This window comes from Phaenicophaeus curvirostris, chromosome 24 (genome assembly GCF_032191515.1).
Source record: "Phaenicophaeus curvirostris isolate KB17595 chromosome 24, BPBGC_Pcur_1.0, whole genome shotgun sequence".
Lineage (NCBI taxonomy): Eukaryota > Metazoa > Chordata > Aves > Cuculiformes > Cuculidae > Phaenicophaeus > Phaenicophaeus curvirostris.
In genome coordinates, this window is record NC_091415.1 from 2,236,440 (window position 1) to 2,361,853 (window position 125,414).

Below are 125,414 nucleotides of genomic sequence, written 5' to 3' on the forward strand. Positions count from 1 at the left end.
TCCTGTCCCGGCACAGGACAACCACAAAATTCAAAGCTTGCCCAGCTTTGTGCTGCCTTGCACAAATCCTGGTATCCTGGAGAAGCTGCCTGTTGCTGAGCTTCTCCCAAACTCCTCCACACGCCTTCCCACATTTTTGGGGGAAAGATTCCTCTTTTTTTTTTTTTTTTTCAAATTGGTAAACCTCCCTTCGCTGGAATTCAATTGTTTGCGCGAAAAAGCCTCATTTCAGTTGACTTTCCTAATTTGCGGAGCGGGCAGAATGCCTTGAAGGGGGAAGCAGAGCCCGGAGGCAGCTCCAAGCCCAGATTCCAGGCGAGCGGGCTCCTCCGCACGGCAGCCCGCGGGCTGGGGGTGATCCCGCTGCTCGAGCTGCTGCAACGCCATGAATTTTTGGCTGCAGGTATGGGCTGGGGCTGCTCCCCACCCAGCCCCCAGGAGCAGCTGCTGAGCACTCTGGGTGTCTCTGGGCTTCGGGCAGACCTCGCTGAGCGCTCGCGTGCTCTCCTGGAGAAGGGAGATATCTTGAACCTCTTTCACAAATAAGATAACAGCCCTTGTTCAAGGTCACCAGAGGCAGAGCTGGGACGAGGGCTGTCAGGAGAGCGCCGCCCAACCTCAGCACTTTGCCAAGAACAAAGAGCCCGGGGTCTGCCAGGCACAGCCCAAGCTCTGTGATGCTCTCCGGGGGCTCCTCTGGGCTGGGCAGGCTCTTTTCAGGGGGTGAATCTTGCTCCGGAGACCCTTGCTGCGCTCCAGAGGGAAAGCAGAGGTGATGGGGTTGACTCTAACCCCAGAATGTGTTCTGCTCCCTAGGCCAGGATGTCTTCTACGGCAAAGCCTTCAATTTGGGGGTGTACTTGCATGGTACGCTCATGCCAGCCCTGCTGTTGTGTCCCAGGGCTCTCCTGTGAGGAGATCTCTCTGAAGACAAGGGTGTAGTTGATCGACATATGCAGGGGACACTGTCTCTTCAGGAGGCTACCCCTTCCCCTGCCTCTGGAGATGTTCCTGTAGGGCTAAGGCTGGTTGTAAAGGCCATGAGCAGAGGAGATAAGGCAATTCCCTCTGGAGAGATAACCTGAAAGCAGCAGTGCCTCTGCCCAGCTCCAAGTTCACATAAATAGCATGGAACATCCACATGGTGCTGAGCCATAGCTCAGCTTTGAGCTTCCTGATGTTTTTCTGCATTCCACCCTTTGTTTTGGTGCTGCAAACAATCCCACTGTCCCCCTCTAGGACACTGTGTTCCCCATTCCTCCCTGGATAAAGCCTTTGACCAGCAGGCGAGACCAACCGCGCGTCCCTGCAGCCAAGGGGGAAGCCTGGGAAGCCTTAAACGTTGGCCGTTCCCTTTCAAGTGAGATTTGTGTCTCCATCACCTGGCACCGTGGAGCCAGTGGCTTGGGCACGTCTGCCAGCAAAAGCGTGGCACCCAGCCCGGGGCCCCAGAGCTGAATTCCTGGGTGAGAAGGGAATGATGATAACCAGCCCTGGGAACCTCACTGCCCCAGCCAGGCCCTGCGTGGTGACATCGCTGCCCAGTGGGACCCAACCCACGGCCACCACAGCCCTGCAGACCAGAGCATCCAGCAGCACTGGGGACACCCAACACCCTCCTCCAGGAGCAGAAAACCTCGTTCCTGTAGGAACGTGGCAGCCCAAAGCTCTGCTTTCCTATCTGGCTGAGGTGCACGACTCCTTTCAAAACCTCCTGAAAAGACAGACAGACAAACAGGGGAGGAGGACATAGAATCATGGAACGATTTGGGTTGGATCAGGGGCTCCAAGCCCCGTCCAACCTGGCCTTGAACCCCTCCAGGGATGGGGCAGCCACCACTGCTCTGGGCAACCTGTTCTAGAGTCTCCACACCCTCACAGCAAAACATTTCATGCTAAGATCTCATCTCAATCTTTCCAACCTACCTTCAGATGTCCACTGTGCACGTGTCACAGCCTGAGGGACACACCAGCCCTCACCAGGGCTCCCAGGAACCAGCCCCCTCCATCCCCCAGACACGCTGCCTTTCCCCACCACCTCCAACCTCAGAGCTCCAAGGAAGCTTTCTCATAATTTCCAGCAATAAACTACCACTGAATTATTACCCTCATTAAGTGCAATAAATCTACTAATATTAATCACTCGCAAATAAATCCACACATTCCAGCACTCGGTATGCTGTTATCGGACCAGAAGATAAACAGCTCAGCAGTCCGTGCACCTGGGGCTCCACGTTTGGCTCAGGAAAGTCCTCGTGGTGTCTTTCCACCTCCCAGTGCCTCCCAGATTTCTGAGCAGCCCCGGTGCTCCCCAGACATTTATCTGTGCCCCGCACATCGTTGGGGAACCAAGCAGAGCAGCTTGGGTTAGACACAGAGAATACGGCCAAAGCAGAAAGAGGCAGAATCAGATTTATGTTCTCAGTTACTGAAACTGGAATTTGACCAGGAGTGCACCTCCTGTTGCATGAAACGCCAAAGGAACATCAGACCATTGGTGGTTGTACAGGGCCAGTTTCTCCACAGGGCAAGACCTTGCAGAGCCCTGATCACACCCACCAGGACTTTGGAATAGCAGCTCTTGCAACGGGGAGCTGCCAGCCCTCCCTGGGAGCTCACCTGGCCCTGAACCCCAAGTCTGTCTGCGTGGGAGGGACATCAGGATTTGAAGGGGACAGGGCAAGCCTGAAGGTCTCATCCTAATTTAGTTCTTGTGGGCATGTTACCTTTGAAAGGACTGAGAACATCCTAGGGGTTTGGCAAGAATATCAACCCATCAGACTGCCCATGGCCCAGCCCCAAGGAACTGCACCACTGGGTCCCTTTGGCTGGTTTGGTTTTACATCCCAGTGTGACTTCGTTCTACTGTCCATCTGGCAGGGAGACATCCCCTTGGACCTGGTGCCCCCACCACTGACCTTCCTGCGTCCTACACAATGTGCTGTCCAGGGCTTGATGCAAAGAGCAAATGCTTGGAGGACAAGGAGCACCAGCAGCCTCCTCACCTGGAGCTGTTCCTGTTTCACTCACACAGTGCCAGCTTGGGGATTTTTCTTTTCGCACCAGATGGAGTGAAATAAAGTTGATGTTGCTCCTAAAATCTCAGAGCTGGGCTGGTCCCCAAGGCGAGACCTGTCCCCTCTCAGGGCACACACATGCTGGAGCTCTGGATGCGCAGACGGGCTGCACAAGCCTCTCTGCTTGGCAGCTTCTCTTTTTCAAAGGCAGCTGGCTCTGATCAGAGTGGAAGCTTAAATTCAGGGCTCCGTGCTCCTATTCTAAGCTCAGATACTGATCTCAAACACATTATTTAGCCCCCACGCCTGTGACCACTTCCCCAGCTCCACAGCTCTGCCCACTCTCCGGTGTCCATTTAGAAAAGGAAGGGAAAACCCGATCTCTCCTCGGCGAGCTCTGCTAGGAAAGGTGCCAGTTCAGCAACGGCAAAACACGTCGCTTTTAGCATCCAGGCAGTTTAGCGGTGACAGCATCACCTCCACAGCAGAGATGCTGTTTCCTCTCTTTCTGTGGTGCCTCACAAGCAGGAGCCCCACGGCTGGGACCCTCGGATGCTGGTGCCCCAGGTCCCCTGGGTTTGCCCCACGGCAGGGACCACTGCGCCCTCGTGGCTCCTGCCATGTCACGCGTTTCTGTTTCAAAGGGCTCCACGCCTATCAGGCTGTCCTTTAAAAACAACACTTGATACGGGTTATTAATGATATTTACAGGATAACTGCTTGGCAATTATTACCTCCGTTTGTCAGAGGGCAATGAATCAGTGCCCATTCCTCCAGCACCCTCCGGCAGGGTGTTCCTTTGGCACACTCCGGACACAGCAGCGTCTCAGGAGATGAGGTTTCCTGGCAGCAAACGCTGATGCTTTGTGCATGCACAGACTTCTGCTCTGACAGCCTCTGGGAGCAAGCGAAGGCCCCATCCCAGCCACGTCCCCCTTCTCCTCCTCCTTCTCCTGGTCCCAAAGCCTCCTCTCTCCTCTCTCCCTTTTCCCATCATTTCCCTGTGCACGAGCCAACAAATGCTCCGAGGTGGAGCACATCCCACCCGCCCTGGGTTTGCGCTTTGGGATTCAGCCCAGAGCAGGGAGGGCAGCAGGGACGTCCCCTACAAACAGCTCGCGCCCAGCTATCCTCAGGGATGATGGGAACACGCCAGATCAATTCCTTCCACAGCAAACACCCTCACAGCTTCCTTACAGGACCCTATTCCTTTAGTGATGTCCCCTGCTGATGTTCCTATCCATCTCATCATCCCCAACATCCTGACTGGTACCCAGCTCCTGCACTCTGGAATCCCTCTGGGAGGAGACCATGAGCCTCGACACATCTTGGTATGGTGGCACCAGCACAGGTTGGGGACACGGTGGCAGGAGGGCATGAGTCCTTTCCTCTAGTCTCACACCAAGGCCTTTTTCAGCTCAAAACATTGAATTTCCCAAGACATCAGTAAATTTGCCAGCCTGGAGACTGACCGGTACCCAGACCTGCAGCTGCTGGATGACCCATCTCATCGCCTCCCCTCTCTGTCCCTCTCCACTGCCAGGGGCATCTGAAGAACTTGTCAAACTCTCCTCCAGATAAGCACTTGGCGCAGGTGTGGCTCCTATCTGGCCCTGCCCGGGGACCGTGCCTGCAAGGCTGATGATAGATACCCCATCCTGATCCCCACCAGCACATCCTCACGCCGCAGAGAGTTTCAACCTCTTCCTTACACGGGTGAACGGAGCCCACACCCTCTCTCCTGAGCAGACAGCGGAGACTTCACCTCCGTTTCCCACTCCTCTTATCCCTTTGAACCTGGAAATAAGAAAGAAACCGCGTTCTCCTGCCAATCCCATCTTCAAAGCCCGAGCGGTGGGGTCCAGCGCTGCCACAAAGCGCCCCATTGTGCCTTCCAGAGGCGGAGAGTCGGCCAGAGCACAAAAGCCAGGGAGACGCTACCCACCGCACCGCCAACAAAAGCATCTTCTCCTACCCCGAGTCCAGGGAAGGCGAGGGAGGGGGCCCGGGGCGGTGGTGAATATGAGCTATTGTCACCGGGAGCATGGAAGGACCCGCAAAGGGGATCAGACAGAAGGGGTGGGGTGAGGGGGGACATCCAAAAAAGCCCTTGTCCCTCTTCAGATCTCTCCTTATCTCCTCTGGCTATCTTCTGGGCTCAGCCTGGGTGTACTTGCTCGCAATTACCTCCTCCAAGCCAATCAGGCGCCGAGCACAGCCCTCGGTCCCCTTGACTGAGGTGATTTATAAATGACTCACTGGCTTATTTGAGCACAGACCTCTGCACACCTCCTTGGGAGCACCTCTCTGCCTGGGCTTTTCTTGCCACATCTGCAGCTCCCCTCGCAGAATCGGCCCTTTCTCCGCCCGGCGAGGCGCAGGTAACCCAGCTCCAACAATCGTGCTCTTTGTCTGGGTGGGCGTGGGGGATTTACACTCTGGTTGCACAGCCACTGGGTGTGAGTTTCAGTATTTGGAGAACTGGTCCTTCTATTTTTTCCCTCCCCTTCTCTTTTTCCCCCTCTCCTTTTGCAAAGAGGATTTACAGCAGCAGATTTACTCGGGAATTAGCAACACCGACCATCCAAGAGCTTGATTTATGAAGAGAGGCTGGAAGAGCCAAATATGTGAATTAATTATTGCTAGAATAAATCCTGCCATCCTATCCTGGCTGGCCCCTACGGAGATCTGTGGGGGGATTTGTCTGGCATAGCTGATGAGAGACCCCCTGTTTCTGGATCCTTGCTATGAGAAGAACTTTTTATGCATGGGACTATGTAAAGCAGTCCCTGCCCCAAGGATGTTGCAGCTCAAATTTGCAGATAGAGGAACGGGGAGAAAGGATGAGGAGCCCAGCACCTTCAGGCAATGGTTGAGGAGCACAAGAATCTAACCCAGGCAAGGGGTCTTTGCTGCAGAGGAGGTCCTGGCGCACGGATGCGTGGCTGTGGGCACATAATCAGAGGGAATCTTTAAACTGGGAGTGAGAAATACTCCCAGACTGCAGGGTCTGCAGCTCCTCCCAGTGCCATTCCGTGGGAAGTTTAGCTCCAGGCTGGGCAGTGCCCCTCAAATATAGGTCACACGAAATATTCCCATAAGCCTACTCTGCTGGTGTTCACGCGGCTAGGATGCTTTCCGCTCTGCCCTGATAAAAAGTGTCCACACCTTATTTGTAAGCAGCCTGAAAAATTAGGCTGCAGACCTGTCCTCCTTTCCCTTGAAGATAAGTCCTTGGAGGGATATTTGTTGCTGGCCACACGGTATTTCTGCCCCAGGTCAGATATTTCCAGTAGCAAACTGCACTCTCATCTTCTTCCTCTGGGGGAGAACGGACTGGGTGACCCCAGAGGTGTTTTTCCTTCTCCAAGAGCAAATCCCCGGGGGCAGGAGCAAGCCTGGATAAGGGTTCGCAGGCAAGAATGCTGCAGTCTGCAAACTTTTTAATTCCTCAGGATTTGCTTTGCCCACCTGCTCTTCAGAGGGTCAGAAGCATGTGGAGATCAGGGATTTGTGGCAGTGAGGGACACCACCACTTCTCCTTCTTTTAAGTCCACTTTTCAACCCTCCCTTCTCCCATCCCATCCCGAGGGAGCGTCGAGGGGATGGGGAGGATGGACACCCCGCTTTCCGGAGGGCAGACTCGGATGCCGTTAAGGTCAGACACTGCTCCCTGCGTGCCAAGGAGCTGGCAGCCTGATCCCTGCACTGCAGCAAGGTGAAACCTCTGGGAGACTGCAGGACAGGGGAGCTGGTGGCTTTTGGAGGACTGGGATGGGGTTCTATCTGCACCCCAGCGCCTGCTGCCTCACCCAGCCCAGCCCTCCCTCCCTCGGGAAGGAACTGGATGCAACTACGAAAGTCATGGAGAGTGAGGGTTGGGTTGAGAACAAGTTGGGTAATCAAATAAATCACAGAAAGAGGGGGCCAAATCCAGGCTCGTTTGCCCTGGTGTCAGCGCAGAGCAGATCCCCGTGCCCATGGCATTTCAACAATCACAACAGCATTCAAAAGAGAAGAAGCTGAGCTGCTGAGTATCAGCATTTTACTTAATAAACACCCTTTGAGCCAAACGCTTTGGCTTCACCTTCCGTAGCTGGCAGATGTCTGCAGATCTTATTATTCTGGTTACCGAGTGCAGAGCTAGTTTGGTTAGAAACTCATGTGAAGTGGTACATCAAACATTGGCACCGGCCCAGCGACGGCAGAACAAGAGCGCGGAGCTGTGCCCCTGCCCGGTGCCTGCGCTGGGCTGGGTCCTTTCAAAGGAAAGGACCATCTGCCTTATGGAAATCACCTATTTAACACTCCAAATATTTAATCTAACCAAAAAGAAAACATTGATGTAATGGCTGGCTGCTCCGTGGTGAAAGCGCAGGAGCGGAGGGCAGGATGGGGGGCGTTAAAGCCGAGGTTGGAGCGTGGTTTGGACTCGATGATCCAGTGGGTCTTTTCCAACCTGGTGATTCTGTGATGCCATGGGATGGGAAGGTGGGAGAGGGAGGGAAGCAGAGATTTCTCCTCCTGGCCCCTCAACCCGCAGCCTGTGGCTCCTCTGTGCCACAAGCAGGGCCAGCTTGCACCTCTCTCTCTCCTTCACCCTCTCTGTTGGGTTTTATCCCACCAACCATCACGATAGTTCTTGTGTCCTGCTCATGGAAAATTGACTGAAACAGCTACATTTATACTGCGCCTTCCAGATTCTGGCATTCTGCCTTTTCTGGGCTGGGATATTTTTCCTGCCTGCTCTGCACACTCTCGTAGCATCACCTGCTTCTCTCTCCAAAGGGCAGAGGTTAAGAAAATCTTTAACCCCATGGCCAAATGTTGCGTGTGCTCAGGGCACAGTGCGTGCAACCCCCTGAAACACAACCACCGCTTCCCTGCGTCTGCCTCTCCCATTCCCAGGATTACCAGGAAAGATGATTATTCCCATATAATGATTATTCCCATATAATTGTGCCAGAGGAGGCATTACCACCATGAGGTGTTTTCTTCCTGAATCAGCCCATTTTTGCATGAACCCAATGACAATTCGGAGCCAAAGGTAAAAAAAAACCAACCCTAAAGCGGATCTAAGCGGTTTCAATATAGGATGGGGGGTGATGTGATTGAGAGAAGCCTCACAGAGAAGGACTTGGGATGCTGATTGATGAGAAGCTCGACTGCAGCCAGCAATGTGCACTCACAGCCCAGAAACCAACGTGGGCTACATCCAAAGCAGCGTGGCCAGCAGGTCGAGGGAGGGGATTCTGCCCCTCTGTTCCTCTCTTGTGAGAGCCCCTATGGAAGATTGTGTCCAATTCCAGAATCCTCAACATAAGAAGGAGATGGAGCTGTTAGAACGGGTCCAGAGGAGGCTACAGGGATGATCTGAGAGCTGCAGCACCTCCCATAGGAGGACAGGCTGAGAGAGTTGGGGTTGTTCAGCCTGGAGAAGCGAAGGCTCCAAGGAGACCTTCTAGCGACCTTCGAGCACCTGAAGGGGCTACAAGAAAGCTGGGGAGGGGCTGTTCACAAAAGCTTGTGGTGAGAAGACGAGGGGCAATGGGGATAAACTGGAGAGGGGCAGATTTAGACTGGACAGAAGGAAGAATTTCTTTGCCATGAAAATGGGGGAGACCCTGACCCAGGTTGCCCAGAGCAGTGGTGGCTGCCCCATCCCTGGAGGGGTTCAAGGCCAGGTTGGATGGGCCTTGGAGCCCCTGATCCAGTGGGAGGTGTCCCTGCCCATGGCAGGGGGTGGAACTCGATGGGCTTTGAGGTCCCTTCCAACCCAAACCATTCTATGATTCCACGATTTTAACCCAGCAAATGGGTGCGCGCAGTCGAATGGCCCCGCAGAAGGTACCAACCTGAATGGACGTGTTGGGGGTCCCCTGGTGATGAGCTCTCAGTGAGGTCCCTCAGCCAGATGAGGTCCTGGCCGGTCCCTGGTGCCAGGAGGTCAGAGAGAGTGAAGAGCCCAGGAGCACAGGGGTGGATCTGCTGGGCTGATTGGCGCCTGATAGCAGAGGTGAATTATACAACATCCTTTTGAAATACCTGAACTGACTGACAGCAGAAACCTCCTTTTCCTCCTTGCCTGTCCGCTTTGTGAGCCCAGCTCGACACCAGAGGCGTGAAAGGGAGAGGGAAGCGGGCAAGCAGTGGAAGGGTGAAGCAGAGTTCAATCTGGGGGAGCACCCAGCACCACAGCCACCCTGTCCTCCTCTTAGGTTTATTCAGCCTGGAGAAAAGGCTGTAGAGAGACCTTAGAGCAGCTTCCAGCGCTGAAAAGGGCTCCAGGGAAGCTGGGGAGGGGCTCTGGATCAGGGAAGGCAGGGATAGGATGAGAGGGAATGCTTTTCACCTGAAAGAGGGGAAATTGAGATGAGATCTTGGGGAGAAATGTTTTGCTGTGAGGGTGGGGAGGCTCTGGAATAGGTTGCCCAGAGCAGGGGTGGCTGCCCCATCCCTGGAGGTGTCCAAGGCCAGGTTGGATGGGGCTTGGAGCCCCTGATCCAGTGGGAGGTGTCCCTGCCCATGAGCAGGATGGGTTTTGAGGTCCCTCCCAACCAAAACCATTCTAGAATTCCATGATTCCCCATGCCAGGCCTCGGCAAGGAAGCACAGCACAGGTTCCAGGGCAGGAGGCGACGGCTTCCTCACCTGATCTTGTGAGACTTCAGTCCTTTCATCATGTTGCCCCAGGGCTCCCGTGGGAGCCGTGGCCAGAGCCAGAAGCTGGAGGCTGGGAGCTGTGGTGGACGCAGCGCTGAAGGCATTGATTCAGGGGAACAGGAGTCAAGACCTTGTCCTGGTGTCGCAACCGAACCCTTGCACCTGCGCTCGCCTTCTCCAGGCAGACCTCGCCTCCTGCGGCAGGGGAGAGCTGCTTCTTTTACAACCCTTTCTTGGGCAATGGAGCTGGGAGAGAGATGTTTTTTCAATGAAGATTCGCCAAAGATACAGAAGGGACCAGACCTCTGAACTCCGTCTGCTGAGAAGCGATCGGGGAGGAGATCTGGGTGTGCTTTGCCTGGTGCAAGGGGTCAGGGCTGGGGGTGGTGGAGAGGGGACAAAGGAGGAGACAATACTTAGAGCACTGAATTTTCTCCCCGAAGCAGAGCAGAGGCGTTCCCTGACTGTGCAGCCCTTGCATGGGGATCGGTTTGAGCCCTTATATGACACATAAGACAGTGATCAGATTGCTTTCCCACTAAATTTTGATTCATATTCCTTGGACTCGCATCTGTTTGCTGTGTCTGTGCCAGCATGGGAAAGTGGCTTTATGCCAATGGCTCCTATCAACACTAACCAGAAACCTCAATGTGACTTTCCTCTTCCCAAACACAGCTATCACCAGCACAGGGGTTGAAGATAAGTTCTTAGTAAGTGCAGCAGTGGGAAAAAAAGGTCTGTGTTTGGCATGCACAGGCTGGTTTGAGACTGGCAGAGCAGGGTCCAGGCAGGTATGAAATCACGGCCCTCAGCTGATGACCTGCTGGGACACCACCTTTCACCCACACCATATCCTTGGAATAAAGCAGTTCTACCTTCACTGGTCGCTTGCTCCAAGTATCACACCACAGATAGGTACTCAGCGTATCACAATTTCTCCAGAGGCTCAGGCTCAGTAGACTCATCACTGAGGTCCAACACGATGGTTCTCAGCATCGATGTTTTCTTCGCCGTTCTCTCCATACACATTGCATTGTCTCAGCATCCTGCAGGATTTAACCCAGCTCTGCAGCTCGCTGTCATCTTATCCCATCAATACCAGGCCAGCTGGGTTTGCCTTTTGTTCAGGAACACAGCTCGTTCACTTTAATTCTGAAATCTCAGAGGTTTAACCTGCCGTTTGATCTAGGGCAAGGCCAGCGATAAGCCACGTCAAGAACTTGACTCTGTCCGAGACACTGACATCACTAGCCTGTTTGTTTAAGATGGAATTTAATCATGGGGGTATTTCTCCCTTTATACTTGCCCTGTTTATTATTTTTCCTGACTGCCAGGGCTTTCGCTCAGCAGGGAAAATTCATTAAAGACGGGCTGGTTGAGTCTGTCTGGCGGCAGGCGCGCTGCAAGCAAGTGATGGGGCCAAGAAGCAAAGCTGACCGAGCCTTCTTGCACCAGAACCTCGTCTGGCTTTATCACCCCTTAGAAACCTGTTGGTGGGTCTGAGCTACAAAATATTCCGGAGGGAGAAGTGAAAAACTAAAGCGGGGCTGGAGAAAGGCTGAGCACGGTGGGGACCTGCTCAGCTATGGGATCTGGAGGCAGGGACGAGGCTTGTGCAGACTGATGTGGGACAGCCAGGGAATGAGCATTTTCTGGTATGAGCGTAGGGATTGGGAAAGAGCCTAGGACACTGCTTAGTCTCGGTCTGCACCAATCCTCCAAATGATAAAGCTTGTAATTGCTCTTGGAAGGGTATCTCCAGCTGAAAAGGAGCAGCAGGGATGCCAGACACCGCAGGATGAAGCGCCTGCTGATGCAGAAAGAGGGACATGACTCCTCTTTCACCCATCTGACCTTCCAAAGCCACAGGCTGGGGTTCCTCCCAGGTGGGCACGGGTGCAGATCAGAGCCTGGAATCACAAACACACGGTTTCGGGGGCTATTTTACAGCCACCTGAACTCGATTGCCCCTGTGATCACTAAAGCATCCACTGCAGGAGTGGGGTTGATGACCTCCCTTTCTAAACCCATTAGCTCCTATTAGCATAATGATTCTGTTGACCTAAATTCTCCCCAAAGTTTCGGCTGCCTGTATCATCCTTTCATTCCTGCCCCGGACGGCTGGGCCACTCTGCTGCTCATTACTCATGTCTTCCAGCCCCCGCTGCGAGGTAACTGCTTATCAGCCAGGTCTGGCACGAGTTCCAGGGATGGACATTTGGCTCATGCTGGTTCCCCTGAACTCAGCGTCAAGGTGCGCACTGACCTCAGCAGCGCTCTCAGTGCCAAAAGAGGAGAGGGAAGGATCTGATAGGTTCACTCCATAAGCTCTAAGCCGCCTGGATGATGATTCTTGATACGTGTTCCTACCTGAATCACCAGTTTTTTCCACCCCCTCTTCTACCGCCGCGTTGGGCAATGACCCATCTGACATACCACACCACAAATAATTACCAAGATCCTCGTTTTATATCTGACCACTTCCTCCCTCCACCCCCAGCCTCTCCAGTCCATAATAACCCTCCCCTCTTCCCAGGCATCGCCGGTCACAGTAAAATAAGGGCTCTCTGAAGTTCATCACCTTTCTTCGGTGAGACCCAGATACTGGGCAGGACAACTCCACCCGGATGTTTTGGCACCTTCATCACTGAAATGAATTAGCAACCGTTCTCTTTCCGTGCATCACTTCCTAGGATCAACCAGGGACTTGTCCACAGCCTCTCTTGGCAAGAGAGAAACAGGGAGGCTGCTGAATGCAAAAGAGAATGCTCACCAACAGCAGCACCTCAAACAGACCTTCCTCTGCGAGGACAGGCTGAGAGTTGGGGTTGTTCAGCCTGGAGAAGAGAAGGCTCCAGGGAAACCTTAGAGCAGCTTCCAGTGCTGAAAGGGGCTGCGGGAAAGCTGGGGAGGGGCTCTGGATCAGGGAGGGCAGGGACAGGATGAGAGGGAATGCTTTTCACCTGAAAGAGGGGAAATTGAGATGAGATCTTGGGGAGAAATGCTTTGCTGTGAGGGTGGGGAGCCCCTGGAATAAGATGCCCAGAGCAGGGGTGGCTGCCCCATCCCTGGAGGGGTTCAAGGCCAGGTTGGATGGGGCTTGGAGCCCCTGATCCAGTGGGAGGTGTCCCTGCCCATGGCAGGAGTGGAACTGGATGGGCTTTAAGATCTTTTCTAACCCAAACCGTTCCATGATTCTATGGAATCTTCATCCGCGGTGCCAGTATCTACGGTTGCAAGCGGCACCGGGGCTGCCCAGCACCGCAAACCTCGCCAGCCCCACCGGCAGGTGGTGAAACTGAGGCACGAGAAAGGCCAAGTGAGTCGCCCAAGGCAAAAAGGCAGGCGCTGGCAGAGCTGAGCTTAACACCCATGCTCATCTGCCAGACAATCCAGAACGCTCTCCGGTCCCCTTCATGCGGCATCGCTCCTTAGCATCACCTCCAAGTGGCTGGAGAAGACTCCCCGGGCTGGAGAGCTGCAGCCCCCGGTGCTGGGAGAAGCCACTCCCAGGACCTGCCTCTGCGCCACAGGGAAACTATTTAGGGTGGAGATGTTCGGGGAGGGCTCCCAGAGGCTGGAGGTGTCCAGTCTGTTATACTGCAGGTGGGGCCAGCTCCAGTCACATTCTTGGCTTTGCTTTATCTTTTTTTTTTTTTTTTAATTCTGGGAAAAAAAAATTAAATGATCCAGAGATGAACCACGCCAGGCCTCGCTATGTCATCGAACGCCCTGCGTACTCGGTCAGCCTCTTTGATGAAGAGTTTGAGAAGAAAAGCAGAAGTTACCCCGTTGGGGAAAAATTGAAAAACCTCTTCAGGTAACACGGAATGCTGTAGCGGGGGAAATGGAAACCAAACTTGGTCTGGGATATAATTCAGACCTGGGGATGTAGTTCCAGATATATATGTCCACAGGAGGCCACGAAGATGATCTGGAGGTGTTCAGGACCAGGTTGGATGGGGCTTGGAGACCCTGATCCAGCGGGAGGTGTCCCTGCCCACGGTAGGGGTGGAACTGGATGGGCTTTGAGGTCCCTTCCAACCCTTCCATTCCATGATTCATTCTATAATCTTCAGGGCTCCGGTGGGTAAAAGGCATAGGAGAAATGCAAATTGCACTGTAGCAAGGGAAGTTGGTCACTCTTTTCACTGCCTCAGAGCTTATGCTCTACGGAAAATAAGCAGAACAGTTTGCACTGATTGCATTTGGGATTTGGGGCTCTGTTTTCCAAATTTTGTTCATAATAAAAAAGGTATAATTGGTGATGAAAGGATAGGGGGGTGGATTATTTCTTTAAGCTTTCTGGCTGGGATTTCCTTTTATCAGTTTTCTGATTAGAAACGGTATTGGCTTTCCTTAAACAAAGATTAATAATTATGTAAGTAAAGATGAGTAATCCTGTTGACCGCTGTCTTGGAAATCTAGCTCTGTTCTTTGGAAAAACGAAGGAGCGAGAGAGCACACGTTAGCAGGCAGAGATGTGAGATGTTGTACTTGTCAGCCTAGAAGAAATCTTCTGATTTCAGATGAAATAAGATGGTTTTTGTTTGGTTTTTTTTTTGGCCAAGCACCTTAAAAAGTTCCTCTTCAGCTCAGTGCAACTGCCCCATGAATCTCTGAGCCGGGTTTCCTCTATACATCTAACCCAACCCATATTAAGGGTACTGGAAACAAAGACTGGAGATACTGGAGTGAAATCTTCCATTCTGTGCAGGTTCTTCCAGCTGTGGCAGCACTGAGACCTCACATCGAGTCAGGAACAACCCCATAATAATCCTCCATGGCACGTCCAGCCCTTGCACTCACCGGGAAGGGCTGGGCAGCAGAAACTGGGCTCAGGATTTAGTGTGGGAGAAAGGTTGAGACATTCCTAGGAAGATCCTTCCTTGCTTCCTTGTTCGGTTGCTTCTTTTCTTCTTTACTCATTTGATTTTTGGTTTGTCTCCTCTAGATGTTCAGCTTCCAGATTGAAACTCATCCTCTTCAGCCTCTTCCCAATACTCGTGTGGCTTCCCAAGTATAAAATTAAGGACTATGTTTTACCTGATGTTCTCGGTGGGCTCAGTGCGGGGACGATTCAAGTGCCACAAGGTGAGACACAATGACTTTTGGGGGGGTGTAAGTAGCCTTACTGTCAATATGTATAAACTCAAACTCTACCTGTGACCTGGTTGTCCTTATATTTCTCTGTGATGCCCTTCCCTGCCCTCTTTGGCCTCTTCTGCTCAGAAAGGAGAGCTCTGTGCTTGCCACATCACCTTCTCGGAGATGATTTGAGGGTGACCAGTGCAGGGGGCTGATGCCAGCTGCCCAGACTTGGATGACCTGCTCATGTCCCTTGTGTTTTCCAGGAATGGCCTTTGCGCTGCTGGCCAATCTGCCTCCCGTCAACGGGCTCTACTCCTCCTTCTTCCCCTTGCTGACGTACCTCTTCCTTGGAGGCATCCACCAGATGGTCCCAGGTAAGGGTCTCCAAAGCAATTGTCTGCACAAGTCAAAGACCAGCTGGCTGGGAATACTCAGCGCGTCCCAGAATAGAGATGTCTGGTCTGGTTTGGTTCACCAAGCGTTTACGGGGTCCCTGATTCTCATCCCTCTGAATCACTATTGCATCCCGCTGCAGGGCTGGCTGCGGCGATGGGCTGGGTGTCTCTGTCTGGACAGCCTAACCTGTCCAAGTGCCTTCCAGGACAGGATGCTCTCTAGAAAAAAAAATTACTGACATCACTTGTTGTGCCGTAGGTACTTTTGCAGTCATCAGCATTATTGTTGGCAACGTCTGCAATGAGCTGGCTCCAGAGTCAGACTTCCAGTACTTCAACCACACCACCAATGAGACCAGTGTGAACACCACAGCCCTGGAAGCGGCCAGGCTGGAGATCTCGGCCACGTTAGCCTGCCTGACAGCTATCATACAGGTAAGGACTGGCTGCATGGCTTCTGCTGGACAGGACAAGAGGGAATGGCCTCAAGCTCCACCAGGGGAGGTTTAGGCTAAACATTAGGAAGAAATTTTTCACTGAAAGGGTCATTGGGCACTGGCAGAGGCTGCCCAGGGAGGGGGTTGAGTCCCCTTCCCTGGAGGGGTTTAAGGGCCGGGTGGACGAGGTGCTGAGGAACATGGGTTAGTGTTTGATGGGAATGGTTGGACTTGATGATCCGGTGGGTCTCTTTCAACCTGGTGACTCTATAGTGTGAAATTCTCCAAAAGGACCAGCCAAGGGTGAGGCTGGCACCCGGAGCAGGATTGCAGCCGGTACGACACCTCAGCAGCCTGCAGCTCTCCTCTCCCCATCCCTGCTCAGCCCTGTCTGCGCTGCGGCCGCGTGGGAGGGATGCGCCCTGTTTTCCAGCAGAGCAGCTCAACACGGGCACGCTCAGGCTCTGCACCTCGCCCTTTCAGGCTGACACGCTTCTAATAATGCCTTGTCTGTCCCACCCTAGCTGTGCCTGGGATTCGTGCAGTTCGGCTTTGTCGCTATCTACCTCTCCGAGTCTTTCATCAGGGGCTTCATGACAGCAGCAGGGTTGCAGATCCTCATCTCCGTGCTCAAGTACGTCTTCGGCTTGACAGTCCCATCTTACACCGGGCCCTTAGCTATCGTCTATGTAAGTGGGTGCTCCAAGCAGGGTCTTTCCCTGCACCTCCTCCCCCAGTGGCCACCACGCCGCAGGCATCGCTGCTCCCTCGCTCGGGGAAGGGGGGTTCGGATGGAGGAAGGGCTGGAGGGAGGGGGGACACGGCAGCACCGCTCCCAGCCCAGCTACTGCCATTGTATTTATATTATCATCTGAGCCCTTGTCTCTTAGTTTCTAATTAAAACTAATGAAATGCGTCCGGGATTTGGGGAGAACATCAACTGTGCTGCTCCACAGCAGGAGTCTTGCACAATTGTTAGCAACAGAAACTGTTCGATGGTTTGACTTGGTGATCTTGGAGGTCTTTTCCAACGTTAATGATTCTCTGAAACTTCTCCCATGAGCAGGTTTATCCATGCCTGAGCTCTCCTGTATTTTCCATGGATGCAACCTGCCTTGATGCAGCTAGAACTGCAACTTAGTTTTTAAACTAAGGGAGGGCAGATTCAGACAGGATATAAGGAAGAAATGTTTTACAAGGAGGGTGGGCTGCCCAGGGGGGTGGTGAAGGCCCCATCTCGGGAACCATTCAAGGTCAGATTGGATGGGGCTCTGACCTGATCTGGTTAACTGACCTGCACCTGCAGGGGGGTTGGACTGGATGACATGGAAAGGTCCCTTCCAACACAAAGGATTCTATGATGCTGATTCTAACCAAACAGTACAGACCCAGGGCTGGTTGTTGACCTCTCAGCTTCTAGCACTCCGCTCAACTCATAGAGCCCTCATCACATCTCAGCGTGTCCGCAGTCAACTTTGGTAACACGCGTCCTCCACTGTGCTGTCTGAGTTGTCCAGTCTCTGGTTCCTATGATATTTTCTCCTCTTTTCTCCCCTTTAGACGTTCATTGACATTTGTAAAGGTCTGCCTGAGACCAACGTGGCCTCCCTGGTCTACGCCTTGGTCAGTGCTGTGCTCCTGATGATTGTCAAGGAGCTCAACCTAAAGTACATGAAAAAGATCCGGATGCCCATCCCCATGGAGATCATCATCGTAAGTGGTGCACGAGCTGTGCCTCGGACCCTCTCCCCTCACCTTACAGCCCTGGGACACCCACTTCTGCTCACAGAGGGCTCACCATGTAAAGCAACCATCCAGTGAATCTGATCTGGTGCTCACACAGCCTGGGGCGAGAAATCGGGCTCTCTTCATGGAGGAAAGCTCTGATGCCCAGCTCATCCCTGTTAGACTGTACCTGCATCCTGGTGATGCTGCGGATGTGGAATATAACTCATCCTGGGGAGGTTCTCTCCCTTCCTAGCCCAAATTTGGTGCTAATATTCTCTCACCAGCCCCAGGAACACAGCAAGCCAAGCAATTCTGAGAGAAACCACACTCTCTCTGCTTACTGCTTTTTGTCCTCTCTACTTTCAGGTAATAGTTGCGACCGCAATCTCTGGCAGCTTTGACATGCCTGAGAAGTACGGCATGCCAGTAGTTGGGAAGATCAGCATGGGGTAAGTGCGTGCACCGCTCTGACTCAAATTCCAGATCATTTTCCTTCCTCCTTCTCCTCCTGCAGCCTGGAAAACACCTCACTCTTCCCTGCTGGATGCCAGTCCCCTTCCAGCACTGTTAGGTAGCCCTGCTGCACCCTGTTCCACAACTGCCACCATCCACCCAACCCATCCACAGTGTAGACGTGGATTATGTTACTCCTGACCACGCAAGCTCCTCTCCCACCTCACCAACCTCCAGACACCAGTGTCACAACTGCTTCTCGCCTCCGCTCTGAGTGCAGGTTCCCCGCACCCACCCTGCCCCTGGTGAACAAGTGGAAAGACATGATCGGCACAGCGTTCTCGCTCGCCATCGTGAGCTACGTGATCAACTTAGCCATGGGGAGAACGTTGGCAGCCAAGCACGGCTACGACGTGGACCCCAACCAGGTAACGCTTGGTCGGGAAGGACGCAGTCAAGGACTGTTCCCCTTGCTCTCAGGCGTGAAGGGAAAACCTCGCTGCATGCATGGGAAGCTTTCAAACGTGCTCTGCTTAAAACAGACGTGCAGGTCCCACGCATGCAGGCTCAGGTGGCAGCTTGCCATGTGGGGGTGAAAAGGACATGGTAGAACCATCTCCCATGGGCTGGAGAAAGCCTGCAGAAGGGAATAAACCCATAGGCTGAGCTTTCCTCTTTGCTCTCCCTCTAGAACTGAGGCTTCAGCCCCAGCGCTGGCACAGATGGCATTTTTGCAGGTTGTTGGAGCATAATGAGGCACATGTGTCTCTCACTGAGCAGAGAAACACCTGGATTCCTGGTGTGTCACCTAGATACTGTGAGAGGCAGGACACTAAATAATCCTCTTTTGTCATCACTGGCACAGGGGCAGCTTTCAGTAACAGCCACACATACCACACGAAGCCCTGCCCTTAGTGTGTCAACAGATGACAATGTGTTTATGTGGAATTGTGCTTCCAGGTTTCCCTGCTATCCCAGAGCCTTTCCCAGCTCTTACTGGAAGGAAAGGGTCTGGAACACACTGCAGGGAACCCAGGCTCCTTCCCTGGCCACAAAACCCCAGACTCGGGGACCTTCTCTCCTGCCTGACACCTCGCAGGGGTTGGAAAGGCAGGATGGGCAACTGTCCTCTCTGATGACCACATTCCTCTGTCTCTACAGGAGATGCTGGCCCTGGGCTGCAGCAACTTCTTTGGATCCTTCTTCAAAATCCACGTCATCTGCTGTGCTCTCTCCGTCACTCTCGCCGTTGATGGGGCAGGAGGGAAATCACAGGTTAGTACCTCCTCCTCCTCTCTTCCCTGTGTGACCCTGCTTGGCCACAAACCCCTGTAGCTGCTGCGTGCTGCCAGGTCTGGAGAAGCTCACGTTGCTGTTGTTAGAAGCAGAATTTCCTCCCTTCCCAACCCCGTTTTGTTCCCTGGATGGGTCTTTGGACTGGTCACAGATGCAGGGCAGTAAATCTGCATTCCCAGTCTGGTTCTTCCAACTGAGCAGAGCTACCATGTGAGGGAAGGTTGGGGTTATCTGTGACATCTGCAAAATCCTAACCTATTTCGTCTGCACACATAGCGACAGTTGTGCTGTTGGCTGAAGCAGTGGGAGAAGAAAGAGCCAGGAGGGTTTAGGAAGCCCCTGGTGATTGTTGAAGCGTGTTCTTTCTTTCTTGCAGGTGGCAAGTTTCTTTGTGGCCATGGTGGTCATGGTGACGATGCTGGCACTGGGGATCTACCTCGAACCTCTTCCAAAGGTAACACAGACAGTTGTGCAAACAGCTCAGCCGTTGCGTCACACGCTCCCCACACCCAAGAGAAGGCACAGTCTCACTCCAAAAAGCCCTGATGCAAACCATTGCACGGTACGGTTTGTTCCTGGCCTGGAGTCCTGCCTGCATTGAGTCTCTAGAAGGAAGAATAGTCATTAAACTACCATGCTCGGATCCAAGAGAGGTCTTGGTGAGCATCATCCTTTCCCAGTCATAGAATCATAGAATCACTAGGTTGGAAGAGACCCATCCGATCATCAAGTCCAACCATTCCTATCAATCATTAAACCATGTCCCTCAGCACCTCATCCATCCATCCCTTAAACCCCTCCAGGGAAGGTGATTCAACCACGTCCCTGGGCAGCCAATCCTTTGTGGTAACTGGACCAAAGGAGATGCTGCAGGAGGCATCTGCTGCAAAACGTGGCACATCCACACCGCACATCACATCCCACCTGATGAGACCCCCTCTCCTCCACAGTCTGTCCTGGGAGCCCTCATCGCAGTGAACCTGAAAAACTCCCTCAAGCAGCTGGCTGATCCCTTCTACCTGTGGAAGAAGAGCAAGTTGGACTGCGTGAGTGCCAGGGGACGGGTGGGAGGTATCTGTTTGCCTTATGCCAGCAGCTCAGCCCTCGGCTGCGCGAGTCAGGGCGAGCAGCCTGGACCCCGGTGGGGCTTTGTGGGCATGAGTCGCCTGCAGAAGGTGGGTTTCGCTCTCCCAGTGCAGTCGCGCTTCCAGCCCATGAGGTCCAGAGCAGTGGTAGAGCCTGTCCTGGCCAGCTGAGCACCCTCATGCTCAGTGCATGTATCGGAGAGGCCTGAACTATTACCTGCTCTGTTTAAATGCCAATCAACCGCATGAGCCTGTTTGCCCAGAACTAGCCAAACCGGCCCTGCTCAATATCTAGGAGTCATGACTTAAAAACTCACACAATAGCCCTCCAGGGTGAGGAGAGCCCTTCACAGCGATAAGGACTCCAGGCACTGGTTGATGTATAAACCCAGGCAGGGGGTGCGGGGGAGTGAGAACGGAATTTGGATATGTCTGACATAGAAAGACAGTGTTTGAACAGGTCTCCTGGGGCTGAGTGGTGTGTGTGGACACCGAGCCAATATCCTGTCAGGTCCCGACAAACCACCTTATCGGAGAAAGCAGGAGTCCAAAGGGGCTGACCTGAGGCATGTAGAGCTCTCCCAAAATACTGTTCAAACAGGTGCTGGAGAAAAGATGGATTAGCTGAGATTTCGCAGGGGTGTGATCACGACATAGAGGGTCCAGAGGAGGCCACGAAGATGATCTGAGAGCTGGAGAACCTCTGCTATGAGGACAGGCTGAGAGCTGGGGTTGTGCAGCCTGGAGAAGAGAAGGCTCCAGGGCGACCTTAGAGCAGCTTCCAGGACTGAAAGGGGTTCCAGGAAAGCTGGGAAGGGGCTCTTGATCAGGCAGTGCAGGGAGAGGATGAGGAAGAATGGCAGAATTGGAAAGAGGAAGATTTAGGTTGGACATGAAGAAGAAATTCTTCACAATGAAGGTGTCCCTGCCCTGGCCCAGGTTTTCCAGAGCAGTGGTGGCTGCCCCATCCCTGGAGGAGTTCAAGGCCAGGTTGGATGGGGCTTGGAGCTCCTGATCCAGTGGGAGGTGTCTCTGCCCATGGCAGGGGGTTGGAACTGGATTATCTTTAGCGTTCCTTCCAACCTAAACCCTTTGATGATGTGCAGGCACACGAAGAGCATGAGCTACTAAAAAATTGGTTCCATTAAGATCGAGCCTGGCAGACTGACCGGACCTAGGACACGTGAAGTCTGTGCTGAGACAGTTACGCAGGCAAGGACCATCAGAGTGGGAAAGCTGCTGATGGGAAGATGAGATTGTCCGTTAGGAATTGCTGATGACAATTTAAGCACATCTCTGAATGGGTTCTGGGGGGTAGAATGGAAGGTGTTGGTCAGCTCTAGCAGTTCATGTGAGGGAGGGTGAAGTTACTGTACTTCATCGGAGCTCCCCAGCCCACAGTCCAGGCAGATACCTGAGTGGATTCATCTGCCCTCATGGCACAGCCAGACCCGTTCCCCGACTGTGTTGTGTTTCCACCAAGCCGCTGGAACAAAGCTCTTGCTGTCAGCAACCACAGGCAGCCTACAGATGCAGGGGGCATGGGGACCAGGCAGATGCCAGTGGAGTGAACTCTGTTCCTCTGACCTTAATCTCCTTGGAATTTGAACTAGATTCAGTTTCCTGTCCCAAAACAGGGAACACCATTTGTGGGTGATGTCAGACCATTGATGTCCATTAGCTCAAGATTGTTTCATTGCTAACTGCAGGGTTAGCTCCTCAGACAGAGCCCAGTGAGGAATCTCAATGGAAGGATGCCTTCCTTGCCATTTATATGCGCCGTACACGTAAATTAAGATGCTGAAGTCATCAAAGTTACCCTGATTTGTGCAAGGTCAGAGTTGGATTTTAGCAGGCATTATAATAACCTGATAATGACTCTCAGAGGGCACGTTTATATGCTTAGCAGGACTCATTTCGTACGGAGGGAGATGCTTAAGTGCTAATATATAAATATGACAAATGACAGAGCTCTGAGCTGAGAGGTGGAGCAGGTTTTGTTATGCTCAGTCAGACTTTGTCATCAGATCCGCTCTGTGTTCAGGTCGTTCGGGTGGTTTTACGATGGATGCTCACTCCTGAAATGCTCTGATGTGCAACAGGAGCTTCCTTGGGGCTGGGAGCAGTTACAAAACAGCAGATGCTCTGATTTGCCAGAGTCTTTTCTAGACGAATTAGGCTGAGACTTTTTGAACCGAAGGAGCGGTGCAGGTGTTGGTGCGGCTGTGAAGAAACGCACCAACCGCTTTTATGGCTGATAAACTGGGACTTCTGGCACATTTCCCAGCAGTGATGTTTCACACGAAAGCCTGCAATGACCTTTATCATTAGAACGGCTCAGTCTTTTGATCCCCATCTGTGTCATTCTTTGGGTCCAGAATGGGTTCAACCCCCAGCTGTGTCGTTCTTTGGGTCCAGAATATTAGCACTGAGCCATTTTCCATGCGCTCCCGATCGTGGTTGAGCAAAATTGACCTGCCATGCTCTTCTCTTTCTGCAGTTGGTCTGGCTGGTGAGCTTCCTCTCCGCTTTCTTCCTGAGCCTTCCCTACGGAGTCGCTGTGGGCGTGGGATTTTCCGTGCTGGTCGTGGTTTTCCATACCCAGTTGTAAGTACCAACGTAGCTACAAGAACCAAAAGAAAAGGCGCATCTCCCAGTGGCAAAATAAATGACAGATTCTGTTTATAACCGACCTCTGGCCCGTGTTTCACAGGAACGTGTGGCAGGAGCCTGGGGGAGTGCAGGTGTCCTCCCCAGCCCCTGGAATGTGCAAACAGGAATGGCAGGCGCTAATTTACTGCCTGCATTCCCATTCCTGCATTCGCTTAGCGATGTGCACATCCCAAGGCAGGGAGAAGTCTGAAGGTATTTACTTCAGCACGAAAAGCTGCCTGCGTAGCTCCCAGCAGAAAATCCTGCTCCTAAAATGAAAAAGCCCTGTCTGTGTGCAGAGACTGGCGGGAAGTTTTCACACCATTTTTAATCCATCAAAGCCCTTTATTAATATTTCCCAGCCTGGGATCTCAAACTGCTGACTCTTTTTTTTTGCCCTGGAGACTCTGCAGGGATGAAATCTAAGTATTTTCATAAAGCAAATTTTCAAATCCTGCTACGGAATGTGAAGCAAAGCAGCTTTCCTCCCTTTCAACAATGACTCTAATTCTCATCGCCTCTTTCCTCCTAGCCGTAACGGCTCTGCCCTGGGCCAAGTAACTTCCACCGACATCTACAAGAACCCAAAAACCTACAACAAGGTAAGAAGAAGCTAAAGCATGATCGGAGAAAAAGTAGTTCTTTGCCGATGTAATCAGGAAACTCAAGTCCATGTTTCTGTCTCAGCAAGGTCGCTTGCTCCTCGTTTCAGGGGGGGGCAGGAGAGCTGCTGTTCAGCTCGACCTTCCCAGCTACCTGCTGCCGAACACCCAGCCCCCCTGCACCCCACACACCCATCACGCCTGGTTTGAGCTCTTGTCTCTGTTGCAGGTCCATGAACTTAACGGGATTAAAATTGTGACCTACTGCTCGCCGCTGTATTTTGCCAACTCGGAGATATTCCGCGAGAAGATTATAGCCAAGGTGAGCCATACCCTAACAAATTTCCACTTGCAGCCAATCCCAAACAGCTTTTGCTCTCTCCTGTATTGCTGTGTGGAGATAATTAAGCCCAGGATGATCATGAAAGACGGTCACATCCATCCTCTACTCTTCTGTCCTTTTCTGCTTGATCTTCAGGACTGTTTCTAGATCTCGTTGTAGAGGAGGTTATGGGTGAATCCTTGCAGGTCTCCTCCTCCAAAGTCATCCTGCTCCTGCAGGTCTCTTCCTCCTGTGAGTGGAGGTACCCTGAGTTACTGCAGATGCTGCTCTTTGGTTGCCATCAGGATCACCTCACTCCGGTGCCCTCCTGTGCCGTGTGCCACAGGCTGGAAAATGAGAAGTAAAAGCAGTTCCTAACTACAGGGCTGAAGAGACTCTTTAAAAACAGACTTCTCTCTCTTTCTGCCAGACAGGGGTGGATCCTGGGAAAGTGTACTTAGCCAGGAAGAAATACCTGAAGCGGCAGGAGAAGGGGACAGCACAACCACCAACAAAGCTACCGAACTTCTTATTGAAGCAGAACAAGGTAACTCAGTTTGGGTTGTTGATGGAAAAGACCCCAAGCCCTCAACAAACTGCTCCTTTTGATGTAGGATTTTCTGCCTTGTCTTCCTAGCCACATTTACCACCTCTTGCCTCCTTTCCTCTCCACCCACAGCTCCATTCCTCCCAACAGCCAAAACCTTAAGTTGCAGGAGAACTGGAAATGGCTGGGAACACAAAAGCCGTAGAGATGGCAAGAATGGAAACACAGTGAACAATTTTCTAGAAACCAGGCTTGTATTCTTGCTTTAAGGAGGCGTCTGTGTCATTATTTCAGTTCAAAAGTGACCTTTTGAAGCACGTTTCCCAGCTATCCCAACTCTGTTTGGTTTGCATTGCTGAGCAGTCTTGTAGCATGTGAACTGGGATCATTTAAAATTAACCTAACGTACTCCAACCCCAACAGACATTGTTAGTACCAGGCTGGAATTAGTCCAGATTAAAACACTTCATACTACTTTCTGCTTTGCTGTAGACGTTGTCTTTGCAAGAGCTCCAGAAAGACTTCGAAAGCACCTCTCCAACAGATACCAATAACAACCAGACAACTGCTAACGGTGCCAGCATCTCCTACGTCACATTCCGCCCACCAGCCAATGGTGCTGGGCAAGTACAACCCCCCAGCGAGCTGGGCAGCACCACTACTCTGCAAGAAAGCACTTTCCGTGTCACGCCTACAGCAGACATCGACCCTATGATGACAGCACCACCCTATATCAGCTTTCACACCATCATCCTGGACATGAGTGGAGTCTGCTTTGTTGACCTCATGGGCACAAAAGCACTGGGCAAGGTTAGTTCTGTACTACAAACGTAGCCAAGGAACATGCCACCCAGGCACCTTCTTCTTGGGCAGCTTAGATAAAGTTTACCCTCCTCAACAGAAAGTCTGTGTGGGTTTCTCCTTCAGTAACCCCAGGACATGTGTAAAGCCCTGGATAAAAGACTCCAGTTTATACTTTTAGGTATAAACACAAATCTGGAGCAGCAGTGTCATTAATTCTCTCTCTCTCTCTCCTCTTGTTCCTTCTAGTTGTGTTCCAGTTATCAGAAGATTGGGATTAAAGTGTTCTTGGCAAATGTGCATGGTAAGAACCTACGAAGAAGGTGTTTCCATGTGTTCTTCCCCCATTTATGTGCTCCTGACAGACAGATCTTTTTGTGTTCCTCATGCAAACTGTGTGAGCTGTCAGCCTTTCGTCAGCCCAAGCCAGAACAGATGAAAGAACAGAAGAAAAGAAGGAGAGACACTGTTCTCTGTGTGTAGCAGGTCTTTTTTATTTGGGACATGATATGACTGGAACATCTCCACGTTTAGCATGTAGAAAAATAGATCCCTATAGTCTCTTTTCTGCAGCAAACCTGCTTCTTCCCTATGAATCCCAATCTTGCCTTAGCTCAGATGACCACGGTCATGCACACTCTCAAAGGTTTTCTTCTTCAGTTTCCTTCTTCACATGTTTCTCCTTTCTCCAGCCCAGGTGTACAATGACATTAGCACAGGTGGAGTCTTCGAGGAAGGAGGCCTGGACCAAAGTCACATCTTCTTGACGATCCATGACGCTGTTTTGTTTGCCCTGGCAAATATCAATGAGGTCGTCCACTCACCCATCGTAGAAGAGGTACATTTCCTCCCCAGTCTTTCTCCAGCTCACTGGACTATTAAGTTTACACTCTGTGTTAGCACAAAGGAAGAAGAACTACTCAATACTGCACCTCATAAAGTTTCTTGATTATCTCAAGTGGTAAAGCTCTAAATCCAACAAAATATTTCACCTCCTAGTTCTCACCTAGGGGTCAAGCACCTACTGACTGAATTGATTTCAGTGAGAATTCAGAAGTGTAAATGTCTGCTGGAAACCCCAGCTGGGAAATTAATGTTGTCCCAGCCTGGAGAAGCCAAAATCGGTCTTTCAGCATCAGGCCCTCAGTTTGGTGTTGGCTGGAACACACAGCTGCACACAAAGATAGAATTTGGCCCTCGGAAAGGAAAGCAAAGCACGTGCCCCTGTCCTTGAACAGCCCCAGCATCCATGAATTCATCCCTTGGAGGAAGGAGAAGAAAGGGCCAAGGCAAGAAAGTGGCACAGGCTGGCAACACAGGGTCAGACAGGCCGTTTCCCCAAATATGGTTTGGTTTATTGCACAATAACTGGAGCTGCAACCGGGGCAGTGTTGGCCAGTTGTCTCGTGAGAATAAGTTAAGGTATCTCATATCTCAGCAATGAAATGTGTAAACGCCAGCTCAGTCAGAGGAGATAAGAAACTGAAACAGGATTCTTTCTCTGCCCCTTCTTCTGGGCATTTCCCTTTGTGCACCTGTGATGTTTTAAGCCCGGGTTAGTAACTGTTTTTCATTCCTTTCAATTCTGCCTTCTGCTAATTTGTGGATTTGATTTTTTCAGAGGCCGAATCAGACAGAGCTCTCCATCTATGACGAGTCTGTGGATGAAAGCAGCACAGAGTTTAAGAACTTGGAGGAGGTTAGTCCTAGTGCCAGGGGTCCCTTCTCCAGCTGTGGACATAAGGTGGAACCCAGAAGCTGTGGTTGGGATTTATTAGATGGGAAGTCCCTTGCGCCACTGCCAGGGAAACTGTGAGCAACAGTAACGCTTTGCAAAACTCATTTAAGATCCTTGTCAGGAGGAGCTCTGGCAGAGACCTGGGTGAAGAGGCAGCCAAGGGGGAATCCTTCAATCCATTCTGGGCCACATAGCTCAGGGTCACAACCAGACCCACGGTCTCCACCCACTCGGATAGACCCAGAGAACCAGGTTTAGCTCAAGCCCAAAAGAAGGGTCAGTGGTCAAGTTTTCAGCACAGACTTCATTAATGCTGAAGTGATTTTTCCCCACTGAACCCAGGTCCCTAGAAGGAGGTGCCTTCCAATGCTGCGCCCCTCCCCATGCTATCCATGCACAGCTGGAAGCAGAGCAACCTCCCCACCACTAGCTTTCCCTGGAAGAAGAGGGCTGGGCAGGGTTGGAGTTGCTGGCGTTGTTTCTTTGAGACTGATCAACTGCTGACCCGCATTGCTGGGTTTGTGCCACGGCATCAGCCCTAACCCGGCGTGCTCTGTGTGCCCTTTAGGAGATGTTCGGCAGCATGTTCCACTCAGAGACCCAAACAGCTCTGTGAGTACACGGGGAGCATCGGCGTGCGGGCAGACCCTCCCAAACGGACTCTTCCCTCCCGTCCCTTCGTGAAGAGCTGCACTTCTACCTAGGGATACAATGAGTTTGCAAAGCAAGAGGCCACCGCACCTCTTGAACTGATAAATTCCTCACTCCCTCCTGCTCTGCTTCTGGTATTCAGAGCAATGGACTCTGGAGCAGGCAAGAGAAATCTGCGGAAGCAGGAACTCAGGAAATGCCATCTCATTAATTACAGAAGAGAAGCGAGTTCATTCGAATGCAGGTGCCTTAACTCTGGGACAATTAGAACTTATTGCCAAGCGGTCTCCTTTGTCTCACACAATCGCACTCTTTTGCTCCTACTGGCATTACGCAATAGGGGCATCCCCTGTTTCTTTTCTCCTTCCCTCTTTTTCTGATGAAGTGAAAGACAAGCAAACATTAAGATCCTTTCACCACTTTGATTTGTGAGCAAAAGCAGCTCTTGCAAGGTGAAACGACACAGCTTTGTAAGGAAATGTTCTAAAATATGCACTGAGCTCTGGGGTGTCTCAACCCCTGCACCTCCCTGCGTGTCTGTGTAGCAGCACAGCTACTTTTCTTCTGGCCTCTCTCTGTGATCCCCCTACTCTCCTCTCTCCTCAACCCACCATCCCAAACCCCATTGTCTGTAGTTCTGATACCCTGAAGAGCTTGATCCTGTGTCTCAGTAGAGCTACTTCCAGTTGCCTCTTTCTGTGGTCTCTCCCATTTTCTAGCATTAGTATCTCCAATTGCACTTTCCTCGACTTCAGGCTCTTCCCACACCGTGGCCTCCTTCTTTCCTTCAACTTCTCCTGCTGGATCTAGGAGGGAAAATAAAAAGTTGTTTCAGGTACCCTGAATTCTCATCACTGACCTTACAGATCAACAGGCCTAAGCCAAAAGAGTTGACCCAGGGATGCTCTGTATCGCGCTGCTATGTGCACTGTGTAACTGGGACTTCTCACATTGCTCTGATCAGTAGAGTTGGGCTGCGCTGTTTGAATTTTAACTCCTTCAGCACCCACAGGACATGATGCCATTTATGTTTGACTGGTTGAGAACGTGTTCAAAAGACCCAGGGTCTGGTTCAACTCCCCTCTCAAGTTTATAGCCATCTTTCTACTTCCTAAAAGGCTCTTAGACTGGGAATGGTACAACAGCGTTCATCCCAGGGGTGTTCCGACTGTCTTTCCATCCTCCTGTTGACTAGTACCAGAAGATTTAGTCCAGAACATGGATGAGGGCTTTGGGGAGATACATTTTCCCCAAATCCAGGGGGAGGGAAGGAAGATCCTTCTGCACACTTTTCACGATGCCGTAGCTCCAAAGCAGTAAAAGGGGAATTTGAGCGTACTTTATGTCTGCAGCTAGGGATAAGCCCAAGTGACACCCTGTGCTGTGCAGGGCTTCTGCTGACAAGCTCTCAAATCACCACTTGTGCGGCCAGATAAAACTCTTCGTGTAGTATGTGCTACTTCCATTGCAATTCCATACTCTGTGTTCCACGACTTTCACTAAAACCCACCACAGACTGATGCTACCAAGACCATCCACCGCTGTGTGCCTGCCTCGCTAAGCCAGAGACAGACAGCTGAGAACTTAACCATTTTGAAAAAGCTGACATTCTTTTATGCTTGAGTGAAGCCAATCACACCGGCTATTTTAGTTCCCTCCACCTTCCCTTCCCTTCCTCCCCAGTGCTGATGTTGTGACAGCGATGACAACATAAAGCCTGAAAAATCTAAGTGTAAGCCAAGGGCTCAAGGGACTCTACTTCCTTCTAGGCATCTGAGCCTCAAATGTGGCTTTTATGAAAATAAGGTTATAAAAAATGTCATTTAAAGACATATACTAGTATGTCTTCAATTGCAATGAAAATAGTTTCTTTTCTTTGAATTCCAAATCCAGCACTGCAAGAGTCAACAAGAAAAAGCAAACAAGCAGTAATGGAAGTCAAACCGAACAGTGTGTTATCTTTCCATGAATGCAAAAAATAAAGAGTGGCCTTAATAATGAAAGGAAATTATATTTTTTAAAGTTATTTCTATTTTATTAATCTTGAGATACTGCAAATGTTAGCAAGCAGTTTTGAAGTACACAGACATCATTGAGCTGATTCACCAGCAGGCTGCTAGAAGGCTTTCTGGGAAAAGAAGCTGGGGCTTTCCTGCAGCTCCCAGCTGCCTCATTTTTAAGGAAAACAGAGCTTCACAAACTATCATAGCTAGACAAGCATGAAAGGAAACAACATCAGGATCCTGCCAGCTTGGTTCTAGTCACCATTTCTCTACCTCAGTTTCTGATTGAAACTTTATTTCCAGGTTTGTGACTTATTTTAATCTTGGACAGCAGAGTTTTTTTCCAGAACCACATATAGCTTGTTCTAGAAGGTAAAATTGAGAGATTAATTCTCTCCAATTATCTTGGAGGGTGATTATTTTATGTCTTTTATTACTGCTGGTGTGCTCCTTCTAGTTGCTCGTTTGAAAAAAAAGCAACAAAGAAATTGGTGCAATTGAACCAAAACTTGTCCTCCAGCAGCTGGTCGATGTTCCTGTATCTCTGAGGTAGCATCACCTCAACAAGGTGCCTTTCAATGAGGAAAATTCTACTGGCCAGTTCTTCATTCTGGGCTAATTACAGGAGGCTGATGTCAACCTCAGGAACACAAGCAGCCTCAGAGCAACAGCCAATCTATAAGGAATAGATTGTATTTCTTGAAGTTCCTACAAAAATAGCAGATGGGATGCCAAGAGAGATGCCTTCAAAGCAGCGGTGCTGATGATACAGTCTGTGATTGTGACAACCCAGGAATAAGGGGACCATTTCTGTAGCCGTGGGCCAATTGTGGCAGTCAATGTCACATCAGTGGGCAAATAGCATTGCTGGAGGCACGATGTGGCCAGTTCAATGTCTCAATATCCAAGCAAGAGAATTAGGGAAGCTCAAATTCATACCGGGGTAGAAAAACTTTAATTTCTAGTGTCCCGTTATTACTCTTAAAGTAACAGTGATGTTGATGTGTAACGTCTCTGAGGTGTTACTTGATAAATGCATGATGTATAACCAGCTGAGAAACATTTGTAATTTATTTAATTTAATATCGGTTTCGTTCTTTTTTTTTAATAATAAAGAATATGTGAACAATCACCTGCTGCTTCTGCTGATTCAAGAGCAGGCTTTGCACAGCAGATCCCACCCAGGACTCAGCATCCCGGGACACTGCGAAAACATGGGATAAAACTTCAAATTCAGTACAAGACTTCTGTAAGGAAGGGAAGATCAAGTCTTCCATCGTGCTCCCAGGTGAAACCAGGCAAGAAGTAAATAGTTGTGAAAAACAGGTGGATTTAAACCTCTGAGGAGCAGGACTGGTCCTCATACAGTCACAGAATGGTTTGGGTGGGAAGGGACCTCAAAGCCCATCCAGTTTCACCCCCTGCCATGGGCAGGGACACCTCCCGCTGGATCAGGGGCTCCAAGCCCCATCCAACCTGGCCTTGAACCCCTCCAGGGATGGGGCAGCCACCACTGCTCTGGGCAGCCTGGACCAGGGCCTCCCCACCCTCACAGCAAAACATTTCTCCCTAAGATCTCATCTCAATCTCCTCTCTTGCAGCTGAAAACCATTCCCCCTCATCCTCTCCCTGCCCTCCCTGGTCCAGAGCCCCTCCCCAGCTTTCCTGGAGCCCCTTTCAGGACTGGGAGCTGCTCTAAGCTCTCCCTGGGGCCTTTTCTTCTCCAGGCTGAACAGACTCAGTGACTTCTCTCACACAACTTCCCCTCTAAACCCTTCAACCAGCTCCTCTGGACGCTCTCCAGTAGCATCAGATCCTTTTCATCCTGTGGCCCCAGAACTGCCCCCAGTGCGAGCAGAGCGGGACAAGCCCCTCCCTCACCCATCTGGATGCACCCCAGGGCTCGCCTGCCCTCGGTGGGGGGCAAAGAGAAGCAAGGACTACAACCCCCATGAGGCCTCGCGCGGGGGCTCCCACGGTGCCCATCGTTGCTCTCGCGGTTCAGCCGCGACTCCCATAAGCCCTTGCGCGGGTTCCAAACTGCCCATTGGCCGCGGTCCAGGACTACAACTCCCATGAGCCCTCGCGCGGAGCCCTGAGCCGCCTATTGGCGGTGCTGTGGCTCAGGACTACGACTCCCATGAGCCCCCGCGGGCACTACGACTCCCATGAGCCCCCGCGGGCGGGGCGGTGGGCAATGGCGGGCGGGCGGCGCGCCGCGGCCTGGGCGGCGGGGCTGGCGCTGTGCGCGGCGGCGATGGCGCTGCCCGCGGCCCTGCTGCTCCGCGCCTACGCCCGGACAGCCCCGGGCATCCCGCGGCTGTGGGCACGGGGCGGCGGCGCCGCGGGGTTCAGCGCCGGAGAGAGGACGGAGCTCCGGGAGGCGCTGAGAGGTGAGCGGGGGGGAGGAGAGGAGCTGGGGGTGGGTGGAGGAAGAGAGGAGCTCAGAGGGAGCTTGGTGGGAGATGGAGGAGCTGGGAGGAGGTGGGAGGGAGCTTAGAGAGAGGTGGAGGAGCTGGGAGGGAGCTTGGAGAGAGGTGGAGGAGCTGGGAGGGAGCTTGGAGAGAGGTGGAGGAGCTGGGAGGGAGCTTGGAGAGAGATGGAAGAGCTGGGAGGGAGCTTGGAGAGAGATGGAAGAGCTGGGAGGGAGCTTAGAGAGAGATGGAAGAGCTGGGAGGGAGCTTAGAGAGAGATGGAGGAGATGGGAGGGAGCTTAGAGAGAGATGGAGGAGATGGGAGGGAGCTTAGAGAGAGATGGAGGAGATGGGAGGGAGCTTAGAGAGAGATGGAGGAGATGGGAGGGAGCTTAGAGAGAGATGGAGGAGATGGGAGGGAGCTTAGATAGAGATGGAGGAGATGGGAGGGAGCTTAGAGATGGAGGACATGGGAGGGAGCTTAGAGAGAGATGGAGGAGATGGGAGGGAGCTTAGAGAGAGATGGAGGACATGGGAGTTGCTTCTGCAGTTGCTTCTGGACAGTAGCATTTCCAACAGCATCATTCAATGCTTTAGAGTGAAAACTGGAGTTGAAGTATCTAGAGAAATGCTTTGGCTGAAGCTGGAAAGCAGTCCCAGTGTGCTGTGTGTGCACAGCTCATCAGTCTTTCTTGATAGTGGCAGCTCTTACTACCCTGCGAAATAATATTTAAAGCCTGGAAAGTGTTCAGGAACACAGAATAATGGAATGGGTTGGGTTGGAAGGGACCTTAAAGCACATCCAATTCCAAGCCCCTGGACAACCTTCCATTGGATCAGGTTGCTCAAACCCCATCCAGCCTGGCTTTGAACACCTCCAGAGATAAATATTACTTTCCGTTTTGAAATGCAATTCAAGAACTGTTTGACTGATTTCTCTCTTGTTTTTCATTGAAGGTGCTATTAAAATCCCAACGGTTTCTGTATCTCCAGAGGACTTGAATACAACTGCCATGGCAGAATTTGGGAATTATATTCAGGAAGGTACTAAACTTTCATTTTTGGCAATCTCTGCTGCTCAGTTTTGGTTTTGTAAACAAACCAAAGAGAGTATGTATGGTTCTCTAATGTAACGGAACAGACTATTTGATGTTTTTCCTCAAGAAGGAACTGGCAGGAATGGTCTATGTGTCACCTCTGCAGCACTGTGCTTTAGCGTAGGAATGGCCAAAGCCAAGACAGAAAAGGTTTAAATGTCTTTCTGCAGTGGTAGTTTTGGTTCTTGGGATGGTTACACAACATTCTTATTAAAAGGGGGAAGAAAAAGAGGAAGACTGCCCCTGCCTGCTCTCCTGGCAGCCCCTGCGTTGTTACCTGTGAAACAGCTGCAGCTCTGGTGCACAGCAATTCCAAGTTTTGCTTAGGAAAGACTTAAATACACGGTCAAGTGGATTGGTAGAAGTGTGGAAGCAAAGCTGCACATTTGCTTCCTGACGCAAATTTTTGTGGTCAGTCCTATTTTTTAGCTCCTTGAGGCTATATAGGTGGCTACTCTGTGGAGTATATAGTGATAGTGTCGGATGTGTTGTTAATTTTTCTTTTTCTTGTGTGTTTAATTTTTTTCTTAACAGTCTTCCCGGCTGTATTTTCTTCAAAGTTCATTCAGCATGAAATTGTTGGGAAATATAGCCACCTCTTTACTGTTCAGGGTTCTGACCCTGACATGATGCCCTATATGCTGCTTGCACACATGGATGTTGTGCCTGCTTCCCCAGAGGGCTGGGATTTCCCTCCTTTCTCAGCTGCAGAGCATGAAGGTTTCATCTATGGACGAGGAACGCTGGATAACAAAAACTCTGCCATAGTACGTTGTCTTGGTAATATGATTTCAGAGAGAGAAAGGCCAGGTTGGATGGGGCTTGGAGCAACCCGATCCAGTGGGAGGTGTCCCTGCCCATGGCAGTGGGTTGGAACTGGATGGGCTCTAAGATCCCTTCCAATCCAAACCATTCTGTGATTCTATGATTTATTCTCCTTACTAACACTGGAATTATGCAATACATTCTGCTTTTGTTCTGCAGGGCATTCTGCAAGCTCTAGAATTTTTGCTGAGAAGAAATTACAGACCCCGGAGATCTTTCTATGTCGGCATTGGACACGATGAAGAGGTATTTTCTTTCATTTAATGAAAACCACTGGTTGTTTGCATTGTTCATGTGTGTAACAAAGCTTTTAAATGTTGTTTAACTAGGAAGTCTTTGCTGTTTTTCATGGTTGTGTGAGTGGATACTGTGTCAGGCACGTGGTCATGGTTATATATTGATTGTTTGGCTTTAAGTGACATTGACAAAGAGTTGGTGTGATGAGCAAAGAGCAAAGAACACAGCAGGGTGTTATTTCAAATTCTTTTCTGCATGGAAGGTGCAGCAGGAATCACAGTTTGGAGAATATGTAATACAGGAAAAGCTGGCTGAAGATTTACGCGGTTGCTCCAAATGATCACAAAGAGCTAACGACAATATTCCGCTTTTGTTGTGGGGTATACCTGGTAGTAAGCAGTGCAGAGAGACAGAGGAGGAGGTTTCGTTTATTCGTGTTCAAAATATAAAGACAAAGGATTGTTAACAGTTAAAGTGAATACGTCTTTTAAATGGTTGATTAATCTCTGGAGCTTATAGCTCTGAGATGACATTGTGTTCAAGAAGCAGTAGGATTCAAAGCAACATTCAGTGACTCGTGAATGAGAGCATTGCGCCCTGTGGATACAAATCTCTCGTGCTACCAGGCCATTAACAATCTCCAGTGAATTTTGCTAGGAGGAATCTTTTATTGACAATTGCTCTAGAGCTCTTCATCAAGGGAGGTTTCAGGGGGGGTTCAGGCTGGACATGAGGAAAAAATTTTTCACAGAAAGGGTCATTGGGCACTGGCAGAGGCTGCCCAGGGAGGGGGTTGAGTCCCCTTCCCTGGAGGGGTTTAAGGGATGGGTGGATGAGGTGCTGAGGGACATGGTTTAGTGATTGATGGGAATGGTTGGACTCGATGATCTGGTGGGTCGTTTCCAACCTGGTTATTCTATGATTCTAAGTTGTTTCTTGGATTCTTTGCATTGTAGCACTGGTCACTGTCAATAGCATGATATTTTACAATGTTTTCCCCAGTGGTGTGCCTTGATCTGACCAGTTCCCCTCACTGGGTTCTTACAGGTGTCTGGTCGGAAGGGAGCAATGAAGATTGCAGCTCTCTTGGAAGCTAGAGGAGTAAAACTCTCCTTCTTACTCGACGAGGGAAGTGCAATACTAGATGGCATCATTGCAGGAGTGAATAAGCCAGTAGCTGTGTAAGTGAAAGAGAACACAATTGACCGTGACTCAAGTGATCCATTTTCAGTGATTAATTTGCGAGGAGTGACCTTGCTGATGTTCATAAAATATGTTTTCAAGGCATGTAGCAGTGTTGGTGCTGCAAAATCTGCAGCAGTGGCACAAAGTGCAAGCAGGGGACCTTCAGTGTTTGCTTGGTGCCCATCACAACTGTGCTGACAAAAGCAAAGTGTTCCACTTCACTGGTGCAGGCACGTTAATTGTTCGCTGTAGAGCCTGCTCACTGGAGAAGCAGCCAAGACATCAGTCCTCCAAACAATTAGAGATTGTGTTAAGGGTTTGTCGTTGCTGCTGCTTTTGGGGTTTTTTATGATACTAAAAATACACAGAGTAGTTCTTTTTACCTCTAGTCTGGGCAAGCGTGTTTGGTGTTGTGTTAATCACTTATTTATCGTTGACCAGAATTGCTATCACAGAAAAGGGTTCAATGACTCTGAATTTCACTGTGGAAAAGGAGCCAGGACATTCATCCTTTCCTCCTAAGGAGACAAGTATTGGCATTCTTGCAGCAGCAATGTCCAGGTGAGAGCTTTCTCATCATCTAACATCAAAGACAGTCAAGCAGACCCCTAACTCACTGATACATTACTTTCTTTTTTTAATATTTAGAACATTTTGCAGTTTCCCCTTATACATTTGAAACTGAAGTTTGTAGCTTACTTCAAAGGGCAGAAACACATTCCCCAGCAGAAGAACAACTGCCAAATATCTGAAGTATCATTTCACTTCATCTGTGCCTGGTGTCGGTTGATTCCTTAAAACCAAGACAACGGGTACATCGTGATGTATGTCATGATGTTTTAGTGTTTGATGGGAACGGTTGGACTTGATGATCCGGTGGGTCTCTTCCAACCTGGTTATTCTGTGATTCTGTGATAATTTGCTCTTGCAATAGAGCTTGCTTGGGCGTTGCAGAATTTCTCTGGAATTTATCCTTGCACATACCTGCTACCTCTAGCTGGTCATTATCCAAGCCAGTAAACACGATGTAAAGTCAGAATGTGACTGGGTAAATAGTCACGTTATGTGTCTGTGTAGATATCAAATTGGCTAATAAATACTTGTTTTAGAAAAACTTAATATGTACAGACATGGTGGAATGTGGGGTGATATTTTTATAGCTTTCCATGTATTCTTTAGGAGTCAGGTTTTAGGGTTTTTTCAGCTGCTATTGAAAGAAAATCTTTGCATGTGACCAGAATGCCCAGAAATCTGTGCTGTTACTTACAGGAGAGGAAAATATGATTGCATCTCAAATTCATGGATACGTTTCGCAAATCTAAGTCCTCTCAACGCTCTGGAGCTATAGGAGCCTGAGGAGCCAGAGAGTTTAAAAATTTCAAATGCTGGTTCGCTTTGTCGTAGGCTGGAGCAGAATCCCTTGCGCAATCTCTTCGGCTCTGGGCCGGAACTCATGACGATGGAGCACCTTGCATCAGAGGTGAGGAGAGAACTATCATTTCAGTCTCAGACTTTCGTGTTAGGAAGCGAAGAGTAACCCAGTGTATGGATTTAGAACACAGCTATGTAGTTCCTGGAAAGGAGAAGACTGAAGCTGACCTTTCTCCCAGATAATTGTTTCAACCTTAGCCAAGTGACCACACTATCTTCCTGATTTTCTGATTTGTGGTTTTGTTTTTTCCACCTAGTTCAGTTTTCCTCTCAACCTCGTCATGAGCAATCTGTGGCTGTTCTCACCCATCGTCAGCAGGTAAGGAAATACATCCTTGATGAGCATTCCCAGCCTCTTGCCCTTAAGAGTTGAAGACCACTGGCCATTTCTGGTCTTCCCGAGAAATCATTTTTACCATTTCGTAGGTTATAAAACGTCAGTGCTTTACTGTTAATAGCCACTTTGTTAGTTGAACAGGCCATCATTCAGCTTATTGCCTGTCTAGTGTGGTGCTCATGTTTAATCAATATTAAACTTCTTTGAAACATGTTTCTTTTTTTTTTTATAAGAGTTCTTGCCTGGAAACAGTCCACCAATGCCTTGATTCGAACTACTACAGCAGTCACAATGTTTAACGCAGGAATCAAGGTAGCTTCACTTTGATTTTTTTCCTATGTGTAGTACAAGGAGACAATTGGGACATTTGGTTTCTGCCTCTTTATATCCAGTTAAAAGATCAGTACCAGCCCTCCTCTTCGACATTGTGTGGTGTCACCACCAGTCTCATTTTTACAGAAAGAGCTCTGTAAATCCATATCAAGATTTTAGCTTACAGGATGGATGAGAAAGTGCTTTCTGTGTAATTGTATAAATATCAGTGACAGAACTGGAAGCTGTTGGATGTCATAAACGCTTCCCTTGTGTTTGTGAGCGCAGGTCTGGCGTTCAGCTTTGTTCGAATAGGGTTAATGTGCACCTTGGACTGAGAGAAAACAGGTTCTGGTTGATGCAGCCAGATCTTGCCCTGATAAGGAGGTGTAGCCCTGGAAAATAAACAAGCTATTTGGTGTGTCCCTGAAACTATGTATTACTGAAAAGCATAGCTGGACCAGAGAATGCGAGAGTGGCTGAACAGTGACACTGAGTGGCCAGGAGAGAAGTGACACTCTGGTTTCTTGTATTTTTCTAAAGGTTATACCAGTTCTGTTTAACAGGATTATAAATACTCATTCTGTAGAAGAGAAGTTCTGTCTTCAATGATGTCATTTGTTAAGCCGCTTATGCGTCTCATGCTTGGGGAAGAGTAATAAGACAAAGTAAAAATATTGCTTGAAAAAAAACAGTATAAACTTCCAGAATGTCTCAGTATAAAGTTTCTGAAGGAAAAAGGAAAATTTATATAACATCTAACTTTATTTTTGTTGAATTGATGAATATCTCTGTGTGGTTACCCACATTAGAGGTGCAGTTGACAGTATTTAGAGTACAGAAAGAGGTTGCACTTAGTGGAAACAGCTTAAAGCATCAGTCTGAGGTTTGGAATCACTTCAACAGTTTTTGAGCTTGCAGGTGGCATTTTAATCTGTTTTTAACTTCCTTTTAAATTTTTTGGTCGTTCCTTTTTTCTAGGTGAATGTCGTCCCATCTTTTGCAAAAGCAACTGTGAACTTTCGGATCCACTCTGCGGAGACGGCTGCTGAGGTACTCGCTGTGCTATAAGAATACTCTTTTTGTCTCTCCTGTATTCATTCAAGCTCTAGAAGGGCAAGATTTTGGAATCTCCTCCTTCACGGAGGCTTGAGATGCATTGCAAAGTGCGTTGATTACTATGGCTTCTGAAAGCGGAGCAGAGCAAGAGGCAGGCCAACATTGAAAGCGTGCCTCGTAGTTATGTTGAACAGATTTCAGAAGTCTTTTGGTGCACAAGAGCACATGGATCATACGTGATCCATGCAACGGAAGCGTAAAGGTTTGTGACCTGTGAAAATGTGGGAGTCTTGCACACTTCGGTGGGTCTGGCTTAAATAAACTTAAGTATCAGCCATCCACTGAGTAAGAGGAAGAGTGCTCCGCACAGTTTCAGTCCTGACTACATCTGTATTTGCAGCTGCAACTTGCAGTTCATGAACAAACGTTTTCTGGGAAATGGAACATTTGCTGGCATCTAGAAGGGATGTGCTATTGTTTCTTTCACTTATGTAATCACTACATTTTACCCGTAGGTGCTAGAGATGGTTAAAAACACGATTGCTGATGACAGAGTGAAGATTGATGTCGTAGAGGCCTTTGATCCGCTCCCCGTCAGTCCATGGGATGACCAGACGTTTGGAGTCCACATGTTTCAGAAAACCATTCTGGATACTTTCCCAGGTGTTGACAGCGTAGTTCCAGGTAACAGCAAGCACATGATGATTATTGTTTCCTCTCCAGCTTCCTCCCTACTTTTCTCTCCCCAGCCCCCCAATATTTACTTGTTTCCGTTTTCTATGTATGTCTCCACCCCAGCTGTTAACTACTGGAAACAGCTGGTTTTTCCTCTTTTTATTCCATTCCCTATTTATGTTTCAGAAGTTTTACTGTTGTTTTTAGTAATGGATGTAATAAAGCAAACAGGAAACCAACAGAAACAATAAGTCTTGAATTTGACTTTCTGTACATACAAAGGAGTCTCTTCAGGGAAGAAAGGAATTGTGAGGGAGGGTAGGAGGTCGTCTTGCTTTAGTTCTTCTTTTATTGTTTTTATAGCTGGTAAAGCCATTCTTGCTTTTCCGTATTGTTCCTTATGATCTCAGCCCCTTCCCTTTTTCGCAGCTCTTTCCTCGTTCTGTACTGTTTAGGCTTCAAACTGCAGTCCTGCAAACTTCTGTGGGGACTGAGCATCATGGCTGTTCTTAGAGTGATTGAATTGTATCTTCAGCTCCTCCTGTTCCTGAAGGAGAGAATGTTCTTCCAGGATGTACCAATAAACTGTTTCCAGTGATTTTGCTTTTGGTGTAGCCAGGGGTCATATAAAGTTGTTATCAGCTGCCTCTCCTTTCTCCTGGGAAAAGCACGGGTCGTTAAATCGCTGCTCTCATGCAAAGTTAACCCGGGGTTTGTTTTCCAGGCACATGCATTGGAAACACAGACAGCAGGCATTTCACTAACGTCACAAACGCCATTTATCGATTTAACCCACTGCTCTTGAAATCAGATGATCTTCCCAGGTATCGTGTTCTGTCTGCACACGGGCAGCTGTTTGGGTTGGGGACCGGTGACAGAGAAAATCTGACGTGCACTAGGCAGAAGGAGGAAACCCAGCCTTATGTACCTTGGCGTGCTGGTGGTGTTGCCTCAGATTCTGTTAGGCCACTTATTTCCTGCAAATCTGAGCCCCCGCACGCGTAGGGGATGGTGGTTGCGCTGGGGGAGCGTTAGCCCTTACTCTTCTCTACTTCAAATGCAGCCGAGACCTTTAGGTGTCCCACTCGCAGTGCTGCGAAGCTGATTGGACCCTTCAGGTAATGCAATAGCTTGAAATGTTGGCCTTGCTTAAAGATTTATCCATGTGTATGGATACATGCCACTTGGAATTCGTCTGCACCTTAAAAGCTGGAGTTTAGGTTCTTGGGTTGAGACGATAACAAAGAGCATCATTACGCAAGGAATTATTTATTTATTTCACATGTAACAGATTGAGGTCCAGGTGATACCGATCTGGATTTAGTTATTGTGCTCTGAGCCTTCAAATCAGTAGATCTAGTTGGCCCGAGGAAGAGATCTTGCAGTTTCAGTGCAGCCTTTGGTGTGTGTGGCTATGTTTGTGTTGTGCCTTGCTTTCTGGAGTGAACAGGCAGGTGGGGTGCTGGCTGTGTGCGGGTGGGTCACAAATGCACAATGGAATGAAAAACATTCTTCTCTTTCTGCCAGGATCCATGGGTTGAATGAGAGAATCTCAGTTGAGAATTACGAGAAACAGGTCGAGTTCCTCTTTCAGCTGATTAAGAACTGTGATACGGACAAGCTTCCGGACCCCCATGCAAACTCCCACGAGCTGTGAAAAGCACCCTGGAGAAGAGCAGCTGCCGAGGTGAACTCTGGGCCAGCAGGGATCTGGGCTGTAAGATGAAGTTGTGTTGTGTGTTGAGCTGTGTTTGCAAGTCAGTTTTTGCATGTTACGTTGTACATGCAGATGGAAAAACTGCTGGGTGCTGCTTAGGCAGACGTGCAGTATGTAAGAGCCTGGAGAAAACACAACTCATAACCCTGACTTCTGTTCCTGCCTGATCTAACATGCAGCCATTACTCTGACGGTAGTAATTTTTTCAGGGCTTTCTTTAAGCCTCTGACATTGGTAATTGCTTAAAAATCTAAGCTATAATCAGCACTCACCTACCAGTAAGAGAGATGAATCTTCCTGCATGCACTTTTGACGAACTCCTTTTATACCAGTAATTGATTTTTCACAAACAACCTGTCTGTCAAAAGCTCATGTGAAAGGTTTGTGATGTGGTGTAGGTTTTGTGTGATTGGCAGAGGTGCACAACGAGTTTGTTCCCCTGCTGCTGGTATGGGCTTCTTCCCCTGGCAACGTTCGCAACCAGCGCCAGTTTAACTCGGTACTGCTGAGCTCTCCCATGCATGCACTGATCTCTGACTCCGTTTTAAAACACCAAGCTCCTGAAGTTCCAGCTGTGTTGCTTTAACTGATATTGCCTCAACCTCAGAGGTGCTGAAAACATTTCTTCCTGTCTCTTCAGTGACTTTCTTTCTCTTCTCTCACTTTTTCGGTGTGGCACAGGGTGTGTTGTGCACCTGGGTGTCAGAATAGGAATTGCAGAGTTAAATAAGAAGCCAAATTGGCGTTGTCTGCTCATGTATGTTCTGTTTTCACTGGATCAGTTTCTGTAGTGTACGTTTCTGTGTTGCTCCTCTGAGAACCTAACTGTGAAAGACAGTGAAGCCCTCCGGTTTCTTCCAGTTCCGTGGTAATGGAGTCTTTGTTCCTCGCTGCCTATGCCAGCAGTTTTCACTTCACTGCAGCACTGCTGCTGGCTCAGCTCTGGGGGAATCCTCATGTGGACGAGCCATCGACGCTGACCCTGTTTCCTCTTGAACTTCTTGCACTGACTTCCCTGTCTTTGTCCACACTAAAGGGTTAAACATTCTTTTAGCCTTGATATCTCTTTAATTGCAGTTACGGCTATTAATTAAAGAGTTAAGAGCCAGATGTTGGCCAAAGTAAAGGCAGGGTGATAACTGCTTTGCTGTACTGACTGGTGGACTCTGTGCTGCAGGTACCAGTGTGGCCCCTCCTATTGCACTGTGGCAGAGAATTTGAATTTCAGAGTCTGAATTATACACTGGAATGGGTGGTTGTTATGCTCTAAATTCATATTGTGAAATGTATGGGAATGTACAGGAAATACCCTAAAAAAAAATGGGATTCCTGTTCTTTCTGTTTGCCATTCTCAATTTATTTGCAGTCTGATTTTATCAGTGTGGCCAATGGGCTAAACCTGTATCAATCGACTAAATAATTGAAACCAGATAGGCATTTTCATCTAATAAAACAAGAAATGCAGATTATTTTCTGGTAATTATTGAGTTATTTTATGTAACTGTATAATTGCAGTGAAGTCATTTCCACACCTGATTTTTCGCTAAAGCAAGTCGTAAAGTTTCCATCAAAACAAATCCACATATTTTCCAGCCAGCTTTAATCTTTGCCCCCTCCCTGGTGCTTCCCTTTCTATACAGAATTAGCTAACTCTGATTATGCATTATTGGGTAGTAAATGGCTTGCATCTTTTATGGTTTGTTGCATTTTGTCCGTGCGCCCTCATGTCATTCAGTTGTTGAGCCTCATGTCTATGGCTCTTTTGTGAAGGTGTCATTCCCCTTGCAAACACCCATTGCAGACACAGCAGAAGCGATGGGTCAGGGTACAGCATGGAATAAAATACATCCCCTGGAGTGGGAGGTGGAGGAGAGTTTTGGGGTTTTGCTCTCTAACAAGTCTCTATACAAAAACCTGAGTCAAAAGCCTTCATTTTGACAGGCTGAGAGAATTTTGGGGTTGGTCAGCCCTGAGCAGAGACCTTAGAGCAGCTTCCAGGACTGAAAGAGACTCCAGGAAAGCTGGGGAGGGGCTCTTTATCAGGGAATACAGGGATAGCACGAGGGGGCAAACAGCACGAGGAGGGCAGGGTTGGCTTATGCAGGTACTGTGTGACTGTCTGCCATGAGGCTCTGCTAATGCAGCTTTGGTGCGGCACCTCATTAAGTGCTGAAATCACGTGGTGCCTCTGCATTGACTAGATGAGCTTTACTGCGACCTGAAGCTGCTGAACCGAAGTGCTTAAACTGTAGGATCTGATGGTGAAAAAGCGCATTCCCCACCTCTGTCCATTTTTTTACAGTCACTTCTGATCGTTGTCTCTGCTTTTTTTCCATGTAGCAGCTTTGCCCTTCAATTCTCAAGTCTCCTTTTATCATATTTGCTGCCCTGTCATGCACAAATCTGAAGGGTTGCTCAATGGTTTGGTTTATACACACCTCTCCTGACAGAACAGCTTGGTTTCCACCCCATTTTACTGCTCCCATGATATGTGTTCAGTGAATGTCTCTGCTTTTGAGTGGTGTTTGAAATCTTAGTGTCATCATGTAAATAATAGTCTAAGAATGATGAGCTGGCCTTTTCTGCTAAGACTCTGCAACCTGGCATCGTATGAGTAACTGAGAACGCCAAGTACATCAGGAAAACATGGATTAATAGCTCTGTGAGCTATTCTTTTTTTATTGTTATTGTAATGAGTCACTGTGTTTTGAGCATGTACAGCAATTACCTCTTGATTCATCAGAGAAGGAAGAGCCTGATTCCCTGCTCTGAGACACATAACTTGGTGTCATGCCTAATGAGGTTATGAATGCTGTTTGCGTTAATCCAGTTCTAGCATGTTAATGTGTTCTTGTGTTATATATCCATCAGCAACTTCCTTTTTTCCCCTTCTTTGTAGCTGGTTCTGCAAAGCTGCTCTTCTGTAGTTACTGTTCTGTATTCTCACTCAAGGTAACGTGTCTGTAGTTGTCCGGCCGCAGCAGCCTGCTGGCAGACCAGCTGATTTAGGGTCACACAGGCCTGCTACACGATGCAGAAAAGGTCACATTCCACACCTGCATTTTCTAAAGAAAGCTCTGTTGCCAGCCTCTGTTTAAAATGTCTCGGTTTATTTTCAGCCCGAAGTGACCGTGGAGAGTTCAGGCACAGCACTGGAGGAGAATGCAGGAACAAGGTGTTCACCAAGTTGTTGCCTCCAGCCTTGCGACTGGCGCTTGCATCCTTGGCTCCTCTTTTGCCGTTTGGTTTGGTATTTCATAGAGCTGGTGAAATCAGTTTTCTCAAGCAGGTGCTGTGACAAGCTTCCCCTGTGCCACCAAGCTTATCGGTGCCGTAGAACAAGACATCCACAGAGGAATATGGGGATGGCTCACAGCCCGCAGTGTTCTCTGCCATCGTAGGGAAGCAATCCTCAGCCTGTGACCCTTAATCCTGCACGGGTTCTTGCCAATGCATTCCCTCCTCATCTGCAGCTCCTGTGGAGCTAGCGCTGTGGAACGTTTACAGGCAAGTTTGCTGTTTTAGTCCCTAAATTCAGGCTCTCGCAATAACCCTTTACTGCCCTGAGTTGTTGTAGCTGCATGTCAACAGCTCTCAGTGCCCATAGCCAGGCCTAGAGCCATGTGGAAGTGCTGCCCAGGGCGTTATTTTCCTTAACCGAACAGCACAGTGGAGATCTGAGTTTCTGTGCAGAGGGCTTGGCTCTGCACTCCGGTTCCACAGCTTCCCAGGGCGGCCGAGATAAAGCACTCAGCATGGTGGGGAAGGGAGTGACTGGTTTTGCTCAGTGGAGAGCGATCCAACTGATTTCGGAGCCGTGGGCCCCAGCGGAAGCTGCAGGACGGGAAATGACCACATGGAAGGGTGGTTAATGCAAGGGACAAAGGGACCAGAGCGCACAGGGGTTGACAGGATACTTGGGTTCCGTGGTAGATGGGGATTTTGAGTGATTTTGTCCAAATCGCTTGCTTCTGCTGGATTCTTCCATGCAAAGGGGAAGATGATCCTATATGCATCGTGGCCTCCTAGGCCACTTTGGAGTGCTTGCCCAGAGCTGGACTAAATTCACGTGGCTGCTGTAAAACACCGAGGCCAACATTCCATGACCTGGTGTAGCTTCCATGGTAAACTCTTTCCTTTCCAAGCGCTTTGTTGCTTTTGGTACTTGCTCCCCTGCAACTGGAAACTCATTTCCTGCCCTTTCATCCTCTGCCTTTCTGATCTCTGCATCAGCCTCGCTGGTGGGGATTTTATCTATTTCTGTTTTCTTGTCTCCGGTAGCTTTTGTCTCTGCGCTTCCACTTCCCGAGCGTGCAGCTGGCTGGGCTCTTAATCAACAAGGTCACATTTTGGCACGTGTTGTTTTTAGGAGGGTGAGGGAAGAATGGTTGCTCTGGGATAGATATGGAGTTTCCAAGTCAGGAAGGAAAGATGAAGGTGGAGAGAGAGCCTTACAGACCTGGTTTATTTGGACAAAGGAAAACAGAGGCTGAGGTTGGAGGCAGGGTTTGGAACTCTGCTCCTAGTTGGAGAGCAACTGTGGCTTCACTTGAGCCATCGTCTCTGTGTGTCTCCCATTCTCCTTGATGTGATGGAGGAGGTCCTGGGGATTAGTTAAATTCCCTTAAAAGCTCATCACCCCTGGAAATACTGGGTCCAAGTAATTTGTGTGGCAGCAGGGAGGTACAGAACCATTTACTTAGCAGAACCACAGATACTTCGGCCACTTAATTACGTTGTTATGGTGGAAGCAGCACTCCACTTATCTGCTCCTGGAATTCAGCATGCTTAGAAGAGCTTTACAAAGGTTTTAGGGGCTGAGAAAGCAAGAAGGGATTAATCTGAGCTATCTTCATGCTGACTTGTATAATTACAGTCACCCTTTTCTTCCAAAGCAACAAATGCTTCAGGAAAGGAAGCTCCCTTGCTCCATTTTCAATAGGGGCAGAAAGAAATCCATAGAGTCACAGAATCATTAAGGCTGGAAAAGATCTCTGAGCTCATCCAGTCAGCCCAATCCCGCTGTGCCGACTAAACCACGTCCCCAAGTGCCACAGCCACGTGTTTTTTGAACCCCTCCACGGATGGAGACTCCGCTGCTGCTCTGGATAAATTGAGTGGCACAGCTTGAGGGGCTCTTGAGTGCTCGCTGCCACGGACCGTGACCACTTCTGCTTCCTTCTTATAGGAATGAAGTCACCAGCCCGAGTCACGCTTGGCTCCGTGGTTTGGAACAGTTGCTGCTCTCCCTCCCTCTTCCCCTCGCATGCCGGTGTCCCAGTCACCGTTATTGGCTCCAGACCTGTCTCCAGGGCACGGAACTGGGGATCACGTAATCGCTCCGGGTAATAATTTGCTGCTGACTGTTTCCTGGGAGGAAAGGAAAGGCAGGAAGGAAAAACAACAACTGGTCAGAAGTTCCACTCATGCTAAAAAAGAACAACAACAACAAAAAAAAAAGGAAATAAAAGGAAAAGATGAATCGGAAGAGCTGGTTTCATTCAGGAATAGGGTAGTCTACAAAGCGAGGAGGCAGTGGCCGCTGTGGCAGGAGTTACTGCTTTTTAGGTAAGGATTTGTTGCGGGGCATTTTTGTGTAAACTCAAAGTGGGTACGTGACCATATTCCTCGTGGAAGTACTTTAGAGAATCTTTGACTCTGGCACAGGGGCTGGAAAGCCAGCGCATAGCACTGGTGCTCCTGGCCTCATCCCTAAATGACAGCCGAGGCACCAGAGCAGTGCTTAATTAACAAGTTAGAGCATTCCAGGGGTGGGATTTCAGGGTTCACCCTCATTTCAGGCTGACCCAAGCCGGCGAGGGGCTCCCCTGGCTCAGCAGAGGGAGAGCAGATGGAAGCAGGAGCCTTTCCTTCCAACACCGTGTTTTGGGAGAGCAGGTAAAGCCTCGGGGAGCACCGTGGGCTCGGTGGAGGGAGGGATGCAAGGAGGGAAGGATGTGGCAATACAGGCATAGGAGGAGGGATGCAGGGATGGAGAGATGTGGGGATGAAAGGAGGGAAGGCTACAGGAATGATGTGGGGATGCAGAGAGGAAGGGATGGTAGGATGCAAGGAGGGAGGGATGCAGGGATGAAGAGACGTGGAGATGCAGGGACGGATGCAAGGAGGGAGGGATACGAGTGGAGATATGCACGGATGGAGGAATGCAAGGATGGAGGGGAGATGCAAGGAGGGAGAGATGTGGGGATGCAAGGAGGGAGGGATGGGGAGATGTAGGGATGGAGAAATATGGGGCTGCAGGGATGGAGAGATGCAGGGAGGGAGGGATACAGGGATGGAGAGATGTGGAGCTGCAGGGAGGAAGGGATGGAGAGATGCGGGGATGGAGAGATATGGGGATGCAGGGAGGGAGGGATACAGGGATGGAGAGGTGCGGGGCTGCAGGGAGGAAGGGATGGAGAGATGCGGGGATGGAGAGATGCAGGGAGGGAGGGATACAGGGAGGGAGGGATACAGGGATGGAAAGATGTGGGGCTGCAGGGAGGAAGGGGAGGGAGGGATGGAGAGATGCGGGGATGGAGGGAGGGAGGGATACAGGGATGGAGAGATGCGGGGAGGGAGAGAGATGGGGATGCAGGGAGGGAGGGATACAGGGATGGAGAGATGCGGGGAGGGAGAGAGATGGGGATGCAGGGAGGGAGGGATACAGGGATGGAGAGGTGCGGGGCTGCAGGGAGGAAGGGATGGAGAGATGCAGGGATGCAGGGAGGGAGGGATACAGGGATGAAGAGATGTGGGGAGGGAGGGATGGAGAGATGCGGGGATGGAGGGAGGGAGGGATACAGGGATGGAGAGATGCGGGGAGGGAGAGAGATGGGGATGCAGGGAGGGAGGGATACAGGGATGGAGAGGTGCGGGGCTGCAGGGAGGAAGGGATGGAGAGATGCAGGGATGCAGGGAGGGAGGGATACAGGGATGGAGAGATGTGGGGAGGGAGGGATACAGGGATGGAGAGATGCAGGGATGGAGGGAGGGATACAGGGATGGAGAGATGTGGGGTTGCAGGGAGGAAGGGGATGGAGAGATGCAGGGAGGGAGGGATGCAGGGATGGGGAGATGCGGGGATGCAGGGAGGGAGGGAGGGATGCAAGGATGGAGACGTGGGGATACAAGGAGGGAGGGCTGCGGGGATGGAGGGACGGGGGGCTGCGGGGATGGAGGGACGGGGGGATGCGGGGCCGCGGGGACGGCGCAGGCGCTCTCGGGGTCACGTGCCCCCGCCGGCCACGCCCCCTCCGTCCCGCCGCGAGGGGCGGGGCCTCCCGCTCACGCGCCGTCCCGCGCGGCCAATGGGGTCGCGGCGCGAGGCCCCCGCGGGGGGGGGGGGGCGGAGCTGGGGCCGTGAGGGAGCCGGGGGCTGCCGGGCAGGTAGGGCGGGCGGCCGGGAGAGAGCGGGGCTGGGGCCGCCGGGAGGGTCCCGCTGGGGGCTGCGTGGGAGCTGGGGGCTGCTGTGAAGGTACGGCTGGTGGCCGGGCGAGAGCTGGGGGCTGGGGTTGCCTGAGGGCTGCCCTGAAGGGCCGGCTGGTGGCTGTGCCTGAGCCAGGGGCTGCCTTGAAGGTCTAGCTGGTGGCTATGCCTCAGCCTGGGGCTGCCTTGAAGGTCCTGCTGGTGGCTGTGCCTCAGCCTGGGGCTGCCTTGAAGGTCCGGCTGGTGGCTATTCCTCAGCCTGGGGCTGCCTTGAAGGTCCTGCTGGTGGCTGTGCCTCAGCCTGGGGCTGCCTTGAAGGTCCGGCTGGTGGCTGTGCCTCAGCCAGGGGCTGCCTTGAAGGTCCGGCTGGTGGCTGTGCCTCAGCCTGGGGCTGCCTTGAAGGTCCGGCTGGTGGCTATTCCTCAGCCTGGGGCTGCCTTGAAGGTCTGGCTGGTGGCTGTGCCTCAGCCTGGGGCTGCCTTGAAGGTCCTGCTGGTGGCTATGCCTGAGCCAGGGGCTGCCTTGAAGGTCCTGCTGGTGGCTGGCCTTTGGAGGTCCGGCTGGTGGCTCTGTGTGAGCTGGTGGCTGCCTTGAAGATCCATCCAGTGGCTGTGTGTTAGCTGGTGACTGTGTTGAAGGTATGGCCAGTGGCCCGGTGTTAGCTGGTGGCCAGGCACTAGCCAGGGGCTGGGGTTCACCAGGAGCTGCCTTGAAGGTCCAGCCGGTGGCCGGGCTTTGAAGCTGTGTCTGGTGGCTGTGTGTGAGCCAGTGGCTGCATTGAAGATATGGCTGGTGGCCAGGCGATAGCTGGTGGCTGCATTGAAGGTCCAGCTAGTAGCCGTGTGTTAGCCAGTGGTGGGGCTTTGAAGGTCCAGCCTTCACCATGTGTTGGGAGGAAACATCACTGAGTGAAAGAGCCCTTACACTGACTGTCACAACACCCAACAGAATGTCTGTTTTCCTCCCGTGTGTTTCAGGTGAAAGACAAGTTGTCAGAGAGGGACATGAAGTCTCCAGCTCTCCAAATGCCAGCTCCCGCCCTGCAGCCCGGCTCCACTCAGTGAGAAACCTTAACTGGGAACTTGCTGTTACCTTAAATAAGAGCTCTGCTTGCCTCGTGCTGTAAGGTGAGAAATTCTTCTGGAAGAGGAGGACAGCAGTGACACTTGGAGCTTGCTGGTGTTGTTGGCTCTTTTGGCAGAGAGCACAAGCCAGACTGAAACAGAGTAAAAGCCTCTGGCAGCCTTCAGACTGAAATTCTGCACAGGGACAATGTAATTGGAGGATGTGACAAAGCCCTGGTAATAAGAAGAGCTTTTCTGGATTGTCTCATCTCTAAAATCCAGTCTCTCATATCTACTCTGCTTCCTCATCCCTTTAAGCATCTGTGGTTTTCAGTGGTCTTTGCTTCATCTGTTTATCTCTGCCTTCGGTGCCCCACCACAGCAGCCGTGTTGGTGGAAGAAGACCTGGAGAAAGATGCGCTGAAGCATCATAGATTGAAGAAGAAAAGCTAAGATCCTGCCTCAGTGGCTGCTGTACCACACAGCGTTGGAGAGGAGGAGAACTAGAGTGTATTTGCTGTAGTTCCCAGCTTCTGCGGTGTTCCCTGTTGGCTCGGTGGTTGGTGTCCTCCATCCCTGGACTTTGCTTGATGGGGATCTCTGCTGCAGGAGCAGTCTCTGCATTCAAAGGCAGACAAGCAGGGATAGGAGAGGTCGGCTCTAGATGCCGGAAAGGCCATTTGTATAAGCTCCTGGCAGAAGATCTCTTCGGGAACAGCTGTTGGCTGTAGGCCCACCAAGCTGAAGGTCAGGATAGCCTCTCTGCAGCATGTCTTCCAAGCCAGAGCAGGAACCCCACCAGGCCAATGGGGCTGTGCTGCCCATCGTGCCCATGGACCGTCTCACCAGTCCAGACCGAGGGCAGCTGGTGGAGCCCTCGGATTTTCTAGGACCTGATGGTGTCGGGGTAGAAGTGGTGGTGTTGGAGTCCCGTGCCAACGCTAAAGGGGTGCGAGAAGAAGATGCCCTGCTGGAAAACGGCAGCCAGAGCAATGAAAGTGATGATACCAGCACAGACCGAGGTCCTGAGCCAGCCTCGCCCCTCAAGGAGACCTCCTTTTCCATCGGGCTGCAAGTCCTCTTTCCGTTCCTCCTGGCAGGCTTTGGGACGGTTGCTGCTGGAATGGTGCTGGACATTGTGCAGGTAGGACTGATGCTTCCCTGGCACGAGGCGCTGGGCTCTAAATCCTCTCTCCGTAGACCATGGCTTGATCCTAAGCCAGGAGGGACTGGAATACCAAGGCTTGTAGAGCAGATAGCAACAACCAGGGGAGGAGACTCGCCACCTTGTGTGATGGTTGGGGTAAAGGGAGACCCCAGTGGCATCTGAAGCGAGGGGAGGAGAGGCTGTGGGCTCTGCTGCACCGCAGCAGCCCTGCTCTGGCTTGGAGGAGGAGGTTGCAGTTGTCACACGTACATTGAGAGACCACTCCGTGCGTTACGCCTCGAAATAAAGTGCTCCCCTGATGGTGGCTGTAGGCGTCCCTGCTCCAGTTCTGCAGGTCCTGTCCCTTTTCAGTGGGATGTTTGCTGTGCTGTTCCTGCACGCTGGGCTCTTGCCAGCCCGGTTAACGCTTCACCTGTCGCAGTGTGTGCGGGACACCTGCATGGTGGCTCGCTCCAAGGGTCGAAAGCTGTCCAAGTGGCCCTTAACGCTGCCTTCGCACGTGCTTGAAGCAGCCAGGGGACACTGGGCTAACAGGGTGGTTCCTCCTGAGCGGTGTGTGGAGGCGATTCTTGGGGAATCTTGAGGGCTGTTCCCTCTAGATGAAAACTGCTCTGTTACCAGATGCTATCTCGTTAGCTCTCTCATGACAGGTAGCGCTGCGAGAACCCTGCAGCTGTGCAGCTCGGGTTTTTTGTGGGAAACGTGACTTCGTGGCTCCTGTGCCGGACTCCAGCGCAGGTTTTCCAAGCCTGTGTGTCTCTGGCAGGGGATGGCAAGACAGGCTGTGCAGAATTGTCTTGATGCCCAGCCCAAAACGGCGAATCGTCCCTGCAGTGTGGGTTTGTGAAACTATTTGGATGGAGGAGGCAGCCATTTTGATGCTGCGGGCAACCAAAAATTCCAGCTTCAGCTGGAAGCTCCTGTGTTTGCTCAAGCAGGGCCCTCGCAGTGCTGGCTTAAAGACTCGCGTGTCGGTCACGTGTCTGTGTTGCTGGCAGGTAGGATCACCCCCATCCTGTGTGCCAGCAGGGCAAGTCAGGCTTTTTTGTATCTGTGGGTGGTCAAGCAGATGTTTCCCTTGCTTCCTTGCCCCTCACGGCTGTTTCCCTGCCTGCCTTCACGTTCTGGTCAGCCTCATGGTTTCTCTGGATGCAGCCTGTTGGGAAAGCTGTGAAGTGACTCAAACCAGGAAAGGCCAGCTGGGCTGAATTAATCCAGGAGAGACTTCCCAGAATAATTTACTAAAAAGAAAGACATTTCAAGCATGTTTCCCTTTGCGAGGTCCCTGTAAGCTCATGCGTGGCGATTTCCCAGAGCCGGGGGTTTGAACCCAGCCTGAAGTCCTTCCTGGAGAAGAAGCAGCCCTTGCGACCAGGGAGGAGCCGGGGGGTGGTTGGGATCCTGTGGCACACTGCTGCGTTCTCCTGCCTTTTTTGTTATGGCCATTAGATAGAAAGCTTCATAATTCCTCTGTCCCACCACAGCTCACCGTGTGCCTCGCAGCTTGTCCTGCCAACTCCTCTAACTCCCTGTAGCCTTGGGATTAAATGAGGTGTCTAAATGCCATAGGGTGGAGAAGGGGCATGGGAAGCACGTGGTCTCTGTGCTCTTGCCTGCAAAGCCTGGGGAGCTGATCTTGAGAACTGGCTTCCCAGAGCCTCAAAGACTTGCATGGAAGGAGGGAAGGGGTGTGGGATGCGTAACTGCTGTGCTGGGGCTGACTGGAGTCGCATCGCTTTGGGTGCAGCCGTGGTTGGAGATGGATGGGAGGCTCCGTGCACTCCGTTCCCTCTGTTTTGGATAAACAGACTGATCAGCCAGCTGTAATTGGTCTCCCCACTGGGAATACAAGCAGCCCTGGCCTTCGGCCATGCTGTCCTGTTAATGTGTCCCCTATGAATTGGCTTCTGCTCCCTTTGGGGTCAGAGAGATCTTTAGGCCAGGTGACACGTGAGCATACCAGCTGCTTTTTTTTATGTAGAGGGCTGTTGGCACAGTCCACTCTCCCAGCAGAGCCCCAGTTGTTGTTTTCCAGACTTGCCTACTCCCTGGAGGTTCTTTGGATGAGGAGGACAGTGTTTCATACAGAGGAGGCAGTCTGACCCTGCCAGCCCACCTCTGGTGTCAGCATCGCTCTGAGGTGGCTCTTGGCCAGCCCTGGAGCTGCAGCTCTCCTGTTAAGACCGCTTGTTCCTTGGTATTTTGGAGGGATAGAGCTGGGAGAAGTACGACACGTAACGTGGCTGCACCAAGGCAGTCACAGCTCCAACCTGCAGCACATCCCTCCCTGCCGAGCTGTCATGAATCACCATCCTGCTGTCGTCTGAGTGAAACCACGCTGCTGCTCATGACTCACGTCAGCCTTAACTTTGCACACGGTGACTAAAACTGACAGCAGCTCTGAGGCAGCTGCTGCCCTGAAATATCCATTGTCTGCAGGTGCCAAGCTTCTGAAAAGCAACAAGCCTGGAGGAAACTGAAAAACACCACCTGGGGTTTGATGTTCTGCCCACAGGAAAGCTGGGGAGGGGCTCTGCATCAGGGATAGAATGAGGGGGAATGGTTTTGAGCTGCAAGAGGGGAGATTGAGATGAAATCTTAGGAAGAAATGTTTTGCTGTGAGGGCGGGGAGACCCTGGCCCAGGTTGCCCAGAGCAGTGGTGGCTGCCCCATCCCTGGAGGGGTTCAAGGCCAGGTTGGATGGGGCTTGGAGCCCCTGATCCAGTGGGAGGTGTCCCTGCCCATGGCAGGGGTGGGACTGGGTGGGCTTTGAGGTCCTTTCCAACCCAAACCATTCCATGATTCTGTGAATCTCTGGCAGGCTGGGGTCCAATCCCACCCCGGCTGTGCTGCACAGGAGACACTGGGCTCTGGTGGCTCTGCTGTCTAGATTTGTGTTCAGAGTGACCACAGGCTCAGCAGAAAATGAAACTGAAGTTAAACCTGGATTGTTTATGGTCTCTTTGCTCCCGCTCCCCAGAGGGCAAGGAGGAGGTGCTGGAGGTGAAGGGCCTCTCCATGTAAGTCTCTTCCTTGGCTCCACTGAAAGCTGGACGTTCCCCTTGCTCCGCAGCACAGGGTATTCACCAGTGCATGGAGCAAACTGGTCCAGGAGGATCTTGTGTGCTGTGTCAGCTTCCTCCTCCCCTCTTGAAAACAGCTTATTTGACTAATTCTTATTTCAAAGGAAAAAGGGTTTAAACAGCACAATGTCCTGAACTTAAAAGTTGTATTTCCACTTCTTCTTCCCCTTTTTGTCTTCTCCAAACAGTCTGGCTCCAGTTCTCCCCTTGGAGCCACATTGTAGGCACACGGCTCTGCAAGGAGCTTTCTTCTCTGCAGGAGCCAGGGAGGCCGTCGAGATCTACTCAATGCCCATAGTCCAGTGTTGTATAACATCTTATATTAAGAAAGTTGGCAGAAGCCCATGGGTCCTGCTCTTTGCAGTGAGCAAGCTGCTGATGTCTGCAGAAATCTCCTTGCTTTCCTTCCCAAAAATGGCTTTTATTCCTTTCTCTGGGAACACCCCTGGTCTTGCTCGGGGAGCTGCTTTAGGAGGCTCTGGTTACAGCAGCTTCTGGCACTGGCTTCCAGCACAACCTTCTTGAAAAGTTCATTTACAACTCCTGGGTTGGGACAAGGTGAGGGAGGGCTTCGAGCTTGTGCGAGATATTTCCTAATCCTTCATGTATCATCTCGGGAGGCAGAAAGAGCCAGGAAACTTTTGCACAGCACTTCCAGCCTGCGGTCTGACCGATGATGATGTTCCTTTCATTAAGTGATTCTGGTGACACCCAGCTCCTCCTGGGGACATGGGAGTGTGTTGTGTGCTGATTGAATGCTAGATACTGCTAAGGGAAGGCGTAGCAAAGGGTTCGCCTGTACAACAAGCAGCAAAACAATCGTAATGCCTGCCTAAAAATAGGCTGAGGAGAGCCGAGCTCGCCTCTTCCTAGAAGTGACCTTAAAGGAAGCGCAGCCTGATCTGCTGCTGGGTCAGATGAAGTATTTCAGACCGATTCTCCCTCCTGCCCTGCTCAGCAGTGAGCGCTGAACTCAAACATTCGTCAGACTGGAGTTTCTGAGTGCCTCTGGCTGTGCTGGAAAGATCTCCCACAGTGGGAGAGCTGGGAGGTGGCAGCTGGGACTGCAGGGACCACGGTGGTTTCTGCAGGCACTGCCCATCACAGCAGTTGGGAGAGAACTGCTCGTTGCATCAGGAGAGTCTGGAAACCTCAGGAGTCTTGTCTTCAAGCAGAGAGATGGTTGTGGCTATGCCTGAAATAGCTGAGCAGCTTTCAGCTGTGCACCTGGGAGCTGGAGAGCATGGTTAGCTTGCCTTACCACTGTCAGAAACGTTAGGGGGGGTTTATTGACTGGAAAACAGTTTTTCCTTTTGAGGAAAAATGGTCCTAGTCCATCCATCTCCAGCATTTATGCAGGTGATCCTGGATTTCTCTCAAACGGTTTTCCAAGTGAGTGCAGCTCGAGCATGTATTGCAAAGGACCTGGCAGGAAGCTGGGGTTTGTTGGCTCAGTGGTGAAGGCGAGAAGCGTAAAGGATGGAAAAACAAACAGCAATAACCGAAGTCCTTCCCCCCAGGAAGGTATTAGTCACGCAAGTAGAGCGAGTTGTATTTGCTGTAAGATGTTGGCTGATAGCGTTCCTTGTCCTAGAAAGAAATAGGTGTTGGCTCGTTATCCTGACAGACCAGTGGAGAGCGATGGAGCCTGCTGCCGGTAGCGTTTGCAGGGAGAACCTGCGAGAGCTGCGACCCCTGACGCGTTGAGCACGGCAGCCAGCTGTTGGGAGCGTGATTCCAGCCCTGCTCCGTGTCCTTCAAAGCCCGTGGCAGTGAGGGAAGCAGGAGCTATTTTGGACACAGGGCCTTCTTGCAAAACATTCATGTAAAGAATCAGGCAGTGAGGTTTGTGTAGCTTGCAGGGTTTTTTTAAATGCGCTCATAAGGCTTTTTGGGGTGGTTTTGTGTTTTCATGGAAGCCAGCTGCTCTCCTAGATGTCCCCTTACCCTGCAATTACTCTTCATTTTTCCCTAAATATCCATGCCTGCCTCTCCTGCCGCATTCCCAAGGGAGCCAACTTGGCTGTAGAGCCAGAGGAGTCAGGAAAACCAGAGAAATGAAGGTGCCAGGTGAGACAGGGGACACATCTTGGGGAGCTAGAGGGGAGCAGAGGCCATGCTGGGCTGCTTTTTGGAGCTGGCACGATGTGGGAGCTGCCGTGCCTTGCTCCAGAAGAGCATCGGGAATGGCTCTGAGCTGAGACTGACCCAACTTCAGTACTCGATTCTGCCAAAAACTGCAAGCATTGGGCAAAGTCTCCTCATCTGTCCCTATTTTGGTCTCTGTACGCGTAAACATTTTGTCAGTGGTTAATCTTTGGGGGATTTTTTTTAACTGGAAGTTGCAGGCTGAGATCCGGTTTCTCAGCTCAGCGGGAACATGTGGTCACTGCGGCACGAATGGCAGAAACAGTAAAATCACTGCAAAATTCCAAGTGTGGCACCGGAAGGGGAGCTGGGTTTTCTGCTCAGGGCCACACACAGGCAGCGCCAGGCTGAAAAGGTGATGAGTAAGGGACATTTGGTCCAAAGCAAAGGTTTGCAGCAGCCGTGATCATTTCTAATGGTCTTTTTTTGTTTCAACTTTGCAGCACTGGGATGTCTTCAAATACGTGACAGAGGTATTTATCTTAGTCCCTGCGTTACTGGGCCTGAAGGGGAACCTGGAGATGACTCTGGCGTCTCGCCTGTCGACAGCTGTGAGTATCTAGGGAGCTCAGGGAGCAGAATACCTGCTTTGGGAAGGGGTGGGAAGGCGTATGCATGCATAGTGGCTGGGCAGACAAAAATGTCCCTGCGCATGGGTCTGTGAAGTCAGAGACCGCTGAAACCAGAGCCTGGAGGTGAGCACCTTGGGAAGATGACTCCATCATGCTGGATGGATCAGGTTTGACGGTTTAACAGTCCTTAAGCTTTGCTGACAGTTCACTTCCTTGCCGTGGCTGCTCATGGGCCTGGAGGCAGGGTCCGTGAGTTGGCTTTGGCAGTCGAGTGCCTCGATCCAGTTTTCTTCATAAGAAGGCTGGGTGCTGGCGTGTCATCAAAGCAGGCTGAAACAAGAGAGGTTCAGGAGGACATGAGAAACTGGAGGCAATGACATGGCAAAGTCTAAAACGGAGGAGACCTCGCAGTAAGAGCCAGCAGGTGGATTGACAGCCTCTCAAAGTTGATGGAGAGGCATGGCTGGGCATTTCTTTTGCTGGAATTCAGTCTGATTCCTGTGAAACAGTGAGCTCCCTGTGAGAGATGGGGGCAGGCTCTGTTAGCTCCTCAGAATACTGTGTTAGTCCAGCTGTAAATGAATTGCTTTGTGTTTAAATGCTTCTATAACACAGCAGTCTGTCTCTGTGGCTGAGCGGCGCGGGAGAGAGACTGACACCCTCTCCTAACAGGGACAATCATGCTTCTTGCTTCTGCAAAACGTCTTCTCCTTCAGCGTGACAGATCTTACACCTTGCGCCTATCTCGTTCACTTGCTCCTCGCAGCCGCTGCGCTTGCCCCGACTTGGTCTCCTGGTGCCTCCTCCTGCCCCTGAGCTGATGGCTGAGGGCTGGCATCACCCTCGTCGCCACCACCAAGCTTTGTCCTCTACTTTCCTTTGCTCTGCCAAGAACGAAGACTGTGCTGCCTCTACAAATACCCTAGCCCTGCACTCTGTCTCCTTTTATCTGTGCACGGTGGTGGGATCAGACAATCTCTTGGGCTTTCTTTTTCTGTCCTTGCCCCATTCTTCCCTCAGCATGGGGGAGCCACGTGCAGCCGTGCGGAGGGAGCTCCCCTCCGACTGAGCCTTCGTGGTGTGGGGCTCGTGCTCTCTCCGCAGGAAAGCTGCCTGCAGCGGTTTCTCAGACCGCGGATTTCTAATTAGTGCTGCATTAAGACACCTCAGAAATTCCTTTCACAATTAAGAAGCAAAACTTTCCCATTAGTTCAAGGATTAAAATCCTGTTGCCAGTGACTACAGCGAGGTTATGTTAATCCCAACCTAATTGCCGTGTGGCTGGAATTTTAAGGTCAGGCTTCATATGGAGCTCAGATTCCTGGGCTGGGTGTTCTGAGTGCTATTCCAGTCAACTCTTTTTTGGGTTTTGCCCGTTCTTTCCTCCTGTCCACTAAATTGACCGGAATAAACACACTCCTGAGATGAACCATCTCAGTGCTGGTTGAAATGAGCTGGCAGCTCTCTGAAGCACGTGCAGGAAGGAGAGCAGAAGGATTAGATGATCACTGACTTTTGTTTGGCAGAGGCCAGCGAGGAAACCTGAGAGGCAGAAATTGCTGCTGTATTGTTGAACAGAAGCTTGACACTGTCAGCCAGTAACTCTAACATGCATTTACCACTTCAGCTTGCTTGAGCCTCTCCCTTTTGATCTGTAGTGACAAACTTGTTTCCTCTTCGTGTTCATCAGCTTCTGGTAATACAAGAGTGGATGTAAGCTTATACCTTCTGCCTATCCGTTAGTTCCTAGAAGTTGCTAGGGAAGAGCAGAACCCATATGCTCTGCCGTAACCAGCAACACTCAGTGGTTCCAGTGGGTTATTTTGGATCGTATGCCAGGGAATTAAAGCAACTTTCTGTCTCTTCTGGTTAGTCTGATGATCATCTCCTGCGGTTGTAGCAGTGCCAGATGACCCGTGTGCCACGGCTGCTTCCCGCTACTCAGTAGGTCTCCACGTGGCATTAGCCTTGTTTACTCAGCTTTTAACAGAAGGCATCGTTCTCGCTGCCAGCTTCCTCTGCCCGCGCGATGCTGCGCTGGCCTCGCTCCGTGTCGGAGCTGGGGCACCCAGCAGCGCACCCCTATTTCCCTCCTGGCTGACTGACCCAACTGGGTCAGCCACGCTTGATTCCATGGGGTGAATTCCATGAGTAAATAAGCCACGGTGCGTGACTCTGTGTGGGGACAAAGTCTATCTTGTTCCTTTTGCAAGATTTTCATCATTCTGGTGACGTCGATTCCCCTTTACACTCCCTTCAAAATCCCCTCTGTAGCTGCTCTGGCTCCACTCCAGCCATGTAGGAAAGTTTCAGCCCATTCCCGTAGCCGGGAAGGAGAAAGTGTTGAAACTGGGAACAGCTGTGGAGTTCTGGAGTTCCAAACCCGAGTAGCTGTTGGAAGAGGCACTGTGGTTATGTACAACCCAAGTGACTTTCACAGGCTGGGCTGTTACTGCAGAGTTGTGCCATGGCCAGACACACGTACAGACACATACATCTCTCCTACTGAATTGCTGTCCCTTAAGAGCTATGGATTTGAGGTCATGGTTCTCTCCCACTCCTGGCACAAACCTGCATAGCTGGAAGGCAGGAATTTGACTGTTAACAAGTGCAAAATGCTGTGAGTCTTTAATGGTGTTGTGATGTCCTCTTGCAGGCTAATATTGGCCAAATGGATACACCCAAAGAACTCTGGAGGATGATAACGGGGAACATGGCTCTGATACAGGTAAGAAAAAGTGAAAAGAGAAGAAAGAGCATTGGTAGCTGGTGCAAGCACAACTATAACGAGTGTCAGGAGGTTTAAATGCTGTTTACTGTCAATATTGCATGGAGGCAAACGGCACCTTTCTGTCCCACGGTCACCTTAGCATAACAGTTTGCCCTGTAGGTTAGATGGTGTTTTCCTGCTGGCTGCTAATCCACCTGAAATGGTGCCCTGAGTAGTGTTTCCCTCTTCCCTCACCCCAGGACCATTTTCCTCTCTAGTTCTCTGACTCCAGTTTTTGTTTTCAGGTTCAGGCTACTGTGGTTGGCTTCCTGGCCTCGATCGCAGCAGTGATATTCGGATGGATCCCAGATGGGCACTTCAGCATTGATCACGCTGTCCTGCTTTGTGCCAGCAGTGTGGCTACTGCGTTCATTGCTTCCCTTGTTCTTGGTGAGAGACAGACCCTGCACGCTCCCCATGCATCTCTTCCTAAAATTCTTCCCTGGGTCTCATCCTGTTTTCTCCCTCTTTTTGGCTGTAGGGTTGATTATGATTGGTGTCATCATCGGATCCAGGAAGATGGGGATCAATCCTGACAACGTCGCCACACCGATTGCTGCCAGCCTGGGGGATCTCATCACCCTGGCTCTGCTTTCGGGGATCAGCTGGGGCTTGTACAAAGAGCTGGGTGAGGAGAAACAAAAGACCTTTGTCTCTCCCTAGTTCTTCCACGTGCTACTGATCTCCCCCTCATCTCACCCTCTTCCTTTACCCTTCCTGTTCGTGGGGTACATAGGATGCCTGGCCTGGAAGCTACTTCAGTTAGTGAGACCTAGTCAGAACTGATAAGGGGAGAAAACAGACCTTCTTACTGCCTTGTAGCTGCAGTCAGTCTTGGCAGTGATCTGCATCCTTCCTTCTTACCAGGTAAAGTGGTAGGGGAGAGGTTATCTCCATCCAAGTGCCGGGGCCTTGTTTGTGGCTAAAGCAGTGGGAGAAGCCAGCCTTGGATTTCATTTTTCATGCTGTCAGCACCAGCTGGGGATCCTCGGCGCAGAGTTGCAGCTGTAGGCTGAGACTTCCTCCTCCCTCCCCTCCACCTTCCCCTCCCTGGCGGCTGGGATGCAGGGGATGTGACTCAGCCAGGTTCAGCCAAAGGTGAAGCAACGCTGGGAGGTCTTGCCCAGGAGCTGGAAGTGGGAAGGAGCAGTTAGAAACTGAAGAGATCGCGCTCATATCTGTTGATAAAGCCCCTGTGAGTACAGCAGGAGAAGGAAATGCTGTATCCTGCAGAGGTGAGGCTGGGCTGGTCTCGTTTGCCTGCCCCTACTGGAGCTGCTGACTCCAGGGGTGACCGCAGTCTGTAGGCAGCTGAAGTAGCACCCCGCCTCGCTGCAGCAGGATGTGTCCTTGATTTGTTCCCTCTGCTTATTTCCCCCTCAGAGAGCAAAGCCTACGTGAATCCTTTGGTATGCGCCTTCTTCATAGCCCTGCTGCCCATCTGGATCATCATTGCCAAGAGGAACGCTGCGACCCGGGAGGTGCTGTACTCTGGCTGGGAGCCTGTCATCATCGCGATGGCGATTAGCAGGTAAGAAGGTGGGGAAGAGTTTCTCTCCCCCAAACACAGGCAGTGCACCCCTTCCTCCAGCCCGTTCAACCTCTAAGCCCTTGGGAGATTCCAGGCCAAGAGAGAACCAAACTTCTGCTTCCATGGTCAGACCGCCAGAAAACAGGAGGTCATTCTGTGTTTTACACACAAAAACATGGAGTTTTAGGTCCCAAGGCACAGGAGTGATTCAGACTGCTGGAATCCAGGGCCTTAGCAGTGTCTCACCTGCTGCAGGGAGAGACCTCGGCGTGGTGATGGAGTAAACCCAGATCCCATTTAGCAGTCTCTGCCCTCTGAAGGACAGGGTTGCTTTTGGTTATTGCACTGCAGTAAACTCTACATTTAGTCTTTGGGTTTTGGCAGGAAAAGAAAGATCCCACTGAAACTGCCCTCTGTTATCAGATATTGAGGCTTAAGATCAAGTGCTGCAACCGTAGGTGGATGTTAATAGGTGTCTGTGTCACCCTTGGGTGCACAAAACGGCCCTCGTTGCTCTGTGTGACTGTTTGCTAAAGAGCTTTCAGCACTGACCTCTCCAACCTTCCCTCGGCAGCGTTGGGGGTTTGATTTTGGACAGAACAGTCTCAGATCCAAACTTTGCTGGGATGGCTGTCTTCACACCAGTAATTAATGGTGAGTTCCTTTCTGCTCCGTTATTGCAGCTCTTGGAAACTTGGCAGACAGTGGAACTGCCCTGTGTGTGTTATTTCAGGCAGATTAAGGAGAATAATTCCTTTTTGATTGCCGGTGAGATGTGGTGGTTACACTCAGGCTTCGCAGCAGCGTGGCTCCCTCTGGTGCCAGCCTCCCACCAGCCCTGGGAGTCTGTTGCCTAAAAGATACATTTTCCAGGGGCCCAACAAAAACTGTCTTCATTTCCTGATCCTTCCTGGCTGGTGCAAGACCCCCTGCCTTCCAAGATACATGCCTTGTGGCTCCTGGTGACATAAAGATTTGGATTCGCAACTCAGAATCAGGAAATCTAATTGGTTTTGCTGTAAAGCTTTGACCTCTTTTCTGCCCAGTGAACCAGGGAAACTCCTTTGTTTGTTAGTTTTTGTGACAAATTGAGTTAATTCTGAGCCAGTACATTTTGTGGGTTCCACGGTTTCGTTCTGCCTCATGCACAAAATAGTAGCATTAAACCTCCTGTGTCTGTTTTGGTGGCTGACTTGTCATTTTTTTCATGTATTTCTTGCAATCAAAGCTGCAGTAATAGAATTGCATTGAGGGGGCAGAACGTGTGCTTTGTCTCCGCTCTTTACATCCTGCAAAAGGGGAATTGGGGTCAAAAATAGACTGTCTTACATTATTGCAGCACCTGGCAACTCCAGATGTGCCGGCTGTTGAAAATACCTCTTTCTTTTTAAAGCGTACGAGGCGTCATCCTGCTCCTCTCTCCTTGTCTTGCAGGTGTGGGTGGCAACCTGGTGGCAGTGCAGGCCAGTCGCATCTCCACTTACCTGCACATGAGCGGGATGCCTGGAGAGAGCACGGAAACAGCCCCTCGCAAGTGCCCCAGCCCTTGCAGCACTTTCTTCGGCTCAGGTATCCGAGTCAAGTGTCGAAATAGATTGAGTTCTGCCAGCAGCTGCCTGACTGAACTCATCGGTGGAGCACGCTCGCAGGAAATGGGGCTGAAGCCAGCTCAGAGGCAGCTGTTGGCTCACGGATGTGGCTGGTTTTCTGGCCTGGCCTGCCCTCTAGAGACAGTCAGACCTTTAACAAAGCCGCTGTGTGAGAGATCGTAGCCCTGCTGCATGAGGAAGCCATGGTGCAGAAGTCCCACATCCTGACTGTCTAGTGCTGTAAATCTTCCACCCTCGGAATCATTTCCACATCTGCCCAGGATGCCAAAACCTGCCTTGAGGCTGCTCGAGTGTCGCAGCTCTGCTGGGCTGGCAGAGCTGCAGGTACAGAAAGCTGCTCGCTCACAGAGGCTTCCGAGCGGCTCTGTTATTTGTGGCAGAGCACAGCCCAAATTTGGATTCCAGCACAGAGTGTGGGCAGAGGTTATTCCTCTCCGCACTGTCTAGAGGTCCTGGGTCCTGGCCTTCTGCACCACGGCTCTCCCTGCAGAGCAAGGAGGGGCAAGAGGTCTCCAGCATGGAGGTGATTTGTTAGGAAACGGATCTCCAGCCAAGGTGCAGACAGGGCTCCAAGGAAATTCAGCCTTCACAGTAAATTCCTGACAGCTCTGTCACCACTGAGAGAAGTGGGACTAGAGTCCTTTGGCAGCTGCAGTCTAAGAATGGCTCCGTTCTGGGGCCAGAACTAAGCTCTCCTACAGAGCTTGGCGCAAAGAGTCCTTGGTTGTCCTGACAGTTGGACCATCATTTGGGGAGCTGCTTTCCAGCCAAAATCTACAATGTGGGGATGCACGCAGCCAGGTGGGCTGCAGGGTTGCTGTGTGTTCAAGCCTAAGGCTGAACTCCGTCTTCGTTTCCTTGCAGATGTGAATTCTCGTTCTGCTCGTGTGCTCTTTCTTCTGGTGGTGCCTGGACACTTGGTTTTCCTTTACACCATCAACTCCATGCAAGGTGGACACACTACACTCACCCTGATTTTCATAGTCTTCTACATGACAGCTGCACTTCTCCAGGTGAGCTGGACACCTCCGGGGGCTGTAACCCCTCAGGTTGGAATAGGGAATGTTACCTGGTCAGCTGTTCAGCCAGTTAAGTTGTAGATACGCTGCTGAAGGCACAGTGAAACACCCTGTCCCTAGCTGAGAGATTTATGTGCTGAGGGGAGCTATGCCAAGTAGATTGTGTTTGTCAAATGATCCGGTATCAAACTGGATAATCTTTTGTTGATACCTGTACACGCAATTTTTCCTTCCTATCATCCTTGGCAAGTTTTGAATCTGTCTTTTGTCTCTTTTAAGTCCTTCTGATAGCAGGAGTGTTTACCTCATGTGCGTTCATCTGTCCTATAAGGTGCTTTAGCAACGTTCAAACTGCTGCTGAAGCAAACAGGATGTGGAATTCACAGGGACCCCATGCCTTGTGTGGCTTGTCCTGCCCTTTCCTGCCTCCCCTGCGGGGTAGAGAACTGTGAGCTCTGTGGCGTGGGGCTCCCGATCTTCCCGTGTGAGCCCGTAGCGATGCCTGTTCTGAGGGACGTACACAGAGCGGGATATTCATGCTGCAGAAATCCAGCAGCTGCTCGCAGGAGCCTGGCTGCCTGCGCCGAAGAGCAGGGAGAGACATGCTGGTTAGGGATTTACCTACTAAACCCATCTACGCTCCCTCCTGCTCCCCTCCTCCGCTTGTAGAAGCCGTGCCTGGTTTTGGTGTCCCCTCAAACCAACAGCTGAGACCAGTGTAAGGAAATGAGTCAGAGTATCCATCACAGGCAAGAGCGGAGAGCTGTCATCCAGGAGGCTAAATTTAGGCTGTGAACTCCTGCTGGGTGCTCGGGCACTCGGCAGGGGCTTCCGCTCGCTGCCGTGAGCAGCCTGGGGGCTTGGGAGCGCGGGAGCTGGCAGCAGCGGGACCACTGTGTGCTGTCTGCTGTAGTCCTGAGCTCTTCTGAGCCCAGCCCTGGAGACTCCAGAGCCACTAGCAACAGGCCTTTGGCCACTTCAGACCCCTGTCCCAGCCCTAAGGCTTGAGAGGATGAAATGTGAATTTTCTCTGTCTTTAGATATCAATAGGAGCCTCTCACTGCATTGAAGCAGATGGAGGAGAATGTCACACTCTGCTTGTACTGCGGGGAAATTACTCTTTTATTTCTGGAAGACGAGCATTGTTGTGCCTTCCAAAGCATCCTGCCTGCTTCTGTGTCCCCTCCTAGCCCCATATCTCTTCAAGCTTGTTCTGGTCAGTTCTGAAAACCAAGGTGCAAAATCTAGTGTTTTAGTGTTTAGGTGCCACTGTTCTCCCTTCTAATCCTAAATTTGATGGTAACGTGTGAAGCTAAAGAAGGTCAGGACAGAGGCTTTTTAAGGACAGCAAGGTGGTTCTGATCTGCCACCAGCTCTGTCCCTCCGGCTGAGCTTCATCTGCTCTGGCTGAGCTCCCCTGGTTGATGCTCCACAAAGTCTGGGATTGCAGAGGTCATTTGTGGCTGATGTGACTCTTTTCTCCCTGCCTCCCAGGTTCTCATTCTCCTCTACATTGCTGACTGGATGGTGCACTGGATGTGGAGCAGGGACCTCGATCCTGACAACTTCTCCATCCCATACTTGACAGCGCTGGGGGACCTGATTGGCACAGGTCTCCTCGCTCTCAGCTTTCACATCCTCTGGCTCATTGGTGACCGGGACTCCGATGTGGGAGACTAGCTCTCCCTCCTTGTCACAGCTCTCCTCCTCCTTTCATGTTGTTTCATTTCCTCCGCCCTTGCTGTCTTCTGCTTCCCCTCTCCACTGTGTCTCTCTCGAGACTTCATCTTTGATACTGGATTCTCATTATTTTCAATGGGAATTTTATGTGGTTTATATTTCAAGCCAAGTTTGTACAGAAAATAAATCTAGTTTTAGGAAGGACAAAAAAAAAAAGTGTAACGAGACAATCACCAAGTGCAATTTCATCATAGTTACGTCTGAACCAAGGTTACAGTGAAGATACCAATTGGGGAGCCCACCTCGACCCTGTTACTAGAGGCGAAGGGCTGCTTTTTTCGCTTCATAAGCGTTTTAAATACTGGAGGTAATTCGGTTTCTTTCACTGAACAGGCACCTTCTAGTCAAGTCCAACCTCATGGGTGAGGGCTGGGCTATCTCCTGTCTTCTGTGCCCTCCTCCCTCGTGTTTGCTCTCTGAATCTCCCTCTTTTCCCAGCCTCCAAAGCACACAAGCCACTGGCAGAGGGATTAGAGAAGAGTGAGGAAGGGTCCTGTGTGCCAAAGCACCTATTGCCGTGTGCCCACAGGGAAAGGGAGCGATCCCAGGTTTGGGGTGTGCAGAGCTGAGGTCTGGCTGGGAGGAGGCTGGTCTCTACTGACAGATTCAGGCTCCCTTTTGCCTGAATTCTTGAGCTGCAGGCTGCTTGTTCTGCCTTTTGGCACAAACAGAGGTCAGTGACTGCTGCACACAGAGGGATGCGCTCTGCGCTTTGTCTGAAGAGCCTGTGAACTCTCCCCATCGTCCTGCTCCCCTTCCTTCCAGCTACCAGTGTCCTGCAGGAGCCCTCGTGGGTGCTGTGTGCGAGCCGCTCCTTCACCCTGGTACGGGCACAGCTTTATTTTCATGGCAGCCCACTCATTTCACTTGATTTCTCTCTCCTGGAGAGGTGGATGGAAAAAATACATCCTATTTTGTGTGTTGAGGTTTTGTTTCAGTTGCTGAGTGCTGCTCACGGGCCCGTTGCAGCGGGGCAGAAGCCGCCCGGTACCTCTCTGCTTGAGCCTGAGGTATTTCAGGGCTTTGGGCTCTTGGGGTCACTTGGCTAAGGACAGCAAAGTGCAGCCACTGGATTTCTCCGTAGGTGCCACCAGGAAAACAGGTCAGAGGGCACAGTCGGATTCCCCAACCCGCTTGCCCTTGAGCGAGCGTGTAAAACCTGGCACCAGCCTTAGCACCCACCTTGTAAACTCTGATTGAACCCAGCGAGTGCCGAGTTCCCTGCTTTATTTTGTTTCCCTTCTGCTTTTTGTGCTGTTCAGCTTGGTGATGGCCGAGCTGCCTTCTCTTCCACTGCTGGTGCCTGTTGAAAGCGAGAAAACCTGTTGTGGCTCTGTGACCGAGGCGTTTGTAAATGATCTTCCCAAGCGCTGTCGGCACTCTGCGGTTTGTATTTTTCCCATTTAGATATAAATCAATTTGGTAAACTGAGCGCAGTTTGATGTAAGCAGGTCTTATTGACTTGGAGGCTTCCCCCAGCTACTCCAAGTTTAAATGATACGCTCGAGCGCTATTAAAGTCTCTAATGCATGAATATAAATCGAAGGCAGAAGTGTGCATGAGGCAAAAGCTCTGAACATCTGTCAAGGATGGGGAAACGCAGCGTATCCCATGGAGCCGAACTGCAGTTCTGCATTGCGCAAAGCTTGGGGAGCTGCCAGCATCTTCCCAAACGCGGGGGGAATGCCCACAGTATTTGTCTTGCATCCTGACCCTGAAGCGATGGCAAAGCTCTCGGTTTAGTTGGCTGTGCCGGCCCTGCAGTTCTGCTACCTGGACGCTACCTGTCCTACTTATTGCAGCTCCAGAATATAACCTGAAAAGTGCTGGATTTGTGGGCATCTGCTTTTCCTCTTGCTTTAGGCGTGTTCCTCGCAGCAGAACATGACCGTCCTTGCTGGACCCGATTTCCTCCTTTGGGTCAGCTTCTGTGTTTCTCACACAAACCCCTGCTTGTCTCCTTTTGGCTTTTGTGTCCCAGCAGCGCTGCGTGTTTCTGCTCGGCTGGGAAACGGTGCGATGGAATGCTGATCTTCATCTGAAATAAGGCCAAGTTGGAAGATCAGTTTGTTATTCTGGACAAAGCCGGAGCTATCCGAGCTCTAGAAAGTCCTGCCTAGGTGCAGGTTTTGCTCTTTAGGTCTGGGGGCATCCGTGAGGTGCAGATTGTGCCTCCCTCTGGGAAGAGCTGAGAGCATCCCCTGTGGTCCAAGTCAAGACCAAAGTTAGTTTGGGATCAGGCACTGCCCCAGCCCAGGGATGTGGTGCAGAGCTCGTCCTTACTCTGGAGCCGAGCGTGTTGGAAAGGAAGGTCAGGATTAGTGTGTGGGAAACCAGTTCTGGAAAGGCACAGGAGCAGATCTATCCAAACCAAATGGCAGCTGGGCTCTTGCCTGCTCAAGGACCTCCCTGAAGCTGTAGATGGATCCTTCCCTGCTCCAGTGGGTGTGCAGAGTTCTCCTCCTCCTGCCCAAGCTGTCTGTGGTCTTCAGGAGGAGGGATGGGATCCTTGTCTTCTCAGACCCTCACGAGAGCAGGTGATATATTTGTGAGACCGTTTTCTCTTTCTACCTTGCTGACACAACCCCAGGCTTGCTTTCCCCTTCCCCATCCTCACGACGCGTCCTTTGTGGCAGCAGCTCTGAACCTTGCACTCTCCATCCTGGTGACGTGACCCCTGACAGACCTCGTTTGGCCAAAGCTCTGTTCAAACCAAACCACAGACCAGCCCTCAGCCCTGGCTGTTGGGAAGCCTCAGACTTCTAGAGGATTCCCTGCTGCTCACCTGATTTCTCTGCCTAAAGCTGAGGAACAGAGCTGAGTCTGCCTTCCTTTAACACTAAAGCTTTTATAGATCTATTTTCCGAGTCTTTGAGGTGTCACATCACCAGTTCCCCACAAAAAGATTCCCCAGAGAAAATATCTTCCCTGCGTGGTCTCCTTTAAAAACCAAAGGTGACTGGGAGCTCCGTACATACATTCTATAAAGTCTAAGATTCATGAGCAGAACAGGTCAAGGTGAAAACTAATTTAAAACTGAAGAATATTGATGGTCAAAACCTTTTCCCACCAGTTGCACTCGACCGCATGCCTACTCTACAGCTGACTGCAAATGAAAACAAATACCGGTTTACTCTTTTTATTAAAGGAAAAAGACTGTCTTAATTATTTATAGTTCCTATAACTGAATTGACAGATGTAAACTTAACGGATAAATTATATTTGGTTAAATAAAGATGGCATTTATTTATCTGGACTGCGTTGCCTTTTCTTCAGACGCCTCTGCTGGGTTCGAGGTTTCTCTGTCGCATTTTGCAGCTTATTTTAGCTTAAGCTGAAACTCTTTTGCTTCGCAGTGGAATGAGAGTGAAGCGAATCAAATAAATTGCTGTGCACGAAGCAAAGCGTGGAGGCTCCAAGCTGGAGCTGCGGGTGTTTGCTCTCCAAGCACCTGCCTGTGTACAGAAGCCCTGCCCTGGCTTACGGTGTGACTCCTGCTGAAGGTATGTGGGACAAAAGGGCTCTGCGTCATTTTGAGGCAGGCTGAGCAGGAATTGGTGGCTCTCGAAGGATGCCGGCGCTCCCCAGCTGCAGGATTTGCTGTTGTGAATCGGTTTAGAATCTACAGAACCATGGAATGGGTTTTGGGGTTGGAAGGGATCTCAAAGCCCATCCAGTTCCATGTCACGGGCAGGGACACCTCCCGCTGGCTCAGGGGCTCCAAGCCCCATCCAAGCTGGCCTTGAACATCTCCAGGGATGGGGCAGCCACCCCTGCTCTGGGCTACCTGGTGGGTGAAGGAGTTGAGTTTTCTTTATCTGCGGGGAAGAAGAACAATGGGGGAAGCAACGGAACACACAGTACAGAGAGAAAAGTTTGGGTGTTAGGATTCCTTCAAGGTCTTAAACTAACCGCTGTGTTTAGTGTCGTTTCAAATGTGTGTGTGTGTTGTGGATGCTTTTTATTTGTCTTCTGGCTGCAAAGGGCAGAACCCCTGCATGCTGGGAGCTGCCCCGGCACCCCGAGAGCAAGGGATGGAGTCTGTGGGGTGCACTGGGGCAAAGGGCAGATACTGGGGTGCAGAGGGCAGCTCTGGAGCTGCTGGGACAGCTCTGGGGGTGCAGCTCCCAGAGTGCTGGGTCAGTTCTGGTGATGCAGGGGCAGCTCTGGGGTTGCAGGACCAGCTCTCGGGGTGCCGGGGACAGCTCTGGGGGTGCAGGGCAGGTCCCAGGCAGCTCTCGGGGTGCAGGATCAGCTCTGGAGTTGCAGGGTCAGCTCTCAGGCAGCTCCGGGGGTGCAGGATCAGCTCACAGGCAGCTCTTGGGGTGCAGGGCCAGCTCTGGGGTTGCAGGATTAGTTTTGGGGTTACAGGAACAACTCTGGGGGTGCAGGACCAGCTCTCGGGCACCTCTTGGGGTGCAGGACCAGCTCTGGAGTTGCAGGGTCAACTCTCAGGCAGCTCTGGGGCTGCAGGATCAGCTCTCGGGGTGCAGGATCCGCTCTCAGGGTGCAGGATCAGCTCCGGGGATGCAGGATGAGCTCTAGGGCAGCTCTGGGGGTGCAGGATCAGCTCTCAGGCAGCTCTGGGGGTGCAGGATCCGCTCTCGGGGTGCAGGATCAGCTCTGGAGTTGCAGGACCAGCTCTCAGGCAGCTCTTGGGGTGCAGGATCAGCTCCGGGGGTGCAGGATCAGCTTTGGGGTTGCAGGGTCAGCTCTGGGGGTGCAGGATCAGCTCTCAGGCAGCTCTTGGGGTGCAGGACCAGCTCTGGTGTTGCAGGGTCAGCTCTCAGGCAGCTCTGAGGGTGCAGGATCAGCTCTGGGGTTGCAGGATCTGCTCTCGGGGTGCAGGATCAGCTCTGGGGGTGCAGGACCAGCTCTGGGGGTGCAGGATCAGCTCTCAGACAGCTCTGGGGGTGCAGGATCAGCTCCGGGGGTGCAGGCTCCTCTCTCGGGGTGCAGGATCCGCTCTGGGGGTGCAGGATCCGCTCTCGGGGTGCAGCATCCGCTCTCGGGGTGCAGGATCCGCTCTGGGGGTGCAGGATCCGCTCCGGGGGTGCAGGGTCAGCTCTCAGGCAGCTCTCGGGGTGCAGGCTCCGCTCTCGGGGTGCAGGATCCGCTCTCGGGGTGCAGGATCAGCTCTGGGGTTGCAGGATCTGCTCTCGGGGTGCAGGACCAGCTCCGGGGGTGCAGGGTCAGCTCTCAGGCAGCTCTCGGGGTGCAGGATCCGCTCTGGGGGTGCAGGATCCGCTCTCGGGGTGCAGGATCAGCTCTGGGGGTGCAGGCTCCGCTCTCGGGGTGCAGGATCCGCTCTCGGGGTGCAGGACCAGCTCTGGAGTTGCAGGATCAGCTCTCAGGCAGCTCTCGGGGTGCAGGATCAGCTCTGGGGGTGCAGGATCCGCTCTCGGGGTGCAGGATCAGCTCTGGAGTTGCAGGACCAGCTCTCAGGCAGCTCTCGGGGTGCAGGATCAGTTTTGGGGTTGCAGGATCAGTTTTGGGGTTGCAGGGTCAGCTCTGGGGGTGCAGAGTCAGCTCTCAGGCAGCTCTGGGGGTGCAGGATCCGCTCTGGCGTTGCAGGACCAGCTCTGGGGGTGCAGGATCCGCTCTCGGGGTGCAGGACCAGCTCTGGGGGTGCAGGATCAGCTCTCAGGCAGCTCTGGAGTTGCAGGATCAGCTCTCAGGCAGCTCTCAGGGTGCAGGATCCGCTCTAGGGGTGCAGGATCAGCTCTCGGGCAGCTCTTGGGGTGCAGGATCCGCTCTCGGGGTGCAGGAGCAGCTCTGGGGGTGCAGGATCAGCTCTGGAGTTGCAGGGTCAGCTCTCAGGCAGCTCTCGGGGTGCAGGATCAGCTCCGGGGGTGCAGGATCAGCTTTGGGGTTGCAGGGTCAGCTCTGGGGGTGCAGGATCAGCTCTCAGGCAGCTCTCGGGGTGCAGGATCAGCTCTCAGGCAGCTCTAGGGGTGCAGGATCCGCTCTCGGGGTGCAGGATCTGCTCTGGGGGTGCAGGGTCAGCTCTCAGGCAGCTCTGGGGGTGCAGGATCCGCTCTCGGGGTGCAGGATCAGCTCTCGGGCAGCTCTAGGGGTGTAGGGGCAGCTCTGGGGTTGCAGGATCAGCTCTCGGGGTGCAGGATCCGCTCCGGGGGTGCAGGGTCAGCTCTCAGGCAGCTCTCGGGGTGCAGGATCCGCTCTCAGGGTGCAGGACCAGCTCCGGGGGTGCAGGATGAGCTCTCGGGCAGCTCTGGGGGCGCAGGACCAGCTCTGGGGTTGCAGGATCCGCTCTCGGGGTGCAGGCTCCGCTCTCGGGGTGCAGGCTCCGCTCTCGGGGTGCAGGATCCGCTCCCCCCCCGGCCCGCAGGTCCCGGCGGCCCCGGCGGCCCCGCCCGCCCCTCACATGACCGGGGCCGGGATGGGGCAGCGCGATCGCATGTTCAAGGTGCTGGTGGTGGGGGATGCTACGGTGGGGAAAACCTCCCTGGTGCAGCGCTACGCCAACGACAGCTTCAACCGGCACTACAAATCCACCGTGGGAGGTGAGCGGGCCCCGCAGCCGAGAAGAAACACCCCAAAGCCCGCATCCATCGGCTCCGAGCCCCCCCCGAGCGGCTGGGAGAGCCGGTCTGGTCCCCGAGGGGCTCCGGAGGGATGGGGAGAGGGGATTCTGCTCGGGGAGGGGTGGGGAGGGGTGAGCGAGGAGGGTTTGCGGCTGCGAGAAGGGAGATGGAGGTGGGATCTTAAGGAGAAAGGTTTTCCGGGGAATCGCAGCTTCCGAAAATAAAGTGGAGGTGGGAAAATGCTGCTCTCTTGGCTGGAGAGAAGAGAAAGTCTGACCTCACCCATGGCAGGTGCCATTGGGTTAAATTGCTTTTTATTTTTCAAATAACCACCCTTCCAAGAACAGGCTGAGGGAGTTGGGGCGGTTCAGCTTTATTTTAAAGGCTGTAAGACCTTAGAGCAGCTTCCAGGGCTGAAAGGGGCTCCAGGAAAGCTGGGGAGGGGCTCTGGATCAGGGAGGGCAGGGAGAGGATGAGGGGGAATGGTTTTCAGCTGCAAGAGGGGAGATGGAGATGAGATCTTAAGGAGAAATGTTTTGCTGTGAGGGCAGGGAGGCCCTGGCCCAGGTTGCCCAGAGCAGTGGTGGCTGCCCCATCCCTGGAGGGGTTCAAGGCCAGGTTGGATGGGGCTTGGAGCCCCTGATCCAGTGGGAGGTGTCCCTGCCTGTGGCAGAGGGGGTTGGAACTGGCTGAGCTTTAAGGTCCCTTCCAACCCAACCCATTCTGTGGTCACTATGTTTTATACCTCATGGTGCAGCTCCTGGTGTGCTCGCAGTGTCCCCACAACCCCAGGGGACAGCAGTGGCTGCTGTCACCCTGCCTGGTGCCCCAACGCTCCTGCCGGGGAGCAGCGTCCCCGGGAAGCTGAACCTGGAGTGTCTGATCCTCAGCATTTGCAAAAACAGGACCAGATATTTCTTTAACAGCCGCTAAAGCATCAGCAGTGCAGTGGGGAGGGACAACAACAGCTCTGGGACAAGGAGGTTGGGAACAAGGTTAAGCACATCAGTTGTTCTTTGTTTAATATCAGTGTAAATGAATAACTTGCAAGGAGCGTGAGGTGCCAAGGCTTTACCTGGTAAACCTCCTTGAGGACCCAAAATAGCAGGGACGGAGCACGGCTGCTTAAATCTTCTTATTCCTGAATCCGGAGGGGGTGAATGTTGCAAACTCTGGAGAGCCACGTCCCAGTGGGGCAAGGTGCTGGGGCGTGGGGAGAGGCCAGGGAGGAGCAATCCTGTGGTGCAGAAAGCCCCTAATGAGATTTCCTTTCTTTTTTGGGATTCTCCAGTGGATTTTGCTCTGAAGGTGGTCCAATGGTCGGAATCTGAGACAGTGCGGCTTCAGCTCTGGGACATCGCAGGTACGTTCACAGTACTTAGAATCATACAATTGTTTTGGTCTGGAAGGGACCTTAAAGATCATCCAGTTCCAATCGCTGATGGGCAGGGACACCTCCCACTGGATCAGGGGCTCCAAGCCCCATCCAACCTGGCCTTGAACCCCTCCAGGGATGGGGCAGCCACCACTGCTCTGGGCAACCTGGGCCAGGGCATCCCTGCTCTCAGATTAAAGAAATTCCTCCTTTAGGTTTAGTTTAAATCTGCCCCTGTCCAGTTTATGCCCATTGCCCCTTGTCCCATCACTCCAAGCCTTTGTGAACAGTCCCTGCCCAGATTTCTTGTAGCCCCTTCAGGTGCTGGAAGGTCACTAGAAGGGCTGGGAAGCTGTGATCTGGCTGCTCAGTGACCTCTGCGAGCGGAGCCAGGAGATCCCTTGGGAGGTTGGTGTTGAGAGGAGACAACTGGGTGCCCCTGAGGTGCTGAGGCTGGGTCAGGAGCCACTCCAAGGGACGGTGTCGTGTGCAGTGACGTGGAGTGAGGAGCCCCTGCTCCTGGAGAGGTGCAGGGGAAGGCAGCTCCTGAATCTCCCTGGCAGCAGAAGCCCAAGGACAAGCTGGTGCGATAGCGTCTCTAAAATGGCACCTGTGGATCTAGAGGGGTGAGGAGAAGAGGGCAGCGGTTTCCTAGTTTCACTCTGCTCAGGCGCGTGCGTCTGGAATCCTTAAAAAGAGAACAGGAAGAAGTTTGCAGCAAGAGGATTGCGGCAAGAAACTGATTTCAGTTTCAGTCCTGAGAAGGTGATTAAGATTTGGAAAGCAGAATGGCCACACTGGTCATGGTCCTTGTTGTGCCCCATGCAGAATCATGGAATGGTTTGGGTTGGAAGGGACCTTGAAGCCCATCCAGTCCCACCCCTGCCATGGGCAGGGACACCTCCCACTGGATCAGGGGCTCCGAGCCCCATCCAGCCTGGCCCTGAACCCCTCCAGAGATGGGGCATCACACCCTGATAGTCCCTGCTGCATCACCTTCCACCTCAGGCGGCTTCGAGCAACTCAGAGTGCCCAGATCTTGATGGCTTCAGAGCAAACAGCCCAGTGAGCAGCTATGAGGCTGCATGGGAGCCCCCCACAAAGTCCCTCAGGTGTCTGAAGTGCTGGTTTCACCACAACGCTGAGCCCTGGGGCGCAGGATGGATGCTTTGAGGTCTGTCCCACCTACACAAGCACAATCAAACCGTGCAGCAGTGCGGTGGAGTTAATCTCTGGATGTAGTTTTGATAGAACAGGCAGGCCATAAGGTGTAAAGAACAGCATGTGAGTTGTGATGCTTTCCGTTTAGCATCAGATTTTTCCCTTTGGAGAGCCTGGTCTGTCCGGCTGCACGTAATGCAAGTATTTCTGGGACATCTGAGTTTCTGGGGCAGGATTCAAAGCTTCCCAGTTTGTTCCAGTTCTCCTGCTGCGGCGCCCTAGGCAGGACACATCCCAGTGCCCGTATTTCCTCTTTATTTAAGTGGAGATTGCTAGTGTCAGCTGAGAAAATGTGTGATGATCACATTATTTGCATGAACAAATCTAAACACGGTAACTCTGGGGTGGCGGGGGGTGGGGGGGGTTGTTCTTCCTTTTCATCCTGAAGGGCAGGAGCGCTTCACGTCCATGACCCGGCTGTACTACAGGGAGGCGTCAGCCTGCATAATCATGTTTGATGTCACCAACGTCAGCACGTTCAGCAACAGCCAGAAGTGGAAGCAGGATTTGGACAGCAAGCTCATGCTGCCGGACGGGAGCCCTGTGCCTTGCCTGCTGCTGGCGAACAAAGTGAGTGCTCTGTGTGTTTGTGTGCGTGCACGGGAGAGCAGAATGGAAGGAGAACCCCCCTCTTAGCACTAAAGCCGTGCCCAGGGTTGTCCCGTAGCCTGTGGCCTTTTTAATCGTTTCCTTTTACTCTTCTTCAATTTTCTTTTTCTAGAGAGGATTCTCCTCCTTCACTTGGACACTGGGAGGGCTAAATGTGTGGGTGGCACTAAAGGGATCAGAGAGTCGTAGAATCATGGAATGGTTTGGGTTGGAATGGACCTCAAAGCCCATCCAGTTCCACCCCTGCCATGGGCAGGGACACCTCCCACTGGATCAGGAGCTCCGAGCCCCATCCAACCTGGCCTTGAACCCCTCCAGGGATGGGGCAGCCACCACTGCTCTGGGCAACCTGGGGTTCCCCACCCTCACAGAAAAACATTTCTTCCTAAGATCTCATCTCAATCTCCCCTCTTTCAGCTGAAAACCATTCCCCCTCATCCTCTCCCTGCCCTCCCTGATCCAGAGCCCCTCCCCAGCTTTCCTGGAGCCCCTTTCAGCACTGGAAGCTGCCCTAAGGTCTACTCAGAACCTTCTCTTCTCCATAAGGGAGAACCTCCTCTCCTCATAAGGGAGGTTCTCCAGCCCTCGGATCATCTCCATGGCCTCCTCTGGACTCACTCCAACAGATCCATGTCCTTCCTGTGCTGAGGGGACGTTAACCACTGCTCCATCATACACTGCTCTGTAGCTTCTGGGTTGTAAAGATTTTCTTTTTCCTTGGTCTTTAACGTGCAGTACCTGGGCAGGTTCTGTCAGATGCTGCAGGTGGTTCCTGTTCAGAGCTGCCGGAGGGATGTCGAGCGTTCATTTGGATGCCGTGTCAAGTTTCCCTGCATAGATTGGTTGTTGGCTTTGAATGATTTATTTTTCTTTCATTTAAAAACTGCTTTTATATACTTCACATGCCAGAGTTCGCTGAGCAGCCCTTTCCGGGTTCAGTTTGAGACTTGCCTGGTTTGAGAGAGCCTAAAGCTGTCGATGACTCAAAAACACGATGGGTGGGCAGGAGCGCGGCTTTTTTCCTCCACTCCTTCACAAGTAACGCTTTCCCCGGTAGATCTTTTACAAAAACAGTTTTCCCTACATTAGGGACATCTGTGTCATGGCACCCGCTGCCATCACGCCAAGAAAAGCTCTTATGGGACAGGTTTTATGCTTCTTCATACATCCCACTGGCACCGGCGTGGCCCCGCACCAGGAACATGGCAAATTTTGGATGAGTGACAGTGCTTTGTTGTCCCGTGCTGGATGAAGCTCCGTTCCATGCGTGCTTGACGAAGGTGTGTCTGTGTCTTGGATGAGATAAATACATCGCCGCTTGCAACATCCCATTAAGAAGCTTGCCCTAAGAGCTCTCTATCAGCTTGCGATCTGGGAGATGTGAAGAGCTGAGCCTGCCCTGCGCACCAGCAGGAGACGGCTGAGGGGCAGAACTCCCCTCCCAGCTTAAAAATTAAAGAGGCTAAACTTAAAATGACTGATTCTTGTTTTCTAGTGTGACCTTTCCCCTTGGGCAGTGACGAGAGAAGAAGTGGATCGGTTCAGCAAAGAAAATGGTTTTTCTGGTTGGGTGGAGACATCTGTCAAGGAGAACAAGAATATTAACGAGTCCATGAGGTAGGCACGATGACTGGGGATACAGCTGAGGGTTAATTCTCTCTTCCAGGCGCAGCCATCCTTGAGGGGAGGGGAGATACTGTCAGTAAGTAACAAATAGCAGCAATAACGGGCAAGGAAATCTCCCGAAGGGAAACTGAATTCTGAGAGGTCAGGAGGTTTTCTCTCCTCAGTTAAGCTCTGACACTCTTATGGAAACAGATATTCTTTGAACAAAACTGGGGATGATTTTTCATGTGCTGGCTGCTACCGGGAGGATGGGATGACTTCTGCAAGGACATTAGAAATTCTTTCTTGGTGCACTGGCGCATTGGTGGAGGGTTTGGCCTCTTCTGAAAGGAATTAGATGGGGTTTTCATGCCTGATTTTGAGGCTGGGCAATTTGTATCATAGAATCACAGAATGATTTGGGTCGGAAGGGACCTTAAAGCCCATCCAGTCCCATCCCCTGCCATGGGCAGGGACACCTCCCACTGGATCAGGGGCTCCAAGCCCCATCCAACCTGGCCTTGAACCCCTCCAGGGATGGGGCAGCCACCACTGCTCTGGGAAACCCTCACAGCAAAACATTTCTCCCTAAGATCTCATCTCCATCTCCCCTCTTTCAGCTTAAAACCATTCCCCCTCATCCTCTCCCTGCCCTCCCTGATCAAGAGCCCTTCCCCAGCTTTCCTATAGGCCTCCCCTTTAAGTACTGGAAGTACTAGTATGTAGGACCCCAGTTGCTGTGTCCCAGTCCTAAACTGGGCCCAAGGGGAGGTAGTTGCAGTGGGTGGTGTTAGTTATCCGCTCACTGCAGGAACTTCTGATACTGCCAGGTGACACAGCAGCGCTGTTTTCAGTGCTATGAGGTTCCTCAGCCTCATTGTTTAGTTCTGGAGTTTTGCATCCTTCTGGAATGAATTGCTGTTTCTTTTTTGTGCTCTTGAAAAACCGCGTGGCTCAACGCTGCGTGTTAAACAAACACAAAACCAAACTCAAAACGCCCATCTGTTTTATCTTCTAGAGTTCTGATTGAAAAGATGATGTCTTCATCTACTGGTGATGGAAGTTCCTCTGCTGCCATGAGTGGAGATTACATTAACATAAAAGAGTCGTCCCCTCCGGGCTGGGCTTGCTGTTAGAGGCACCGACTGCACCATCTCCTTTGGGTCTCACAGCAAGGTCCTTTCATTATTATCACCATTTTTCTCCTAAATTGGCTGTCACTATTTTGGTTTTGTTTTTTTTTTTTAAACACTCATGAACTGTCTTCTGTTTAGCACGTATTCGTTCTCAGCAGAGCATTGCTGCAATGACTTGGAGCAAGAAGAAGAGAGGAGTGAGAAGATTCCTCTTCTTCCAGCGTAGCAGCAGCTGGAAGCTCTGCTGCCAGCGATGTAGCACGGCTCATGTTCAAGCACATGCCTTGGATTGATTTTTATTTACATTTGGAGCACTTCACCTTCTGACATGTGCTGGCCTGCCTCGGGCAGGACGAAGGATGGCGAAGGTATATTTTGAATACGATTGCACCTTTTATCCCCAAAACCTGCACTCACCACACCGAGGCAGCGGTCTGAAGTGCCTCTCGTTTGATGCACGCAGTATTCATGTGCTTCTCTCAGCCTGGAGATTTCCAGGGTAGAATTAGAGCTCTGGAACTACATTGCGTGTCCTGGAGAGACCAGCGCATCTCATCATTGTTACTAACTACCTTTATGAGGCGAAGCCAGATGTGGGTTAGAGCACGGTGTCCCGCGTAACCAGTAACATTATTGTTGTGAATTTGGGAAGTGCTGTAGCACAGCCCTGACTCTCGTGTTTACTGATGATGATGCTTAACAGCAGAGACTTCACGTTTTTATCAGGAATTGCCCAGTTGCCTTCTGTTCGTTCCTTCTCGCTCACCCTCTGTCTGGCACAATCCCACGTATTCTGTTCTGCTCCCACTTTATTAGGGCACCGAGAGCTGGACGAGGAATAGGTTGTAAACTCCTTTGTACGACGGAACAACAGTCCTTTTCTCTTGTAGAACACCCTGTATCCCACCATCTCAAATAGCTTTGCAATTGCTGGTGAATCGCCTTCCCGTAATTATTCGGTAGCAATGAGTGAATTTGGTGGCAGGGCTGGTGCTGGAGCCCACCCGCTGCTTTCCATGGGGCGAGGGGGAAGCGAAGGAGAAGACTTTGGAGGGCAAAAGGAAACAAAGAGAAGCTCCCCACTTACCTTTTGACGCCTGCTTTCCCTAGTGTATCCCCAGCTATTCGTTGTGGAGAGCGGTTCTTGCCAAAACCAGCAGCAAATTGGTGAAAGCACGTTAGATTGTTATCTTAGGAGAGTTAATGGGAAACTCAGGCTGGAGCTACGTTGTGTGCACCTTGTGTAATCATGCTCTGCTGTCGAATTGTCTCATGTTTTAGGTTAGGATTTGAACAAGTGGTCTTCAACACCATTTTTCCCCTTGGGAATAGCTGGATTTGAATTTGGTTTGACCCAATTTCTTCTGGATTAGGACTGCTTTTCTTTGGCAAAGTATTCCTCTGTCTGTCTTGCTTTATGGACGTAGAAGGTGGCAAGAACAGGAACTGATCGCCTTCACTGTGCACAAAAACTTCTGGGTTTTCATTCCCTGATGGGGAAGAGGATTGGTTAGAAGCAGTAAGGGCTAAGAAACATAGAACTAGTGTTGTGTTCCACTGTTTTAATTAAAAGCTGAAACATCTGAGCTAGGATTTTGTTGCACAAATATTGCCAAATTCAGTTTTATAGGCACTTAAATATTCTATTTTCTGTGTTGTTGGAGTCACTGTAGAGCCGATTAGCAACAAAATTGAGCTGTCTTGTTGAATTTTAATCCCTAAATATTGTGTTAAAAAAAAAAAGAAAACCAATAATTTTTTAAATCCTATAAATGTTTTGAGTTCTTTATGCAACATGGCGAGAAGGGTCTTAATTTTTAAAAGGATCTGTCACAAAGCCATTAAGATTCATGTGTTATTTATTGATTTCTGTCTATGCACCTCAAAGCGTTTCAACAGAGGTCAAGCGTCCAAGCTGTCCTTAAAGAAGGAGAAGCCAGGGTACTCGGTGGAGATCTCTGCCCAGGACCAGCTTCTGCAGTCAGCAGGAGCTTGGCCCTGCACGGAAACTCTCTTCAATCCCTGTTTTGATATCCTAGCTGCTCGGTCATGCATCTTGCACAAAAGCATCTTTATCTCTTTTTGCATGTCAGTTTGGGATGTACCAGTGCCTCTTTGGTGTCTGGACATCTTTAACCTGCACCTCTTTTTCATAAGTGCCTCTCAGATACAAGCCCAAAGCCAAAGGAAGGTCTCTGAAGGTTTTCTGCTATTTAGACATAATTTCTGTTTTGCCTGGTGGTTTCCGGTACCGGTGTGTGCCCTGGGGGGTTATTTCCCCTCTTACTGCCTGTTAACATCTTAATAGATTCAGCACACAAGTGTCACAAACAAAGACTGTGCTGCAGAAACAGTTGTTGCTTGAGATTGGTGTAAAAACCCCACAGGACAGGAAAATGGTTTTGCTGTGCAGATGCGTGTGTGTTTTCAGAGTGTGCTCTATGGCACAGAAAGTGCTTGAAAATGCGAAAAAAACATTTTAAAACCTATCTTGATTTAGTCCTGTAAAACAAACTGATTGAAAAGCCCCATCTAAACAAGCTCTTGGCTGGGATAGGCAGCGTGGAAAGAACAGTTGCCTGGGAAATCGATGAAGAATCAATAATTCTCATTTTTATAACAAATGAAAGGGAAAAAACAGCCTGAGTGAAGCAGTTCCTAAGAATTATTGTAAACAAAGTTAAGTCTCGTTCATGCAAAAAGTCTCGTTCGATAAAAACTTTAATCTTTCAAATATGAACTGGAAAAGCCTCCTCTTTATAGTGATGAAGTGTGCTTCACCAGTGCCTTCCTCAGGAGTGACTTGTTTTGAAAATGAAGGTCTTTGAGTTTCTCTTCGGCACTGCCTGCTTTGACTTTGTACTCTTGGTATGACTTGAGGCCAACTGCACCTATTTCAGTGTGTTGTTTCTCACTCCTGTAACTTTAATTTGTGGTTGTGGGACTCAAAACCACATGGAGTTTAACGGTGTAATTTACGTGTTCGTGACAGCGCGTATGGGTCCGTAGCTGGAAGTTCTTCCTGTGATAGGAATTGAAATAATGAAGGCAGGAATAAGCCAACAACATCAAAACTTAGCTGTTCTTTTTTTATTTGCTTGCAGTTATGCAGAAGCATTTTAGAGACAGGGTTTCCATTAGTTTAAAAATGCAGTATTATTATAGAAGGATCTACTGGGAGGTCTTCTCCCTTTCGATCAGCAACTAACACAGTATTGCAAAAGTGAGAAATAAAAGCTTGACATTGCTGGTGTTGTAGTTGTTTTCCTGCCTCAACAGCCCTAACTTACGGGTTCACAGGTTAGAGATAGAAACAGTCTTGCTGTCAGTCCCGGGGTATCTTAGAAGTGTAAAATCACTGAGGCTGGAAAAGCTCTCTAAGCTCATCCAGTCCAACCATCAGCCCAACCCCACTGTCTCTACTAAACCATGTCCAGAAGTGCCACGGCCACACGCTTTTCAAACCCCTCCAGGGATGGAGACTCCCCCATTGCCCTGGGCAGCCTCTGCCAGGGCTTCACCACCCTTTCTGTAAAGAAATTGTTCCTAATATCCAATCTAAACCTCCCCTGGCGTATCTTGAGGCCATGTACTCTCGTTGTATCCCTTGCTACATGGGAGAAGCGACCAACACCTACCTCCCTCCAACCTCCTTTCTGGAGGCTGCAGAGAGCAATGAGGTCTCCCCTCAGCCTGCTCAGTGGGAACTGCCCTGTCTTGCCAGAAAAACAAATCAGATCCTTTCTACCGAAACATCTTGCCCTCTCAGTTATTGTAGTCTTCTTGACCTACAAGCGGAACATAAGCATGCAAAACTTTCACATCCATGAGTCAGTCGTAGTGGCTTTTAATCCAATATATCCAGCTAAGAGGAGAAAGAAAGGAATTCCTTGATGTGGTTCATTGTTAATATGCCTTCCTCCTTGTGGCTCATTAATCCCTGGAGTGTGTTTGGGGCTGGCTATGCAGCCCGCAGTGGCTCTGAATGCTGCTTTCTTTCCTGATCAGTTTGATTTTCATGAGTATTGACTTGCACGAAGGACAGGGCACATCTGAATTGATCAGAAAAATTGCAGTAATTCCAAATGAGGAAAATTAAGCTCAAGCAAAGACATTAAATGAACTCAAATTACTCCTATAATTATGTAAAAAGCTGATCGTGTTTGCATTGTCTTCTCAGATAACCCGTGAAAAATGTTTTTAAGAACTGTTTTTAAATAAAGCAGAGGGATGAATCTCTAAAGATCCAAGTGCAATGCAGGCATGACTTGCTATTGCAATTTTAGTGCCATTTTAGTGGACCATGGAGTAAGTTTTATTCTTTTCATGGCAGAAGTGCTCCTTTTCCAAACAAAATGACTAATCATGGGTTTCTAAAGAATTTGAAGTCTAATGAACCTCAAAGCTTACCCAGACGTCACATAAGTTGTGCACATTGTTTGTATCTGAGTACAGGGAAGAGTGGTGGTAATGAAATCATAAAAGTCACAGAATGGTTTGGGGTGGAAGGAACCTCCAAGCCCATCCAGTCCCACCCCTGCCACGGGCAGGGACACCTCCCACTGGATCAGGGGCTCCAAGCCCCATCCAACCTGGCCTTGAGCCCCTCCAGGGATGGGGCAGCCACCCCTGCTCTGGGATTCTATGAATCCTTGATTCTGGGACTCCACGATTCCATGATTTTACAAGTCTATGATTTATGATTTTGCCCCATCCCTGGAGGTGTTCCAAGGACAGGCTGGATGGGGCCTTGGGTAACCTGATCTAGTGGGATGTCCCTGCCCAAGGCAGGGGGGTTGGAACTAGATGATCCTTGAGGTCCCTTCCAACCCTAACTATTCTGTGATTCTGTGGCTTCTTGTTTTTATGATTCTATGGCTCCAGGATGCCATGATTTCATGGTTTTGGGACTCCAGGATTCCATGATTTTACGAGTCTATGATTTTATGATTCTGTGACTTCATGGTTCTATGATTCTGGGACTCCACAATTCCATGATTTTTTTTGCCCCCCTGATTCTGTCACTCCACGATTTTGTGATTCTGGGGCTCCACGATTCCTTGATTTTACGATTCTGTGACTTGATGATTCTGGTACTCTGGGATCCCATGATTTTATGAGTCTGGGATTCCAGGATTCCTCGACCTTACAAGTCCATGATTTTAGGCTTCTGGACTCCAGGATTCCATGGCCTTACGAGTCCATGATTTTAGGCTTCTGGACTCCAGGATTCCACGGCCTTACGAGTCCATGATTTTAGGCTTCTGGACTCCAGGATTCCATGGCCTTACGAGTCCATGATTTTAGGATTCTGGACTCCAGGCTTCCCCGCCCCCAGCCCCTCAGCTCAGCCAGGCCCGGGTCTGGCTGCAGCGCAGCGAAGGGCAGCTGGGTGCGGGTCAGGCTCTTTCCCCGGGGTGTTTATCTCTCTTTTTAGCCACCCTGCCCTGAATGGCGCCTGTCCTGCATGACAAAGGCGCTGCGAGGGGCCGCGGGGCCCTAACCTGGCTGCCTAACCCGCCCCTCAGGGCAGCGGGCGCTGCCCCCATCCCGCCCCCCCCCCGCCTCCCTCCATCTCCGCCTTTTCCCTCCAAAACCACGCCGGGCCCCTCGCGGCGAATCTGCCGATCTTCCCCCCTCTCCCGCGTCGCCCCGCCGAAGGGGGTAAAAAAAAAAATCCCAACGCGGGATATTCCGTCTATGGCGTTGGCAGCGTGAGGCTGGCGCGGAGAAAAGGAGCGGGGAAGCGGCGGGAGAGCGCGGGGAGAGCGCGGCGAATCTGCCGGGCCCCTCGCAGCCGCTTGAGCGTGCGGGGCGCCCTCTCCCCCCGCCGCGGGGGTGGGCGGGGCCGGCGCGCGGTGATGGTTCGAATGGGCCAATGGGGGGCGGGCGGCCGCGCGGCGCGGCCAATCAGCGCGCGGAGGAGGCGGGGCCAGCGGGGTGGGCTGCGCCGCAGGGCCCTCCCGCCCCCCCTCCTTCTCCACCCCCCCCCCCCCCCACTCCATTCCTCTCAGCGCTGCGAACGCGACCATTTTGCGGGGGGGAACGGCGGAGCGGGACCGGGAGGCCCGGGCCGAGCAGCGAGGGCGCAGGGCGGTGGAGGAGAAAGGGGAGAAGGAGGAGGAGGAGGTGAAGGAGGAGGAGAAGGAGGACGAGGAGGGGGGAAGAGGCGGCTCCTGAGGCGCTGGGCCCAGCGCTCCCGCTCGCTCCGGGCGAGGCCGAGCCTGAGCCCGCACCGAAGCGATCGTTCCGCGCGCCGGGCCCGAACCGCTGGGGAAAAATGTCCAGGCCTGTCAGGTGAGTCCTTGGCCCCCCGAGGAGGCCCCGCTCCCTCCTCTCCTCCTTCCCTCCCCGGCCCGGCCCCCAGCAGGCCCCGCAGGCCTCCCCGCGGCCAGGCCTCGCCGCAGGCCCTGCGCGGATGCGGCCGCTTTTTCTCCTCCCTTCCCCTCTCTTTTTCGTTTTATTTGTTCTTCCAGCTTGCATCTATTGTTTTATTTTTTTTCTTTTAATGAATTGCCAGGCCTGGCGTGGCGGTGATGCGCATTGCCAGGCGAGCGGGGCGTTTCTCCGCGCCCTTCGCGGCGCTGCAAAGGGCTGGAGGGAGCGAGCCTTGGGGTTTCGTTTGATCGTGGGAGGGGGGGGAAGAGAGAATTCCGCCCTCCGCCGTGACCCACTTGGGCGAGGGGCGGTGCGGGGCCGCTGCCGCAGCCCCCGCAGGAGCAGGGGAAGGAGGGGAGGGGAAGAAGCCCACGCTGGCTGGGGGAGGGGAGCCCAGCCAGGGTCTGGAGGAGAGGGGCTGTGCATCCCGGTGCAACCACGTTGAGGGGAGGAGCCCGCAGGAGCCGCCCACTCTGGTGGGAGCAGCCTTGGACACACGCCCTTTTCCTCTCGCCCCGTGCCTAACTGCTCCCCGGCTCCGTTTCCTAGCGGGGTTTCCCCCTTTCTCCCTCCCCCGAGGGGGCTGATTTTAGGAGGAGGAGGAGGAAACCGCGGGCCCTTGGGCTAAACGGGCTGCGCTCTCCCCGAGGGAGAAGAGGGGGTTGTGTCTTTAGTCGAGCGGCGCTGGAGCTGCAGGGGAATCTTGGCTGCGTTGTCAGAGCGTGATACCCGTGAAAATCCAAGGCCTAAAGAACTTGCCGTGTATCTGCACGTTGGCTGAGCGGGAGGAGTGAATTCTTTTTTGTTTTTCTCTGGAAAGCACTTAAAAAGTGAACTTGTTTTTTAAACCGCTTGTGTAGAAAAGGTTCATTAAGGTGTTCTTTGAATGCTCAGAATTTTTTTCCTTCTCGGGATACTTTAAGGAGCTGGTTGTACTCTTATTCCTGCTAAGCCCGATCTGGGTCATATATCCTAGGTATTTTGCATAATTTGGAGTAATAAATATGAAATAAATTGCAGCTAAAAAACTTAGATGTGTGCACTTACAGGTGATAGGCTTGGTGTTTAATATCTCTAATATGTGAGAGTTTAAAGAATAATTGGAAACTGGGACTACTTTGCTAAGCAAGGAGGTTTGATGTGGTGATTAGAGAAACAGTTGTGTTTTCATCCTTTTTATTTTTTTGACCAATTGTATATTCTTGCATACAAAGGTGAGGGTAGGTACAGCTCGGAGTTCCAGGCGTAGGGAATTCTCTCAGGCCCAGAAGGCGGATTAAGAGGACTAGGTATGCTCTGATGTATCCAGCTTTTTGCAAGGCAAGCTGGTGGCCTAGTGGTGTGATCCTGAATGGCACTGAACGCCGAGGCGATTGACTTTGCAGCTCAGGGTGGCACCTCTGCGTACATCCTGCTGGTGGTTTACTTTTTAGCCCTGGAGTCTTGCTACAGGCAAGGAGAGTGTTGTATCTTTAGAAGTGTAGCTTCTAAGGTTTCTGGTTAAGTAACTTTGTAAGCAACTGTTTCTAAAAAATGATGTAGAAACAAAAAATCTGTTAGGATCCTGCAGTGTTGTGAAAGATCCAAGTTGTCTTACCCTGCACAGGCAGTGGACTGCAGGACAATGAAGTGCCAAAGTCCAGCAGGCTGCTAGCAGCAGAAAGCCTTTTGGTGCATGTTTGGAACAGTCCTAGCGATCCGCTATCTAGCTGTATTTAATAGCCTTTTCAGGGGAAAAATGTAAATATCCAGTGGCTGGTACTTTACGTTGCTTTGTGGGAGAACTCTCCTAATAGATTTAAACACAAAGCTGTTAAAATGGCATGAATTTTTCCTCTGGATGTTTTAGTTTATTGTTGGTAATGTAGAGGTCTGGTGAAAGGTTCCTCTTCAAAATAAGATTTAGTTTTGCGAAGTTTTTTCCTCTGTGCAGTGGTCTTTGACTTAAGTTATTATGTCTGCTGGTTTCTAGTGAGTGTATATACACCTACAATGATGAACTGAATAAAATCTAGCATATATCCCCAGTTTCTGCTCTGTTTATCAGTAGGAGACTGCCTTCAGACTGAGTCTGAAGAAGTCAGCTTCTTAATGTTGTTCAGAAGTAGCAATAAAGTCCCGGGATTTACAGGCCTCAGGTACCTGGTGCTTTCTACAGGATTAAACTCCTCCTGGGGGTAACAATGGTACCTGCACTATTGTTAGGGAATGGCAGGAAGTGAAAAGGAGAGAAACCTACGGCTACTAAACCTCTGCATCCTGTGACTAACTTCTGAAGTGCTGCAAAGAGCATTGGGAGCTGAAGGTTATGTTATTATGCCCCTCTCTATTCTTGAATACAAATGAAATAAACCACTTTGAGCCACTGTTTTTATATACGGCACCGATTGGTGTGTTTCGAGTAAGAATTTTGACTTTAAATTGGATGTAGCTTGCTTCTGCATTTCCTGGCTGCTCGCTTACTGGTTCCCCTCTCCTGCGGGCGCTGCGGAGTGAAGCAGTGTGGGCAAGTGTGGGGATTGCAGGGGTTTTGTGTTTGTTCGCTCTAAGATGAAAGCCAGTTAGGAATTGATCCTATCTCAGTGCTTCAAGGCTGTACTTCTCTTTATTAGTACCTCAGGAATCCCAGTCTCGTGTTGGCACTACAGTGGAGGGGGGTCCTTTGAGATTTTAGGCACAGGGAAAAAAAAAAACAACGTATTTATCTATTAAATATAACTTGTCTTGTTGCCAGTGTTGTACCTGTATAATGTAAATTATAAATACTGTGATACTGGAAGACTTCCATGGGGTAGCAGGAAAGTGACACTTCTTGTGGATGATAATGTGTGGTGTGTCCAGACATAAAGCTATAGACACTTTCCAGATAAGTAAAAAGATAGGATCCTGGCTCTGAAAATTTTCGGTCTGAAGGGAAACAAAGAGCAAGGTAGAGGGACAATAAAAATCAAAATACCAGGAACAGTACGGGTTACAGAATTGATTTTCCTTCTGTATGTTGGGGTTTGTTCCCACCCGCACCCGCTTTGCGTCAGAACACTTCTGTATTGTGATTTAAAGTCTTCCCAGTTGCAGTTAGATTCAAATGGTGGGTGGGCACAAGGCTGAAGTCTCGGGTCATGTTTATCCCTGAAAACACTCCAGATACTATGAGCGGTGCCTGGTCTTACAGAGGCTTGGAGTTACACCAAGTCCGGGCCTAAGCACTGACCTCTGTAGCTGGGAACCACTCGCTGGGTCTTGTCTGAGTACAGCTGTGCCAGTTCTAAGTAGACCAACACCACAGTGACTCGTTCTGGGTACCTGCCTGTCTCTGTACTTTGATGCTTCCACTGCTGATGGAGGAGCTGTAAGGAACGGCTGTTCATGTAAGGCCTCAATCTGGCACTGTATATTGGCTTTGCACAACTTTGACAGTACCTGTGAGAAACATTTCCTATCAAACTGTTTTCCTTTCTATATATTGAGAAGGCAACAAAGAGGCACTTTTAGTGGCAACCTGTATTGGTAACGTGTTGTCCTCAAAGTGGGACACCTTTAGCAACTGGAATGAGGACTGGAAAGTGAAGCAGACCTTTCAAATGAGGAGGTCACCAACTACTTTCAAAGATGCTCAGTTGGAGGCTATATTGGTTAAATGCTGTAGGTAAAACAAACAGCCAACCAGCCAATCGTGTAGCCAGATTGTGTAAGAGGATAGGTTGGTACTTATGCTGGTGATAATTTGACCCAAACGTCCCTTCTCAGTGCAGATAAGATCAGTCGCTGGCTTTTTGAAGGCTCCTCCTTTCATTGCTTTTCAGTAGTCTTTGGGTTTCCTTAAGCTTAGACTTTACCTGTGACTTTTAATGCCTGTGGAAATACCTGGGGATCTAAGTCTTCCCTTTTAACAAGACAAAAGTGTTGTGATTGTTGGTTTGTGTTCTGACTTAGAGACTGAGGGTTTAGGAACCTCACCAGCAGAAGATGGGGTATTGCTATACAATCCTCATTTACTTGTACAGGCATTTAGTGATCTTTTAAGATGCTTTTCAGCATTTTGGAATTACAGTTTGGTAGACATTGAGTATGGGTTGTAAAAATTACTGTGCATTTCTGAGTTCTCATTATGTTACTTGAGTATTTGTTTGCTAAGAAAGTGCTTTTGACACCATGTGTTGATGAGTTACTCTGTATTTCAGAAACTCTGGGCTGTCAGCTGTTACGAAAAACTTATGCTATCGGGACCTCTCGAAATACCTTTCTTCCCTCAATTCTTCATCACATGCACTCTAAATGTTAGCTGAGTTAGTAAGATGTCTGAATATTTTACTGCATATTTTAAACCACATTGAACAGTATCTGTACCATGTGTCTTTTCATGCCCAGTCTAGCTGAATTTAACAAATAGTTTATTTTTATGTTTGACTGATTGGCTTAACATCTAGTTTTTGCTAGTGGCAAAGAGACTATTCATTGATAAAACCAGCAATGCTTTTTTTTTGCTCTTGGCTCCAGTGAACTTACCTACTGTGGTTTTATCACCTTGGTGTAATAAAAGATGCAGTCTCTTTGCATACTCATAGTTATTAAGCATTGCACATCAGTGCTGTTGGCAGTTCTGAAGAAGAACACGAATTGATTTAAATGGGGTGAACAAGGAGAACGGCAGGTATGAGAGCAGTTTGTTTGATGTTTCTGCCCTTGTGAGCTGCTCTGGTTCTGTTGGGAACACTTGCAAATTTCTGTCTTCAGTAATAGCTCTGCAGATATTCCTTCTTTCCTCTACCCCTTCCATCTTGTTTTCTTCTGCCATAGTGATTTTTTTTTTTTTTAATGCAAGTATCACTACTCCTGTTCACCAGGTAACCAGAGCCCAGCAGGATTTACTCTCTAGCTGAAAACATAGGGTACAGTGCAGCGAGGACGTACTGTGTTTTCTGTTAAGGTTTTATCTGCCCGTGTTACAGTGTCAGTACCCGATTTAATTTGAGTCTCTGAAATGAGCGTGATGAATCTGTTTGTGACCAACTTACTGCAAGGTGGCAATGCTGCAATTTCCATCTTGCTTGTTACGTTAGTGATATCAGAAACCATTGGTTTCCAAAGCTGCTAGAACAGATTATGTGACAATTCTGCTCTTATTCCCCCTATTTACAATTTTACAGGAAAAAAAGCCTGATAATTAGACCAACTCAAACATCTTTATTAACTTTATTATTCTTCAGGCGCTTCCAAGAATCAAATCACCGTTAGCAGATGTGGGATGGCTCAGGGGACAATCTTTGGGAAGACTCTGTTGGAACAGGAATTTGAGTCCCTAATTAATACTCCATAACAAGCCTTGACGATAGTTATATTCCTAAATTGGTGTTTTACTCTAGCAGGGCTGCGAGTGAGCGGGTGGTGCTCTGTAGCACGTTGCTGTTGTACTTTGTTCCACTCACGCGTACTCTGAAGTTTGGATGGAACTCAGCTTGTAGAAGTCTAACAGCCAGTCTTGCCTGCCTTTTGTTTACTTGTTTGTTTATTTTGTTGAGGAGTTGGAGTGGTTTTCTGGAGTTTTTTGAAGAATCTCTGTGTAGGGTTGAAATAAGAGAATTATGCTCCTTCTTTTTCCCAGCTATAAGATGTGAATAGAGGTGCTTGTACAGGAGGGCGACTTCCAATTAATCTCAAATGGAACAGCCAGAATGCAACAATGACTATTGCGGTATCTCTCGACTAAATAGTCTTATCAGCAATGCACAATGTTAATCACAAAGTGCGGTTCAGTTGTGGGAATTGAATGTGAAATTCAAGTCGCACACTGCAGTGCAGGGAGGGGAAGGGCATTGTGGCTCGTGTGCTGGATGGAGCTTGTGTTGGCCTTTCCTTTCAACGCTCCTCAAGTCTGTGGTGCTGGGTAGGTCACTCACCTGTCACTTGCCTGCCTTTTCTAGCTGTAAAAGTGAGTTCATGTGATGATTACTACAAAATGGATTTCATCGTTGGCTTTGGGTCAAAATCATTGTAAAAACTGAGTGTGGAGGGGTGTCTGAATGCCTGGTACCTTTTTTTGCCTGTGCCTGCCCCTCCTGTTGCGTTTCACCCCCAAGAGGTGGGTGTTTGGAGTCCAGGTGAAAGCTTAACGTGATTCAGAAAAGGAGATCACACGGGAAAATGAGACTTTTGAGAAGAACGTATGAGAGCGAGCGTGGTTGTATTGAGCTGTGTGAAACAGAAATTCAAAACACAGCAGTGAGGAAATGTTTCTCTACTTCATGACAGTATTTGTGTGCTTGTTTTATACCTGGATTCCCGGTCTTAAATATCAGTGTCGAGACGGGGTGTTAGGGGGAGCTCCGGCACAAAGTTCAGGTTGATGCATTCTTTAAATGGCTTGAGCTACAGACCCTGCTGTAAAACAGTGTTTTATTGAGTACAGAGATACAGAATGATAGATTGGTAGCTTTAATAATGAAAGAACTGTGTAGCATAGGGGAAGATGGCTCTTCCTCACTGCAGTCTTGAGCCCTAAGAGAGGGCTGCTTGCCGAGAAGGACTTTCAGATTCGTGTTCCCATGTATTGTAGTAACTCCTTGGGAAAATGCTGGAATACATGGTGTGTTCTCTTCTGACTTTGAAGGTGTAGATGGCTGATAAGAGCTTTCTTGGGATGGTTTTGGGGAACAAACCCTACACTGGAAGCAAGGATATGGCAATTCCATGTTACTTGAAAAAAAGCTTTGGTATCTCTGGGATTATGGATTGCTAATTTTTCATTCCCCCCTTTTAACAGGAACAGGAAGGTGGTCGATTACTCCCAGTTTCAGGAATCAGATGATGCTGGTAAATTATTGTTTTTTTAACAATATAATGTTCTTGGGCTAGAGAAGTTAATTTATTGCTTTGCATATTAATTATTTTGCTTCTAGTCACATCTTTTTAGCTTAAATTCTGAGGAGTTTCTGCTCTTCACAGTTTCTGAACTATTATTAAGTATTTGAAAATATAATCATTCTCATATGTTTTGTATTAAATAAACAATGGTGATAGAAATCTCATTATTTAATGCTTGTATTGTTGTAGTGCCTTGAGGCTGTTGGCAGCAACTCTCTTCTTCTTTGGTCTATGTTATGTTTTATGGCAGTATCTCCCTGGTGCCACTTTTTCTACAGTAAAATATGTTTTCAATTTATTTTAGTGGACTGAAATTAAGTTAATCCCGTAATGTTAGGCATTTTTGTGAATTAAAAGACCCCCAAAACTTTATGTTCTATGTGAATTAATAAAATATTTTTGAAGCCTTATGGAAGATGTTTTGTGTTCTTAAACATGCTGCTACTGTTTGCTAAGTGAGGTTGCACTGATAACTAATGGAAACAAATGTGTAGTTATTAATTGCAGCCGTGTTATTCATATTATATGAGATGTTGTATAATAGTTGCAGAAAGTTGCTCTGTAAGCTACTATACAATGGCATACTTTTCCCATGATAGCACAGTAAATAGGGTTTGCTGTTAAAAGCATGTAGAGATCATATAAATGTTAACTTTTAATGGCTTTACATAATAGCTCTGTTTCTGACAAGCTGTAAAATGAGAAACTGTCCTCGTGTAGGTGTTTTGTCATCTTTCTGAATATCCCTGTGTCAGACTTGATTGTGTGTGGCATTTTTATTGTGCTATTGGTAGGAGAAGAGGTTAATTGCTGGTTTAAGACAGGGCTTTGAGTCTATAAATTTTTGTTTGATGCTTTGTGGTTTGTTTTGGGTTTTTTGGTTTGTTTTTTTTTTTTGAAGGGCTTCTTTTTGATGTGCATGAAATGCTCATTTAAAGTTATAGCTGAGGAAGTTGGTTTGCTGGGAACTAGGAGTTTGTTTCAAAACCATTTTGTACTGTTCCATCCAGATGAAGATTATGGAAGAGACTCAGGTCCCCCATCCAAGAAAATCCGCTCGTCTCCCCGGGAGGCTAAAAATAAGAGGCGACCTGGGAAGAATTCTCAGGAGGACAGGTAAAAGAAGCACTCACTTCATCCGTTATGAACGTGTCTGCAAACCTTGTCCTGTATGTGGGGAGCAGTGTCTTCTAAAAGGAATGATTGTAAGTGGGATTCAAGGTCTGCGCTGTAAGAAATGGAGCTCTCAATCACAAAGCTTGTGTAAGTAACCAGCTTGGACATTGAGGTGGTTCGTTCTTATCCAAGTAGACAGAGAAATGACGTGTAAAGTACTTGTCACTAGGACTTCGTCATTAAAGTAGCTTTCCAGAGCTAGACAGTTGTAATGGGAAGGAATCTGATCAGAGTTACAAAAATTGGCATCTAGTAGAGTTATCCAGGTAAGATATGGCAAGATGCATTCTGCATTCCATGTTTTTCCAGTGGGCTCAGAGCATTCCTGTGGATCAGGATTAAATGGGATCCTACAGTGGGAGTTAGGAATAAGGGCCATTTGTTACCTTTGTGGTTCTTTATTTCCCATTTCCTGCTTTGTCTAATTCTGAAACAAAGTGACCGGTTTTGATAACTGAGTTGCTCCAGCAGCATGAAAAAACTTGGCACTACATGATGCCCTACTGAACAAGGAAAGTCTCTCCTGTGGAGTGAAAGTGTCTTCCTTTTTACTGTAACTGTTGTCAGCAAATGGTTGTCGTTCAGTTGACCTGTTAAGTCAGTTGACTGCTGTCATGATGGGTATCAGCTTCAGGGCTGGAGGTTCTGCCCGCTGGTCCTTATTCCGTAAGCCCAAGGTGCCTCTGTTCTGCTGCACGGTTTGCTGGAATACAGATTCCTTAGCAGCAGGTTTTTTTCTTAAGAGGCTTCCTGCTCCCATGCCGTAAGGTAGAAGCTGAATGTAGGCATGGGAATATTTACACGGTTCACCTGCTATAACAAACGCCTGAAATCAAAGATTTAATGAGTATGATGTGTAAAGAAATCGGGCTACACAGCTCCTGAAGCAACTAAATAGTTGACCTTAATGTCCTATTAGCTCTGGGGATCTTTAAGTGTGTAAGAACACTTCCATGTCTATTGCAAACATTGCAGAGGCCTTGCATATAAAACATGTTCATGTATTTAAGGGATTGAAATCCACAGTTGTCTGTCTAAGACTGAAAACAAAGAGACCTGAGGGGCTGAAATGTGACAAGTTATCTTAACTTTTAGAGTTAATGTGTGTCAGCTCCAATTGCCAAATTTGAAATGGCAAGGTTTGATCTATTGTATATCCTGACCTTGGCAAGCTCTGCAGTGCAGCTATTCCTGAAGGATAAGCTATACCTCAGTGGCTCTTTACAGAGTGTGCGCTGTTCCTGTTTAAAACACTTGTTTACTCTCTGGTTGGAATGTGTGTTCTGACACGCCAGCCACAAAACCCTCTCTGGAGAGTGGTAATGACTACTGGTGGGGTTTGGATAAGAACAGAACGTTAATACCTGCTTGATAGGGTTACCCTGTGATGGGATTGAAATCACTGGAAGGGGGAGCCCTTTTATTTCCTGGTTGGTTCAGTCAAATCTAAGTATGTGTGTGATTCTGATTTTGAGTATTAGCTTTCCAACCATGGTAACTACATATACAGCTAAGTAGTCCTGAAGTATAACATTATAAAGTCCCGGGAAAGTGCATATTCCCAGCCTAGAGATCAGTTTGCTTTCCAAAAATTGATATTTTCCATACAGTAGTAACAGAAACCGGAGCTAAACTAGCAGTCCAACCCTATCTTTCTCATTTTCAGTGAGGATTCAGAAGAAAAAGATGTGAAGACTAAGAAAGACGATTCACACTCAGCAGGTAACTAACTGGGTGGCACTTTCTGATAGGTTTATCTTAAGCTGGATGCTGCCTTAACTGTTACTTACAGCCCTGTTTTTGGATAACACATTTTTTGTGTGTAATATGATGCTTCTATGAAGTTTATTTTCACGGTAGATAGATGTGTATTAAGCTCTTCCCTGCTGTTCTTGTCCATATTTCAGAATGATACAAGAAACTTTGTGTTTGTACCTTTCCCTTCCAGATGAAGATTTTGGCAGTGAAGATGATGACATAGGAGCAGATGATGGCAAAGCTGACAGTGACTATGAGAGCTCTCAAAAAAGCAAAAAAGGAAAAAAGGCTAAACCAGATAAGAATAAGAGAGCAGCCTCCAAATCCAGGAAAAGGCCTGCAGGTAAATCAAAGGGTGGCTCTTCTTTGAGTGAAAGATACTGCTCAGAGTTATCACTTTGTGGCTACAGAAACCTGCTGATTAGGTTGAACGTGACCATGTTCTCACAGCTCAGTCACTCAGCGAGTGTCCCGATTAACTTTCTCATTAATATCCTGACTTTTGTCTTGCCCACGTGCTCCCTCAAGACACTTGGGTGGGTTGTGTTCTGTGTTCTTTATAACGTGGTGACTTTCGCTGCAGAGGACAGCGAGGACGAGAAAGAAGACCACAAAAGTGTGCGTCAGCAGCGACAGGCAGCATCCAAAGCAGCTTCTAAACAACGAGAGATGCTTATGGATGATGTGGGTAGTGAAGAGGAGGAACAAGATGATGATGAGGCGCAGTTCCAGGAGAGTGAGTAAATGGGATTGTAAAAACTTAAATCAGTGTCACGTGGGTATGGTACCCGAGATGAGTTTATGGATGTGGCCAGATGGCAAAAGGAGCACATCTTGCTTTTTGACTCTGAGGGTGGAGACATCAATTGCCCTTTTCACTAACTGTCTTGATACTGTATATCTGTCCAACAGACCCAGCTTACGTTTTTTACATGTAGAGTTTCTGTTTGCAGCAAAGATGTGCGTTTTTATAGTAGCCCTGAAGGATTCTTGTTAGGTTTTAATGCTTTTTGCTGCTCCTTGCTATCCCATTGATTTTGAGGCATTGATGCTGCTTTATTCTTGGTTGATTGAATTAAGGTGGTTTGTTTCATAGGGAGAGATGGGTGCAGGAGGTAACAAACCACAGTAAGTTCCTGAGGTGCTGAGTGCAAACACGATTTCAGAATGGAGTAAGAGTGCCATAGCAAAGGTCGCTTCTCTCTGCCGAGAGACTTTGATTTGAGATGGGTCACTTCTTAAGGAGGTGCGGACATAGTTTGAGGACCTCAAAATGCCATTTCACCAAACTGGTGCTTTATCCCTGTAAGATTTTCCGTTACATCCAGTTTTTTCAGCGCAGCAGATAGGTGGATGCCCATAAGGTCACAGAACCCTGGTTTCTTGTCACCGCAGTTTAACTGGCAGATCTCTCAACTGTATCTTCTGCTCCCTTTCCTTTTTATTTTTTTTCCAAAAACTTAAATTTCTTTGTGCTTCCAGCAGATTCAGGAAGCGATGAAGACTTCCTCATGGAAGATGATGATGATAGTGACTATGGCAGTTCAAAAAAGAAAAATAAAAAGGTCTCCAAGAAATCAAAGCCAGAGAGGAAAGAAAAGAAAATGCCGAAGCCCAGGCTAAAGGCTACGGGTGAGTCCATGCAAAGGAAATTATGTAGTTTGCTTTGGAGGCTAGCATTTTCTTCTTCTCTCAGAGAAGACTGGAAATCTTGGGATCAGTAGGCATTCAAAGAGAATGTTGAAGAGCCAATTCATATAACTTGCCATGATTTAAAGCAGTATTACGAAATAACAAGGTGGCTTTAATTCTTAATTAAGAGATGGAGTTAGTATCTATGTCTCATTGGCAAAAGCTGCATCGATTGCAAAAGCTTCCCTACTGAGCTGCTGTGGTCTGATTTTCTGTGTAGCGTAGCCAAATACTTAATCTGTGGCTCGATTTGGGACTTGTGGATTTTGTGATGTTTTCAGGGTGGAGGAAGGTGGAAAAACCAAACCAAAGGAAAATTTCCTGCATTTCTGCAGGACATTTAATGTCAGAATAGCAGGGTATGTACTGGTTTGACAAGAGTCAGGACTTGCAATTAAATGGTTTTAAAATCCAATTAGCTAACTTTTCAGTTCAGCTTTACTAATATGGAGTAAAAAACCCACCACGTGTGGTATAGTCCAAGCAAAACCAAACCTGCTATTGTAAATCTCGTTTGTTTAAAGCCGTATAGATTTTTTTGTCTTTGCTGGTGATAACTTTATAAGCTGTTTCTTTTTCCAGTGACCCCCAGCCCAGTGAAAGGCAAAGGGAAGGCAGGCCGCCCCACAGCTTCCAAGGCGACAAAAGAAAAGACCCCATCCCCCAAAGAAGAGGATGAAGAGCCTGAAAGTCCCCCAGAAAAGAAAAAATCAGCCAGCCCTCCACCAGAGAAATCAGGGGATGAAGGATCTGAAGATGAAGCACCCTCTGGTGAAGATTAAATGGCAGTTGAGAAAATCTTTGTTTAAAAAAAAAAAGAAAAAAAAGAAAAAGGAAAAGAAAATATACTTAAGGGTAGAACACGGTTTTGGCTGTGGCTTGACTCATGGGCTTTGAATGCTGTCTTTACTTTCAGCTGTTTAATACAGTGTATCCTTTTTTTAATAAGAGGAAACCCTTATACAGTAATATTTTGAAGTCAATGTTCTCTGTTGGCCATTCCGTTCTCCCTCCCCCAGCAAATCTGAAAGCCATTTGAGACAAATTAATAGACCGTTTAAATATATATTTTTTTCAAGGGATACTGCAGTTGTGAAGCAATAAGGTTTGAGACTGATACATGGAAACAGTACTTAAAAATCGTTAAGTAGAGTAGATTTCCCAGTGCTGGTAAGAGTTCTTTCAAACTGTTATTCTGTATTTGAATATGTGGAAAAACTGAACCATGCTTTAACAGACTTTTGCTGATCAAGTTCACTCAGAAAAAATGTAGTTGATTATGAATTCCAGTTGAGGAAGAGGAGACATGGGGAGGAAACCTGTGTTTCTTGGATTCAGGCACGTTTTTTATGGAAAGCAATCAAGAGGCTTGTAGATGGTCCGCTGTCTTTTATTTGGAAGAGACCCTCCAGATAGGTTGTGAGGTATTTTGTTTTTTGCAGCATAGAATACTCTTCTGCTTGAGGCAAATGGTGGTTCATTCTATACCAATTCAGACACGCAACCTACAGGCTTCTCACCTCCATCATCTGTATTTTATTTCTTCCAAGGTGGCTATAGATGGGCAGACTAGGGAAGAGAAATTGAAAATAATTTTTCTTAAACTCTGGTTTCCATTAGGTATTTTGGAAAATGTCTTTCCAAGGAAATAAATAATGGGTAGTGTGAAACTCGATTCTTTAGCTTTTGGGGCGAGGGATGTCCTTTTCTAAATGTGAAGCAGAGGATTCCTGTAATGCCTCAGTCAGTCGGATCCCATGAGTCACGCTAAGTGTTTCTCTTCTCTCCCCGATCTGTCCTTGGAAAGGCTGCGTGGTCCAACCTCTCGGCCTCTCAAGCTGCAGTGTGGGCCAGCAGACTTCCAGCGGTGGCTAACATCACCCCGATGCCACTTCTATTTCTTCATCCTCCAGGGTGGGAGGCTTTGCTCCCGTGTTGACATGTTGGCTTCTAACTTAGGCCTCATTCTGCTTAAGCCTGAGAGGTGCTGGGTAGGGAACAGCAGTAACACATGGAGCCGAGAGGAAATGGAGCTGGGAAACAGTGAGGCAGGGCTGTCATTTTGTAACGGAAGAAGGACGTGCCTCCAAATGCAAGACAGTAGAGATGTGTGTGGTGGCATTTTAATGTGTTTTAATCAAAGCAGCCATATCCTTTTTTTAAACTTAATTAAAATATGCAAGCCTTGGTTTTCAAACATGAGTACAGAGGTTGCTGCCAGGTTTATTGGTGGAAATATTGAAAACTGGACCTGATATTTTTCTTTCTTTTTTTTTTCTTAAACCCTTTGTGCTTCCTGTATGTTGCTCACAGTTATAGCTGACACGCTTTTGCATCTTTTTTTTTTTTTTTTTTTTTTTTTTGTCACAGAACTACACATTTTGTAACCAGCCTCTCGAAGGTAACATAAGGCAGCTAATTAGTGGTGTTTCTGGTGCGTGTGCCACCGGATTTTTATATCCCGTTTGGATTTTAGAGAGCATTTAGGCACGATACACTAATATGACCAGGAAGGGCACTTGGCTGAATGGCACAGGGAATCTGAAGATGCTGAGTACAGAGTGGAGCCTAAAATGTGGAACACAATATTAATAGAACAGCCGGGTGATTGTCTTGTGTGATTCACAGCCATGGATTTTATTGAGGCTGGTAAATTACTTTACCTGGGCTTATAAAATTTAAGTTCTCTAACATTCTTTACTATAATGAAACTACTGTTGCCGTTACAATAAAGATGATCGGTGTTTCCATTGTAAATCTTTATTTTCCAAGCGGTTTAATTTTGCAGAACAGCTTAAGACTGGAGTGAAGTATCAGTCTTGAAAATAATGTGATCAGCTCTCCTCTCCCACACCTCTTTCCACCTTCCTGATCTCTGAGAGAGCAAAGTCTCTTGCGTTCCCCCCACTCCGAGTCCAGTTCTTCTTGGGTAATATGAGAAAGTAGGTGGCCAAGATTAAAAAACATTTGGATTAAATGTGGGAGTAGCGTACACTTTTGGGAGTGTCTAGTTCACACAGTTGTTCCCGTTCAGACTGTTTCAAGCACTCCTTGTTTTTTGGGTTCTTAAGGGGTTTTGGTATTAAAGTGACCAAGGCTTAGTTAAATGTAGAATTCCTCCAGCTGATCTGCTTGTACGGCTGCTGCTTCACCTGCCAGACTGGATGTTTTCTGCAGAGTTTATTTTGTAAGTTCCACTTAAAATATTTTTTTTTCTAACACAGTTAAGCCTGTGAAAAATGTTTCCGTGGTTCAGGTGTTGGACTGTCTTGTTTTATGCCTGACAATTTTGGCCCTTTATCTCATCAAACTTCTGCTTTCTCATGTGTTCATCGCTAATGGCTGTTAGAGGCTGCGTGATGTAATTTTTGAGTTTGTCACAACTCAAACACTATGTAAATCCTTTACTACTGTGGGGTTTTTGTACCTTTTTCTGTGTCTCGCTGTTATGCTGACCCGTGCAAACACTAAGCCTTGCCAGTCTCTTGGTTACTTTGCTAGAAACACAGTTCACATTTTTACAGATAGGAGGAAATCGATAAGCTTAATAAATATTTTTAGTATACAACATTTTTCAATAGCGAGAGATTTAACATTTTAAAATGTCCTTTTGAATTTGTATTAAGCATTCTGGTTTCTTGAAGGTGAGCTGTAAAAACGCCTTTCTTTAGGAACGTGAATAATTCTTCACGGAGCAGAAAGTTTTCCTTCACAGAAGAAGGCTTTGAAAAGATCGTCTTCTGTTACACAGCTGTAGCGTTAGAGCCTTTGCAGAGAGGTAAACAGATTTATTCCGAAGTTGAGTTAATCTAGTGCCCTGCCCTTGTCTTACTCTTCAAATGGTAGTTCATAACCTAACTTCCATTCTATATCCCGTTTCTGAATCCTCACCACCATGTTGAGTTTCACAGTTATTTACCAATAGCACTGCATTTAACTGGGCTGGATAAGTCAAAATTCACAATCCTAGTCAGAATTTCATACTAAAAAGATTATTTGCTGCAATTTCTGTTTGATCAGCAAGAGAATGCCAAATGTGTCAAGCTAAATGGGTTTTGGAGCGGATTGTGGGTGAGAGCGAGATTTAGAAATGAGCAGCCAAGAAGCTTTTAATTTTGTCGTTTTAACTTCATCAAAGCCGAAGAGTGTGGGGAGAGAAGCGACAAACTGTGGGTGACTCCTGTGAGGAGCCTCACCGACACCAGGTAATGGTTCGGAGTGTGCTCGGCTCCGTTCTGCATCTGCAGGGGATGGACTGCCCAGGCAGGGGCAGAAGATGTACTAAAATTCCTTTCTTTTCTCTTTTTTTCTTTTTTTTTTCCTCCTCTTCCCCTCCTCTGGTGATGGTCACAAGGTACAATAGACACTGAGGCACCCAGGTTGAGGAGGGAGGGAAGTAAACTGTAACATGCTGGAAGCTTTTGAGCTGTAGAAACTGGTGCTTTGCTTTATGTAATTTGTTTGTGAAGTGTTTATTTTTATAACAGATCATATTGTTGAGCACATGGTTCTTAAAAAAAAAAACCTACAAACTGATCCATGAGTTTAATATTTGAGAAATGGATGTTCATCTGTTGGGGGAGGCAGGGTATGAAAACTTAAGCAGATGGATATTTTAAAGGGACACTGTCGCAAAGTAGTTGCTGTCGTATAGGGTGTGTTAGTTTGGGGGACTATGTGTGGAAATTATATATTCTATATGTATATGATCAAATAGAAAATAATCCCTGATGTTTGACTATTTTCGTGCAGTTTGGGGAGGTTTAAATACAAGTTCTGCTAACGAAACTAGGAAGCAAACGTATTAACGTTCGTACTGTCCAAGATGACTTTTTTAAAGCACTATGAGGAGTATCCGAGCTCTAAAAGATGACAGTGTCTTTTCGAGACCTCCCCAAATCAAGCGTATCCTCGTTTTAGACTTCCCACTTCAGTAGGTGACTGGCATTTGAATGTCTTTTCATTGACCTCTTTCTATTAAAAAAAAAAATAGGCAAATATTTCGAAGTCTAGTCAAGTCCTCACCATGTGCTGACTCTGTGTATCAACCACTATCGGAGGTGACTCTCCAGCCTGCCTGCCCCCTTCAGCCGTGGTGAATCGAGTGGGTCCATCGGTCCGAGCATGCTCAGTGTGACTGCAAAACACCATTGTGCATATGCTTTGTATATTGGGGCGAGGGTTTTTTATATATATATTTTGGGAGGGGTAGTGGGTGGGATGGAGAAATACTCAATCAGCTTAAGTCAGAATAATGTGTGTAAAAGCCCCTGAAGTATTTTGTGTGTGAGTGCGCGGGTGTGAGTGCGCGCATGGGAGTGTCTGACATCTTAATTCCCTTTGTGTTCGGAAGATTTGTGAGTTTGACTTTCTTTTTTTTTTTTTTCCTGCAGAAGCAATTGTTAAAAAAAAAAATTGTAAATAAGAGCTACATAATTTTTTGTTTAACCATGAACATTGTGTCACAGCAAACCCTGAATATTCACTTTGACGCTAGAGGAGGAGGCTCCAGGTAGCGCCTTGGCTGTCATCAAGGCATCGTCATCTGGTATGCAATGAATATTTGTCTTGAGTATTTGCAGTCCCCTCTTGAGCTGTTCTAAAAATCAGGCTCTTTGCAATTTTCCTTCCCCATCCCTTTTAATTTTTCTTTAATCTCAAGAGCAGACAGACCCAGGGGCAGCCGCCAGCGATGTCCGGTGCCACCAGGCACGCTAACATTGGCGACTCTTGCAATACCTTGACAATACCGAGATCTACCACGTGGTACTAGGAGTGAAATCTGAATGTAACATTAATGCTTTATTTAAAATAAAAAACAACACTTTTTTTTTTCTTTTTTAAAGGGGTTGAAGTGAACATGACTGTTGACCATGTTCGTGAATTTATAGATGCAACATTCATTGGTAGAATTGTGTGATGGTCTTTTGTGCTACTTAATTTTACATATTCCAGTCTCTGTATGTACCTGCAAAGAAAGAAAGACAAAAAAATAACAACCCCCTGCTTTGCTTTTATTGAAAGGGTTCCCAGGACTGCATACCTGCTCCTGAGCTCTGTTTTAAGTACGTGTATCCTTCGCTTGTATTTTGTATTAAAAGAAAACACAAGGAAAAAGAACCCTTTATTGTTCAGCATGTTGGAATTGTGTCCCCTCTTTTATTTTTCTCCTTTTTGGAATATATTAAGCAACTCATTCTTCTGTATCTTTTATTTTCTTTTGTAAACTTTTTGGTTTTGTTTAAAAATGGCTTTATAAAAGGGCTTTTATAACCCATAAACGTGACTTGTGTAATTTTTCTGATATTCAAAGGTGATGTTCTGTGGTTGTTTTGTGGATGTTAGTGGGATGTAAAAATGCGTTCATCTTTCACAATACGTGATGGTTTGGTGATTATATCCTTTGTGGAGCTCGTGTTCTCTCCAAGGAGGGTAGGTCAGAGAAACTTGGCAAGTACGACCTTCCTACTGCTGATGAGCTGGGGCATCCAATTTGACTTTAAACAATCCTTAGTTTTGTGGACTGTTCTAGAGAGTTGAGTTGAGGTTTTCAGGTTCAAGATGAATTAAATTGTTGGGGTGAAGAGGAACAGTTTTCAGTTGAAAGAGGGGAGACTGAGCTGAGATCTGAGGAAGAAATGTTTTGCTGTGAGGGCGGGGAGGCCCTGGAACAGGTTGCCCAGAGCAGGGGTGGCTGCCCCATCCCTGGAGGTGTTGGAGACCAGGTTGGATGGGGCTTGGAGCCCCTGATCCAGTGGGAGGTGTCCCTGGTTCCCAGGGGTGGAATTGGATGGGCTTTGAGGTCCCTTCCGACCCCAACCATTCTGTGATTCTATGATTCAATTACAAAAGGCAATGACGAGGGGAGGCAAAGCTTTCACGTTCGCCTTCACGAGCTCTTCCTCTGCAATCAGCGGCCTTTCTGTTTTGCTGTGTATGTCCCAGCAGGGACAGCAAACGCACAATTTGTTCTCTGTAGGCATCGTACGAGCAAGGACAACTACGTTCATCGGCAACACGCGCTAAGTCATTGTTTGCCGGTCGTCACATTGAGTGCAGATCAATCAACGTGGGTATCGGTTGGTGTCTCTGTGTGTTGTCCCACGCACTGGAGGTGATGGTGCACAGAGGTTGTGTTTTTACCAACCCCATGGTTGCGATTTAAGCTGATTTCCCCCCTAGTCCTGATTCTTGGGAGCACAGTGGTGCTGGTTCAGGCGTTTCCCTGTGCCAGCAGAGGGAGCCCCGGCCCTGGGATGGGTGCTCGTGGGTGTCTGGGTGTTCAACGCTGATATCGGGTTTTTTTGGAACGAACACCCAAAAGCGTTTGTTTCAGACAGAATCGCAGAGATGTTTTGGTTGGAAAAGACCTGGAAGATTGAGTCCAACCCTTAAGCCAGCACTGCCCAATCCTCCACTGACCCATGTCCCAAAGTGCCACGTCCACATGGCTTTTAAATCCCTCCAGAGATGGTTGATGAGTTCGTTTTCAGAGGCTGCTTGGGGCTTGTAGTGACAGGACTAGGGGCAATGGGGATAAACTGGAGAGGGGCAGATTTAGACTAGGTATAAGGAGGAATTTCTTCACTATGAGGGTAGTGAGGCCCTGGAACAGGTTGACCAGGGAAGTTCAAGGCCCGGTTGGATGGATCTTGGGCAGCCTCATCCAGTGGGAGGTGTCCCTGCCTATGAAGGGGGGTTGGAACTGGATGATCTTCAAGGTCCCTTTCAACCCCAACTATTCTATGATTCTCTGTTGCCCGACACAAACCCCTGTGTCCTTATTAACAGCCGTGAGGTGTTGGCCGGCTGCAGGTTCTGCCTCTCAACCTGTTCTGTTGATTTTATTCTGTAGTGTCGTAAAATGAGCTTGTGTAACATAGGCGTGTGTGTGGTGTTGGATCCCGCTGCCGACAATGATGCTCCAGGCTTCTGGAACGCAGCGGTTTAATAACACAGCTTATGGCATTCCTCTCTTTTCTCTTTAAACATAGCAACCAATTAACCTTGACAGGTATTTCTGCCTCACTGCTATGGTATCTGCAGTTATGTTCTGCAGACTTGGTGTGAATTCTTTATCTGGAGCAGCTCTAGAGACACCTTCAGGCGTTCCAACTCCATTTCAGCTTTAGGATTAACGAGCAGTTAGCAGGTATGGAACCTATTTTGTGCTTATTTTGTAGTAAACCCTGCTTAGTTAATTTAATGATGATCCCTTCCTACCCAAACCATACTATGATTCTATGAAGGCACCTATGAAGCCTTTTTCAAGAGCTACTCTACTTCCCCATTGCCACCAGCCTTTGACCATCCTAAGCCTCGAGTTGCTTCTCTCCTCGTTGTTGCTCTTTGTGTGTTTGGAGCTCCTGTATTTGGTACCCGACAGCCCAGTCCTGTAGGCAGAAGCTCTGCCTCCAAAAATCAACAGTTCCCATTGTCTTTGTCATAGTATTTATAGGGAATTAATATCAGAAACAAATGATTTGTTGTCGCATTTAGTGGACGTGCCTCTGAGAAGTGGACACGTAGAGGATTTTGTAACTACAGCGAGCGCTGCCAAACCAGGGGAATAAGACTCCCTTGGCAAAGAACACTAGCTGTCAAGTTTTAATCTAAGAGAATTTTGCCTCGGGAATATCCTGTTTGTGTTTCTTTTGTTAGTATTTGATTTTAGGATGAAAATAAAGTTTAAAGGTGGAATTCCAGATCACTCTGTTCTCTGCGGGACGGCTTGTTTTGGCCCTACAGTTGGCCTTGGAAGGGCAAGTAAATGGGGCAAAGTTGATTTAAAAAACTCCTGTTCTGTTCTTGCTCATCTTGCACGTTGCAAGAAACCTGGGAAAACTGTAGAAATGGGAGAGATTCCTCAGAAAATTCCCTGTATATTTAAAATATATTTTCAGGTCTAGTTTTGGTGCAGCAAACCACAAATTGAACAGGGTTTTCTTTCTGTCTTTCACGGGTATTTGGGATCTATGGACCATGCAATCTGATAAATCGAGTAGAGAAACTCATCGCTAATAACCAGAACGCCTGTGGGGTTGGTACAAATGCTCACATGGGGCTGCAGGGTGAGGAGAACGTCGAGCTCTGAAAGGTGTCTGTTCATCGTGCGTTGATTGAAATGCATTAAACCTCCGTAATGCGCGGTGTGTCAGACTTGAGTTTGATTTGGGAGTGCTGCTTGTTGGTTCATAACCACATCCTGGGCTAACACACATCCCCAGCTTCAGAGTTTTGTGCAGACCAGGAAACGGGTTTGTGTGCTTTGGGTTTTCTTCTTCTTTCCATAGACAAGGTCAAGTTCAAGCTGTTATCCCACTGTGGGCAGACATCGGAACGCACTCTCCCCCCGCCCCGAATGAAAAATAAGTGTAAGGGATGACTCCTTTGTGAAGTCAATGCTGAATTAAAGTCTCTAGGTCAAATCCAGCTCTCGGAATTAAACAGCCGTTGCGGTTTGGTCTCCCCTGTGTGCATGGTTTTGATAGACAACGGATGAAAACAATCTTGCACAAAGTCAAAGCCATTTCCTATTCTGTCTCTTATTTCATTTACCCTTACGAATGATAAGTTTGGGGTTGTATTCCGGGGTTTGCTTTATATTTGCTTGCAAATTCTGTCGCTTGAAGAGAGATTGGTATTTTATTTGAATAATCTCTTGTCTTTCAGGTTAAATAACGCTTGTGTTTTGAGTAGATAAGATAGCAGTTCCAGCAGCAATGAATTTCCTGTTGTCTCACTATCTCTTTTCCTTGAGCATTTCTAACTAAGCCGTTACCCTTGCTGGGAGGGTTTCGTTAGCATTATTAATTAGCGGCTTCCCTGGACAGTGGGGTCTGGTAGCTTTGCTCATTACAAACAGTTTCAAACATTTATGATGAATTGGAGTGGTTAATGTCCCAGAACTTCTCTTCCTCTTGCGAGATGAAATTAAGGCTGATATTTTAAAACAAATTGGCTCTTTCTGCTTGGATTTCTTTCTTAGATAAATGCTCCTGTGACTGTTTTTTTAGGAGAAAGTCTCTCCCGAAGCATGCACTGTGCTTCTGCTTTGCTTCCTGAGAAATTAATGAAGGGAAGGAATAGTTTGGGTATAGTCTTATTTATTATACAGAGCCATCATTTCTTTTCCCCTAAACTGTCTTTTCTTTAAGTTTATTTCACTGCTGCTGTTGATCTTGTGCTCAAAACTGTTCTTCCCGCTCCCAGAAACACTTCAGTGCGTTCGCTTTAAACAGCTGAGACACATTTCTCAACGGCAAATGAAGCCTCCCATTTGGCTATAAATTATAATGGGGATAAACTGGAGAGGGGCAGATTTAGGCTAGACATAAGGAGGAATTTCTTCACGGTGAGAGTGGGGAGGCCCTGGAACAGGTTGTCCAGGGAATTGGTGGCTGCCCCATCCCTGGAGGTGTCCAAGGCCAGGTTGGATGGGGCTTGGAGCCCCTGATCCAGTGGGAGGTGTCCCTGCCCAGGGCAGGGGTGGGACTGGATGGGCTTTAAGGTCCTTTCCAACCCAAATTATTCTATGATTCGGAATTATTCTCTTTGCCAGTTCAGTCCTTCTAGTTCAAGCCCAACAAGGAAGAGACCGGTTCTCTGATCTAATAGTAGAACACTGATCTGATGGTAGTAATTAAAATAAACAAAAATTCCCAAGACTTTAAATGCTTGCAGGCGTTGCTGACACCAAAACAAGTAACTGAGCTTTAAACATAAACCTGGTCTGTCTGGCAGCCTTGGCAGAATAGCTGCTGGCATAACAGCCTTTAAAAACAAAATAAAGCCGCCACCACCTCCTTTTCCTCGCTGGTATTGCAACATTTCTCCAAACTTTCTTTGATCTCCGGTCTTTTCTCTAAAGGACGTGGACCTACAACAAGTGAGGGGTAGGAAATGCCACCTCCAGGCATGTGTTGCGTCTTCTTCGGGGGCTTTGCTTGCAGGTTAAAAATTTGGTGTAAGGTAAAGTTTGTCCTGGTGTGTAGTGAGCCTGGATAACAAACTTGGACTCGACCTGCTGCTAATTACAGCACATTCCTCATTGGAATATATCTGAAGTTACCTTGACAAAAAAAAAAAAAGAGGGGAAAGCAAGTTGAAACAAATTCTTTGTGTTCTTGGGAATCTTCTCCATCAAGTGAGGAGCAGGTTTGATGTCAGACCCCTGCAGCCCTGCCCTTCTGCTGTGGATGGAGAGACAAGCGAGAATCATAGAATGAGTTGGGTTGGAAGAGACCTAAAAGCCCATCCAGTTCCACCCCTGGGAACCAGGGACACCTCCCACTGGATCAGGGGCTCCAAGCCCCATCCAACCTGGTCTCCAACCCCTCCAGGGATGGAGCAGCCACCACTGCTCTGGGCAACCTGTTCCAGGGCCTCCCCACCCTCCCAGCAAAACATTTCTCCCTAAGATCTCATCCCAATCTCCCCTGGGGGCTTCTGAGCCACGGGGCTGCAGAGAAGGCTCCGTAATTCTGTTAATTGGGGTGGCAAAGCTGGCTCATCTTTGCCAGCTCTCCTTCAGGCTTTCGCAAGAGAAACATTCCCCTCCAGAAGGAGTTTCTCTGATCCCTAGAAAAAGGGGGATTAGGACGGGTAATAGATCGTCCTCTGCAGTTGATCCCATTCTGACAGCGCTCGTTACATCAGATTTGAGCGCTCTACCATGTGGAAAAGGGGGAGCCCCGTCTAGGACCGCTGCTGGGGGAAGGCATCGATGTTGGTCGTGTGTCTCGACCCTGGGCAATTCCTCCATTCTCCCTTGGTTAAACAAGTGATTTGTTGGATGCCAGTGACCCCTTAGTAAGTGTCCTGAGCTGCCAGGGCTGGGAGTAACACCGGATTGTCAATAATTATATCTATTAGAGTTCATCAGGGAACAGGTTTTAACATTCAGGTCAAAATCATCCCTAGGATTTAAGATAGCGAGGCTGATCAGTAGGGGAATTAATCACAAATTTATCAATTCACGCTCACTATTGATGTTTTTGAATTTGTTTAGCAACAGCAGAAGCCAAGGAGCCGATTCTGGTTGGTTCTAGATGCCTCCATCCTGCCTCCTGGCACTGGAATCAAAATTCTAGAGCAGTGTGACACTGAGCTTTTAGAGAGATTAAAGGGAGAGAAGGACAAGACCTGTGAAGACCCAGAAACATTCATGATTCTATAAGGTTCTCCAAATGCTCCAGCATCACTTTTGTGTTTCTTTGCAGGCAGGTCTGGGGCCTCATTCTTTGCCATCCCTAGTATCTCAGGGTTCTTCATCCAGCTTGTTTAACAGCTGCTTCCACCCAGAGCTCTGGAAAGGAGCACAGCTTGGGTGGATTTCTTCTGCAATCACTTCCCGTCCGTACAGCACAAATATTTCAGAATAAACACGCTGGGAAATACTTGTACTGCGTGCTATAAACAGGGCGTGTGTTGTTTACCTGAAGCAAATATCTGCCCATCAATTGGATAATAAAATGGTCAAGAAAACGCAAATTTTAATCTTGTGAAGTTTCGTAGATAATTATTCTTGATCAACTGGTTTGACAAGAAAAATCTTTTTCAGAAAATATGGCTGGGGTGGTTTCCGTAGATATTTTATCATTATTTTCTGTTTCAGGCTTCCTGGTTCATCCAATAATGAAGCATTGTGGCAGTTCTCTGCCTTCTTTCTTGCTGCTGTTGGAGCAAATAAATACTCCTGGAAATCTCTTCACTGAGGCAGCACCCACAGCAATGAGGAGCTCCTCACCGGTAAAAGGTGCAGTAAAAGGGGGGCCATGAAGATGATCCGAGGGCTGGAGAACCTCCTGTATGAGGACAGGCTGAGAGAGTTGGGGTTGTTCAGCCTGGAGGAGAGAAGGCTCCAGGGAGACTTTAGAGCAGCTTCCAGTGATGAAAGGGGCTCCAGGAAAGATGGGGAGGGGCTCTGGATCAGGGAGGGCAGGGATAGGATGAGGGGAATGGTTTGAAGCTGAAAGAGGGGAGATGGAGATGAATTCTGGGGGAGAAATGTTTTGCTGTGAGGGTGGGGAGGCTCTGGAACAAGTTGCCCAGAGCAGTGGTGGCTGCCCCACCCCTGGAGGGGTTCAAGGCCAGGCTGGATGGGGCTTGGAGCCCCTGATCCAGTGGGAGGTGTCCCTGGTTCCCAGGGGTGGGACTGGATGAGCTTTGAGGTGCCTTCCAACCCAACCCATTCTATGATGCGCAGGAGCGTACCAGTCTGTGCTGGAGCCAAAGAATTCCTCTGAAGGAGCTGACTCCAAGTTCTTCATCTAAACTCTCAGCAAAGCTGGGAGCTGTCACACAACAGCAGCGCTCGCTGGTGTAGAAGCAAAGGGCATCGAGTGGAAGAGTTGTGGCTGTGAGGGAGAAGAAGGGATGGGAAGGAAAAAAAATTAATTGGGGCAGTAAAGCCAAAGGCACAATCAGAATGAGGCTTGGGACACCTCCAGTGTGACATTGGCATTAGGTGCTGTGCTGTGGCGTTAGGCGCTGCCAGGAGAAGGGCTTTGTAATCCAAGAAGGCAATTCTCATTGTTCTGGCCCTGTTTTATTCGAGGAGCTGGGACCTTTTTTTGTGCTTTTGCGAATAAGTAGCTTTTTATGAGAGAGATGAGCTGTCTCCCTGCTGGAACAAACAGCAAGACCTGCTTTTTCATCTAGTTGCCCTCGTTCAAGAGGGGCTGGTATTAGTAAGTTATTGTTCGGTCAAGGTCACCAGCCTCTCGCATACCAGGGCGCCTGGTTTCCTCTGTTCCTCCCCCCCCGGCCCAGGGTCCCGTGGGCAGCGCTCGCTCTGACGCCGTCCTGGGAAATCGGCTGGATGGCTCATGGGGAGCATCATTCGCAAGTGGCTGAGCAATCGCCTCGCGAGGAGCAGCTTGGAGACTGAATGGGAGCCGACAGTTTCCTTGGCACCCGAACCAGAAAGAAATTCATTGCTTTGTCTCTAGCTTAGCAGAATTAGAGGGCGACAGGGCAGAGAGTAAGTTGCAGGTAGCAAACATGCTGGCTGGGAACGAGCTCAGTCCACAGGCAGATTCTCTGACCAGATTTGAATCAAAATATAGGCTGTTTCACCAGGAAGACCCTCGAATTCTGTGCCCTGAGCTGGAAATTGTAAACTGATACCAGAGTTTTCTGCTTTGCCCTGTGGCAGAGTGACTGTGGGCTGCAGTGAGATAAAATTTACCCCCTTGGGGTAAGAGTGGGAAGGATGTGAGTCATTCTATGATTCTCTGATTCTCTACTGCTCTGGTGAGGAAGGTTGAGCTACGTCAGAGGACAGTGGGACCCCTCCTAACGTGGCGTTTGCCGGGCCTGGGAATCCTTCCCTGCTTCGTTTGTAGGGATGAGGTGGGGGAGAAGTGATGGACTGGGGGAAGAGAGGCACAGGAGGTTGTAAAATAAGACGATGCCAAGCAATTCTTACCTTTATAGTGGTTTAAGCAGGGTTTGGCTGTCCCTGAGGTGCAGAGGGTCAGAGCTGTGCAATGCGGAGGATTAAAGTTCACGGTAGCCAGAGGTTCAGAGAGCAGGAGCCTGTGCTCCTGGAGCTTGTGGTTGATGCAAGGGAGGGGACACACTTGAGCTGTGCTTCCTTTATACGCAGGGGAAATTTGGGGTTTGCCTGCAACGTGATGCTGTGTATGGTGAAAGGCACTTGGCGAGGAGAGGCAGAGGTTAAGAACGCAGCTCAGAAAACAGCAAGGGGAACGCTCAGATGTTCGTCCTGCGCTGTGTAAATAGAGGAGAGATGCCCGGATTTCAAACCCGGAGTTTCATGGACAGCTGCTTTCCTTCTGCGTCGCCTGCAGGGACAGTAACGTTCGCGCTAAGCGGCAAACAGTGGGAGCCGTTCCAGTATCAATAAGGATTTTGATGAGGGAGCAAGATTGTTTGCTTGGCTGCAAACACCTCGGAACCCACTAAGTGGTACAGGGTGACCCCGTCTCTGGATCAAGCAAGAAAATCTCTCACCGAATCCAGCCCTTCCAATAGGAGACGGGCTCTGCAGCGTCTCAAAAACCATCAGATTGTTAAAGTCTTGACTGTTTCAATTTAAAAAAAAGAGAATTAATTGCTTTCTGGTTTTGGCAGTTCATGGCCATTCATGTTTTCAAGCTCTATGCTATGAAAAACATGTAGAAATGGATCTTTTTAACAAAAATAACAAGGTCCACCACACAGCATCCGTGATTGCAAGTGCTTTGAGGCTAAATAGCATGAAATTTAAGTGAAACTGAGCTAAAAATTGTACAAAGCTGGCACAGTGCTGATGCCACGTCCGCCCCGTGGTCCTGTGCAGAGGAAAGCATCTGCTTGAGCTGGTACCTGGGGCTGGCAGCGCTCAGCGGGGAGATAGGAAACCAGCCAGAGGCAGAGCCTCTCCTGAGGAACCCAAACTGCCATGGAAAATGTCATTTCAATAGTTTCCCTGCCCCAGACTCTCCCTTTTCAGTTATATTGCCCCCAGCAGGTTTTTGCACTCATGAGAGCTCACCTCGTACTCCCCCTTCCATCCCTTGATTCTCCTCCAGCTGATGTCTTGCAGGACCCCCCCTCCCAGCCCCGCTGAGCGCCCCAAGCCCCTGGATGTTCCTCTCTGTGTGGTTTGAGGAGATGCCCCTGCATCTCCTCTTCTGGGTCCCACTTCTGGGTACCCACCCACCCCTCTCCTGGGGCTCGTCAGGGAGTCGAAATGCTTGGTTTTGGCACCCCACGTTCTGACTTTTTTAGCCTGGTGGCTTCTCCTGAAATGCTTGAGACAAAAATATGTTTCCTGTTTAGAAAGAGAGAGGAGATAAGCCCTGAAGTGCAGCCGCCTGGCTACCTCAAACACAAACAGCCTGCGCAGCCAAGTGCTGCTCTTGTTTGTTCTCCTGCCTTTTTCTCTTTAAAGGTGCATTAGGCACAACTGTACAGAGTCCATCTCCTGCCAGTATCGTTCTTGATGGCACGAGAGCTCTGGGACCATCGGCTAAAAAGGAAAGATCCTTTGAAAGGGATGAATTCCCATCTGGAGGCATCAGCACCAAGAACCACCAGAGAATGTTTCCACGCTGGGTTTCTCTAACACCTTCCAGCTGAGTGCTCTGTAAACAGTAACTCCGAACCTCCCTGGGTGCGGTGCTGAGGCCAGGAATCCTTTCTGGGCTTGCAGGGAGCAGAAAGGTTTGCATCGTGAGTCAGCAGGCAGCCTGCAGTCAAGTTCAGGACTTGCACTTTCTGTCATTAAGCATAGAAAAATGGGCTTAAAGCTACCTTTAGCCAACCTGGGGCTGTTGTGGTTTCCAGAGTAAACCAGAGCATCTATGGAGTCTCTCCGTGCAGCAGGGTTAAGATCTGGAGAGGAGATTGAGATTGCACGTTCCCTCCCCTCTTGCAGCTGAAAACTCTTCCCCCTCACCCTATCCCTGCCCTCCCTGATCCAGAGCCCCTCCCCAGCTTTCCTGGAGCCCCTTTCAGCCCTGGAAGCTGCTCTAAGGTCTCCCCAGAGCCTTCTCTTCTCCAGGCTGAACAACCCCAACTCTCTCAGCCTTTCCTTGTATGGGAGGTGCTCCAGCCCTCAGATCATCTTCGTAGCCTCCTCTTTTACTGTATTTGCCACGTGTGATGGTGCCTAACCCTGTCAATATTCTAGCAGACACCACCAGATCCTCTTGGCCGGGTAGATGAGGTTTAGATAAGACCAGGGCAAATCTATGCTACGATCTAATCGAGCACGAGCAGCTGGGACGGCAGTTGACTCTATTTCCCCCTTTTGATAAATTAATCTAGTTTGCAGATTCCCACAACAGCTTAATCCTGCAATGTTCTGAACCTCCTAGTCCCACTTCAGCAAAATTATTAGTTCCATTTCTGAGCCCAGGACTGGATCTACTGAAATCCGTATATAAACCACATCAGGCTCTTAGTGCTGTGTTATATGGTCTCAATATTCAGAGCTGCTGACCCCACAGAAGATCCCATAGGGCCCTTAGAATCATAGAATCACCAGGTTGGAAGAGACCCACGGGATCATCGAGTCCAACCATTCCCATCAATTGCTTGCCAAAGTGCTTCTCAGGACCAGGTCTGGGATCCTCTGTAGACGTCAGCATGGAGCCCTGCAAGAGGAACGTGGAAAATGTGCTTTGAAATCCTTGGCTAGTTGGTGGAGGAGGTCCAGGAACACATTAGGCAGCTCAGGAAATGCTGAGTCTTCTGGTCCTGCTCAGAGAGACTCCGCCACTGCCAATTTCAGTAAAGAAATTGTTCCTAATGTCTAATCTAAGCCTCTCTTGGTGCAACTGGAGGCCATTTCACTTATCAGCTGGGAGAAGAGCCCAGCACCCACCTCACCGCAACCTCCTTTCTGGGAGGTCTCCCCTCATCCTCCTCTTCTCCAGCCTGAACATCCCCAGGTCCCTCAGCTGCTTCCCAGAACGCTTGTGCTCCTGCTGGTTTTCTCTCGGCTCGGAAAGCTTTGCAGAGCTCCCATCCTGCTGAAACGGCGAGCGGAGCCTCTTCTTTCTCCGTGACAATCTGAGAGCATCCACCACCGCCTTTTCTCTTTAAAACCTGGATGCTTGTGCCTGACCCAGGATCATCACGCAGTGAGTCAGAGCCCAGAATAGGATAGGAAAATCAAATTCACGCTGCTAGCCTGACCACTGAGCCCACACTGCCAACTTGGAGATTTGGGAATCACCTCCTGAGAGTCACGCGCTCCGGTGCTACAGGAAAAAAATAAAAAAAATAGCAGCCCTAATAGCTATTTAGCTGCTTGTGAACCTCCCTGGCTGGAAAACAGGGGCAGTTCTCCCCACCCTAATTCACACTCTGGCTCTTCACCAACTGAAGTCATAGCCCAGCTCTTCCGAGGTTGTTGTTGGGTGTTTTAATGATTTCCTAGCTGCGCCTGCAGTGCCAAAACCCCTTTTTTGCAGGAAACAGCCATGTCATTTCTCCTCATCAGCCTGAGTTCTCATCACTTCAAGCAACAACAAATGCAGGTGCTCCCGTGCTTTTTTTTTCTCCGTGGAGGGTGCGTCCTTTCAGCAAACTCCGGGAGGGAACAGCTGCTCGTGGTGCAAACAAGACTATCCCGCTGATCCAAGCTAAACGCGATGTGGGAATGGGATTTTTGACCTTGAGAGGTACAAAGTCGCTCAGAGGAGGGACCCTGCGAAGATTAAAAATAACTAGATGCTTCTGAGTGGGATGAATCCCTCGCAAACCAGAAGGCCAGATCTTTAAATAGCACCAATTAGCACAAGGCTTTGATGACCCATCAGCTGAAGAACTGGCCCGAGCCGTTGCAAACATTAATTTAAGAACAGCTGGTTTGGTCAGCTGCATTCCTGTCTCCTTTTTCCTCTCCTCACGAGTGTTCACGCGAGCCCCCGCTATTTATTGATGCAGATGTTTAAGGGAGGGCTGTTCTTTTTTCCGCGTCCTCATCTCGAGGGTTGGATGGATGAATAAGAGCATTCAGTTTTCCTCCACTCCTGGGGCTGTTCCGCTATTGTGAGACGAGTTAGATAGCGATATAGCGCTCGGATCTCTCTACGAGCATATAAATTCCCCTTCTCCCTCGCACGCACACGCACGCCATGTGATTTTGAGCAGTCAGTTACCATGAATAATGTCCAGGGGCCAGGTCACAAGCTTCCCAGAGCACGGAATCCATTTGCATACAATCCAAGCAATTACAAGTAATGAATAGATTAGTAAACCCAAACAAAACAAGCAACTCTTCGTGCTGAAAGAAGGGAGGAAATAAAGAAAGAAGGAGGGTTTTTAACATGGAATGAGGGAGCTCGGGGCTGAGGGGCTGGTGGTTGTGGGGCTGGAGGGGTGGGGGTGGCATCAATCTAGGGGTTTGGGGAGAAGGGAGGAAAAAGGGAGAAGGGAGAAAGGGAAGAGGGACTTGGAGGAGAGGGGAGAAGGGGAAAGGGACTCAGAGGGAGAGAAGAGAAAGGGAAGAGAAGGAGAAGAGAAAGGGAAGAGAAGGAGAAGAGAAGGAGAAGAGAAGGAGAAGAGAAGGAGAAGAGAAGGAGAAGAGAAAGGGAAGAGAAGGAGAAGAGAAAGGGAAGAGAAAGGGAAGAGAAGGAGAAGGAGAGGGGCTGCAATGCCCAGCAAGGCAGCCCAGCTCTGAGGGCTCCAGGAGAGCGAAGAGAGGGAGAAGTGAGAGAAGAAAGAGGTAAGAGGGGGCTTGGGGGAGAGGGGCTGCAATCCCTAGTGAGGCAGCCCAGCTCTAGGGGCTCAGAGGAGAAGGAAGAGGGGGAGAGGGGCTGCAATCCCCAGCCAGGCAGCCCAGTTTTGGGGCTCTGGGAGAGGGAAGAGGGGGAGAAGGGGGAGAAAAAAGAGGTAAGTGGGGGTGTGGGACAAGGGAGAGAGGGGAAAAGGGGAGAGAGGGAAAAATGGGGAGACGGGAGAGGGGGGAGAGGGGGAAAAGGGGGCAGAGGGGAAAGGGAGAGAAGGGAAAGGAGGAGAGGGGGAGAGTGGGGAGAGGGGAAAAGGGGGAGAGAGGAAAAGGGGAAGAGGAAAAAAGGGGGAGAGGGGATAAGGGGGAGAGAGTGGAAGGGGGAGAGTGGGGAGAGGGGAAAAGGAAGAGAGAGAAAAAGGGGGAGAGGGGATAAGGGGGAGAGAGGGGGAGAGGAAAAAAGGGGGAGAAGGGAAAAGAGGGAGAGAGGGGGAGAGGGGAAAAGGGGAACAGGGGAAAAGGAGAGAGAGGAGAAAAGGGGAAGAGGGGGAAGAGGGGAGCAGGGGAAAAGGAGAGAGAGGAGAAAAGGGGAAGAAGGGGGAGAAGTGAAAGGGGGAGAGGGGAGAGGGGGAAGAAGGGAGAAAGGGGAGGGGGGCAGCCCAGCTCTGGGGGCTTGGGGCTCGGGTTCTCGGGGGAGCAGAGGGAGCGAGGAGCGGTGTGGGGGCTGCTAACCCCGTTAGGGGGGCCGCCCCCCCCCCAGCTCCGCCCGCAGCGCATGCTCCCGCGGGGCCGGTCCCGGAGGAGGCGGCGGAGCCCGTCGAGCCCCGGGGATGCGGCTGCGCCCGCGGGTCCCGGGAGCATCTCCCCCTCGGAGGGGCTCGGAGGGGCTCAGAGGGGCTCAGAGGGGCTCGGGCAGCGGTTCCAGCCCCGGGGAGGGCGCCGGGAGCCCCGCTCAGCATCTCCGCTCAGCATCTCCGGGGCCGCTGATGCTCCGTGGGGGAAAAAAACCCCACGAAACGTGGAGCAGCGGGAATCGGAGCGCAGGTAAAAAGCTGCGGGAGAGGGAGGCGAGCAGCCCTGGGGATGCGGGATGCGGCAGGAATGAAGCCATCCTTGTCCTTGTTAACAGAGGCAGCGGCTGCGACCCAGCGCGTCTGGAAGTTTATGGGACGGGAGAGGAGTTTGAGGAGCTACGCGTGAAGCTGGACTCGAGGAAACCCCGGGGGCAGGTCAGTGAATGCTTAGAAGCCGAGTTTGGCTTCCTTGTGCTGCCCTTGCGAAGGGAATTGTTGCCTGCTCCTCGTTGCGGGTTCCCCAGGTTAACCTGCAGCTCCCTTTGGGATGCTCGGGGGGGGGTTCGTCTTACAAGTGGTACCTAAATGATAACGTGGATGTTCCGTGCGCGACGGGCTTTGGGTTTGGTGATGAAATGCCTCGGTTGTTTGTGGTAAAAGCAAAAGACTGGTTTGTCTTCCCAGGTGTGACAGATATAGAGACAGATGCTAGAATAAACTTTTATGCTGATGATGGCCAGACCTGGCTGGAAAGGGGCTGTTCACAAAGGTTTGGAGAGATAGGACAAGGGGCAATGGGTATAAACTGGAGAGGGGCAGAATTAGAGTAGATATAAAGAGGAATTTCTTCACTATGAGAGTGGGGAGGCACTGGAACAGGTTGCCCAGAGCAGGGGTGGCTGCCCCATCCCTGGAGGGGTTCAAGGCCAGGTTGGATGGGGCTCGGAGCCCCTGATCCAGTGGGAGGTGTCCCTGCTCATCGCAGGGATTGGAATTGGATCAACTTTAAGCTCCCTTCCAACCCAAACTATTCTATTATTTTCACGCTTCTGTTTAAAGAAACAAAAAAATTGGAATGAAAAGGTATCAGGAACAGTTTTCCTGGACCTCATTGAGATCTGTCGGAGTCATTAGCAGGACAGAGAAAGGGGCCAGGCTCAAACCGTAGACCATTCTGGCACTGTTCTAGTTCTAGATGCGTGTTCAAGAGAGCAGGGTTTGTATGCGTAACGTGTGAGTAACGAGAAATTTATAGAAATAGAACATGAGTAAGAACTTCAAAAGCGCCCAAATGACTTGGGCATTGAAGTCACGCAGGCGCTTCTGAAAAAACATGTACCAGCCTTTAAATGCTGTCTGCTATTCACCCTACTTGAAATTTTCTTTCCTTCTTTCTTTTAAAATGTGTGATGCTACCTGGATTTGCATCATTGGCTGTGCTGGAGGAGCCAGGAGTGCCAGATTCCCAGCCCCGTGCTTGGATTCCAGGCAGCGCCTCAAAACTCTGGAACTTATTACAACAAAACATCGTGGAAGCTGAGAATGCTTGGCTTATGGGATTTGCAAAAAAGGACTAGGAATTTGATATGGATAACAAGAATCTCCAGAATTAATAGCAAATTAAATGAGAGCTTTACAAGGGATATAAATCCCAGTGTTTCAGGGCATAAACCAATCTTGGGATTTAGTAGGAGACTTCTCCTTGTAGGGAGATTTTCCTCACGCTCTCTGCTGTGGGTGTATTCCCGTGCAGCTGGTTATGGATGTAGCCTGTGTGGTGTCATCAGTGACAGTGTCTTCTCTTCTTGAAGAGGCTCCAGTTAAAGTACCTGAGCCTCAAGGTGTTTCCCGACCGCGAGTTGTTGCTGCAAGGCTTGAGGCACGTGGCTTTGTGTAGAAGCTGCTGGAGAGTTGGGGTTGTTCAGTCTGGAGAAGAGAAGGCTCCGAGGAGACCTCCTAGCGACCTTCCAGCACCTGAAGGGGCTATAAGAAAGCTGGGGAGGGGCTGTTTAGAAAGGCTTGGAGTGATGGGATGAGGGTCAATGGGGATAAACTGGAGAGGGGCAGAATTAGAGTAGATATAAGGAGGAATTTCTTCACTATGAGAGCAGTGAGGCACTGGAACAGGTTATCCAGAAAAGTGGTGGCTGCCCCATCCCTGGAGGGGTTCAAGGCCAGGTTGGATGGGGCTTGGAGCCTCTGATCCAGTGGGAGGTTTCCCATGGCAGGGGTGGAACTGGATGGGCTTTGAGGTGCCTTCCAACCCAAACCATTCCGTGATTCTGTGATTATATTCACAGTTCTGTGTCCCAGGACTTGCTCAGTCAGACCCCGTTTGTCTCGAAGTCTAACACTACGTTGAATCCATGTAGCCCTTGAAACCTACCTCTTATGCTGCTGTTGCTCTTTGCTGTTGTAAGAAATCGAGTCTGATCTTGCACAAGAGCTGCAAAAAGCTGTTGATGTCTCCTCCAACTGAGCTATCAAGTTGCTTGTTCAAAAAACATAACCAAGTGGATCTGTAAAGTCACCATTTAATTATTATTTGTACGCCTGCTGCTCCTCGGAGGTCCTCAAATTTGTGCCCTTCCTCCTTGTTTTCATATCCTAAAATGTCAGTTCCTCTCGCAGTTCCAAAATATTTGTTTAACATCTCGCCAGCCCGCGTAAGAGGAGAAACAGACCCCGGGAATATTGTCTGGCAAAATAAGAAATGGAGTGTAGGAATGTGGTCCGAATGGCTTCTTTGTCTCGGCGCTGGAGGGTGGCTGGAACACACACAGCAATAAGCAGGTGCTCGCTTTGCAGCTCTGAATGGTTTTTCTTTCTCCGCGTCACTGGACGTGTGCGAAAAGGAGCTGCTCTTACCCCACATCTCAAAGCCCTGTCCCTGTCTTACCTCCAGGGAGCCTTGTTTGGGGAACGCATGAAATCGGCTCTGATTTCAGAAAGAGCCGATTGCTGGTGGCTTGCAGATGAATTCTCCTAATTGGCAGGTTTGGAATACTTGGAAGGTTAAGTGCAGCCTCTGGTAGAATCATAGAATCACGGAGTGGGTTGGAAGGGACCTCAAAGCCCATCCATTCCACCCCTGCCATGGGCAAGGACACCTCCCACTGCTCTAAGGTCTCCCTGGAGCCTTCTCTTCTCCAGGCTGAACAACCCCAGCTCTGTCAGCCTGTCCTCGGATGGGAGGTTATTCTGAAACGAGAAACTTAAACCAGTGGCAGGCACTGGGTTTGGTTTATGAGCTCTAAGGTTTTTTTCCCTTCAGTAAAGGGAGCAGAGTTTTTTCCACCCTTGCTTTGGTGGAAGCTGAGGTTCTCCGTGGTGGTTTGTCTCCAGGAGCATGGACTTCAAGAGAAGTGCAGATATAATGAGTGCAGTGACTCAAATCCATGCAAGTTGTCAGCACTCCGAAGACATTAATGTTTTGGCAGAGCACAGCAGGGCCAATTCAGGAATGATGTGTACATAGTTGTGGATAAGATCTAAATCTTGCTTTTGATTTATGGGTCAAGGCTTTGGGTGAAATGGTGCATGCAATAAAATCCGCAGATCACGCTTTCTTTAGCAATTATTGGGAGTGATTCCTGCTGGGATCTGGGCTGCTGCATTAAAGAAACTGAGGTGATGGTCAAACATCAAGTCCAAGCCAGTAGCCCCCTTCTAACTGAGGCACATTGGGCAGAACTGACTCTTCAGTTGGATTCGGAGGGGATGTGAGTGTCCTTCTGCTCTGTCCTTTCTGCACAGACACAATAAGATTCTGGAGCCTGTGTGTGAGTTCCCTGCTAGTGATATTATACTTTTTCCACCAGCAACGCTCTGTCTGGAAATATTAGGCTGTGCTCTGCCTCTGGAGAATCATCTGCCTTGGTTCCAGAGTGTTACGCTGCTGTCTTCTCCCTCTGTCCAGGGCTGCCCAGGATGAGAGGAAACGTCCTCTAGTTGCTCCAGGAGAGGTTTAGATTGGACACTGGAAAACATTTATTTACCAGAAATGTAGAGAAGCATTGGCAGTGGCTGCCCAGGGCAGTGGTGGGGTCTCCATCCCTGGTGGGGCTCAAAAGCCGCGTGGCCGTGGCGTTTTAGGACATGGTTTACTCAGCATAGTGGGGTTGAGCTGATGGTTGGGCTGGATGAGTTTAAAGATCTTTTCCAACCTTAACGATTCCATGGTTCTGTTGGGATCCTCTGTTCTGAGAGTTGGTAACCAAAGAGTTTTGGTGGTCTACAAGACCCAAGCTGACTCTGCTGAGTGTCCTCCGTGAGCGCTCTCCCTTCCCACGTGGTGGCCTGGTTGTCCCTGTGCTACCTTGGTCTGGGAGAAAAAAATTCTGGGAGAAAACAAATCTCTCTTTGCTTTGAGCTGTGCAAGCAGAATATAGGGTCGCTCTGTAGGTCAGTGATGAGGGGCAGTTCATAAACACAAAGAGAAGAAGCCCAAAGGGACAATGAGATGCTGGTGGCTCTGGAACGCAGCCGTCTGTGGTACCAGGTCCTGGTTCTCAGCGTGACAGGGGAGGGCTTTGTGCGGCTCTGTTGCTGTTGGATTCGAGAGGTGCGTTTGGGAATGTTTGTGACAAACGACTCCTGTGCGCTCGGGGCGGTGGGAGCAGCTGGAGCTGCGCGGGAACAAAAGGCTGCTGTGCTGTGGCCAAAGCCGACCGAGCAATTAATGGGCCTAGAAGGGTGGATTTGCACGGGAATTGACTGAGTGAGGTGTAGGAGAGTGGCTGGAGGGAGCCTGGAGGGGGATCTGCCCATGTGTGTGAAAAGAAGAGCATAGGGATTGCACAGGGGCTAAGTGGAGGGAAGGAAGGAAGGACACTTTGCAGCTATTAAATCTCTTAGTCCATGGATAATCATAGAATCACCAGGTTGGAAGAGACCCATTGGATCATCGAGTCCAACCATTCCCATCAAACACTAAACCACGTCCCTCAGCACCTCGTCCACCCGTGCCTTAAACCCCTCCAGGGAAGGGGACTCAACCCCCTCCCTGGGCAGCCTCTGCCAGGGACCAATGACCCTTTCTCTGAAAAATTTTTTCCTAATGTTAAGCCTGAACCTCCCCTGGTGGAGCTTGAGGCCATTCCCTCTCGTCCTGTCCCCTGTCCCTTGGGAGAAGAGCCCAGCTCCCTCCTCTCCACAACCTCCTTTCAGGGAGTTGGAGAGAGCAATGAGGTCTCCCCTCAGCCTCCTCTTCTCCAGGCTGAACAATGTTTCAGGGGAAATTCTTGCAACCTCAGGGCTTGAGATCCATCCATCCAGACTGGACAAATCACTGGCGAATGTGGTGCTGGGAGCAGCCCTGCAGCAGCCCCGGGGAAGATGCTTCAACAGGGGCTCTTTCATCTTGGATTTCTGCGAACACAGGCTGCGTTTGTGCTGCCCCCAGATCCTCCCATTCATCACTGTCCGTGGCCACCGTCGATAGCAACGCGGAAGCCTCTTGGGCAAGAGCCGGGAATGCTCGTTTTTCCCCTCTGCTCACAGAAAGCCGCGCCGAGGCCGGTTAGCACACGCTGGTGCACGGCCAGGACGGCCCGGGATGGTGATAAGCACTTTCCCAGCTCCTACTGGGCAAAGCCGGCACTTTGCCTGCCCGAGGAGCCCTGGCCCTTTGCCCAAGGCAACCCAGAGCATGTTGTGGGAATAGCAGAGGTCTTTCGGCTTCGTTTATAGTTCCCTGAACTTTACTCCAGTAAATACGGGCAAGAGGGAGCCCGGCACGGAGAGAAAAATCCTATCTTTACGTGGAGCCTGAAATGCACAAACCTCCTTTTATCATCTGCCTTTCTAACAGTCTTTTTCAGCGGGTGCTGAGGGACTTCAGCGCTCGGAGCCCTCTCCTGCCTGTCCTCCTTTATTGATGCAGCCTGTGCTCCGTATCGGAGCAAGAAACTAACCGTGTGCAACAAGAACCAGCCCTGCTCCGCAAAATCCAGGCATCTTTGAACTTGATCTCTTCACTTAATTGCTAAAAAGCTAATAATTTAGGGCTGATATTCTTTCCAGGGCTCAAAATAGAAGTCAGGCTCCTGCTGGTAAGGATGAGAGGGGTGAGGATGAGAGGGATGAGGATGAGAGGGATGGTAAAATGCTTTACTCCGCTCACCACCTCCTGTTGAAATAGGGGCGTTGGGCTGATGGTAGGACTGGATGATCTTAAAGGTCTTTTCCAACCTTAATGATTCTTTTCAAAGCTGGAAAACTCCCTTTCCAGATACTCTGTGCTGCTGTGTGAATGGCTATAGCTCAATATTAAACCTCTGGGTGTTCAGAGTCCGTAACGCGTGACGCTGATAATGAGAATGGAGAATCTTAAGTTTCCCACAAAGATCTTCCAGCGAAACTTATCTGTCTTAACAAATAAAATCTGATTGCTCCTTATCTCTGCAATTATCCAGTGTCAGGCAGAAGTAGAATTGTAGAATCTCTGTTTTCAAACCCAGGCCTTGTGACTGCTCTCCGTGACAAGGAGAAGACTCTCTCCACACCACAAATGATCTGAGGGCCCTCATTAACACCCAGCCCTCATTAAAACCCAGTCCTCATTAACACTCAGACATCTATGTGCTACAGGCAGAAGTCAGAGCTTGTGTGGGTTTTGCTACCCCAGGCACATAAAATGCTGTTCTTATAAGAAGGATCTCGGGGCTCTCATCCATGGTCTTTGAACTTCATGCACCCAAGAGAAATCCCGTTATCCCCTACTCTTTGCCAGTTGCTTTGGCAGAGGATGCTGACCCATTGCTGGTGGGACAGAAGGGGCATTGCTGCCAAGCTGGTGGAAACAGAATCACAGGATCATTTAGGTTGGAAAAGTCCCTTAAGATCATCAAATCCAACCACAAACCCCACCTCCCCTGGCTGCTGAAGCTGGGAGGGTGGACTGGGAACGCTGGTGGCTGGAGACCCAGCAAGCGGGGCCGGTGATACCGTGCAGCTGCTCCCAGTCCAAACTATTTGGAGAGTTCTGCTTTATTCCCTCCCACTTTGAATGCTTCCACCATGGGTGGCTGCCCTGTTCCACCTCCGTTCTCGCACCGGCGAGCAGTCGTGCGACATCTTTTCAGAGCAGGGGGGTAAAACCCAGCGTTCCCAGGAGAGCTGAGGGCTCTGCCCAGCTCGCCCGCCTCTCAAGCGCTCCGGGTCTGGTGTGAGTGATGGGGGTTCTGCGTTTGCAGCTGTCTTGGGGCAATTCCTCACGCTGCAAAGGCTCTTTGTCTCGTTCAAAGCCATGACCTCATTTTAAAGACAGAAAGCAGAGAGGGAGAAACCCACCAACCTGCCAGCAGAGGTCAAAGGGCTCGCTGAGAGATATGTTAGCATCAAACTTCTCTGGCAGGGACACAAATAACTGGAATTGCAGACCAGAAAATTACCATGAAAAAATGGACTAACTACCATGTGCTTACAAAAGAGCCCATTAGTGCTGTGTGTGTCTAGGATTCAAAGTCGAGCCTTTGAGGAAGAGCATGAGGTCACGCTCCCCAAACTGTAAGGAAAAGGGACTGGATAAGTCCGTGCTTGTTGCTCTCCGAGGACGGCAGTTGGAGCTGGTTGCTCTTCTCCCTCTTTCCTTGGCAAACAGGGCAGCTGGCAGAGCGAGGGGAGGTCAGGTTGCAGTGTTGGGTGGTTCCATGTGTCAGGCTCCTCGCGTTATAAGGCGCCTGTTGGGATGCTGCTTGGGCTAACGAAGCCCTTCAGCTCTCCTGCCAGGGCTTGGCAGCTTGGATCCATAGTTGATGGTCTGGATGTGTGGTCTTACACGACAGCGCCAGCCGTCGCCTTTGCCCTGGCCGCTGCTTTTTGCTAGTACATCAGAATTGTCCTCTCCCTCCTCCACGGTTGGTCCTGAGACTCAGCTGGCCCCATGACTGTCACAGCTTTCCATATAAAGCCCCAAATGATGAAGGTCTATCATGGGACCAAAGCCCTAGAGTCGCCTTGGAGGCAGGAGAAGGCGGCGTGCGGCGTTGGGTTATTGAGGAGTCAGATGTCCCGTTGTGCACAATTTCTGCTTTGCTTGGAAACAAGAAGTTCCAATTTCAGTTCCCATTTTCCCAGCCCTGCGAAGAGGCATTGCCAAGCGGACACCGAGAAGCAGTGAAGGCTTCCACCTTCCCGTCTTGTTGCTGGAACAGATGGCGAAATTGTTCTCTTCTCAGCACCAGTGACTAAGCTCAGAAGCTGCGTTCTCAGTGCTCAGGTGACCAGTGGGACCTCCATGTGTTCTCGGCTTACTGGTTTGCTCTTCTCTTCGCCAGTTCCAGTTGGGGTAAGTGCTTTACTGTCTTCTTTCCCTGTTTCTCCCTAAGAAGGATTACAAACCTTTGAAATCCCACGTGCAGAGCTGGTGGAGAGAGGACTTCACACCTTGAGATAGGGTGGTGATGGCCAGCAGAAAAAGCACACAGACTCATGGAATGGTTTGGGTTGGAAGGGACCTTAAAGTCCACCCAGTCCCACCCCTGCCATGCGCAGGGACACCTCCCGCTGGATCAGGGGCTCCAAGCTCCATCCAACCTGGCCTTGAACCCCTCCAGGGATGGAGCATCCATGGATGCAATTGGTTTGTTTAGGTAGCTGCAGTAGAAGAAAACAAATTCAGTGTCTGAGTAGGCTTTCATGGAGTGCTGGAGAGCGATCTTTGGCTCTGCCCTGCTTGTGTGGGCACGGGTGAGGCCGTTGGGAGCCTTAGACCAGCCTGTTGGGTGTGTTGGGGTGTTCTGTGGGGTCTGAAGGGCGGTGCGGCTGCGGGGGCTCTGTGGTAGCATGGGTTGATGATGCTACAGCCTGTGGTCAGTGACACTGCTGGACCTCAGCCCGGTCCCTGACAGGAGAGGGTTGTGAGGACACGTCCTTGGGTCTGTCTGGCTGCAACTCCTGCATCCCAGAGCTTCCATCCTCCGGGAAGCGCTGGTGGGTGGGAGGCACAGCCCGGTGTTATCAGACCCACGCGCTGGAGTTGCAGCCACGGGGAGGCTGCTGCCCTTTTTAACAGCATCCACCTCTTTTTCCTCATTTCCCCATATTCCCTTTACAACTGGCCCATTGTGCTGAGGGCTTCCAGCAGCTGGGTGGAGTGTTGCAGGCTCAAGTGTAATTTCGGTGCCTTTAAAAGCCTTTGGAGGGCCCTTTTTTAAATTTTTTTTTTTTTTCTTTCTCTCCCCCTGAAGAGGACAGCAACGCCAACAAGGGCTAATTTGATGGATTACTCCGCGGGGCTGAGGGGCTCTCCTTAATCCCCTTTGTGGGGCTGTTGGAGGAGACGCGGCGCAGAAGCCCCCAGCCTCAGGCAGAGAAAAGGCAGCTCAGCAGGGTGGGTTTTGCACACTGACATATAAATACAGGCCCTGGTCATGTGGTGCCGGATATAATCTGTGCCCGTTACCGCACCGTGGAGGAGGGGGGCACCTGGAAGGGGCTTATTTTTTGCCTTTCCAGTTCAATTTACATTCTTATTCTTCTAAAAATAATAACAAAAAGGAAAAAAAAGAAGAGGGGGCAGGGGAGAGACTGACTCAGAGCAAATGCCAGGGTGATGGGCACGGTATTTAAATACCAAAAGTGAGCTCAAGTGAAAAGCAGAGCCAGATCGTCTCTCATTTCTCTTCCCGTTCCAAAACAGAGGCTTCCCCTGTGAATAAAAGCAAGATCTTAGGGCAGGCAGTAGCAAAACAAAGTTGTAGCTCTGATGAAGAGCCAGCCAACCTTGTCTGGAGGTTTTGAGTTGTTTCTAGCAGACCTGACACTGACTCGGGAAAAGCCGACCAGAGGGTGTGAAGTTCCTGAGAGCGGAGGCTGAAAACGCTGCTGCTTTGGTTGTGTTACGTATGTTTAGGAGTGTGTGAGGCTTATAGAATGGTTTGGGTTGGAAGGGACCTCAAAGCCCATCCAGTCCCACCCCTGCCATGGACAGGGACACCTCCCAGTGGATCAGGGGCTCCAAGCCCCATCCAACCTGGCCTTGGACACCTCCAGGGATAGGGCAGCCACCTCTGCTCAGGACAACTGATGACTCTGTGCTTCCTTTGGCACAGTCTGAAGATCCCTCTGCAGCTGAGCTCAGCCATGGGATGCTCAGTCCTTCATCACATCCCCGCTGAGCTTGGCTCTCCAGTGCAGTCCCTGATCGAAATGGGACTGAGCTCCAGACC

At 49.8% G+C, this 125,414-nt stretch overlaps 5 protein-coding genes and 1 long non-coding RNA gene across 9 annotated transcripts; all 6 read left to right on the forward strand.

Annotated features, from left to right (window-relative positions):
• Positions 1-5,295: 5,295 nt before the first annotated feature.
• SLC26A9 (solute carrier family 26 member 9) lies at positions 5,296-27,954 on the forward strand. Its single transcript, XM_069876094.1, has 21 exons — positions 5,296-5,398; positions 13,374-13,500; positions 14,635-14,774; positions 15,035-15,145; positions 15,426-15,601; positions 16,128-16,292; positions 17,164-17,316; positions 17,698-17,780; positions 18,065-18,212; positions 18,946-19,059; positions 19,457-19,534; positions 20,031-20,126; positions 22,666-22,772; positions 23,350-23,419; positions 23,649-23,741; positions 24,172-24,288; positions 24,781-25,098; positions 25,339-25,393; positions 25,782-25,927; positions 26,711-26,788; positions 27,396-27,954. Exons 2-21 carry the CDS (start codon positions 13,376-13,378, stop codon positions 27,441-27,443), a joined length of 2,421 nt encoding a protein of 806 aa, XP_069732195.1. The 5' UTR covers positions 5,296-5,398; positions 13,374-13,375; the 3' UTR covers positions 27,444-27,954.
• A 3,720-nt stretch (positions 27,955-31,674) lies between these two features.
• On the forward strand, positions 31,675-42,239 carry PM20D1 (peptidase M20 domain containing 1). Its single transcript, XM_069876155.1, has 13 exons — positions 31,675-31,874; positions 32,853-32,939; positions 33,527-33,759; positions 33,977-34,063; positions 35,102-35,235; positions 35,681-35,800; positions 36,644-36,719; positions 36,928-36,989; positions 37,241-37,319; positions 38,301-38,372; positions 38,894-39,062; positions 39,778-39,877; positions 40,581-42,239. The coding sequence occupies exons 1-13, from the start codon at positions 31,679-31,681 to the stop codon at positions 40,708-40,710; spliced, it is 1,545 nt and encodes a 514-aa protein (XP_069732256.1). The 5' UTR covers positions 31,675-31,678; the 3' UTR covers positions 40,711-42,239.
• Positions 42,240-45,958: 3,719 nt separating this feature from the next.
• Positions 45,959-68,159, forward strand: SLC41A1 (solute carrier family 41 member 1). Its single transcript, XM_069876154.1, has 12 exons — positions 45,959-46,338; positions 46,572-46,668; positions 49,176-50,406; positions 56,105-56,212; positions 58,890-58,961; positions 59,249-59,393; positions 59,485-59,631; positions 60,387-60,534; positions 61,109-61,188; positions 61,969-62,102; positions 63,005-63,157; positions 64,658-68,159. The coding sequence occupies exons 3-12, from the start codon at positions 50,032-50,034 to the stop codon at positions 64,841-64,843; spliced, it is 1,548 nt and encodes a 515-aa protein (XP_069732255.1). The 5' UTR covers positions 45,959-46,338; positions 46,572-46,668; positions 49,176-50,031; the 3' UTR covers positions 64,844-68,159.
• Positions 68,160-71,278: 3,119 nt separating this feature from the next.
• On the forward strand, positions 71,279-80,648 carry RAB29 (RAB29, member RAS oncogene family). The gene is made up of 5 exons (XM_069876194.1): positions 71,279-71,427; positions 72,740-72,811; positions 74,433-74,614; positions 76,149-76,270; positions 77,277-80,648. The coding sequence occupies exons 1-5, from the start codon at positions 71,289-71,291 to the stop codon at positions 77,392-77,394; spliced, it is 633 nt and encodes a 210-aa protein (XP_069732295.1). The 5' UTR covers positions 71,279-71,288; the 3' UTR covers positions 77,395-80,648.
• A 2,846-nt stretch (positions 80,649-83,494) lies between these two features.
• On the forward strand, positions 83,495-101,379 carry NUCKS1 (nuclear casein kinase and cyclin dependent kinase substrate 1). 2 transcript variants are annotated; one of them, XM_069876024.1, is made up of 8 exons: positions 83,495-83,691; positions 90,533-90,582; positions 91,644-91,749; positions 93,476-93,531; positions 93,758-93,910; positions 94,151-94,303; positions 95,050-95,199; positions 95,842-101,379. In XM_069876024.1, the coding sequence occupies exons 1-8, from the start codon at positions 83,675-83,677 to the stop codon at positions 96,039-96,041; spliced, it is 885 nt and encodes a 294-aa protein (XP_069732125.1). In that variant the 5' UTR covers positions 83,495-83,674; the 3' UTR covers positions 96,042-101,379. The 2 variants fall into 2 exon arrangements, with proteins under 2 accessions (XP_069732125.1, XP_069732127.1); XM_069876026.1 differs by having other exon boundaries at positions 83,496-83,691; positions 95,053-95,199.
• A 1,747-nt stretch (positions 101,380-103,126) lies between these two features.
• On the forward strand, positions 103,127-108,645 carry LOC138730735 (uncharacterized). 3 transcript variants are annotated; one of them, XR_011339089.1, is made up of 5 exons: positions 103,127-103,411; positions 103,921-104,025; positions 107,485-107,617; positions 107,876-108,016; positions 108,467-108,645. It is a non-coding gene; the product is annotated as an uncharacterized lncRNA (long non-coding RNA). The 3 variants fall into 3 exon arrangements; XR_011339088.1 differs by lacking the exon at positions 103,921-104,025 and having other exon boundaries at positions 107,481-107,617; XR_011339087.1 differs by lacking the exon at positions 103,127-103,411 and having other exon boundaries at positions 103,570-104,025.
• The last annotated feature ends 16,769 nt before the right edge of the window (positions 108,646-125,414 follow it).

Coding starts and splice junctions, on each gene's coding strand:
- NUCKS1 (XM_069876024.1), top strand. Junction 91,750..93,475: donor AAGAATTCTCAGGAGGACAG/GTAAAAGAAGCA, acceptor TCTCATTTTCAG/TGAGGATTCAGAAGAAAAAG. Junction 94,304..95,049: donor TGAGGCGCAGTTCCAGGAGA/GTGAGTAAATGG, acceptor TTGTGCTTCCAG/CAGATTCAGGAAGCGATGAA.
- RAB29 (XM_069876194.1), top strand. CDS start 71,289: ATGACCGGGGCCGGGATGGGGCAGCGCGATCGCATGTTCAAGGTGCTG. Junction 74,615..76,148: donor GCCTGCTGCTGGCGAACAAA/GTGAGTGCTCTG, acceptor CTTGTTTTCTAG/TGTGACCTTTCCCCTTGGGC. Junction 76,271..77,276: donor AATATTAACGAGTCCATGAG/GTAGGCACGATG, acceptor TTTATCTTCTAG/AGTTCTGATTGAAAAGATGA.
- SLC41A1 (XM_069876154.1), top strand. CDS start 50,032: ATGTCTTCCAAGCCAGAGCAGGAACCCCACCAGGCCAATGGGGCTGTG. Junction 59,632..60,386: donor GGGCTTGTACAAAGAGCTGG/GTGAGGAGAAAC, acceptor TTTCCCCCTCAG/AGAGCAAAGCCTACGTGAAT. Junction 61,189..61,968: donor CTTCACACCAGTAATTAATG/GTGAGTTCCTTT, acceptor CTTGTCTTGCAG/GTGTGGGTGGCAACCTGGTG.
- SLC26A9 (XM_069876094.1), top strand. CDS start 13,376: ATGAACCACGCCAGGCCTCGCTATGTCATCGAACGCCCTGCGTACTCG. Junction 14,775..15,034: donor GACGATTCAAGTGCCACAAG/GTGAGACACAAT, acceptor TGTGTTTTCCAG/GAATGGCCTTTGCGCTGCTG. Junction 15,602..16,127: donor GCCTGACAGCTATCATACAG/GTAAGGACTGGC, acceptor GTCCCACCCTAG/CTGTGCCTGGGATTCGTGCA.
- PM20D1 (XM_069876155.1), top strand. CDS start 31,679: ATGGCGGGCGGGCGGCGCGCCGCGGCCTGGGCGGCGGGGCTGGCGCTG. Junction 34,064..35,101: donor GCATTGGACACGATGAAGAG/GTATTTTCTTTC, acceptor GGGTTCTTACAG/GTGTCTGGTCGGAAGGGAGC. Junction 36,990..37,240: donor TTCTCACCCATCGTCAGCAG/GTAAGGAAATAC, acceptor TTTTTTTATAAG/AGTTCTTGCCTGGAAACAGT.